General features: G+C 46.2%; 1 protein-coding gene across 1 annotated transcript; it reads left to right on the top strand.

Annotated features, from left to right (window-relative positions):
* Positions 1-35,369: 35,369 nt before the first annotated feature.
* On the top strand, positions 35,370-94,783 carry LOC138472632 (cysteine-rich motor neuron 1 protein-like). Its single transcript, XM_069610903.1, has 5 exons — positions 35,370-35,799; positions 60,625-60,783; positions 69,473-69,610; positions 77,875-78,114; positions 91,299-94,783. The coding sequence occupies exons 1-5, from the start codon at positions 35,514-35,516 to the stop codon at positions 91,403-91,405; spliced, it is 930 nt and encodes a 309-aa protein (XP_069467004.1). The 5' UTR covers positions 35,370-35,513; the 3' UTR covers positions 91,406-94,783.
* The last annotated feature ends 49,396 nt before the right edge of the window (positions 94,784-144,179 follow it).

Below are 144,179 nucleotides of genomic sequence, written 5' to 3'. Positions count from 1 at the left end.
CAGGAGAGACTGATAGAGTCTAGTAAGGCCTTAACTGAGGAACTGAAGGCGCAGGCTCTTGCATTGCAACAGGGAGCAGGGGCGGATAGAGATGAGGTTCGCTGGGAAAGAGAAACTCCTGAGCATAACCCCAGGAGCCCTAGTACCAGAGGCCTTTATTTCTCTCAGTCCCTGGACTCTGCCACCCCCATGTCCCCTGGCGCACATGAGCACAGGGCCACGGGGATGGCAGATTACTATCCAGCCAGAAGCATTGGGCTCATAGGCCAGTACCACCCAGGAATGGAGGGGCGGGCATTCGGGTATGGGCACCCAAGCACAGTGCAATTTGATGGGGAACCCCAGGAGAGTAGGCCCATTAAGGGCATCCTGAAAACCTCTGCCCAGTTAGGTCAGTGGGGGGGTACCCATCAAATCCTGGCAGCAAGGAGGGATCTGAAGACTCCTCTGAGCGGTACAGGACACAGGAGACCAGGTCCCCACATTCTGCCAGCCATTCCCAGGCTCGCAGAATCCGGGAAAACCTGGAAGAACAGACGGGAACCTCTGGGAGCAGTGCCTCTGAGTCAGAAGATGAATGGACAAGGGTTACCCGAACCAAAAAGGCCAATAAGGCAAAAAGGGCCTTGATTAAGGACCCATTGAAACAGATTAAGGCAATCAGGAGCGTCATCACGCCTTATCATAAGAATGCCAAGTATTCTGTTTGGGAGCACTTAGAGTTGTTTGAGCAAATGATGGAGACTTTCCATTTGAAGGACAGCCAAAGCTGTATTCAATATGTAAAGTGGACCTTCTCCCCGGAATACTCCAGTTTCTTTGCGGGGCTGGAGGACCAAAATCATTTAAGATGGTCCACCTATAAGGCGGCCATCTTGAAACATTTTTCTACTCATAGAAATCCTCAAGAGGCTCGCAAGGCAGCCTACAATTTGCAGTGTGGGGAGGATCAGGCCCCACAAGAGTTTGTGCAAGAACTGAAACGTGCCTTTGCGCAGACCACCAGAAGGGTGCGCACAGACAGCAGAGAATTTATTAATACGTTTTTCCATGCCTTGCCCAAATATATAATGACCCAGCTCGTGAGAGATTTTCATGAGAAAAGATCTTTAGAATGGGTCATTGAACAAGCCACCCGCATCTACGAGGTGCAGAAACCGGTGGAAAACAAAAACCAGCCCAAAAACCCCAAAACTAACAGCACCCCTGCTGCTGCCAAGGTGGCAGAGGTAAAGGTTGCCCCCGTTTTGGATTTGGAGATGGGGGGGCCTAAAAACCTACCTGCACCTAATAATGCTAGGCCCAGAAGGTCTTCGGGCCAGTCACAGACAGGGAGCCAGGGAGGCAGCCCCACAAATGGGGTCCCTCGCTCTCCTGATTATGTAAGCCCCCGGTACAAGGGAAACAGACCCATCCTGGGTTATGTGTGGACTCCTCCAGCCCAAGGGGGGGGATCCAGCCAAGCACCTAACCCAGGGAACTTCCCTCCTAACTTCCCACAGGAGGGCAGAAATTCTCCAAATCCTGGGCAGAACTTTTTCCCCAGGTATCCACCCAACTTCCAACCCCAAAATCCTCCACCCTTCTTTCCCCAATTCCCTGAGCCCAGACAACCGAATCCGGGAGAGGGGAGGCCAAGGGTGGAGGGGTATCCAAATCTTCCCAACCAGGGGTACTACCAAAGAAGGGATAGCTACCCTTCCCGGGATCAGCCCAGGGGAGAAAACAGGGCCCCGTATCAGCCTGAGCGGGTTTCCCAATTAGAGCGCCAGGTCCAAAATATGGCACGGGATCTGGGTCAAATACTGAGGGCGCAGCAGAACCCTCAGATGGGCATGCCGGCACAGAATGCCACAAACTCTGGACCTGGTACTCCAGAACAATGACGGGGGCAGCACCCCAATAACTCACCGGTTCCCAGGGAGGAGGCACAAGGGGAAGGGGGGTGTAAAGCCTTGGAGGCAGCTTCCTTCCTCACTTGTAAACAGCCCGTGGAAACCCAGGAACCGGAAACAAAATCTCCGACCCCTGAAAGTCTGCCTCCTAAGGAGCAGAGGGGGGGTAGGAGAAACAAAAGACCCGAACAGACTCAGTTTGAGGAGGAGGTACAGATCTTCCAATTTGAGGGAAAGGGATCCTCAGAGGATCCTGGGAAAAGGATCTTCTCCTTCAGAGAGGGAGGAACTCCTCCCAAAGAAAAATGGGTCCCTAGGGATGCACATCCAGACTGGGGAGATGGGGAGACTGAGCTACCACCGCCCACCATCTCATCCCAGAACCAACAGCAAGAAAATCCCCTGGTTCAAACCCATCCTGGTGACTGCCTCCAAAAAGGGGGGGGCGGCCCGGAACCGGAGCCAGGGGAACCCACAATGGCTCTGATCTCCAGTTGCCAACTTTTTCTTTCAGATTCCCAAGGCTCTCCACAGAATTCTGCCCAAATCTCTTCGCTAGCGATGTCCAAAACCAGAAAGTTAGCCCACCAGTTGTCCAAAAATGTGCATTATCTGTGCCCCCTTGAGGAGAAGGAGGGAAGATACTATGCCCCGGTACAAGTACAGGGGCAGGGTACAATTTTAGCGCTGGTGGACACGGGATCTCAAGCTACCCTTCTGTCCAGAAGGGCCTTTGATGAACTGAATGCAGGAAGGGGAGAGAATTACCAAATTCCTCTCACCTCTCTTCCTGGACAACTGCAGAACTTTGACGGGAAGGAAATTCCCGTCGAGGGGACGGCAGACTTGGACATTAAAATTGGGCGACACAAGTTGAAACACCCAGTCATAGTTGTGACTCCAGAGGGCACCCCTTGTTTACTGGGGAATGACGTCCTGAGAAGGTTGTCACCCCTAATAGATTGTGTAAACAAGGTCCTCTGGACCCAGACTACCCGACCAATAAAATTAAAACAGAGTGTCAACCATGTTAGTTTAAACGGCACCTGCCACATGGTTGAACAAAAACCTGACCAAGTAGAATTTCACTTCCAGAATAGCCAAATTCCAGACGTGACAGTAATAGCAGTAGGACAACAGACTGGTGATGGAGGGTCCTCTCTATTTCTGAAAATCAACCTTCCTTCCAGTCTAAAGTGGTACTCCACGCTGGAAGGAAACACTCTGAGATTCTATACTAATCCACAATCAGAAACTCCCACTCCTATAGTCCAGAAAGATGTGAAATCAGCTCAGAGCCTGGCTGATATTCAGCAAATTGGAGAGCAGTTGTTCATCCCTGTTCAGTTAAATGATGGGAAGGACTCTGTTCTCGCTCGAGTGTATGTGAATAACGGTAAGAGCTTCATCAGCGAAGCCATGTTCCGCCAACTCCCAAAAGATCCAGCCACTCCCACATTCAAACTGATAGACAAATGGGAAATGGACCTGGAAGCACCTAATTCCAAACATCTCCTGCCAAGCAGGTGTATGCTCAAAATCTCCATTGGCAACAAGAGCATAGTCCACAATTGTTGGGTCGTGCGAGACGTCCCTGCCGCCTTTTACTTAGGCAGTGACATTCTCAATCGCTTTGCCATTAGTTTGGACCTAATAAACTTCAAAGCTTGGTCCCGATTAGCGGATAATCCCATGGGCTTTGATGATTCAGAAAAAGCATTTAGGTCAGCTCAATTGCTACCTTATGCAGTTGAAATTCAGATCAAAGAGGAAGTCACCATCCCAGAAAGGACCCGACAATTCTCCCTGGAAGTGAAAGCTAAAAGAGGACAATATTTGCAAAACCCTGATGGGTACATACATCTAAATGCTTCTCTCCAACAGCAAGGGTTGGGGGTAAACCCAACACCATTAGTCAACATAGAACATGACACCATTCTAATAGAGGTGGATAACAGCGACTTAAAGAGTATTACTCTAGCCGCAGGCACCATTATTGGAATGGCGGTTGATGACCGTCATTTTTCCATAGATTTAGGTAATGAACTGTTAGGGCCAATCCCCAAGGACTGCTTTGACAGTGACAGTGATGACAATACAACACCAGACAGGAATTTTACCCGGCATGGGGGGAACTTCCTGGTGTACACTTCTTGCCCTTATGGCAAGGAAGATGTGACTTGTGACTTCAGGAGGGATGAGGTGATTTTCCAAGTCCATGAGGGCTGCCTTTCCCACCTGAAGCCTCCAGTCCAAATCAGCACTCTGACCAGAGACTTCTCCACCCAGCTGGAGGAGGCCGCTGAAATAGCCAAACCAGAAGTCTTTCCAGGCTTCAGGCAGATGGTGGAAGAGAGAGTCAACCTAGCTGACGCCTGTGTGACTCTGGAACAGAAGCAAAAGTTGAAACAAATTTTCTTGGATTTCCAAGATCTCTTTGCGGTAGACTCATATGACTGTGGTCGCACTGACATCCACACAACAACAATCCCCAGGGACCCTGGCATGACTCCTGTGTTTGTGAAGCAATATCGCTTGCCTCTCGCATCAATGGAGTCCCTTACTGAAATAATTAAGAACCTTGAGTCCCGGGGAATAATCCGTCCAGTCCACAGCACCTTCAATAATCCGGTGCTGGGAATATTGAAGCCAAACGGCCAGTGGAGACTCTGCGCCGACCTCAGGGAGCTCAACAAACGGGTCCATACTTCCCGATGGCCTCTGCCCTACATTGACCAAGGGCTGGCCCAGATCCAGGGGTCACAGGTATTCACTGCAATAGACCTGACCAATGGATACTGGACCGTGCCGGTCAGTAGGGAGGACCAATACAAGCTGGCTTTTACCTTTGGGGGCCAGCAGTACACATGGACCCGGACTCCCTTCGGATACCTTAACTCCGGCAATGAGTTCAACATTTTCCTACATAAGGCCATGCCCGACCTGGGTGCAAGGGGTAACCTGGCTTATGTAGATGATGTCCTCATCAAAAGTTCATCTGTGGAGGAACACATAGCGGAGATCCGTTATGTTCTGACCCAGTTGAGGGCCGCCGGAGCAAAACTTTCATTTCAGAAAGCACAGTGGTGTCGAACCCGTGTTAATTTCTTGGGGCATGAGATTACTCCTCAGGGTCTCTGTCCCCAGGAAAAGAAAGTGGAAGCACTTCAGAAACTGAAAGACCCCACAACTCTGCGGGAACTAAGGAGCCTCCTTGGACTGACTAATTACAGCAGAAAGTTCATTGAGGGCTACGCAGAGATCACCAGACCCCTGATTCATCTCCTGAGGGGGGGGGTCAAGTGGGAATGGGGTCCAGAACAAGCCGAGGCAGTAAGACAACTCAAGAGAAGCCTCTCACAAGCGCCTTGCCTAGCTTACCCTGTCAGAAACAAGGAGTTCTTCCTGGAGACGGGGTTCTCTAATACGTGCTTGACGGCAGTATTATACCAAAAGCATGACAAGGTCAATAAAGTAATCTCCTATGCGAGCAAAACTTTATCCTCTGTGGAGGAAAAATTCAACGATTGTGAGAAGGCACTCCTGGCAACGGTGTGGGCATTGAAGAATTACCGCCCGTTTATCCAGGGGGAACACATCATAGTGGAGACTCCACACCAGCCTCTGCAATATCTCCAAAGTGACAGAATCCGGGCCGGAAATGTGAGTAATTCCCGAATTACTTCCTGGATTCTGTCAATGCAAGGCTTTCCTGTGGAGGTCAGATATGGCCAAAACAAGAAGAGTCCCCTCGCGCAAGGTCTGGCTGACTTGCATGATTGTGCCAGAGAAAACTGTCTCGAGGACGAAAGTCTGAAAATCAAGGACAACATGGAGGCATACCTTAATTCCCCCCACAAAGTCTTTGAAGAGGACAAGTGTGAGGGAATGCCCACTGTCTATGTGGATGGATGCTCTTACCATGTTGACAACGACGGGGAGAAAGAACTGGTGGCCGGCGTAGGGAATGCATGGGTGAATGAGTCCCCAGAACCCTCCGCTGGATACAAAATTGGTCCCCGAAGTAGTCAGGTGGCAGAATTGATGGCTGTGCATCAGGCCATCCTCACTGCTGTCCAGCATCAACTCCGCGAACTGGTCATAATCACAGATTCGGATTATGTACGGAACGGGTTCGTGGAGCACCTGGTTAATTGGAAAACCAGAGGCATGTTATGTGCTAACAACAAACCCTTGAAACATGGGAAGTTGATTCAAAACATTGATGATTTGGTCACCTCGAATGAGATGACCATCTATTGGAAAAAGATCAAGGGTCATTCCAAAGTAGAGGGACCAGACAAAACTGGAAACGACTTAGCTGATCAGCTGGCCAAAACCGGGGCCATCCAAGGGGATCTAATTGAGATTGAGTCCCTGTTGGGGGAAATCCAGGTCACTGCTATCACTAGGTCCCAGACAAATGCTCACAACGACCTTTCAATTGCACAATGGAGCAAGGAGACCCCTGATGCTGATTTGATTACCGCTCAGAAGGGGGATCCCATAATTGGTCAATTTTACCAGCACATTGAGGACCCTGAGAACTTTCACCTGACGGATGCCGATTACATTGGGAAAGAGGACCTAAGAGTGTTGATGAAATGTCCAAAAATGTTCCGATTCCAAGACGGTTTGTTGGTAAGGAAATCCAAAGCTGGCCACGATCAGTGGGTGGTTCCTACCTCATTCCGAAGCCTGATGTTAAGTCACGCCCGTGATGCGGCCACCGCCGGTCATAGGGGGTTTCACACAACATTGGAAATCTTAAGAGAGGTTGCATACTGGCCACACATGGGGCAGGACCTCGACCAATACTTGAAGGGGTGTCTTGTGTGTGCACAATTTCAGCCATCATCCCTCACGCACCGTGCGCCTCTCCAAAAGAGGGGGATGACACTGCCATGGTCAGATTTACAAATCGACTTTGTAGGCCCCGTGATTCGCTCGGCTAGGGGGAATAAGTACATGTTGACTGTGACATGCTTGTTTACCAAGTGGGTGGAATGTCTCCCAGCCCCGAATTGCAAGGCAGAAACAGCAGCTGCCCTGATGATTAACCACATCTTTTCCCGTTTTGGTCTACCTCAAAGGATTGAGTCAGACAGGGGTAGCCACTTCACCAGTGAAGTAATGACAAAGATGTGGGAGATACTGGGGGTCAAAAGGAAGTTGCATATTGCTTACCGGCCAGCTTCTTCTGGGGCAATAGAGAGATATAACCGAACCATTGTGAGCATATTAAAGAAGTTTGTGGCAGATTCTGGGCCAAGTTGGGATATCCGATTACCTCTGGTCCTAATGGCCATCAGATCTACCCCTTCATCTGCAACCAAAATGTCACCATTCGAGTTGATGACTGGACGCAAGATGGTGCTTCCTCAGCATTTGCTCTACAGGACACAAGAGCAGACACTGATAAATGCCTCCACAACTCATGAGTATGTGGAGAATTTAAGGAAACACCTTCAACATGCTTTTGCTTATGCTCAGCGGAATCTGGAAAGATCAGCTGATAGCATGAAGACCCACTATGACCTGAAGACTTCCAGGAAGGAATATCAGGTGGGGGACCGGGTCTATCTATACAACTTCCAAAGGAACCAGGCCAAGCAGCGCAAATTTTTGCCTACATGGAAGGGACCCTTTGAGATCAGCGACAAGATCTCCCCTGTGGCCTACAAAATCCACATCCCCAAAGGTCCTTTGGCAGCGGGTGAAGACAAGTGGGTCCACATAAACCAGTTGAAATGTTGCCATCCCAGGCACACTCTGCAACAACTGGAGGAATCCTCTGGAATCCTAGCGGGTACTGTCTCAGACTAATTCAGTTCCAACCATAAAACATACCACATCTAGTCTCTAAAATATTGTGATTTGCATGAAACTGTCTCTTAGTTATACTGTTTGTTTTTTCAAAATAAGAATGTAATGTTTCGTTATGATGAAATACATATGCTGCCCCACTATCTCAACAGTGGTGGAAAAACGTCTATGAGTAGGTATTGCCGCTCTTCCTTTGTCGTCCTAGGAGAAAGAAAACCTGGAGACGGGACAAGGAGGACGATCCGGAGACCGGGAGCAGAGACGCAAGGGGCCCGGTGTACCGCCCAATATTCCCATCAGGACCGGCGAGGAGAACCGATCGATCCGACCGGATGGAGAAAAAGATGCTGAACTGTGCCATCTATAGGAAGAAGATGAGGAAACATCCCAGGTCTTGCGAGTCCCATCAGGAAACAGAATGGCCATCGCAAGAGGGGGCTTGTGGGATGTTTTTATCCACGCATCCAAGCCCTACCTCAAAACTGTGCAGTACTGACATGGAAAACATCATGATGGCCAGAGCTTCCCAGAAAATGCACAGGGAAATGCATGAAGAATAGGCTGCCACTCATTTTTGCCGATGTTATGGGCACAGAAGGGCACTGCCTAAAACCACCAGTGGACTACCCACACAGTAGTCTGAAACCATTGGGAATGGCAATGCTGATTGCCAAAAGCAAACCCATAACTGTTGGGAATTCATTTTCTTAAATCCCAAAAAGGGGTGCAGTACCAGTACTCACCACTATCAGAAAGCCGGCGTTTTAAAACCACCAGATTTTGTTTAAAACTGAATAAATGAACCCAAAGCAAGCCAAAGAAAGACTTACTGAGAGGTGGATACAATGTAAAGTTATATTCTGAAGTGACTTGAAGGTTTATAACAAGACTGGCTGAGCTGTGGATTTCAGCAGTTTAAGTAAATTTGGACTGAAAGACACTAAAAATCTAAATGTTTAAAAGAAATGAGTGACCTACTTTGAGTGTCACATAGGTTGCAATTGTTTAAATGTCATAGTTTTAAACTTAGAATCAGCATTCTAGCTGCATATGTAAACATTGTCTTGACTTAAACTGGGGAACAGAAATGACATGTAGCTAAAAACTGGCTTAAAGAGATTCCAATTTTGCCTGGCAACTACCCCCCATCAGGAGTGAAACTTGAGTCACAGCTGTGTTCCCAGGCCTATCTGCCTCTTGCTGGCCACACTAAGGATATGCCATCTCTCTGATAATTGAATTAAGGGGAGCCCCCACAGAATACAGGAGCTCTGAACAAAGCCCTGTCCTGACTCAGGCAAATGTTTTATTGGCGGGAGTCGTAAATGGATCTTCCTCCTGGAAGGACAGGGGAGGAGCACTGCCTGTGAGAGCAAGCTGGCTTGGCAGAACTGGAAAAACCAGAAATTCAACCTTGTGCTGGGGGGAAACCACACCCCTTTGGGGCCAGAACATAACTCTAAAAAGATTAATAACTCATAGTACGGACTTGTGAAAATTATTTAAATGACACCATAATTCTTGTGATTTTCTGCCCACATTTTAAGACGTGTTAGGACCCGGTGGTATGTTCAGGGGGGTTTTAGCGGAAAAGAGGATATTACTCAAAATGTGTGCATGTGAAAAATCTGACACTTCATCAACTAATGTCCATACTCCTTGCGCACAGGTGTGTAAATTTGGGTTAATGTCCGAAATTGCAAAATCAGTTAAAAAGTGCAAATATTGCCATTTCTGAATGCAAGCTCCCAGGAAGAGCAGATTTGGACAAGGGTATACCTCCTGTTATATGTGAAGGGTGCATGTAATTTTAAACAAATGTGTACCTGTGCAAATATGCCTTTTGGATCAAAATATAGATTGTGTGTAAGTTGACAGGGGTGGGTTCTCTCTACCATAAACAGACCTCATCATGATGACACTTCATTTCATTCCCCCAATCAAGTGGAAGCGGATGAAGTGGCCAATGGCAAGTGGAGAGGGGTAGGGTCTAGTGATGCTGCACACACACCCATTTTAAAAACAGATAAAAGCAGACAGACAGGACAGATAGGGACCTTTAAATCCATTTGCAGCTGGAAGTTCTGCCGGAAAATCCATACTTTACATCCATCAATCTCTAGAGAAAGCTGTGCAGAAAGATCCAGACTTTAAATCCATCAATCTCCAGAATCCAGAGAGGCTAGAGAGAGAGCTGACCCAGATCACTGTGAAGTGCAGAGACCAGACCAGACCAGAGTCCAGTCTAAAACCTGACCAGATCCGTGGTGAGGCCCATTCTAATTCAAGAATATAGTGTGAGTACCTAGCAAAACTGTGCAGAACCAATCTCTTAGTTAAAATAATATAATTCAATCTATTTAATCTAAGTAGAACTGCCTCCTAACTGTCACCTGTCATTTGCAAAGCTGTCACCTGTCATTTTCTAGTTGCTAGCTGTCACTTGTCTTTTTGAACTTTAAAATTTCAAATCTGAAAAACGACCTTTATTTAATCGCTCATATCTCCGTAACCGTGTGTGCTAGAGACTTGCAGTAACTTTCCTCTGAAAGCTGGGAATCGTGGCTTTTCTACGTACCTAGAACCGCATTCCTACCCCCTATAGTTTTGCCGTAATCGCGTAATACGCACTCGCGAATTTGCCGCGATTTGCAAATTTCTCAACGTGTGTAAACAGCAGTTTTCTTGCTTTCAGTTGCCAAAAATTCGTTTAACCTGCTAGTTACATCCTAGATCCTTGCTAACGTGAGCCTGAACTCATCCCAAGTATATTTCACTCACCCTGAACCTCCTAGAGGGAATTAAAAGCATTTTAGTATATTTTTCACTTCATTGCCAGCACATATAAAAGCATTTTGGGCCTGTGTTTAAAACTCCGATCTGTAATCTAAGCTTGCTGGGGTGAACTGAATTACATTTGATTGCATTTCTGAGAACTGTGTGCCTTCCTTCCAGTTCCTTGCATTGCATAAAAGGGGGGGGGTGAATTGTCCAAGAAAGTGATTACATTGTCTTTTGCTGAAATCCTATCAAGTTATTTTCTGTACTGCATTTCATTCCACATTGCATCCATTTGAAACCATAAAAGTATTGTTGCTATCTTATCCATCCTATAACCACTCATCATTGATTATAAAGAAGTGTGCTAGTGCCAGACTATCCATTATTGATTACTGATCAGATTAAGTGTGATATTCAATTATTAATTTATTCTAAAGTGTGATATATATATCTATTGTTTAATTTATCAAATAAACCTTTTAAACTTGCAAAACAGAACTACTTCTTGGCTCAGTGGGGTCAGGAGGATTCCAAGAGAGGGGTGTTATATAGGGGTAGTCATCCAGAACGCATGAACTGGACATAAAGATATATCAATAAGGGTTTTCATTCAGTATTCTAGACTAGGCGTTGACTTAGCTATAGTGCTGAATTGAATCCTCTTACAAGGTGAGGCACAGCCATCAGAGGAAGCCACAATTTCAGAGGCCAGGGAGATAGGTCCCCGGTGGAGGCTTCTATGAAGGCAGGAAAGTCCTTTGGTGGGTTCCCCTACAGAGGCATGGCCTTTGGTAGAGCAGGGGGGAATGCAGGTGACAGTAGAACATGGGCATGTTACTCATGTGCAAGACGGAGTAGCAGCAAGTAGAAGGTGGAAAGTATAGCGAGATGGCTCCTATGGAGTTCTATGGCACAACACGGGAATGGGAACTTTCGAATCCACCACCTGATATACTGGTCCGCCGGGACTTGTGATATCCTGGTGGCACCGGGAGATTAGGCGGTGGATTCAGTGTTACGAGGGCAGCAGCAACCCGCTGGTAGCACCAGTGGGTTACCGCCGACCTCGTAATGAGGACCACTGAAATGTTGCAAACTGATTATTTCCAGGAGACTGTAGTCACTGGGAAAGAGGTTCAGCTGATACTTTTGAGGTCAGCGAGACAGGCACTCGCTGGGAAACAAAGGGATCTAAATAATAAATACACACCAATAAGAGTAAATTCACAGTGGGGTGCACAGTTTCAAATTGCTCCTTGGCAAAAGGACAAGGGAAGAGGGCTGTGGGACGAGTGGATGAGACCAATCATTGTATGAGTTTCGGTGTCCCTAGGGTGCAACACTGTTTTGTATCTTTGCCTCATTGGTTAGATGCCTTGTGAATGTCTCTCTATTGTCAAGTTCAGGGTGTCTTGTGTGTCTTATGATAACTAGCAGATGAATAAAGTTCCAGTGGTCAGCACTATTATGTAACGTGTTGAGCGCCATTCTCCGGGGCGGTGTGGGAATGTCTGTGATATCACATATGGTAGTAATGGGCAGTGTGGGTAGTGATGGCCTGCTCCAATCATGAGTGGGTATTGTATGGGTAGCTACAGGGGACTGACCTAGTCTCATCAATAAGCTTTGTAGGATGATTTAATGTTTTTTGCAACTTTTGTCTATGCTAATATTGTGAGAACCTATAAAACGTATAGCCACAGTAGGTGTTGCTGACAGCTACCTTCATTCAGTTCTATTCCACTGTGCTGTTTGAATTGTGCTCTTCCCAGCTGCATCTGGACCTTTAATAAACTGCGTTACTTTCTGCTTGGTGTATGCTCTTTTTTTGATTACTTTGGTATTCCTGTGATTACATGCCTTTGGAGGACCCCTGATAATATTTATAGGCCCCAGTGAGATTCTCAGTTCGCTCGGGCCAGCGGAGGGTATTCCGGCCACCCTCACGGGGCCGCTGGTCAGACGAGCGCAGACCAGACCATGTGCACAACCGAGGAGGTCCCGCAGAGGTCAAGTTCATGTAGGTTTGCCTGGTCTGGAGTGCCGCTGCGCTCAGCTGGAGGGGTGAGCCACAGGGAAGGCTCGGTGCCAGGAGGACTCGAGGATCTCTAGGACACGTGAGCGTACCCCCGCATGAATGCGAGGTGCCATAGTGTAGAGGAGGAGCCAAGTACCTCTACCGGAAGTCCTGCCCCCATTTTGCATATATGTTGGCAACCAGAAATTGCAACATGCGTAAAGCCAATAATGGTACCTATACCTCAAAGAGTCCTTGAAACAACATATCCATTGAGAAAACCCTATATGAGGTACCAGCGGAGAAATTAGAGTCTTCTGAAGGAACTTCCAGAAGGAGTGTGAAGACGAATGAAAGAGGAGACTGGTGATGTCACATGGAGCAAAATGACGCACCCGGAAGAGATGCCAATGAAGAGAGTACATAGAGCTTATAGAATCTGATGGCAAAGTAAAGAATTGAGCAATATTTTATGAGCAAAATGAAGATTGCACGTGCAGAGAGCACTGAAGAAAATGCAAAGCCGCTTTATAATTGTACAGATGCTGTAACGCAAGTAGACTAAGCAATCATAAGGCTGGCTATACGTAGTGAATAGACTGCAGACGGTGCCGCCAATATATATATATATATATATAAGTGTGTATAGAATCTGGATGGTCCACAATGCATTTTAGCAAACTTGGACCCTGTGAATAGAAGTGCTGAAGTGTGGCGCAGTTGAAGAAAATAGCTGACGGCAAAGGAAGATTCAAGAAGGCTTGTCTGGCCCAGTGTCAAGAGTTGGGGCCACCAAGAAACTGGTTACTTATTTGAGGTGATACAACGAACGCGAGAAACAAGACAGGCTCCTGTTGAGGTGTAATGGAGAAACATTAGCAGCATCAGGTGTTATTCATTTAATAGTGTTAAATGCAAAGGAGCTCAAAACGTGCCCCCCTGTCACATGGTCAGATGAAAATAGACTTTGGGCAAGCTACATTGAGATCAGAAGATAAGGCCATGCTCACACTCCCTTTTATTTTCAGGCACAGTGATCCTTTTCAAGGGAGAGTTCAAAGGACTAATTGAATGGCAGACAGCAGGAGTGATGATGGATGTTGGGCTAATTGGGTGGCAAGGATTGGTCACGCCCAACCGTCCAGCACCTGGGGTATCAGCTTGCATGCTGCTAGCGAGTGGAATATTCCAGAAGGGTACCAGCGTGCCAACCAATTGTAGAGGGCCATGTAGCAAAGAGCCCTGTAGTTTGAAAGCCAATGAAACATTGTGTATTTTCATGACACAGAAGATGACTTGTACTAAAAGTGGGCATAGCTGTCCACCTGACTGTAGAGACCCAATCACAACCCGTCCCTATATAGAAAGTATACCTAGATGTTCCCCTTAAGCCTATCACAAACCCAAATAGGTTTTCTTACTTTTGCCACGTAGTATGACGTCAGTGATGATGAATTTCTGCTATATAAGAACTGTTTTTTATTAAATGTTTTGAGAATGCTTGTGCGGCGTCCGTTGATGCCGTTGTACTTCCTGTTTTAGATAATTGTTAATAAAACAGCTACAGTTCTGCCAACTTCCTGAGTCGGTCTGATTATTGGTGCGAGAGTAAGATCTGCATCCCCATCCATCCATAGAGTGCTACATCGTTTTAAAGGGCCTACGGGTTCAGTAGTTGTATATCCACTGAGGGGGAGGGAATTTCTTTTATGGTGTTTAGGACGCTTCCTTCAGGGGGGAACACGATCAGCCATTGTAGTCTAAGAGCTTAGTTCCACCCCTCTGATAGGGAGTTGGTGATTGGCAGGCACATCTGCGTTAGAGCAAAAGAGTGCATAGAAGGTGGTGGACCCCTTTAGTTGTACGTAGTGCAAGTGATTATATAGTTGCATCATTTTTGGGCACAGGATGTCTATGATTCATTGAAGTGTCAAAGGAGGGCGCACAATACGGTAGTAGATGTTGGGTATGTCTGTCGGTTTGACCTTTGGTGATTTGTTTCTGTCACTGTGGTTGGAGGATTTGTTGTTTTATGTGGAGTCGACCGAGATGGAAGGGTCGACACCAGGGAACTTGGTTTTTAGTGGCACATGGCTCCGTAGTGGCAAGACGCAAGGCCAGAGGAGGGGGCATGGCCAGGCGCTTGCATATTAACATAGAGAGTTTCAAGACACAGGTGGGCCTGTGTAGAGGGCCAGTATTGTACTAACCCATTGTGAGTATGCGGGCCTGAGAAGAAGGCCAGTACGCGTGACAGGTGTGAGCAGGTGGGTCTGTGGAGAGGGCCAGTGAATGTGGATGGGGTGTGAGTTGAAGGAGTGGTAAGTATTGACGTATGAGGAGAAGGTGGGTGTGTGCGAAAAGGGGATGGTGTGATGCAGGGATTTGTGGGAGGGGTAAAGAGTATTAGCGATTTGAAGTTTGGGAAAAGTTCAAATTGGATAAGGGGGAAGGGTTTTAACCCTGTAACTGCCATGGGTTTTCCCCCCCAGTGCCAAGGCCTTTTTTGGTGATTTTGGTATTATGCCATTCAATGCCTTCTAACGTTTTGCGTTTCATTAACCTCTTAAGTGTCAAGGCAGAGGTGTTTCGTCCTTGGCAACAGGGAGGTAATACCAAGGACGAGATACCTCGCCCTTGGCACCTAAAGGGTTAAACAGAAGTATAGTAAGGGTGTATACAGGATGGGAATGGCTTTTAGGATTGATGCACCCCTAGACAATTTATGTAATAAGTTTCCCCAATATTGTGATAAAATATTGAAAGAATACTTTCAGTGGGTTAGGGACACTGCAGGACATTGTTTTCACGAATGGCCCGGAGAAGGAACGTTTGATAGTGGGATAATAGAACATATGTACTTGCACCTGTTAGCAATGTACAAGGGATCAAAGCATAAGAGCAGGCAAAATATTTTAGGGCTTTGGAAGCTCTACGAATAGAAAAAGGAGGATTCTGTGCAAAACAGCGCAAAGTATAGCAACATGACTGGGCTGCTCAGTGCTCCGCACCAACCTTACGGTGGGTACCCAACATTCACGCCTGCCGGAGGGTAGACCAACCCACGATGCGTGTCCCCAAGTAGGAGGGACTCAGAGAAGGGGAGAAAGAATAGCAAGTCGGGTGGGGCACGGGAACTGAAGGAACAGGGGGACCAAAAGCACCTGGCAGGCATAGAAAAGAACATGCAGCGACAGTTGAAAACTATGTTCAAAGAGGCAGAGAGGGTGATAGAAAAGGAGGTGTTGAGGAAGAAGAAGGAACAGGGGACCGCTGGGGGTGGAGATGGGTGGACATCAGGAAAGATAAAGATCAAACTGGATAATGAGGAGTCTGAACAGGGGGAGGAAGGAATGGATCTGTCTGACGAAGTGTGTGAAGTCTCAAACGAGGAGGAGGAGGTAGAAATAAGCACAGGGACGAGGATCCCTGGGTGGCAGATAAGGAGAAAGAGATGGGGCGGAAGCAAAGGAAGAAACGGGGCAGAGGGAACCAAGTATAAACTGGTCGACTAGTCTCTGCCATAGAAAGGCGAAGATAGGGATGGCAAAGGTCACAAGGGGAGAGGCGGGTCCTGGGCCCCAATCAACTCAAATGCCCCTGCTATGGAAAGAATGGGGTAACGCCTACAAAGTGCCATGTCGAAGATTCACAGAGACAATTTGATATATAGCACATCCACCCTTATGATAGGGGCGAGCTAATGGAAATTCGCCTTTGAAAAGGAGACAGCAGGGGTCAGCCTTGAGATCAGGGCTATGAAGAGCTTGTTTGCTGCGATAATAGGGGAGCAAGGGGACAGAATGTGGAACAAGCGGGATACAAAAGGGTTAAACTGAGTACCAATATACATGATGGAGCACCTGCCACGCTCATCAAGCCCCCTGAAATTTGAGCTGAGGGGTGGGGCTTTTTGTTAGTCAGAGATGGGAGAGAAGCCTTTCCTAAAACCAGCAGCTTTAAATTGTTATTGTATTCATGCAGAAACATTTATTTGCACAAACGCAGCAAAACTTTAAAGCTGCTAATTTCAGGAAAGGCTTCATCACCGCATAGCCTTACAAAAATGAAATGCACACATCAGCCCCCTCCCCACGGATAGAAGCGAACATACAACAACATTATGTGTTCTTTCACATCTGAGGGAGGGGGCTGATGAGTGCACTTGAGGGGGGAGGCTTTTCTGAAACTAGCAGTGTTAAAGGGCGGTGCATGTAAGCTCATTATGTATGTATGCATGTGTGCAAGGCGTGTGTATGCAATGTATATGTGAATGAGTGTGTGTGAATGAGTGGATGATGTATGGGGGCTGGGTGAGCATGTAAATGTGTGAGTGTATGATCAATGGGATCTTTACATGAGTGAATGTGTAATTGTATGTGTGTATGTATATATGTATATAGATATATATTACACGGCCGGCGTTAACGCCGTGTAGGGTTAAGTTGCTAAACTCATAGGAAGAACACTTTTTCTGCAGCTTATAACTTTGCTCGTTCTGGAGGAATGCTCACCAAACTTTGCAAAAAAAAGTATATGTTCCGCATTGAATTTCTGCTGCAAGTTTGGTGAGGTTTTGTGCAGGGGGGAAGTTATAGGGGGTCCCAAAAAATGTTTTTTTTTACCCATAGACTGAATGGGTGAAAACTTTGCGCATAGCTACAGGCCGATTGGCTGGGCGGATTTGCACTGAATTTGCGGCAGTTGTGGTGGCTTGGGTCAGAAAGCGTACTTTTGTGTGTTTGGTGGAAATCCGACCAGTACTTTTGTTGCAAAGAACTGAAATGTACGTCTCCGCTGACCCATTTCCCTGTTTGCTCCGCTGACAGAAGGCCCGTTGGCTTGCAGTACGCCATGCTGTCGACGAACTTTGGACACGGCCCGTGTTTAGCTGGAGAGAAGCGTGCAGTGAGTCAATGTTTTTGGGAACCGCCGCCATGGTGTATCGGAGGACAGTGCGCCGCCGAAAGGGACTGAGAAACAATGTACGGTGTGGTGGTAGGAAGAGGGGGTGGAAAGGCTGGGGGAGAGAGAAGTGGTTCATCAGAGATATGTGATTATTAGGTGGACAAAGACGGTGGTGTGCCTGCAGTATCCGTGCGTACTGCGCTAATTTTCCAGTCCCTGCACAGGCCACAACCATGTGTGGTGAATGCAAGCAGCCTTCGTTACGGCACGATAGCTCATGCCGCAACCTCGTACCATGCTGACTGGTGGTACCTGAATAGCAGACGGGGAGCGCATTGCAAAACATATATCACTCCATGTGGCGGTGGGGAGAAGGGATGGAAAGGGTGGGGGGGAAAGAAGTGGTTCATCAGAGATATGTGATTATTAGGTGGATGAGGACGTTGATGTGCCTGCAGTGTCCTTGCATACAGCACCAATTTGCAGATCTCTGCACAGCCGCCTCGCATGTGTGCTGCATGCAGGCAGGCTTTGTTACGGCACCATAGCTGGTGCAGAAACCGATTTCCGTGGTGACTGGTGGGAGCTCAATTGCAGAAGGGGAGTGCATTGCACATGGCATGCACATTATAAAATAGTGTGCACTCCGGCGTGTTTCATGGATGTAGGCCTTGCAGTGACAACTATGTGCCATGGTTGGAATTAGGTTTCACATTGTTCCCTTCTGTGTGTGGTACGTCAGCATTGCATAGTTGGGTGATTGCATCGGTGCGGTGGTTCTCAGCACATCCTACAGTGTTCAATTCAAGGCTGCAGCTACTGGAGTAAACAGTTGTGCAGTGAGTCCACAGAGTGCAATGTTGTAAACTGACAGTATTGAAGAGGGTAGGGATGAAGGGCACCTTCTATGTGCATGGATACTGCAGTGTGTGAAGTGGGCATAATTCTGCAATAGTGTGTGAGTAGAAGTGGAGACGGGCTACACTGCATATCGCCTCGGATTGCATAGTGTCCATTGCGCGGAGTGGTCACTTCTGTACTGCAGTATGACGTATTGCTTTTCTGTACTGAGCAGAGAGCTGGGAGACGCACAATGTGAGGGAAAGTGGGTATGCGTGACTGAGGCTGTGTTATGTTTCAATGAATATCTGTATTACGGTATGGAGGTTGGGTAGTAGTGGCGGTGGCTGTGGTACGTGTGTGCAGTGTGGTAAGTGAGCACATGATGGTATGCATGGCTGCATTATGTTGCGGTGAGTGTGGGGAAGGCCTAGAGTATTGGGTGCATGGCCAAAGGCCATAGGCTGTAGGCCATGCACCCAATGGTCTAGGCCTTAACCACACCCATTGCAGCAATTCAGTTTCCACTGCATCTGTCACAGACTCCTCACCTTTACAGAATGGTTGCGGAGCACATTGTAGACTTGATAGAGCACCAGAGGTCAGCTGACATGCAAATACATTTGGTTGGTTCTGTTGGCAGTAACACCATCACATGTGAATGAAAGTGGGTAGCGCTGCCGCAGGCTGCCACAGGCTGTGTTACATTTGTAGATTCTGGTAGAAGGTGAATATTCCTAGGCATACCCATATAACGGTGCAGAGCTTGGGTAGGAGTGCCGGTGGCTGTGGTATGTGTGTGGATTGTGGTACTTGGTGACATGTTGCCATCATGGCTTGATTACTTTGTGGTGGGTGTGGCCAAGGCCTAGACTATTGGGTGCATGGCCAAAGGCTGTAGGCCATACACCCGAAAGCCAAGACCTTTACCACACCCACTGCAGTAATACAGTTTTCACTGCATCTCTCAGAGGGTGGTCACCTTCACAGAATGGTTGTGGATCACATTTTACTCTTCATAGAGCACCAGAAGTGCACTGCCATGCATACATTGCTTGTTCCATGGGTGCGGTCATTGTTGGAACATCCTATGGTTTTCAGTGTATGGATGGAGATTGTGCAGTGAAAAGTCTTGCAGTGTGCCCACTGGATGCAGTGTTGGAACACTGTCAGTAGAGAAGAGGGTGGGGTTGAAGTGATCTTCGATGTGCTTGGACATTCTGGTTTGTGTAGCTTCCTGGGGGTAGGCCCAATGTTGTGAAGATTGTGCGATTTGGTTGCCAGTGACATAATACTTTGTGTCCCTTCCACCTCGGTCGACTCCACATAAAACAACTCATTTTATGTGGGCAGTGGGTAGGGGTGGCAGAGGCAGTGGTATGTTTGTGGAATCTGCTAACTGTTACATGTTTCCATGCATCACTGTGCTATGGTGCTGGGGTTGGGGAGAAGTGCTGCTGGCTTTGTTACATTTGTGGATTGTGGTTTATGGCCACATGTTCTCATGCGTGGCTCCATTATGTTGTGATGGGTGTCGGCAAGCAGTAGACTCTTCTGTGCATGGTCAAAGGCATGATGGGTGCCACTCTGGATGATTTTGGATGCTGACATTGTGGTTTTTTCTCCACACCTTTGTACGGAAGGTGCTTTGGAAGCACAAGCAACGTCTACTCAGAGTGCTGAGCGGTAAATATGGAGTGCTGTACAGAAATTATAGTGTTGAATGCAGACTTCTTGGCTGTGATTGGTGCATGCACGCGTGATTATTTCACAATCCTCAATGAGGGAGTGCTGGAAGAAGAACAGTGGAGAGGAGAGAAGGACTGTACCTGCTTTACTGGGGTGTAGCCCTCGCTGAAGCTGGGAAAGCGCACACGCCACCTCCTGCCATTCTCAGCATTATGGGCATGCGAGTGGAACTGTGGGAATTAAGAAATCATGTGTCAAAGGTGTGGTTCACAGGAAGGGGCGGTACTACTTTCTCCAAATACTCTCTGTGTAATGAGGTTGGTGGACATGGAGAGATGCACAGTGCTGATCGTGGCTGATACATTTGTATACAATCTGTACAGGTATGCCGTGCAAAGAGGTGTTGCTGCTAATTTCGGGTTGGAAGGAGTGGACGCTTTGTGGGCCAGTCTCGATGCATGCAGTTTTGGTGGCCTCTATCGTGACTGGTGAAGTTGTTATGGTGTATTATGGAGATCTACATTTGGGTTACATGTCGTATGGACGTTTGCCCCGTCACCTGAAGAAGTTGATGACTGCAGTGATTCTGATTTTTCCCACTGCCTAGTCTCACCCATTCCCCCAAGAGGAGTTGGGACCATGCCGGTGTCATTTGTCCACAGCCACAGCTTGGAATGTGTGTTATGAACAGAAGCATGTCTGCGTTTATGTGCACTGATGGCATGTTTTCCACCCACTATGAAAGCATGACTTTCCAAAACATACACTGCTTTCATGCAAATGGCATTTCTTTGAACGCCATTGGCAACACCATTTTCCTGTACATTGTACACAAAGTGTTACCCTTAATTCGGTAAAAAATGAATGAGAAGCAAACAGGAAGTAATACAAAGAGAAAACACAAAAAGGTGGTTTGCAAGCATGTAAAAACAATTATAATACGTAAAAAACACAAAAACAAAGAAAAAATAAAACCTTTCCAGAGGGACCACTAAAGACCCAATCGACGTCCCTGTTCCCACTTCCGACATTACAGAGTCGCCAAGTAACCAGTGCAGAATCAGTTTACGCTATGCTGTCAGCCGGGGAGAGGAGGAGAAAAAGCGACACAAAGAGAAAGGCTTTGAGGTGCTTCCAGAACCGGCGATGGCTCTCCTCAAGTTTCAGGGAGGCTGGGAGGCTGTTGCAGAGGGAGGCCCCAGCCAAAAAAAACTTCTACCACCAACTGGTTGCTTGCAGAAGAGATTGACCCTGCTGAGGGAGTTGGAGGTGGATGAGAGAAGACCTCGAGCACAGAGATATATAGTGAGAAATGAAGGTATTGAGGTCCCAGGGCCGAGAAGGACTTCTGCATAATGCAGAGGGTTTTCACCTTATTCCTCACAACCACTGGGAGCTATTGCAGACATTTCAGTGCAGAGGAGATACAATCCCAAGTCAGGCAGTCCTCTTCTGGATGCGTTGCAGAAGGCGGAGAGTAGAAGCAGGCAGATTTTAAACGAGCTTGTTGCAATAGTGCAGCCTAGACAGAAGCACAGCTGTGCAGACAGTGACCTTTTGGAAACGTGCTTTAGGTTGGTAAAATACATGCAGTGCTGCTTTTGGTGGCATATCTTCACGATTTATGTAGGAGATGGGTAAGTGGGGAAAACATTTCATAGCACTGGTGGAAGAAAAGCAGGGAGCTCCTGTTTCGATATTACAATGTATGATACGGGTAAATGAAAACGTTGCAAGCACATACCACTGAAGTGCCACTTGGTGGTAGGGGATGGGGCAAAAAAAGACAGTATGCTTTTAAAGAACATAATGGACGCTCACCGGCAGATACCATGCGCAGAGGCACTTAGTGGTAAACATACTGCAGAAAAGTTTTTCATACCTCCATTTTATGGTGATGGGTGCGGATGTGGAGGCATGTGGATGCACACATCTTGCATTCTTTCACTGAACTTTCTACTCCATGTGCTTTCGAGTGACAGGACACTTGCAGGTTGATTTTGTAATGGTACCTATGAAGTGTTGTGCAGAACTGACAGTGTTAGATGCTAACGTCTTGGATGGCATTAATGGAATCATGTGTGTCTATTTACCCGTACCCAATGAGGTAGTGGTGGAGAAAAGACAGTGGAAAGGGAAGAAGGACTGCTCGTTTACTGTGGTGTGGCCCTTGCAGTAGTTTGGGAAGCACACGTGCCACAATTTGCGCTTCTCATCATGCTGGCCAATGGACATGGGACTTTGGGCATTGTCCAATCAGGTACTGTGGGTGTGGTTCACCGGAAGGGACGATCAGACTCTTCTACATTATGCTGCGTAGTGAGACTGGCTGACATGGCGAAACGCATTATCTTGACTTTGGGTGATGCCTTTGTGATAGAGTATGCACTGGAAAGACACTTTGATGGCAATTTCGGTTTGGAAGGAGTGGACGCATTGTGTAACGCTGTCTACGAGTGCAGTATCACCGACATGCATGTACTTTGCAAAGACCTGGACACTTTTGCTACTGCAGATGTCATCCACTACGGCGGCATGCATATGGGTTACATATCTTGTTTAGGTTTGTTCCGTCGACTGAAGAGGTTGCTAAATGTAGTGAAGAGGCTTTTTCCCACTGCCACAGTGCTTTTCTCGTCCATAACACCACAAAGACTTTTGGAACAATGCTCCTGGGTGTTGTTCTGAGCCAGAGGCAGGAAGGGTCTCATCAACAGAAGCATGTACACTTTTTTGTCCGCTGGTGGGATGTTCTTCTGCAACAATGACCTCATTAGTTGTGGAAATGCTGAGTTTTTCCAAGCAAATGGCATTTCATTGTCACTCATTGGTAATGCTGTTTTGTTTGCCCGTCTAAAAGATGCGGTGAAGAGTTTACTGTAACAATGTCAGCACAAGAAAACACAAACCGGAAAAAAGGTGTAAAGCGGTTTCTCTAGAAGCATCTAAAAAAAAAGCTCTTTCCAGAGCTGCCCCTTACAACGAACTCCCCCTACCCTGGTTGCAAGTTATTCCCCCATGACCGCACGCAGCACGAAAGCCACATCTGGGGCTTTTGAGGATGGCGGCCATGGAAATGGGACTGTGGGGATTGTCCAATCAGGTGCTCAGGGTGTGCGTCACAGGAAAGGGCGGCAATAGGAAGCAGGACTCCTCCTACTTTACTGGGGCACATCCCTTGCGGTACTTGGGGAAGCGCACATGCCCCATTCTGCGCTTCTCACCATGCTGGCCAATGGAAATGGGACTGTGGGGATTGTCCAATCAGGTGCTCAGGGTCATTGTTACAGAACTAGGAAAAGAAAAAGGAAAAGGAGGGAACTACCTCACTTGTGTCAAAAAAAGAGAGAACTTGCAGGTTTGTGTGAAAAACTCGCTCTAAAATCCCTAGAAGGAGACTACGATTTCCTCATCAAAACTGCAGACAGAGGCGGCGGCATAGTCCTTTGGAGCCGCCTCCTATACAATAATGAAGTCACTAGACAATTGTCTAACACTAAGTTCTATAGACAGATACCTACTAATCCAACAGCAAGATTACTCTCAGAAATTGAAAGCCCAATGTGCCATGCCTGGCAGGATGGTTGGATAGACGAAGATGAGAAGGCTTTCCTAGTCAACCGACACCCCATTTTGCCAGCCTTTTACTTACTTCCCAAAGTCCACAAAAACACACAGGTCCCACCAGGTAGACCCATAGTGGCCGGTATCGGTTCTGTTCTAGAACCCCTGTCGATCTACATCGATCATTTTCTCAGACCATTCATCAGTCTAATGCCATCATACATACAAGACACCACGGCAATGATAAAGAAACTAAGAACCATAACTGTCAACCAAGATGATCTACTAGTGACTCTCGATGTAGAATCACTCTACACAAGTATCCCACAACTAGAGTACATACAAGTGCTGGCTACCTATCTAGACCAAAGAACCCACCTAGAACCACCAACATCTTTTCTCCTAGAATGCACCAGAATCGCATTAATAGAAAACTATTTCATCTATGAAGAAACTTTCTATCAGCAGTGACACGGTACAAACATGGGGGCGACCTTCACCCCAGACGTGGCAAACCTATTCATGGATTCCTTTGAAAACAAATCAATCTATCATAACTCAAACATCTTCAAAAACTCAATAGGGTGCTGGTTCAGATACATGGACAATGTTTTCATGGTCTGGAAAGGCACTGAAGACCAACTCCTTGCTTTCAAAGAATGGTTGAATATACGCAATGCATGCATAAAATTCACAATCGAATATAACCATAAACAGTTACCATTCTTAGACCTTGAAATTTACAAAGACCTGAATAATTGCCTAGGAACCACCCTTTACAGGAAACCCACTTCGAAGAATCCTCTTCTAGAATATACCAGCTTCCACCATGCAGGCCTAAAAATGAATCTACCGTTTGGCCAATTCTTAACACTAAGAGGAAACTGCAGCACTCTCAGTGACTACAACATCAAGAGCAACGATTTAGCAATACGCCTGAAAGAACGCGGATACCCCAGTCACATTATATGTCAACCTCGAAAAAGAGCGAAGCACACGAACAGAGAATTGTGCTTAACACCAACAGCAAGAGGAAAAACACACCACCAAGATGACATGTGTGACGACATTTACTTCTCTCAGTAACTCTCTCAAGAAGACAGTACCCCACCATTTGGATACACTCTACACAGACTGTTTCAAACCTAAGAAACCAAGATTTTCTTTCAAACGCAACAGAAACTTGAAAGACCATCTAGTACACACGTACAAAGACCATGCAAGCGAAAAAACCTCCAAACAACATTGTGGCACCTTCCACCTGTCAATGGCCAGTATAAATGTGCCAACTGTTCCGTCTGCTCCCTGACCAGCAACATCAAAAACATTGACTTAAACAGTAACCTGTGGACTTTCGAATCATTCACCAATTGCAAGACCAAGTGGTCAGTCGACGCCATCAAATGTCCATGCAACATTACCCATAATGACTGCACGAACATAATAGTCATCTATAGGCCACCGTCCCTAATCTCTGTATTCAATAATGAATTAATCACTATCCTGAACAACCTTAAAACACCCAACACTGAGACTATTCTCCTCTGTGATATTAACAGATGGAGGGGTAACCACAATGACCCTGAGGCTATTAATCTAGAGGAGGAACTAGAGAACTCTGCTTTCACAATAATCAATACATGCCCCACTGCTGTCACTGGGAACCAGCTCGACTGGCTAATCCAAAACAACTCAGATGTAACATTGTTAGGAACTTACCCATGTATCTGGACAGATCATTATAAAATTGAAGTCTTACTCAACTTAAAACAAAAAACGGCAAAAATCAATAACCCACCTAAAACAGTACTTGATAGAAACTTGAAAAAAATCACCAGCTCCATGCCTACAGAAGAAATAAATAAAATCATGTCTAATACTAAAGATCACGATTCATGTGAAAATATCATATTGGTATACAATCAATGCATAAAAGAACTACTAGATCTCCATGCTCCCCTGAAAAACAAACAGGTCAGGCCCAACATAAACCATCAAAAATGGTTCAATGCCGACACCATTGAACTAAAAAAAGAAAAACGAAATCTAGAAAGGAAATAGTTAAAAGATCCCTCAGAATAAAATAAAATGAACTGGAAGAATGCAGACCGTAGATACAAGACAAAACTCATAGAACTCAAGAAAAACTATTACAATGAGCTTATTACCACTTCCAACTCCACGGGCAAACTTTTTCAGATCCTCAAAGCCATCGATAAACCCAAGGCTCTTACCCCGCCTTTTCAGCCAACAAAACTAGACTGTGAGAAAGTCCAAATGGCCCTCCACAACAAAATCATTAAGGCCAGAGAGACCATCCTTAATTGCCAGAACAGTAGCCCACCTATTCTGAACAAATTAAATGAAACTAAGCCTGAATCACAAAATCCTAAATTCAAATTTACACCCATAACACTTGAACAGATGAAGATAACGCTCTCAAACATAAAATGCATCTCATGCACAGAAAATGTGTTATCGCCAAAATTAATACTTTTAAACACCAATATTTTTGCTACCTTTCTTAGAAGAATGGTAAATGCGTCCTTTAGGAATCGAACTGTACCCACCATAATCAAAACAGTTACGGTTACTCCATTACCTAAGAAACCAGAATTAGATCAACAGGATCCTACAGATTTAAGACCAATAACAAATTGCAATTTCCTGCTGAAAATACTGGACAAGGTAGCCACTGAACAGCTCCAAAACTATGTGGATAAGAACAACCTCCTGCACCCTCAACAGTCGGGTTTTAGGACAGGATCTGCTTGATCACATGAGGCTCCGAGAGGCCTTGGAACTCTCAGGAAACTGCTCACAAGAGGCAACTGAGTGGATATCCTCTTTTCTACAAGACAGACAATCCAGGATTGTATGGGGTAACCAGGCCTCCAACACCAAACTAGTAGACTGTGGAGTCCCGCAGGGAGCCAGCTTCTCTCCCGTTATTCAATCTATACATGCGCTGCCTATGTACTATGCTGACACAACTAGGCATATTCTTCACTAACTTCGCCGACGACACTCAATTGGTCTTCGAGCTTAGTGGAGACTACAAACAAAACAGCGATAAATTAACATCTATATACAACATCATTGAAGGCTGGTTGAAGGATAACTGGATGTGCCTTAATGGTACTAAAATGGAACTAATGATTTTTGGGTCCTCACATGCCAGAAAAAAACTGAACCCATTATACTCCTCAATCAGTATCAAAAATGCTCAAATTCCAATATCAGGGAAAGTTAGGACGCTTGGAGTTTACTTGCAAGCCTCACTAGGAGCCGAGGCTCACACAGCCTACTTGAAAAGAAACTGCCAATACCACCAAAAACTTCTTTAAAAAATCAGACCTCTGTTCGATCTGAAAAACAGCACTACCATAGCCAGAGCCATAATACTCTCTAGACTCGACTATGGCAACTCTTTGCTCCTTAGAGCAAATAGAAAATGCCTGAAGAAATGCCAGGTGATTCAGAATAATGCTATTAGGACTATCACAGGCAAGTCAAGAAGGGAAGACATTACAAGTGACAGAAGAGACCTGCACTGGCTGGCCATTGAGGAGAGAATTATATTCAAGTCCCTCACTATGGTCCATTGATGCCTACATGGCAAAGCCCCAGCATACCTAAAAAAACAGTTCAAATGGCATGAACCAATCAGAAACCTAAGATCTTCTAACAAAGGTATTCTCCAAACTATTCCAGCTAAAAAGCTGAATGGTCTTGGCAAGGCTTTCCCGGGCAGAAGTATCCTTAAATGGAACAAACTACCCGTGACCCTGAAGTTGGAAACAAACTATACACACTTCAGAAAGAAACTAAAGACGTTGCTATTCAAATAAACTCCTGACCAGACAACAAACCCTAGTATACCGCGGAACTGACTTACATATGTGGGTACCCCACTGTCCCGTCTCTGTCTTTACATGTCCTGTCTTTTTGGAATGCGCTCTGATGCCCGTGGGCTTTAGCGCTATACAAGTAAATAAATAAATAAACGTGATATATGTAGGCAAATGCAAAAGAGGGATAAAACAACGAATATGGTAGCACCGCTCTTGCGTAAAGAACCTAGTAGAGGACAAAACCCTAGTCGCACATTTTAAGGCAAAGAAACACGGCCACAATTACATTTTCTGGGTTGTCTTACAAATGGCCAAAAATCAATTTCGCAGAGGCAACCGAGATCTGGCCCTAAGCAAATTAGAACAAAAATTGATTTATCGTCTAGACTCTGTAAAACAAGGCCTCAACATTGCAATTGAGTGGAACCTTTTCTTTACCCAGTAATTCCCCACACTAGACTTGCAAATGCACAATACAGCATGCCGTAAGCCAACAAACCTGCAAGTTCTCTCTTTTTTGACACAAATGAGGTAGTTCCCTCCTTTTCCTTTTTATTTTCCTAGTTTATCTTCATTTCTGTAACAATGACAAATGTATCCGTACAAATTCTACCACCTTGCACCATTCCCTCTGCGCTATCCATTTGTGCCTACAGAAACTCACCATGCTGTTGCAGCCAAAACCCATCCGAGATGGACGGGCACAATTATATACCCAATGCACTCAAAAAAGCTGGCCAATATTGCATACCAGTCTGTTTTTCTGCCAAACACTTGAAAAATAAATGCACGTTTCTTTTCACAGCATTCTCCGTGGCGTATTAAGTAGTAACTATATGTATGTGATTCATACTAAATATTTCTCTTATCATCATCATGTGGTACACTCTTTTTTGTGCCGATAAAGACACATTTATTATATACTGTTAAATTGACCATTTTTATGAAATCACTGAATTGTGCCCAAACAACAATGTGCCAGTACCGATCAGACAGGTAACTATCACTTGTCGACCTACTAACAATGTCTCTGTTATACATGTGCTCCCACTCACCTTCATTTAAATGTTCGATTTAAATCAGACTGCCTCCCCAACCTTCTAAATGCAATTGCTTTTGAACGCTGCTGCCTGAACACTACAGCGTTGGGTTCGACGCCTGCGCATAGCAAACCAGTGACCCGGCACGCAGCCTACACTCAATAAAGTTTCTCAACTTCACAATAAATCACAGCTCTCGCAGCACGCATGCGCTGATACGAGACGCGGCACCCGGACAGTGACACAGCTTCTTCCTTTAAGTTAAGACATCCATCGGTGCTCTTCCTTCACCATCGCCTGGCGTCCATGCCAATCACGGGCCCTGCATCCATTTTGGATTCCGCACTTTGCAGTTCTCCAAATACCGCTATTTTTCACCTTCCTAGCCCAGTTCTCACGAGTCCTTAAAACCAACGGCTGTGATTTTACATGCCTCTAAAGTGCCTCATTAAGTGCACCTCCATTTACCTGGATCACCAGTCCCTGGCAGCAATTTTCTACATAGGACTTGCGTCCAACTTTAGTTTTTTGACCCACATACTCAATATAGCTCGCCTTGCCCAGTCACCGCTCACTTAAGCAGCTTTTCCTTGGCTATTCTCACAGCAGCTCCCTGCTCCATCCTGTACTTAGAGGTAGTGATTAACCCACCCGGTTTCCATGACCCACAATTCCGACTACAATTCTCCAAACCAACACCAGACCAGGTAATAATTTGACCTGCTTCTCCAGAGATTAATAAACTCTCACCTTCACTTATTCCCTGTATAGAATTATAATTAATTCTCCTCATTCCATAGAGACCACTGTCCGTCTTCTCGGACGCAAATGACGCCAGTTACACGAAATACAGCTGGCCTCCAAATAACATCCAAGCCATGACGCTCTCTTACTAAATTAGGTAGCTCACTTTTTGCAGTGCTCCCCTTGTGCAGACCACCTGTCCTCGATCACCTTTTAAAACTCACCTTTCTCACTCCCTGTAGGTGCTCGCCATATCCTTAAGCGACATCGTCCTTTCAAGATTTAAAAGGCCTGATGACATTTCGGTGCCAAAAGCTGCAGTGCTCCATCCTTGCAGCCCCTGCATCTTTCTCCAATATTTCACCGAACCAGTAACACCTGAACCCTATCTGTTGACAATGATTGCGTATTGCTACTTTTTCAGCAATACATGAAATAACAGTCACCTACTATCTACTAACCCACATATATGCATATTCAGTTTGGATTTTATGTTATGCATACCCTGCGTGCCTAATAAGACACATGTTTTTAAAAAATCCTTTAAAAAAACTATTGTAATTCAAATTTCCGTTTTTGTTCTGAAATATTCCTATTTCTTGGTGATCTTTTTATGAGCCAGTATATATGTTGATCTAGCCTCACTGCCAATACGAGGTGACCACCTGTGCGTTAATTGCAAGGGTATCTTTTGACTCCTCTTTCCTTTTGATTACACTTTAGCTACAGTACATGGTGTGGTCATGCACTATGGAGCGTTGCATTTGGGTTCCATGGTTTGTTCCTGTGTGTACTGTCAACTGAAGAAGTTGATGAAAGTAGTGCAGTGCATTTTTCCTACTGCTAAGGTGCTTTTCTCATGTATACCACCAAGAATTGTATGGGACTATTCCAATCATTGCTGTCGCCAGCCGGAGGTCGGAAGGGGGGACAACATTGGTTCTCAATATATACACCTTTTCAAGGCAAATGGCATGTCTTTGTCGACCAGTGGCAATGATATTTTGTTTCACAATCTACGGGCTGCACTGAAGACCCTATTGTAAGAATGTCAGCTGACCTACAAAACACAAAAATACTTATAAAAACCACAATGGAAGCTCCTTTAAAAAAAAATCCAAAAAGTTACCACTACTAACAACGTCCCCTACCCTGGTTGAAATGTATTCCCCCACTGCCGCACGCGCACAGCACGAAAAAGTCAGCGGACATCGCGATAGTTGCAGGGTTGCACGTGTTACATATGCCCCTTTTGCAGATGCCAGCCATAGAAATGGGCCTGTAGAGGCTACAGGCTTGATCAATAAGTTTTCTGGGTGTGGTTTGTATGCACAGACTGTGGTACACAGTGATTTTGTCGACAGAATAGCACAGGGTGTGGTTATGGCTGTGTGTGTCACGAGCCACAACGTACGGTTTTTGGGGGAGTACTAAATACATTGATTGAAAGTGATTGAAAATGAATGGAAAACACTGTGCAGTGGCTGCTCATTTTGGATTCTATCATGTGGATGTGTACTGCTATGGAGTACCTACAATGAAGTGACTGATTTTGGTTTGTCTGTGTGACACTTTGGTGACGCGCGATCATGCCGACATTATTGTTCTTCATTGTGGAGGGAAAATTGCACAGCATGTTACACGAGTTTCAGTGCCATTTGCGATGAAGGAGGCACTTGCCCAGGTCATGCGTCTGTTTCCGATCTCCTGCATAACTTTCTATCGCATTACGCAGACACCAATGTGGCTGCGTTATTTTTCATTTGGTCCGCAAATGGAGAAAGCGCTGTACATTGTCTATTTGTGCCTTTTTATTACATGTGCCAATGGCGTACTTCACAAATGGGAATATGACGTTTTACAGCACAAATAGTTTTCCCCACCAATAACGTTCATCTTACTATTCCTGCCAACCCAATTTCTGCACACCCTATCCAAATTGCCTTGCTGCCCTTCTTGAAAGTAGTGGAAGAATTTTTGTAGTAAGTGTTGCACACTTAAACTCTTTGAAACGCACTGCAACATGTAAAGAAACTTCTTTCTACAGCGAGCCCCTTTCTACCCCATTCCACTGCAGTGTTTTCCACAGTGCCATACCTCCCTTTATTTTGTGCACATTCTGTTGAGCGTATACGGTTTGCAGCGCCCGGCCACCGTTCATTGCAATTCCATTGTTCAACTCTGAAAGGAGCTTTCTTTATTTCCCTTTTTTCCTTTCCCAGTTCATTTCTATTTATTTTGGTCTTCTAACACACGCCACAGAAGGAACGGCAGGCAAGGCCCGGTATGGAAGAGCAGCACCTGCATGGATAACATAAGGGACGTGCAGAGAGAGGGAAATATTGGGTGGCCCTTACCTACATAGGCGCCATTCATTGTCATGCTCCCGGACAGACCGTTCCCACGCACTTCCAAGTAGCTTCCTTCTGTAGAGTAGCGTGTTTCAGTACATGCACAATACAATGCCGTTTGCCGGTTAAGGGTCTGTAGCGCGGCATATGGTCTGCAAGGATGTTTTGAAGCTCTGCTGCCCTACAGGAGTGTCCCTGTCGTTGGCCGCAGCAGAAGTGGAAAATGCTGTACATGAAATTACCCAACTGCATTGTTGGAAGGGCTTTCCCTGCCCACTGGTCACTTGTGCTTCGATTTCAGTTGTCGTCACATGCAGTACGGACACTTCATGGTACATCATTACCCGTAGGACTAGCATTCACAGAGATGCATAAATTCTGAAACACAAGAATGCTTACAACAACGCGAAACACAACTTCATTACGTGCAGCAGGAAGATAATTATTCAGCACGACGAATGCGGCTACAGTACATTTTTTTTTTATTATTTGTTTAGCTATTTTTTTATTATTTGTTACAAACAACTTTTCAAATATTTAACAATTGTTTCAGAATCAATAAAATAATACATTTACATACAATTATTTTTCTAAAATGCATCTCACTTCTCAACTTTTCTTAGATGTTTTATACATTTATACACAAGAAACATCTGGCACGATTGTCTCTAAAAAATGTACAATAGCTACCTTCACAGCCAATCTAGGACTTGTAAAGAGAGATTTCCAAACAAAGTGTTCCCTCATCCGGCTCAGAAAAGAAGACAAGTACATTTTGAAACAGTTTCATGCGCAGAGAATACAGACCAGGGCACGCCACAACTAAGTGTTGAAGAGTTTCATTCTGTTGTACATTTAGCCAGTAACAACAAAAATTCTCATGCGGAGCAATTTGGTTTTGCCTCTGTAAAACATCACGGGTGTGCCACAATTTAAATCTGACTCTCATATATTGTCGTCGTATATGCGGAGATGGACATTTAAGTATTCCGCCAGGACCTTGTATTTTTTCAAACCAAAGACTGCGCTAGCAAAGTCCTTGTAGGTCTTACAAGCTGCACAGTTTTTAATCCAGTCATATTCAAAGATCTTTTTCTTTGCTAAATCTGGTTTAGTGAGTAGGATTCCAATAGTTACAGCAGCCAAGGCCATTTCGGTAAACAAAAGCGTGCACAGTACTTTTCTAACCACCACTTACATTGTTTGCGCTCCGAAGATTCTGCTGTTTGCTTACTTGTCTTTACATGCACTAGTATGTGTGTGACCAAGCAGCACCTGCTTTGCCCTTTGGCAGACTCACTACAAACTGTCACACCTGCAGTTACATGTTTTCTTCAACTGTACGGCCCTCTGGTGACCCCTTGACACTTTCCGTCTCATTGCTCATTGAAGAGACGGTGTGTCTGTTTCACGGGTCATGGAAAGGTCAGCCGCACATCAATCAAATTAATGCAACATTTAACACGCCCACGGTACACTGGAGGTTGCTGTTCCTTGTTTTCCAGTGGGCCTCATACAGCCAGGCGTGCTGCAGCTATACATTGGTAGGTTTGCACAGCTACCCACGTAGTCGCCAGGACTACTTGAAATGTGGTAGCCTACCGTATGAATCCATAGGGCTAGCAACAAGGGCGGTGTATAACCAGCACACAGAGGATTACCGTAAGCATGGGAATAGCTGTACAACGGAAACACGTGCACTCCCACAACTACTTAAAAGTGCATTCGAAGATGCGGCCATGCAGCGAGTAATGGAGTCCTACAGATACCTGCAGTATGATTGCACATACTCCGGCCAGGGGCAGTCTCCGTAGGAAACGTCCATATTGCTCACCTGCAGTCATCTCGGACAGTACTGTGTGGCACAGATTCACCATGCAATGTTAACACAAAAAGAAAAACCACTCAAACACTCACCAACACTTACCATGTACATCCTTAATTTCTAAGATCCGCCAACACTATTAAAAAAAGGAAGGGGTAGCACAAATGGATACATACACCAGAGAATTTGGCCATTCCACCAGTTCATCATGAGAGCAGCCAAGGAATCAGTCACAAACCGCTATTAACGGGATGTTATGGTTCAGTTGCAGTACCAAAAACCTATCATCTTTACAGAAAACACTATGCTAAAGCAACATTCTGGTTACAGTGCCCTACTAAAAACCTATGAAATTCACTAACAAAAAACATGGTTAAAAGGACGTTATGGTTAAGTTGCACTGCTACAAACCTATCCCCTTTACTGAAAAAACTATGCTAAAGGAAAGGTCTGCTTACAATGCCCTACTAAAAACCTATCAAAATGAGTGAAAAAATGTTGAAGCAACGTCATGCTTCAGTTGCCCTAAGAACAACCTTGCAACTTAGATGCAAAAACTTTTGTTACAGGAGCGTTACAGTTACTTTGCACTAACAACAACCTATCCATACTATGATTACAAGTAAAACCGAAAAAAAAAACAGAAATTCACCAGTTATGGCAACCATAACTCGTGCCACCACTGTGCACTGCTAAAACTAACACCAATGCATCAAATATGACATCAGAAAGGTTGTTCTTAGGGCAACTGAAGCTTTAAGTCCCCTCACTAACGTTTTTTCACTGATTTTGATAGGTTTTTAGTCCCCTGCGAACAGGGTCGGATTGGTCCTATAGCATTTCGGCCTGTAACCAGGCGAAATCGTTCCTGGGGAGGTCCGGTTTCTGGCCATGCCTGGGACGGTTTGGAAAAAATAAAATAGAAAATAAAAATATATATATATATATTTTTTTTTTCCAAAAAGCCTTCTTTGGTCGACAAATGAGTACCAACACAGGTTGGGTGATATTATATGCATATTTGTTCTATAAAAAAGAGCTTAGGCGTAAGTGCTATACAATAACATATCATTTGGCCTTGGACGTCTGCTTGGATTCACGGTAATTTAGTGTACTTAGGAACAATGCTATTTGATAACACTTCCTCTTTTGTCAAAGGGTGAAAGGTAGTGTTTCATCGCTTTGCGGGATGTCACTTTGGGGTGTGGTCAAATGACATCACTTCTGGTGATGTCATCAGAGGTCAAGGGTTGTGAGGCGGGCCACTTTTTTTGGGTGACTGGGCCTATTTCTTGTGCCAGTCCGACCCTGCCTGAGAACCCAGAGAAACACCTAAAAACCCAGTCCCCGGGCCACTCTTGGAGGATAGGCAGCTCTGCCGTCCCTGCCCAAAAACCTCACCCATGGACCTCTTTCAGCTATCAGTGTGCTTTTAAGTGGTTGCTATGGTATTTCTCAGCAGCCTTCTAAAAAGTAGTGTCTTAATTGCAGCTGTAAACCGGCTCCTGGTATAATGAACATGTTTCACCAGGTGTGCGTTCAGCCACCTGATGTTTAAGCAAAGGGTGTCCCTGGCCCTGCATCCGTTTCTTGCACTTACTTCCTGTGACAGACAATCATTGGCAAGATCAACACTTGTGGCTCTTCTATAAGCATTTCCCCGGGCACTGCCATAATATGCTCAGGTGGCAACACCATTTGCTAACTTTAGCCATCCTATGGCTTATGTAGTAAGTGCCATTGTGACAGTGTCTGCAAAATATATTGCAAGCCTCCACAAAAGCTAAATATTTTGGACTTGCCACTAGTTTGGAATACATTCTTGCCAAAACAAATCGACGTGAAATGGTATGCGCGTTAGAATAATACACTTCGCGAATTCAGTAGAGGGCTGTAGGTGCTACTAAACGGCATTTTGGAAAGTCAATGTGTGAACAAGATGAAACCTGAGAAGCCCACCCCCCAAATTCGTTTCCTCCCCTCTCATAGCCCCTCCTTCCTTTGGTGCCGGGGCTTGGGAACACTGAAAGCCTTCATCCTCTGAACAAAAGGTCCAATGTTTTGTCAGCAGCCGTCCATAAATAAAAGGACAGACTGATCTGTGGACCAGTACGGTTTAATCATTGAAAAGCAGCGAGAGAGAGCAGAGCTTGACGCGCAACCTTCACGCTCCTTCGCCATGGACAGTCGACTGCTTGCCTGCGCCCTTCTAGCCTGTTCATTCGTGGAGGCCCTGGCCTCCAACTGCACGGCTTGCGACCGGAGGAAATGCCCGCCCAACCCGCTCTCCTGCAGCGGCAAGTACGCCACAGACCCGTGCGGCTGCTGCCGCCACTGCGCCAGGGGGGAATGGCAGCCGTGCGGCGGCGCCAACTGGCAGCTGGGCTACTGCGACCACCGGCTCAGGTGCGCGGCCGTGAACGGGACGCACGTCGCGCGGATACCAGAGGTCGGCGTCTGCAAACGTGCGTATTACGTAGGGCTTCCTTTCCTGCATGAGCCTTTCAGTACTTATGTGTATCTTGCTGTCGCTGTGTTAACATTCTTAAACATCCAATGACGCTTTATTGCCATGAAAATTGTGTGTAGGCGCGTTACAAATGCCATATCATAACTAAAGATAAAAGTATTGCTATGCTTGGGTTATACATTCTGTCCCATGACAGCCATATAGCTTTGGGTTTGAGCGCACTGTTTTTTCAGGGTCTAATAATTTGTCATGTGAAGTATTCTGATGCCTCTGCTTTTTCACGCTTAAAGTTGATTAAGACCAAATTGCACCACGAATACGAAATAATATTTTGCATAGAAATATAAATGTAAAATCTTTTCAGCTTCCCGCATTCTTAACTTATGATTTTATGGGAGTTTCCGTGTGTCTATGCGTGCAGAGCCTGCATAGTTTACAATGAATAACTACTGTGAATCAGGCCATGCGTGCCACACCACGCTTGATACCTGCTTATGCAGAGTTCTGTTATGATAGATTTCTGTGACATGTTACATAATCGAAACACTTGTACTATGTAACAATTATCAGGCGTATCCCCTTCTCAGCAATGCAAGGATCGGTTGACCCGCATGGGCTTCTCAACTTTCACGTACAGACCGCGGTAAAATAAGCGTTGTGGTATTTCCAACCCTGTTTTTGCCCCTCAATCCTTTGATCGATGGGAAGGTCAAACATAGGAAACAAAACAAACCCCATTTAGTTTGCATCTCCTTCGGCCAGCCCAGCCTATTAGGATGCCCAAAGGAGCCACGCTCCATGCAGATCTTGAAACGTCACGTGCAGAGTCCTGGGGGTGGGGAGGTTGGGGGTTATGGGGCGTGTTCTACTGGCAGCCATAGGGTAGCGCTTCATTCACGCAGGCGCAGCAAAGGTTTTTCATTTAGGTCCCGGCGCTAAGCGTTTGTCTACAGAGAATGAGGACGTTCGGGTCCTCCTCAAGCTCTATGTATTGTGGGGGAAGTTGGCGTCCACTTACTAGCAGCGCCCTCATTTAATCGTGGTCCCTAAACGCCGCCTGATCTGGAACATGTTGTTTGTAGAAACTAGAAAGATCGCCAGCCGCTGGCATTGCATCGTAGCGCTTCTAGCACCCCGAGTGCAGCAACTTTCATGGTTCTGCCTTTTCTCGAGAACCGTATTCCCACATTGCATAATACATGGCATCGAGTAAACCATTGCAGTGTGGCACACCCTTGGCATATTTATACTTTGCCGTTGGTTTATGACATAGCGTTGTATGTAGAATAGCATAACCAACAGACAGAACGAATTGTGTGTTCCTTACCTATACATGTCAGCATGGTAGTACCGCAGTCAGGGCAGGCCCTAGGAATTGTGGAGCCAATCGTCGCCAAGTAATTAGGGGCCCCTTAATTTGCATGTGAATACTCTTCTTGTGATGTCATCACTCCAACCTGACCTCAGAAGGGTGACACTTGAGAGGACTGGAATGAGTGGCTAGCCGTTTAAACATAGATCTCAACAGTAGGCACATTAACCCAGTGGCTATCATTGCTGATTGTATATTGATTTATGGCACACTGAGTATAAAGTTATTTTCTTGTCGGCCACCTGCCCTTTTACCACAGCACACCCACATATACACTTGCTGTTGTAATGTTGGACTATGTGCTTTATAAGATTCAATAACATAGCATAACATAGCAACTTTTCGCTTATTCACCTGTGGCACAGTACTCTGGATGGCCCATACCACTTTGGTGGCTGCCAGCAAAATGGGAACAAAGCTAATGATGGCTCTGCTGAGGCCAGTCCTCTATACTACAAGGGAGTACATTATTGGCCCAGAATCACACACTGTGGTTAAACAGTGAAGCTGGGATTTTAGCACACTTTGCAGTTCTGGCACGTGAACACATGCCTTCTAAACTCCACGTGTTCCAAAGATTTTCATTTTGGATTTCAAGACCTACAACAATACTGTTTTATAAGAGCAGTGCTCTTAAGTTTCCTATGGCCATGCATGAGAAAGCCAACCAGCTCTGTTTGTGCTCAGAATTCTTTGACTTGAAGTTTTTTTTTTTACCTAAGTGACAAATTGGTAAGAAAAATACTGCACAACGCAGAATACAAAGGGAAAAAGCACGACTGGATGACCTCACGGGTGTGCACAGGAAACCTGAGAAAAATGATAGTTTACTTGCAAAATAATACATATCTCAAATGAAGGCAAGCTTACAATATGTACACTCTTAGAGAACATGTTCAGCCAAAGGATCTTGTTTTAGCTTCAAAATCCACATGCTGACTGGAAAACTAGAAATCCCATAATGCCAAATAATACAAGCCTGATTTTTTATTTTTATTTTACAACACTACTTTAATCACTTTGAGAATTATAGAAAACAGTTTAGTGGCATCACTTGGATAAATATTACTCTCACAAACTTCCAGAGTGCTGTTGTTTATGGTGTTAAGAACATTTATCAACTAATGCAAAGCATAGCATCTTGACTAATAATTCCAGGTCGTTAAAGGGCTGCCAGCACTCCTTTCCAGGACGCTCTGTGGACGGAGAATATTGGGCTGTGTATTACAGCCAAAACCAACGGGGATCAGTACATGGACAAAGAAAATCCAGGGACAAGGTAGGGATCTCTGGCTCGCAGGCCAGTTTTGATAGACTTGGGCATCACAAGAATGTCACAACCTGGGCCCCTCTCCAGAAAACCTATCGAGTGAGTGGATTTGAGTAGTAGTCCACTTATAGTGACCCTAAATGTGTTAGTTAACTGGCTCTCCCATGTCAGATGTCAGGCCTGGCCCTTCCCCGAAAAATGCTACTTCTACTTGTACAGTGTTGCAGTGTGAGGGTCTGATCATTGGTTCTTGCCCGTTGCTACCCACCCATAGGGTCCTAAGATGTCATTGGCTAGAGCTGTCGCAACCAGGCCTGGGACCTGAATCGGTTCTGAGCTCAAAGTGTACCTTTTCAAGATAATAAGCACAATTATGTGTCTGCATTGTAACGTGTGTGCACCACCAAATGCTATGAGAGTGACCGTTCTCATCATGCAACACTTGGCTTCCCTTGTAACTACTTTGTTGCAGCATCTTTGTGGAGCGAGCCGTGAGACTGCTTCTCTTTGCCAGCTGCTAGTTTTGGTTCATCATCGGCTCGGCCGTGTCACGTACTTAGAGTCCATGTTTTTGGGCTCCTGGAGCTCTGAATTACTCTGATTTATTTGCATTTACTGTGCCTATCTTACTGCAGTTCAGGGAATGCAATGTCACTCGTAACTTGGTGGCCTTGGCAGCAGGCCCTGTCTCACACTCTTGCTCCTTTGAGCTGCCTTAATTCGCTCAGCTCAGCTCCAGCCGAGGGTCTGTGGCCTGTTGTAATTTTCCTAAACCAGAACATGGCTTCTATGTTGTTCTATTCTATATTCTCCATATTTTAGTCATACATGGTTCTGCTGGGTCCCGTAGGTGCAGTTCCATAGGGTTAGTTGCATGTAAGCATTCTGCAAGCTTGTTCAGGATCTCTTGCATCTTGCGGTTTCTGCATTGCCGCAGTCAAGCTAGTGACAAAATAATAAACATGAAGCCAGTATGTATATGTCTCTGTCCTCTACCCTATAGGACTGTATGCATGTGCTCTTTGTTTATTCAAGTGCGTGATTGTCTCCTGATGTGTGGATGTCACGTGTGCTTCATGTCTAACGCTGCTATGTCATGGTGTCTCTAACCATCCTGCATGGCTTATTGATGCTTTAGTCGAGGCTGTCAACAGAGGTGTCTTTAGTCGTGTCCTGAGGCTCCTCGTCCACTTTGGGTAACGTTTGCACTGCTCCTGGATTATAAGGTTGACTGAGTTGGAACCTTTCAACGTACTTGTTTATCATAGGAGCACTAGGAATCGGTCCGAATTGGTATGGGCAATCATGGTATCTCCGATTCTTCTTCCGACTCGCGTGTCTTTGAGGAGGGGGAGCAGGGTTAGGATGCGACTCCCCCCTCTCCATTCTAGAATTCAATAATGTAGCCCCACAAGGCACCTATGGCATGGAACGCATAATAGTGTTGGAGGGCATTAACAATATGTGAAGCATGACGGGCGTAGAAGGCACAAGCAACAAGGGTGGTATAAATGGCATGAAAGGCATAAAAGCCATGAAGGCTTAAAGGGCATAGTAGGCTTAAAAGGAATGGACATCTTGAAAGACACACATGGCTAAACGACACAGAAGGCTAAAGGCGTAAAGGCAAGACATCTTGGGGAATTAACAATATGGAAAGAATATGATGCAAGCAATATTGTCCTTTATACAAATTGTGACCTATTTCACATAACAGAGAATCTTTTTATGGCACTTTGCGACTGCTAAGGATTTCTGCTAAAATACTTTCTGCTTTGCCTCCAGATTAATTTAATTTTCTCAGACAGAAGCAAGAACCATGCATTGTGTTGTGAGATCACTAGCAACAGCTAGATCATTGTATTGATTATGTGTATATGACACAGCAAATGCAGGTGATATTACGCACTAATTATTGCTTATACTGGTGTTATTACCCAACTGAATCATCTAATCTAATCTTCTATCTAACCATATAATAAAAGGCCAGATGTATGTTGATCCCTGTATGTTGGTCCGATGCAGTATCTTCACCTGTTCTCGCCGCTAGAGGGAGCTGTTGCTTTAGGATACATAGAGACAATGCCAATTTGCATAGCTTCGTCCGTTGTCACCCCTAGAGGTAGCTGTAGTGTTAGGATATGTAGTGGTCCTACTGTCTCAATGAAAACCTGCACTTTGGCCCTGTACCCAGGTGCTACCATAGTACTTGATATACACACCTAGGATGGAGGAATGGCAGAGTTGACCAAGCCAGTACTCCAGCCTGTGTTTGCAGGCTCCATGCAGATATCAAAGGTGAGTGCCTAACTCGCAGGTATATCTAACTGGCTGTATATTGAACGCACTGATGGATACACTTTCAACATACACCTTATTCTGCAGCTTTCCGTCTTCAGATTTGCCTTTTCTCATCCCGCAATGATGTTTAGGGTAATTGAGTGGACTGTGAAGGGTGTTGTTTGCTCACAAGTTGATAGAACATGGGGCATGAATGCTGGTTACGGTTCGAGGCTGAGAGTTAGAAGATTTTACAATCTGTAATCTAAGCACTTTAACATGATTGAGCAACCTCTCCTAGTGCTCCACCTTTTAAAGTTGTAATCCAGGGGTCTGCAACCTGTGGACTATGACTCCCATGAACCCTCACCATTCACTGTGCTGGCTAGGACTGGTGGGATTTGTAGCCTAAAACATATTGAGAACCAAAGGTTGCAGACCCCTGTTAATCCATGTCCTCGTGCATGAACATTCTTGTCTCATGGGTACTACGATGGGGACTTTCCACTGAAATGCATTAGACTGGATACAAATGTAGGAAGGACACAGTAGCGACCATGTGGATTTCTAACTAAAAGTGTAAGGAAAACGAGGCTGGGGCCTCCAAATGGAGCTCACTGTACTACTTTAGTGTGTGTGTGTGTGTGTGTGAGCGCGCGCGCGCGCGCTTTAAAAGGGTGTTGACCTCCTTTACACTTTTTAATGGCAGTAGAGCTTCGAGGTCACATGGTAATAAACCATAAACTGACATGACTGAGAGGTTTGGTGCAGAGGTCTGCAACCTGCGGCTGGCTCTTCCGGTGCTTTGAACTAGGAACCCCGTGGTCCTTCGTCATAGACTAGGCCTGGATAGCGCTAAACATCTGGTGAGCTAAAGGTGGCACAAGCCTGGAGAGCACATCTATCCACCTATCATGCAGGTGTGTGGTGATACGCGAGGCATTCACGAATTGGCACATAAAAGGTTTTGAGGAGGTCACACCCTGGCAGACTGAAGGGAGGGGAGGGGGTCCCTGGGAGAATGAGATTGCTGCACAGATGACCCCTCATCCCAAGTTGGCACCCATGTGCCCTGGAACATGGCTTATATCTGGCTTCTCTGCTCTTCACGGCACACACGCAGTGCGTCTGGATGCTCCGCCATGCGGGCATGCACCCAATCGAGCGCTTCCCCCATTTATTTCAAAGGGTTTATGTGATATTACTGAAGCAAATTTCCGAGTGGTACATTTCACCGCAACCAAAATACCGAAAAAATACAGCATTTTCTTTTATTTTTATTTTGGTGGCTCCTCCCCCCCCGTAACCCCCTTGTTTTTCTATCCTTATAACCCCACCCCAAACCCCATGCCAATCCATTTAAAACCACTTCCCCCTCCACCCTATATATATTTATTTAATGGTTTCTGGTTTTTTTTTTCGGTATTATGGGTTTAGTGAAATGTACCGCTCTGAGAATTGCTTCGGATCAGAAAGGTAGTCTTCGCCCACACGAGGAATTCCTGCTCGGGTGCTTGGTCCTTGGTGCAGGGTGTGCCCACGGTGCAGAAGGTCTACATGAAGTCAGCACTAGGGTGGAGGGACGCAGAAGAAAAGCGGAGAAAGCCGATTCCAGCCTTTTGTTCCCGGGATCCGCCGTCAATCATTCCAATTAGGCTGTTAGTGTAGGCACCTACGGGTGCAACTGTATCTTCTCCTGTTTGTATTAATTTAGTGGAGGAGGAGGGGAGTATCGTAGAGAACATCATACCCCACATGGAGCAATCCCATTGCGAGGAGCTTTCCATAGGACCAATGCACGCCGATTTTCCCATAAGGCAGGCTGTTCCGCAGGAGTGGAAATTCGACTTTTCTGAATTCCTAGGCGTGCGCGACATAGAACCAGATGTTGGTTTGGTCTTTCGAGAACCATGTAAATTCCTACACACACTAAATGAAAACCACACCTCCACTGTGACCGTAATAAAACAGGCTGGACAGCAACATCTGCCCGCATCTGTGGCAATTGGATGACAATGGTGGCTGTGCTGACCACTCTGTGGTGAGTGGTGTCTGGGCTGCCCTCTCTGTGGTGATTGGATGACAGCAGGGGTTGGGCTGCCATCTCAATGGTGATTCGATGACAGTAGTGGCTGGGCTGCCCTCACTGTGGTGATTGGATGACAGTAGTGTCTGGGCTGCCCTCTGCGTTGTGACTGGATGACAGAAGTGGCTGGGCTGCCCTTTCTGTGGTGATTGGATGACAGTAGGTGTTGGGCTGCCATCTATGTGGTGATTCGATGACAGTAGTGGCTGTGCTGCCCTCTCAGTGGTGATTGGGTGACAGTAGTGGCTGGGCTGCCCTCTCTGTGGTGATTGGATGACAGCAGTGGCTGGGCTGCCCTCGCAGTGGTGATTGGGTGACAGTAGTGGTTGTGCTGCCCACTCAGGGGTGATTTCATGACAGTAGGGGTTGGGCTGCCATCTCTGTGGTGATTCGATGACAGTAGTGACTGGGGTGCCCCCTCTGTGGTGATTTTGGTGATTGTGGTGATCGGATGGCAGTAGCGGCTGGGCTGCCCTCTCTGAGGCGATTGGATGACAGCAGTGGCTGGTCTGCTCTGTGACGATTGGATAACAGTAGTGGCTGCGCGGCACCCTCTGTGGTGATGTGATGACAGCAGTGGCTGGACTGCCCTCTCTGTGATGATTGGATGCCAGTAATGGCTGGGCTGACTGCTCTGTGGCGATTGGGGTGAATAGTTGACAGTAGTGGCTAGGCTGTACTCTCTGTGGTGATTGGATGACTGCAGTGGCTGGGCTGCCCTCTCAGTGGTGATTGGGTGACAGTAGTGGCTGTGCTGCCCACTCTGGGATGATTTCATGACAGTATGGGTTGGGATGCCATCTCTGTGGTGATTCGATGACAATAGTGACTGGGGTGCCCCTCTGTGGTGATTTTGGTGATTGTGGTGATCGGATGGCAGTAGCGGCTGGGCTGCCCTCTCTGAGGCGATTGGATGACAGCAGTGGCTGGTCTGCTCTGTGGCGATTGGATGGCAGTAGTGGATGTGCTGCCGACTCTGGGGCGATTGGATGGCAGTAGTGGATGTGCTGCCGACTCTGGGGTGATTTCATGACAGTAGGGGTTGGGCTGCCATCTCTGTGGTGTTTCGATGACAGTAGTGACTGGGGTGCCCCCTCTGTGGTGATGTTAGTGATTGTGGTGATCGGATGGCAGTAGCGGCTGTGCTGCCCTCTCTGTGGCGATTGGATGACAGCAGTGGCTGGTCTGCTCTGTGGCGATTGGATGACAGTAGTGGTTGTGCGGCACCCTCTGTGGTGATTTGTTGACAGCAGTGGCTTGGCTGCCCTCTCTGTGATGATTGTATGACAGTAGTGGCTGGGCTGCCCTCTCTGTGTGGCGATTGGATGACAGCAGTGGCTGGTCTGCTCTGTGGCGATTGGATAACAGTAGTGGCTGTGCGGCCATCTCTGTGGTGATTCGATGACAGTAGTGGTTGTGCGGCACCCTCTGTGGTGATTTGATGACAGCAGTGGGTGGCCTGCCCTCTGTGATGATTGTGGTGATCGGATGACAGTAGCGGCTGGGCTGTCCTCTCTGTGGCGATTGGATGACAGCAGTGGCTGGTCTGCTCTGTGGCGATTGGATAACAGTAGTGGCTGTGCGGCACCCTCTGTGGTGATGTGATGACAGCAGTGGCTGGGCTGCCCTCTCTGTGATGATTGGATGACAGCAGTGGCTGGGCTGCCCTCTCAGTGGTGATTGGGTGACAGTAGTGGTTGTGCTGCCCACTCTGGGGTGATTTCATGACAGTAGGGGTTTGGCTGCCATCTCTGTGGTGATTCGATGACAGTAGTGACTGGGGTGCCCCCTCTGTGGTGATTTTGGTGATTGTGGTGATCGGATGGCAGTAGCGGCTGGGCTGCCCTCTCTGAGGTGATTGGATGACAGCAGTGGCTGGTCTGCTCTGTGGCGATTGGATAACAGTAGTGGCTGTGCGGCACCCTCTGTGGTGATGTGATGACAGCAGTGGCTGGGCTGCCCTCTCTGTGATGATTGGATGCCAGTAATGGCTGGGCTGACTGCTCTGTGGCGATTGGGGTGAATAGTTGACAGTAGTGGCTAGGCTGTACTCTCTGTGGTGATTGGATGACTGCAGTGGCTGGGCTGCCCTCTCAGTGGTGATTGGGTGACAGTAGTGGCTGTGCTGCCCACTCTGGGATGATTTCATGACAGTATGGGTTGGGATGCCATCTCTGTGGTGATTCGATGACAATAGTGACTGGGGTGCCCCCTCTGTGGTGATTTTGGTGATTGTGGTGATCGGATGGCAGTAGCGGCTGGGCTGCCCTCTCTGTGGCGATTGGATGACAGTAGTGGATGTGCTGCCCACTCTGGGGTGATTTCATGACAGTAGGGGTTGGGCTGCCATCTCTGTGGTGTTTCGATGACAGTAGTGACTGGGGTGCCCCCTCTGTGGTGATGTTAGTGATTGTAGTGATCGGATGGCAGTAGCGGCTGGGCTGCCCTCTCTGTGGCGATTGGATGACAGCAGTGGCTGGTCTGCTCTGTGGCGATTGGATAACAGTAGTGGCTGTGCGGCACCCTCTGTGGTGATGTGATGACAGCAGTGGCTGGGCTGCCCTCTCTGTGATGATTGGATGACAGCAGTGGCTGGGCTGCCCTCTCAGTGGTGATTGGGTGACAGTAGTGGTTGTGCTGCCCACTCTGGGGTGATTTCATGACAGTAGGGGTTGGGCTGCCATCTCTGTGGTGATTCGATGACAGTAGTGACTGGGGTGCCCCCTCTGTGGTGATTTTGGTGATTGTGGTGATCGGATGGCAGTAGCGGCTGGGCTGCCCTCTCTGAGGTGATTGGATGACAGCAGTGGCTGGTCTGCTCTGTGGCGATTGGATAACAGTAGTGGCTGTGCGGCACCCTCTGTGGTGATGTGATGACAGCAGTGGCTGGGCTGCCCTCTCTGTGATGATTGGATGCCAGTAATGGCTGGGCTGACTGCTCTGTGGCGATTGGGGTGAATAGTTGACAGTAGTGGCTAGGCTGTACTCTCTGTGGTGATTGGATGACTGCAGTGGCTGGGCTGCCCTCTCAGTGGTGATTGGGTGACAGTAGTGGCTGTGCTGCCCACTCTGGGATGATTTCATGACAGTATGGGTTGGGATGCCATCTCTGTGGTGATTCGATGACAATAGTGACTGGGGTGCCCCCTCTGTGGTGATTTTGGTGATTGTGGTGATCGGATGGCAGTAGCGGCTGGGCTGCCCTCTCTGAGGCGATTGGATGACAGCAGTGGCTGGTCTGCTCTGTGGCGATTGGATGGCAGTAGCGGCTGGGCTGCCCTCTCTGTGGCGATTGGATGACAGTAGTGGATGTGCTGCCCACTCTGGGGTGATTTCATGACAGTAGGGGTTGGGCTGCCATCTCTGTGGTGTTTCGATGACAGTAGTGACTGGGGTGCCCCCTCTGTGGTGATGTTAGTGATTGTAGTGATCGGATGGCAGTAGCGGCTGGGCTGCCCTCTCTGTGGCGATTGGATGACAGCAGTGGCTGGTTTGCTCTGTGGCGATTGGATGACAGTAGTGGTTGTGCGGCACCCTCTGTGGTGATTTGTTGACAGCAGTGGCTTGGCTGCCCTCTCTGTGATGATTGTATGACAGTAGTGGCTGGGCTGCCCTCTCTGTGGCGATTGGATGACAGCAGTGGCTGGTCTGCTCTGTGGCGATTGGATAACAGTAGTGGCTGTGCGGCCATCTCTGTGGTGATTCGATGACAGTAGTGGTTGTGCGGCACCCTCTGTGGTGATTTCATGACAGCAGTGGCTGGGCTGCCCTCTGTGATGATTGTGGTGATCGGATGACAGTAGCGGCTGGGCTGTCCTCTCTGTGGCGATTGGATGACAGCAGTGGCTGGTCTGCTCTGTGGCGATTGGATAACAGTAGTGGCTGTGCGGCCATCTCTGTGGTGATTCGATGACAGTAGTGGTTGTGCGGCACCCTCTGTGGTGATTTGATGACAGCAGTGGCTGGGCTGCCCTCTGTGATGATTGTGGTGATCGGATGACAGTAGCGGCTGGGCTGTCCTCTCTGTGGCGATTGGATGACAGCAGTGGCTGGTCTGCTCTGTGGCGATTGGATAACAGTAGTGGCTGCGCGGCACCCTCTGTGGTGATGTGATGACAGCAGTGGCTGGGCTGCCCTCTCTGTGATGATTGGATGCCAGTAATGGCTGGGCTGACTGCTCTGTGGCGATTGGGGTGAATGGTTGACAGTTTTGGCTAGGCTGCACTCTCTGTGGTGATTGGATGACAAACGTGTAGATAAGAAAAGCTTAAAGCTGCTGCTGCTTAGAAGGTAGTAGAACCAGGCAGGGTTAACAACACATACTATTTAGAATGTATTAGGCGCACACCATAACCAGCTTTGGGCCCGGTTCTGTGAATCGGCCCCAAAACAATCTTTTGGTACACATGTTATCCAGCTAGGAAGGATGAAAAGGCTGTGTGTGTCAGCCCTGACGCTGTGTAACCTTTGACTTGCGTGTCATACACAGATCTCTGGGGCAGGCGACTGGACTTCATCACGGAAATATGACGGGCTTGCAGGTGTTTGTGACCGTCCCCAGTACTGCAGCCTGTTATGCTTTGCGGACAGGCTTCGCTGGACTGCTGCTCGGGAGCTCATCCCCACCTTGCCTTGAAAGCATCACCTGCTCCTGCTTACGGGCTCAATAATGAAAGGACTCGCGCTCCCCTGCATGACAATCCCCCCAGAAATAAGCCCTCCTTTGGAATGGAAATGCGAGCCGCTCCCCACGAGAGGCGAACCCCCAGCTCGCAGGCCATGCCTTGTCCTCTTAATCTGACGCTTCTTAAGACGCTGATTTGTGAGTACACGACATGAAAGGCTGCACTTTCAAACGCGATTGGCAAGGTACATTGCACAAGAAAACAGAGCGTTAATGGGAACAAGGGGGACGAAGCAAGGGGTCGCAGTTCTGAAACAGCGCCGCCCAACTCTTTGTCCAACTGATAAATATTTGGAGATTAAAATGTTGAGGCAGATTTGGTGGTGAGGGCATAACGTTTCTCCACAAAACTGAGGCCCATCTATGATTTTTAAAAACAATTACTTCGGGACCATTGTAATCCCCTTTACAAGAAACCGTGGTGGCAGAGAGAGAGAGAGACTAGAGAGCTTCTCGGGGCTACCCTAATAGGCCCGGGGAGCAAAATTATGCATTTTTAAACAATCATTTCTCGTCCTCTTTAAGAACAAACAAGGTGGAATTTGGAGAAACGGAAACACCCGCACACGTGTTTTGTGCGTCCTCTCTCTCCATAGAATGTCTGCAAATAAGTTGCAAAATGGTTTATTCTTAAAGCAGACCCAGCTCCTTTATTTCCCAAGACTAAAAAACATTTTAAAGGAACGTCTGTTAAGTGGCGATAGGGGCGCTGTTCTCACCAAATAATGTTGCCAAAGTGATTAGTGTAATTTTAAAACGCATGTATTCAGTGCAATCGTTGGCATTACAGCATATGTTCCAGGGATCGAAATAAGGATTTGTTTTTTTTTAGGAGCTAAAAGTAGCTCCTGGAAATCCAGCACACCTGGTAACCAGGAGCTGCCTCTAGGTAATGGGGTAATCTTCTTCACAGTATTGTACTGCTTTCTCATAGGAATGTAACGTTTCTGCACCACAGTAACATACATTGATTGGTTCTTCATGAGGTCTTTGGATGGAAGATGTTGGAGAGGGGTTTTGGGTGAATGACTTAGTGAGTTCCTCTTTGAAACAGGAGTCCTTGTCCCCAAGGGGCAGTCTCTCCTGGTGAAGTCCCACAAGCCTCTAACGCTATGGAGGGTATCGCGAAGCGGGCTCCGCTCCCTAGCCTCACAGGGAAAGGCTCCCCTTAGGAGAAGTGACTGAATCCTGCGATTTGTCACAGGTGCTGAGGGCTATTTTTGGGAAAAACGAACTACCCCAAAAAATAATAACTTCAATCAGCGTGGCGGCCATAGAAATGGCAGAGAGCTCACTGAGTCCCTTGTTCATCTCTATGGTGAACCTGTGATGAAGAGGGATGGCCGTAGGAGTGAGCGAGTGCGGGTAATTCTGCTGGGGGGAAGTGGGTGATGTAGGTGGTGGGGGGGTATTGAAGATTTGCGGGTCCATGGGTGTGACAGTGGGGCAAGAAGCCATGAACACGGGGTAGAATAGCAGAGCCATGGAATGCGGGCTAAGATCGGCTAATTTCACCTGCATTCCTAGCCATTTGATTGGCTGGCACCTTTCCCGTGGGTGCTAAGGAAATGCTCTAAAACTCACAACACACTCTTGCTCACCTTACAGGTTCATGGATGGCTTGTTGCTCGCTGTCTAGCAGCAGAGTTAAACAAGCCCACTTTCTTCAATAGTGCCTCTTAGGATGAACCCAGATTCGCTGTGGACAGTGTCTACACAGAAAGCTGAAAAACGACCGGGGTATGGGTTTCAGAGTAGCTGCGCTTCACCTGTAAAATAGTTGCACCCCACACCAGAGACACCGCTAACCTACGTCCCCTCAAGAATCTACTAATGAAGGGTCTTCCATCTTCCCGAGAAACACTAAGGGTGGTATCTATCAGTCAAACAACCAACACAGCCACTTACCTTAACTCCACTGACCAACGCCCCCCTCTTTCCACCTGAGATCACAAAAACACCAGAGAACCAGCAAACATGCCCAGCTGACCTTCCCTTTCCAACTTTTGAAGCCAAACCCCAACTTGGAAAGAAGGCTCCTTTGGTACCTGCCTGCACCTCCTGACCACATAGCAGAAACCTGTCTCTGTATAGTGGAAAGGTGTGCCTCTGTGTACCAGCACCCACTCCTGGCCTGCAGATAGCGCCTTGATACCCTGCTTGTGGTATGCAGCGCTACACAAAATAAGCCATTAAATACGCATAGAAATAGGGCTTTGCAGATGAGCTGACGCCGCCTCCCATCTGTAGAGCTTTGAGATGGCCTTAAACCCTGCACAATGATCCTACTTATGGAATATGAACGTTGTGTATGGCTTTCAAAGGAAGCCATTGGCAACTATTTCCCTTTCTGGATTATATGCCCTCCGGCTGTGATGTCAACTCATGGTGGTTAATTATGGAATTATTATCCCAGTGCCCTGGCCTCACAGGGGGATCTGGGGTGGGGGCAGGGGCATATTCTCTGCCATGTATTCTTTCTTAAATGTGGTGGTTGCCATGGGTGAGGTCAGGGGGAAACTGGTATTTTTGTAATGGTTCTTCGAGATAGAGCTGGGTGGGGAAAGGGGAGGCCCAGGCATCCAACAGAACATAACGTTACCCACGGGTAGCCTTCAGCTACAGTGAGCATTCCACCTCCGAGTTCCGTGTTTCAGCAAAGTTAACTCGAGTGTCACTCATGTTGTCTATCAAATGTCACTCCAAACCACCCCAGAAATCCCTCTAGTTGACAGCTACCCATCTATAATTCTATATGATAATTAGATCATTTTTTATAGCAGTTCGTGGACGATCCGTCTGCTTCTGGGCACTGCAATAACAGGGGTGACTATTGTCCAATGTATTTGAATTGATCGCCCTCTGAAACATAACAGGATTCCACCTTGGAAAGTGCTGGCTGGCCCAATGTACCAGGCGAGCATGTAACGCCTGAGCTATCTGCCCGCACTGCTCTTCACTGTGCAGAAACCACTCGGCATGGCTGCCTGCCCATTCCACCAGCTCCCGCAGCCATCAGCACTAGGCAATTCCTGTTATGATTTTTAGTCAAGCTGTTTTACTTTTTGTTTCAAATTAACCTATGATGGAGGAATTTGCCGAAAAAACTCCTGTGACATTTCGGCCACTTGTAATCGTGATTATGGGTTGGGCAAGCAGTCAAATTGTGTTCAGAAAAATGTAGGAATCCCGGCCAAAATGCATCCCAGCTGCTAATTGGCGCAGCGAAATTGGTTGTTTCGGGGCTTTTCCTGGCCGAAGTTTCATCTTTCCACAATCTGTTTTTTTTTTTTAAGAGCCACGGAATGCTTTATTCCAAAAATAATTTTGGATAAAAATGAAATCTCGGATGTTGTCCCACCTCAAATGTCATGTTTTCCTCAATTTCCTTTTCAGGGGATGCAAAATGTTTCAGGCCGTGAAAATAAAAAAAAAGTGACATTTAGGGAACAAATGAAATTTCCCAAAAATGTCAGAACAGGATAAAAAAGCGCCCTGTCGGCGGATTTCGCCAAATTTCGTTTCGCCAGCATTTTGCCATCCTTTATCGTGCTACTTGTGCCTGGTTACATTACAAGAGCAGCATTAAACCCCATTCCTGGAGTCCGTTTGAGATGTGCTGTATTTGGTGCTGTCGGGGATTGTGTCTATGATAAATCTTTCAATTTTGGAGGCGCTCTGGAGGGAAGAAACTCCAGCCAAGTGCAGGAGGTTTTTCTTAATTTTGTGTCCACATGGCGGTGGCTGAGAATGACTGCCTCTCTGCCATCACGCTGACACTGACGGACCTTTTTAAGAGTTTGGCAGCAATTGTACAATTTTTCTCTGGGATTCATTTACCATTACCGCAGCTCGGTTCGGTGGATTTACTGCCAGATTACAAATGGTGGCGGGGAAGTGTTGACCGCGTTTTTACAGGTCATAGGTCTCTAGGAGGGCTGTGAGTAATTATTACGCTGCAATAAACCTGTTGATTTTCGGGGGTAAAGTAGAGATATGATATGATATGATAGGTTAATTATAACGCGCTTAATACCCAGAGGTTTCTAAGAGCGACCCAGGGATCGAACCTGTGTTGCTCCCTGTCGTCTTGCTTCCAAGGCGAGCAGTTGTCCCTGAGCTATCCTCCCGAGACAGGAATTCCCTCCAGCAATATCCGGGAACGAAAACCTAAACCTCAGCTCCAGTCTCGGAATTCTGTGGTGCGACAAAATTGGCAGTAATTCTGGTACTGCCCAAAAAGGTGGGGGTAACGGAATGACCACAAAAAAACGTAACGCATTGCTGAACTTGTAATGCGGCCCACGAGGCGCACTGCTCCCCTTGAGCCCCATCATGGACTTAAAGCCAGAACCAAGGCAAGTTCTGTGGGTGTGCAATTCTCATGGGGGCGCTTTTGGCATCCGAGATTATGAGCAGACGCTCAGCGCGAGATTTACTGGCTTCCCGCCTGTCTCTATGAGCAGACGCTCAGCGCGAGACTTACTGGCTTCCCGCCTGTCTCTATGAGCAGACGCTCAGCGCGAGATTTACTGGCTTCCCGCCTGTCTCTATGAGCAGACGCTCAACGCGAGACTTACTGGCTTCCCGCCTGTCTCTATGAGCAGACGCTCAGCGCGAGATTTACTGGCTTCCCGCCTGTCTCTATGAGCAGACGCTCAGCGCGAGATTTACTGGCTCGCTTCCCGCCTGTCTCTATGAGCAGATGCTCAGCGCGAGATTTACTGGCTTCCCGCCTGTCTCTATGAGCAGACGCTCAGCGCAAGACTTACTGGCTTCCCGCCTGTCTCTATGAGCAGACGCTCAGCGCGAGATTTACTGGCTTCCCGCCTGTCTCTATGAGCAGACGCTCAGCGCGAGACTTACTGGCTTCCCGCCTGTCTCTATGAGCAGACGCTCAGCGCGAGATTTACTGGCTTCCTGCCTGTCTATGAGCAGACGCTCAGCGCGAGACTTACTGGCTTCCCGCCTGTCTATGAGCAGACGCTCAGCGCGAGATTTACTGGCTCGCTTCCCGCCTGTCTCTATGAGCAGACGCTCAGTGCGAGATTTACTGGCTTCCTGCCTGTCTATGAGCAGACGCTCAGCGCGAGACTTACTGGCTTCCCGCCTGTCTCTATGAGCAGACACTCAGCGCGAGACTTACTGGCTTCCTGCCTGTCTCTATGAGCAGACGCTCAGCGCGAGACTTACTGGCTTCCCGCCTGTCTCTGAGCAGACGCTCAACGCGAGACTTACTGGCTTCCCGCCTGTCTCTATGAGCAGACGCTCAGCGTGAGACTTACTGGCTTCCCGCCTGTCTCTATGAGCAGACGCTCAGCGCGAGATTTACTGGCTTCCTGCCTGTCTATGAGCAGACGCTCAGCGCGAGACTTACTGGCTTCCCGCCTGTCTATGAGCAGACGCTCAGCGCGAGATTTACTGGCTCGCTTCCCGCCTGTCTCTATGAGCAGACGCTCAGTGCGAGATTTACTGGCTTCCTGCCTGTCTATGAGCAGACGCTCAGCGCGAGACTTACTGGCTTCCCGCCTGTCTCTATGAGCAGACACTCAGCGCGAGACTTACTGGCTTCGCGCCTGTCTCTATGAGCAGACGCTCAGCGCGAGACTTACTGGCTTCCTGCTTGTCTCTTCAGACAGCCGTCGGTTCCACGCAGCCGCCTGCAGCTCTGCCTGGTGTAATGCAATCACGGTGGATGACTAGGAATGTGTGTGTGCTAGGAATGGCATGGTGTAGCACTTCAACCACCATCAAGCGGGCCGCTAAGTCTTCCAGTGTGGCCATAATTCGCGTTTTATTCGCATCCGTTTTAAATATTGTTTAAATAAAATAAATAACGCGTGTGTGCTGCTTGTGCTGCCATGTTTTTATTATTCATATATATTTTTTTGAAATAATAATCGTCTGATTTGGCAATAAAGAGGTCGAAGTAAGATTGGAAGACTGGTCTCCGGGTTCTAAGGCCCGCAATTTGGAAACTAGGTCGGATTTCTGCCCTTCTGGCACACGCTGGCCATTTCAGAAACACTGAACTAGCCCCCGTTTTAGGAGGACTTGCAAAACCTCCAGGCTCTGGCTCACATGCATTTCTGCCCCAAACCTCTCTGCCAATAGTTCAGCTGGCCTCCTGTCTACTCCACTGTTGCCTCCATGGAATGTGCCACAGGGCCTGTCCATCAGAAAGAGCCGCCTAGCTAGGCTGGGCCACGTGCCGCCATTTTACTGAGAAACAATGTTTCCAGTCCAGCACTTTTGTCCAACCAATTTAACAAATGAAGACATTTTTGGAATGTTCGTCTTCTTCCGCTTCGTTTAACCTTTTAAATGCCAAGGACAAGGTATCTCGTAACAAAAAAGTTACAAGGGATTGAATGGCGACATACCGAAATCACCAAAAAAGGCCTTGGCACTGGGGGGGGACCCCTGGCAGCTAAGGGGTTAAACTGTTTGGCCTATACCAGCAGCCTCAGTGTTTGGAATGGAAATAGAGATTCGCAGATTCTCATGATTGTCTGAATGATACATTTCAAATATCTGAATATAGTGTTCAAAGGGGGTAGTGGACAGAGTTTATTAATTGCCACTGATGGTTGACCCAAGTGCCCTTCCAGAGGATACTCGGTCTGTGGGGCATGCCACAATTATAATTGTTCTTTTATAACGTGCTTAATACCAGGGATTGGTTTTGAGCCTGTGTTGCCTGCATAGTCTTGCTTCCAAGACAAACGTGTTGCCCCCTGAGCTATCCCCCTCCCCAATGAGCCATCGACTTATTATCCTGTTCTCTGACGTCCCCATTTTCTATCTCAAGTTCGCCCACTTAGCAGGCCTGCTTATACAACAACCAATCGAGAGTCTTCCTTTCCAAAGCGCCCAGCAATGGCAATGCTCCACCCATAGTAGGCCTTTGGTACAGCACTTCTTTGACAATGACTCTTCTCCATACACCTATGAATGCAACCTCCACTCAAGAAACCGGTACTGGCAGCAACTCAACACCACTGGAAACGATCCTATCTGTGCGATATTTCTCAACCCTAGGGTTTTGCACTTGTCACACCCTCCGTGTTGTGGGTTTCTGTACTGTGTGTCTCTGAAAACAGACACCTACCCCACAATCTCACTAAGTGATCATTGCATCATCTAAACCTATTGGCTTCGTCCAGAGGCCTGCTCAGGCCGGTGTTGTGTCGGCACAGACCTCCCATGGAAAGCCAGCAAAGGGTTGGGAATCCCAGATTGTTTCCGGTCAGCCTTATACCCCGAGGTATTTCCGTGCTCGATGCCTACTCGTTGGCATGTACCATGAAGGCCACCATTTAGCAGGAACGTCTTCAGTGATACAGAAGGATACCAATTATTTACAAGCCATGCAAGGGTCTCGGGAGGATAGCTCAGGGGCAACGTGCTGTCCTTGGACTTGGAAGTAAGACCACACTAAGCAGCACAGGTGCGCGTCCCGGGTGCGCGCTTAGAAACCTCTGGAAATGAAGCGCATTATAAATAACATATTGTCACCATTATACACAGAGAACTGAGGTTGGCTGCATGGGTGGTTGGTTGGAAGGATGGATGGATGGATACAAGGATCTCTTTGAATCTTGGGCATGGCATTTGGTGATCTGAATTTTAGATGGATGATGGATGTATGGATCTGTTGGTATGCAGAGAGATTGATGGATTTGCATATAGAGCTGGGAGGGGTTAGGATGAGTGGATGGAAGCGATAGATTTGTGGGGGGGATAAACATAGGCTTAGTTAACGGCCGAATAAATAGTTAGCAGGATAGGACCATTGGGCTAGATAGTGTACACATGTGGGGCACGTGGCGTTTGCTTTGCATACAGTGCATGCTGGGGCTTGAAGTCCTGCTAGTTTGCAGCTGAGTAACAGAAGATAAAACGATCGGCCAAGATCACACAGTGCTGCATCTATGCACGCACTCTTAGCAGACTCCACAATCGCAGCATTAAAGAGAGCATCACAACTGAAAGCTGGAGAGGAATTGGGCCTGGGTTCCGTCCAGAGTGACTTTCAGTGGAGAGAGGTGCAACTCGACAACGACATGCGCCAAGGCGAGCACCCCTGAGCACACGAAAATGCCAGCGGATTGTCATTTCGCACAGTCCGAAATGGAAACGTTTCCCAACTTTTTCAAAATCGCTCCCCTCCTAAAGGGTCCGGCAATCCATAGCCAGTCACGTTGACACTATAATGCCCCGGCTCCCCACAGCGGGGCCTCTCCCCCCACCCCCTCTGAGTGTTGCCATGGGCGCTTCAGTTGAATTCTACGTGCGCACGATCAAAGGCTTGCGCGAACACAGCGGAGGACAACCGCACAAAGGTGCAGCTGCCGCATGAAAGGGAAGCCCACAGCCGACGCGCCCTTTGAACTGCCTGTGTGCAGCCCGCGTGCCAATCACCCCACACCATGCGGGCCGTCTTTCAGAGGGGCCGCGTCAATGCCCCTCGTCCGCATTGTAATTCCGCTTTCCCCTCTTCAAAGGCCGGGCCACTTAGACCCCCGCTATATCCCCAACCATGAGGCCGGCCCGGCTGCAACCCAGCCACCTCCCCCGTGAGGAGGTCTGTTCGTATTTTAGTCCATAAAAACGTCTTGGAAATATAAGCCAGACCCCGAGGGTATATGATATGATGATATGTTATTTATAACACGCTTAATACCCAAAAGTTTCTAAGCGCGGGCCCGGGGATCGAACTTGTGTTGCTCGTGTCGTTTTGCTTCCAAAGCGAGCACGTTGCCACTGAGCTATCCTCCTGAGACAATAAGTATCAGGCAGTGTACCACACATTGGGAGACTATGCTAACGCACTTGAACACCCCCTCTCCCCAGAATGCCTCTCATTAAGCCACTAGGGTAAAGCAAACATCGCGGCCAGTTATTAGCTGCTAATAGCCCCATTGCAAGTGGGGGACCTAAGGGCAATCGTGTGTTTTGGCAGGCAACCGCGCAGTGCATACAATTGATTTTACTGTTATAAATGTGTGCCTACACTTAACAGAATGCAACATTTGGTGGCTAATAAGCCAAGACTAGACACGTGACCCACATGGGGGCCCCAGGGCAGAGGTGCTTTAGAAGAGTTCGGATGATAGGTAGTATGGTAGAATCCCATTTTTATTAAACGAGAAGACATCTGCGAAGGTCTTCCTGACACGTTGCCGTAATTTAAAATGGAACATGCGGGTTTACTGAGACAAGTCGGAGCTCACCAGCTGCGGTGGCACGGCGGGCATACCCTGTGAGTCGAACGCACCTGCACGCTGGCAGTTATGGGCCCACATTCCTAAAGTGACAACAGAAACTACAAGTCCCAGAATGCAAAGCGCGGGTATTGGGAAAGCCATGCCTAGCTGAGGGGGAGCCCTCCTACTCGGGACACGGAGCCGGTCGGCAGCTGTAAGACGGCGCAGCCACGCAAAGTGGCTCCGCAGTAAAGGCGTTGTTGGCGAATGGCTAGGGTGCAGCTACAGTGGCAGGGGAAGGGGTGGCAGACAGGGTCTAGGCAGGGCTGGACTGAGAACCAAAAGTGGCCCTGGAATTATTTTCAAAGTGGCCCCATGTTTCACAGAAGGAGCGAGCACAGCAGGTGAGCCCAACCCTTCTATGAAAGGATTGGGAGCATCCCCCAAGAAAATGTTTAATACAGTTAGTCAAAATAAGTGCATTTAAAGCATGATTTAAATATATATGGATTACAAAGTTATGTTTTAAATGAAGCACACAATAGAGATCGTGAATGTTTCAAACTGTGGGTACAGCCTTTACTCCAGAGATAGATAGCTCTTCAATTTTGCCTGGTTTCACTTCACTTGCCCTCCAATTCTCTCAGCTCTTTGTTTCCCTCCTTGCCTTCCCTCTTCCCCTGTATGCCATCCTCCTTCTTACCAGGATGCATCTGGCCTGCAGTGCACCCGCATTAATACCTCCCCCACTAAAGCGCATTCATTCACTACATGGGCGCTGAGTAAATTGTCAATATTTGTACTTTAATTGCACAATCTGCGGACAGAAAAGTAATGCCATAGCTCCCTTGTTGCAGCCCCTTCCCACCCCCCCCTCCTAAAAAAGAGTCGCCCTGAAAAATGGTTTAGGCCGGCAGCTCTAACACAAGAAGAATGAGCCCACTGATTGAGTGGTTCGTTAGCTTGTTAATATATTTGTTTTCTTATTTTAATACTTAAAGCGAGCAGCAAGCCCCTGATTGAGAGGGCTAAGAACAAAATGGAAACACAGTAAGATTAACCTGAGAAGAGTGCGATCCGATCATGCGCATAGAAGCAAGGAGAACTGCATTAAGGAGCTGGCACAGTGTAGCCTGCGAGTGGACAAGCATAGTGATGGGTGCCCCAGATCCTCCTGGTATGAAACAGAAAATCATTTTAATTCCCATTAAAATCAAAGAAACTACGGGTTCCCATCCCTTCCTACAGGCACCCCATTGCCACCCTCATGCACCCCACACAGTAACTAACGGAAGAGCACAGGGCCATGCAGGGTCTTCTCCTTGGCTCAAAGAAGTCTGTCCTGCCTCCCTTGTCAAAGTATATGTAATGACAGCTATCCATCCCTGCGTGTACCCTGTTGTCTTCCCCATGCAGCATGTCCCACGTGCATAGTTCCACAAAAGGTAAGGTCATGCAGAGGTCTCCATGTGGCTCAGCATAACGAGAGGAATATGTTCAAGAAAGACACCCATTGCTCATAAAAGGGAAAGCACTGACACGTGACATACAGTACTAGGGTGACCAGATTTCCAAAACAAAAAACCGGGACGATCAACAACATAAAAGAGGGACTACCCCATCGCAGCCCACTAGTTACCACCCGTCCCCCAACACGCCCCCACAACCACCACCTAATCATATTTCTAGCACTTCTCCTTTCTATAAAGTGTATATGATCTCATTTCTGCAGTTTTGTCTGTGAATATTGGCATGTTAATTCAAAACAGGCGTTTAATCTCATTGATATTACATGGCTTGCTGTACAACCATTTTTATGGCAGTCTCTATGGCACAGTCAGTAAGTTAGGGGTTCGAGCCAACCCTCCAACTTAAAATTCAGAAAGTGTTGTTATAATTACCGTAGCCACCCAACCATGCAAACCCCGGGGGTTTCTAAAATGAATAAACTGCGTGATTTCCCTGGACTGTCCTGGGAAAACCGGGACGTCTGGTGACCCTATACAATGACCCATTGTCACATGAGCAGTGCTTCTCCCTTCATTGGACCAATTCGGGCGGCAACCGCTCCATAGCAGCATACGCGCCTGAAATCAGCGAAGAAGCGTCTGCGCCGATGGGCTGGGGTTTGTGCAAGCTGCCCTGCATGCTCACCTAGTCTTGGGAGCAACGCAGCAGAGTCAGCAATGAAGTCGCTCAGGCTGCCATGTACCTGCGCAACGCCTGCATCACCTGATGCGAGCTCTGCAGAGCAGACAGTCTAGGGCTGCAGGCCATGTGCGGTTCCCATGCCCTCAATGAAATGCACCAGTGCGAGCCCGACAGGTAGGAGCAGAAAAGAAAAGCAGCATCCATGATGATGGTGATTAGCGAACCTCCCAGGCTGGCCTGGATGTTCATTCATAATGTATGTATCCTTCCCCCTAAGACTCTGAGCAAGAAATGAGGCCCTATGCCCGAGGCCTACCGGGGAAGTCCCGGTGGGCTGGCCTGTCCAGCACTGGGTCTAGGAGACCCAGCAAATATCAAATCTGATTTAACTTTTACTCTGTATGGAAATCAATTATGTACGTTTTTATAATACATTTATATTGTAATACTTGTGTTTAAGGTTTTAACTAAACATTGCACGTTAAATAAAAAAAAATCTAAACATTCAAAAAAGGTACAATTTGAAGGGAAGTGGCCATCAAAGGGCACTTTGCCCGAGGCGGAGAAAATGTACAGCCCCCACCGCCGGGCCATGGCGCATTGGAAGCTTTCTTATGGTCCTATTTCAACAGAGAGGCCGGGACTGGGCTGTCCAGACAGCAGCTTCTTCTAAGCACACATTACATGGCATGCTGGTCCCTGCAGCTTTAAGCTGGACATTCTAAAAGCAGCCCTGCAAGTTCCACCCTGCAGAGCATAGCTGTTACACGGCCCCGAGGGTCACCTTCAGGCAGATCTCATTCTTAGCAATGCGACCCTGCATCAGAGGTGGACTGGGAACCAAAAGGGGCCCTGCAATCCATTTTTAATGTGGCCCCATATTACTCTATTTCACCAATCTCAACCCTTTTCCTATGGGAACATTTGGAAATACCACACACAAGAGGCCCAGGGTGCCAGTCCTCCCCTGCCCTGCATGCTTGCCATCGCAGGCTCCTGCTCCTAACAGGAAAAGAGGGGCAAGGCATTCGGAGCCACAGGGTTGTGCTAAGGAGCCTGCACTTAAATAATGATTTCACAATTCCAAAACCAGTGCACGCTATTGTCTTGTTCGTGCCATGTTCTCCAGCGTGAACTGCATAGCACTGATCCACACGTCATGTGCAACCCGTCCTTTGATGCACATTCTCAGTAGTGCACTTGTCACCAATGAAACGAGGTTTTCCAAAGCACTTAACATCCATGAAATAAAGCTACACAATGGGCGCAACTCTGAAATGAGTGGAACGAACACACACACAGACACCATACATGCGTGGTGAGGCCTTGATTCTATGTCACTTGGGTGCTACTTTTCTTTTAACAACCTTTATGATCTTGTATTTTTAGTGGAAACGATTACATGCAAAGTAAGACTATAGCTCCCAGAATGCATGTGTATATTATGCAAAAACTCTCAGGGGGTTTAGGGAAACCCCTGCGGGCCTGTAAACATCAACAGAATAGCTAATCTTCTGATAGCCATAGGCGTGTCCAGGGAGTGGTCTGGGGTGGCACGTGCTACCCCTGGAATCTGATTGGCCACCCCAGGTGTCACCCCATTATCCAGGCACCTGCGTGTGGATGTGTGTACCTGCTCATACTTCATGCCACCCCTGCGTAAGTGTCAGAGCCCCACTTGGGCCACCCTAGTCCAAAGAGTCTGGACACACCACTGATGACAGCAGACGACAAGTTGTCTAATTAAACATTTCTTGTTTTTCCTTAGGGTTGCCATCATACCACCAAACGGAAGAAGATGAAAATTGTCCCGAGGTGACCGGCTGTAACATCCGGATGGGTGTCTGTGTGTGTGGCCGGCTACGCAGCTGTTTTCACGTATTCAGTTACCCCAATGTAAGCATCTGCCGGAAGCACACTATATATGGTAAGCTCATGAGGCCTGCAGCATTTTAGATCAGCTCCTCAATACTCATCAATACTCAAAGTTCAGCTCAATCTAAGATGTTTTATTATGCTGCTTTGGTGCATAGGATGTGTGTTTGTGTGTGTTTGCGCGTGCGCGCACCCGCGTCCTGGGATTGCTAGTTCCCCCCCCATTATAAATAGCCATGTGAATAACTCCAGTACAGCATGCTCGCTGTGGGAACAGGATGAAGTGGGGTGCCATGGGTTTGATACCCTGCTTGGGATGACTGAGCCCTTCACTTTCCCAACCCCCAGTCTGATAAATTAAGTACCACTGTGGGTAGTCATAATTGGCTCCCAAGCCCTCTGAAACTGGATTTCCAGTGAAAGTGATGATGTAGACAACACCACAATTATCATTGATATAAGTACGGGCCAATCAATCCCACCAGGCAAAGTGTTCTTGTTTTTAAAGACTGCCTGAAGGTGCCAGAGGGCATGGAACCACTTGGCTTCAATGAGTCTTATTCCAGAACAGCCAAGGCCGTGGCCATTCCAAAGCATGCTCTTGTTCTTGTTTTTAAAGACTGCCTGAAGGTGCCAGAGGGCATGGAACCACTTGGCTTCAATGAGTCTTATTCCAGAACAGCCAAGGCCGTGGCCATTCCAAAGCATGCGCTTACACGATCAGGTGGATGCCCTGTTACGCTGTATTCTCCGCCCCACACTCTGTCCTGCCTTCATACCACCTTTTGGAAATTACTATCTGCCCACAACCGGAGCATGCGCAGTTTCCTTACGTTAAGCCCCTGAAGACCTATCTGCCTAAACTGCTAATTTATGTGCTATCTTCCCGCCTTTAGTTTAGTACATGCAACATGGAAAGAGCAGCATCATAGCATGGAACACTTGTAGTGGTGCAACACTGCCTGTGCCCTGCAGCACCAACTCCCCGTGTTTGATGGAGATGGAGTGAGAGCCGTTGTACCTTCATTTCCCAGGCCTGAGCCTAAGCCCGCTGGACCTTTACTTCCATATGGCTCGGAACTTCCCCGTGGCTTACTGTCCTGGGGGCTCCCCTAGCTGGAGGCTTGTGACCTTTCAACCCTGCTCAACAGCACCAGAGTGAGGGACAGGAGTCTTGCTGCCCTAGCTATAGGGGCACTTGCTGAGCCTGCTACATTTGCCTTCATGAGGGGCGGGGGCGAAGTAGGGTGTGACTGGGGACTGAGAACTAGTGGTCATCGCAGCTTGGTGGTTGCTGGCCGGGTCTACAAGCCCAAGACCTGTTTCAACGGGCATAGTCATTATTGCACATATTGTCAAGAGCTGAATTTGGGTCTTCTATCATGACAAATAGAAAAACATGATGATGCCCAAACTCCATACTGGAACTGCCAAGTGGGGAAAAAGGCTGCAGACCATACTATGAACTCACCTGTGCCGAACACACACAACCGATCCAGAATCAAATCAATTCCACCAAATAACTATTATTTTCCATTTATCACTTATTGTAGGGTTAAAAAGTTCAAGTTGCAAGCTACTAGCCAGACATCAAAAGTCACTTGCCAACTTAATTCTACACATGCAGACACCACACCATTTCTCACTCACCGACAGTCAATTACCACTCGCCATTGGCTAGATGGGAGTGCAGATTCTGCACCCCATTACTGTGCTACCGGATGGTGCCCCAGACTTCTTTTCCCCAGGATGTGCACCCCTAGTTTGTCTACCACTGTCATCTCTCCGGCTAACTGGCTTGCTGCTAAAATCTTCTACCACCTTATGCTACACCCACAAATCACCCACACGCATCCACTGCATGCCAAGCCGTTACCGTATGAAAGTCTATCGAGCTATGATTAAGCTCTCCCCCTATCCCTATCACACTATCCCATATCTGTGGCTAAATAAACCCAAAGCTCAGTAGTCTATCATAGCTTGGGCTCTCCCCTCCGAATATCATTTTCCAAATTGTTTTTGCCAGTCCCTTAGAAGCAGAAAGGCACTCAGGGCTTGGGTACTTCTGACCTGCACCTATCAACACCACAGATTTCACACCAGCCTCTTGTAACCTCCCACTAAGAACCCTCATCCTTTTCTTACAGAGCCACATGTAGTGATGCCAACAAACATGTTTTGTTTTTCATTTGGTTGGCCGAGTTGAATCAACCTTTCAAATTTTACAAAAGTATTTTAAAACTTTTCACATATATTACATACAATATTAAACATTTTCATAATTACATAGAAAATTAAATTTTTGACATTTCATTTATCAACCAATTTACAGCTCTCAGTCTATTTTTTGACTGTCTGTGTTCTTATCTGGGAGTAGATGGTCAAGAAAATGGACTATTGCTTTTCTCATTGCTAACTTTGTGCTGGAGAAGATGATCTGCAACATTTCATCATGAACCAATTGGTCTAAGTATGCAAAGTTGTTTTGCAAAGAATAATTTCCGTTGCGCGACTAAGTCAGGGCAGGAAACTATAATATGTTCAAGCGTCTCTATCTGCATGACATTTTTGCAGAAACTGCAAAAATTAAATTCTTTTGGAATTAATATCCTGCTGGCCAAGATATTGTTGGTATGCCATAAATTCAATCTGAATCTAAAATATTTGTTTCTTATATATGGCGATGGACATTTCGCCAAATAATCTGACATATGGCGGAGTTTCTTAAATCCAAACAAAGAGGTAGTAAAATCCTTATACAACAGAAATTTCTCCCGATTACATGTCCAGCTGTATTGATATAGTTTCAACTTTGCTCGCATAGGATTCTCTATTAACAGCTCTAGAGTAATGCTTGCATCTGACATTGTTTTTAACCACTCTTGGCGCCACTTCATCGGAAATGCGTGAGATGAGCTGATCAAATAGTGAGCTACTGCACTTAGGATGTTATTCAGTTCCAAGCCTAAAAGCACTTGCGAAAAAACCACATCTTTTCCAAGCCACATATACTGACAACGGCAACACTCCCAGTTCAAAACGCAAAATTGTCATAGGTGTACACATGGGTAATTTCAGAAAGTTTTTCCAAAAACGAGCTTCTAGTATATGCCATAAGGGCCGTTGCTTAGTTGACATAATTTCCATTCCATACACCAAAACTAGGATGACTTTTTGCTCATAGAAAACCATTATGTGTTTGTATGAGAATTCGCCATATTTGTAAATCAAAATTTTTGTTTCCGAGATTAAAGATGTCATTTTGCAGTCCAGACTCCTTAGATGTTTTGAATAGGGCATGGAGTTTTGAACACACATCCCCAGATATTTATATTCTGATACAATCTACAATTCTACTTGTTGTATATACCATTTATAGTTGGTGAAACGTTTTTTACATCTCGACTTGCATACCAGTATCTGTGTCTTTTCTTGATTCACAGTTAGGTTGTTCATTTCAATATATTTCGCTAAGGCATTCATTAAATTCTGGAGCCCTGTCGGAGTCCGGGACAGGAGCACCAGATCATCCGCAGATAATAGCCAGGCTATACAATACACTGCTTTCCGAATTTAGGGGCATCGGATAAGGTAGATAGAAAAAATTCACCTATGTCCAAAATGAAAAAAATGAAACAAGATAGAGGCCAATATACAACCTTGTTTAAAGCCCCGACTTGTGCTAAAAGACAGGGACCAAAAGCCTTCTGTATTTAAACGCACTTGCATGGAGTTGTTAGTATGTAAATGTTGGAGCAATGCTATTAAAGAGGGTGGACAGCCATGTCGGAAGAGTTTGTCATACAGCAATTTCCGATCTATGGAATCAAAAGCCATTTTGAAATCAACAAATGCCATATAGAGTGGTTGATTATCTATGACACTTTGGGATTTCAACATGTTTAAAGTAATCATGTTTGGCGTTGTACCTAAACCAGTTACAAATCCTGATTGAAAAGGATCGCGTCTAAAGGTCCTCGCTGACCAGTTGTTAAATTCACGCAATATAATGCAAGCAAAAATGTTGATTGGTGCAGCAAGTACGGATATCGGTTGATAGCTTGCTGGGTTATTGCGATCACCCTTTTTGTATATTGGTATAGTGATGGAACGCTTCCATGACTCAGGAATACCTTGCATTTGATTTACATTATTAAATATAGTGAATAAAATATCAGCCCACAACTCTAGATGTTGCTTCAGTGTTAAATTCGAAAGCCCGTCCGGGACAGGAGCTCTCGAGTTCCTGGCTTTGTGTATGAAATACAGAATATCATCTCGGTCAAAATCTAGATGGAATTCCCCAATTAGGGTGGCAATAGATTCTCCAAATATCTCAATCGGTTGAGTATATATTCTTGTGAAATAATCAACCCAGGTTTGCTCATTAACACAATTCGATTGTATAGCAACCTGGTGACCGGCCACAGACTGGTTTATTATTGACCAGATCTGCGACATGTTCTTATTGCATAGGCTGCGCAGCATGCTAGCTCCATCAATTTGATAGAGTAAAGATTTCCGGCCCCGCAACCAATTTTTATACTTGGTTTTAATATGTATCAGTGCAGGAGCCCGTAGTGCAAGTGGTAATTTTAAAGCTTGCCGTTTTTCGTTTTTCCTGACAAAATGAAACCTATGCGATATGTACAATTTATAGCTGAGTCTAACTTAATGGTTGACTTTTTGTCAGAAGCCACCCAATGGCAAGTTTCCTGAACGATTGGAGGGATTTGGAAGACTTAATATTCAGTGGTAGGGAGTTCCAGAGTTGGGAGCTGAGGACAGTGAAGCTCGAGCCTCCGGCTCTTTTAGAAGTAAATCTAGATACTGTAAGACATAAAGTATTGGACGATGTCATGGTTTTAATGGATGGTTTCATGGTGAATTTATCTGTAAGGTGGGGGGGGCTAGATGGTTGAGAGCTTTGGAAGTAAGGCAGAGGGTTTTGAGATCAATTTTATGTTGGATGGTAAGCCATTTGCATGTAGATCTAGTGGCAAAGATGTGCTCACGCCTAGGAATGTTTAGCGCTGCCCGTAACGCATTATTTTGGATGACTTGGAGTTTGCTTATTATCGCTTGGTTGGCACCTAGGTAAAGGCTGTTGCAGTAGTCTAACTTAGATTGTATAAGAGCTCTTGCTAGCGTGAGGCAACTGTTAGAGGAAAGAAATGGTCTACAAGCTCTAATTAGTTTAGCTGTATAGGCAGTGGCTGAAGCAGTTGAGTTGACTTGTTTAATGAGGTTAATATTGGCATCGAGATAGAAGCCAAGTGTTTTCACATTTTTGGCGACCGGGATGGTATTGCCATCAATTATGATGTTGGAGTAGTTGGGACTTAGTTTTTGTAGGCTGTTCTGTGAACCAACAATGAGCAGTTCGGTCTTCTCGTCATTCAGGCAGAAGCCATGTGTGGCCATCCATGCCTGAATGACAGAGAAAATTTCATTGATCCTGTCTACATCAGTATTGTAATTGCCCGAGATGGTGAGGAGTATCTGGGTGTCATCCGTGTAGTCTGTGTAGGTGATAGCCAGACGGTCCAGTTTATCAAAGAGGGGCTTTGTAAAGATATTGTATAGGGTCAGTGAAACACAAGAGCCTTGTGGGACACCGCAAGTGATAGGGATGGGGTCTGCTGCAGCCACCGGAGAGAAGACTCTCATGGTTCTATTGGCCAGGAAGGACTGTATCCACGAGAAAGCAGAGGGGGAAAAGTGGGCGGCAAGGGAGAGGTGGTTGCAGAGTATCTTATGGTCAACCAGGTCGAAGGCTGCTGAAAGGTCTAAGAGGAGAAGGATGGCAGCCTTGCCCTTATCTTTAATTTCGTCAATCTGACTTTTAAGATCAACAAGGGCAGTTTCTGTTCCATGTTGAGGTCGGAAGCCAGACTGACGCAATCCGAGTAATTGGTTGGCCTCTAGGTAATGCTGAATTTGCAAGTAAGCAACTCTGTGAAGGATCATTAACAGGAAGGGAACGGTCGTGATGGGCATGTAATTGGTAGGGATAGCTGGGTCTAGGGTCTGTTTTTTAGTAGCGGGAGGACCCAAGACCTTTTTAAGTTATTGGGTACCGAATTGGTAGAGAATGACACATTTATGAGCTTAGAAATTAAGGGGGCGAGGTCTCCTGCTGCATCCTTTATAATTTGTGCAGGGCAACTGTCCCCTTTGCAGTTTGACGGTTTGAGTGAAGTTATGATTTTTTGCACTTCTAGTGTGGTTACTTTTTTGAAGGTGAAGCCATAGTTAGTGTTAGAAGTGGTAGGTGGGCTAGGGATAGGGGGGCTAGAGGTGGGGCTGCTATTGGAAAGTTGTAGTCTTTTGTTTTCAATTTTTGTTTGTAGGACAATTCTTTTGTTCGCAAGGGCATCTTGGATACTGGTGCACCAAAGTTGGTCTTTCACGGACAGGTCCGTGGGTGGACTGGGGTTTTCTAACTCCTTCAAGATGGTGAATAATTCTTTGGTAGTGGAACTAGCATTGCTTATTCTTGTATTATAAGCATCCCTTTTTGTGAGAATTATTTCTTTTTTATACAGGGAGGATGCATCGGTGAGATTAATTTTATGTTCCTCTGATGGGTTCATTTTCCAAAGGGTTTCCATTTTGGATTTTTTATTTCGTTAGAATTTTAAGTTCTGGTGTGTACCATGAGTTAAGATGTGCTTTAGGTTTACTTTTACATAGTTTTAGAGGGGCAACAAGATCAATAGCTTTGGTCATGGCATTATTGTAAGTGTCTACTAGTAGGTTAAGGTCCGATGAGTTGGAGATCATACATATTTAGAGTGGGTGGAACCAGTGGGATGAGGGCTTCAGCGGTGATGTTCCGCTTATTTCTCGTCAGACATGCTGGTGCTGGTGGGCACTGTCTAGGGTGTGGGTTATTGGCGCTGATGTCAAATGAGAGTAGGAAGTGGTCAGTCCATATAAGAGGTTGTGGGTCCTTGCAAATAATGTTACAGTTGTGGGCAGCGAGCCAGTCTAAAGTGAGTATGTTCTGATATGGGATTTCTGGTGGATATTGGTGTCACCAGCATGACAATGTTGTTATACTGGCATATATATATATATATATATATATATATATATATATATATATATATATATATATATATATATATATATATATATATATAAAATATCATTGGAAAAGGCATCATGAAAATGCATTGGGAAATGCTCCTATGCAATGTTACTGACTTGCTTCCATTGGATTTCTTTAATGCGTTATCCAACAAAAGCAGTTGCAAACTATGTGGCCTTTTACCCAATTTTTCCAAAAGTGTGCTTTAAAATACACCATAACCCCTCCCACATTGGTTCACTCTTCCTCCTATTTGAGGAAATCATTAGCGCCCCTCCAATTAAAAACATCACCAGCCGCCACTGCCAAACAGGCCACCTCTAGGGCCAAGAAGAAAAAGAGATGGGGATGGACAGCATGAAGAGAAGGCAGTCAATGAGGCTTGGGACTTGAGCCACTTTTCTGAGTCTTGTTTGAGGGTCACAATGTTATAGACCGACTATCTCATCTTGTTGTATGCAAAAGACACCAGCTGCTGCCCATTTGAGTAGCTACCTTTCTCTTACTCATTATCACCTGAGGAGTGGTGCCAGTCAATCATGCGGCCAGGAACACTGGAGAGTATTGGTAAGCCTGCATTCCATTCCTCTCCCTGGCGGCACTCCACCCATCCATGATTTTTTTGGGGCTTTCACTCCAGCCCGGCTTTACCTCTGGATCTGCGCTCAGCTTTTTTCTTAGTCTTCGCCTCTGACCACTCCCTCTAACCCCCATCCTCTGCTGGCCTCAGACCCTCACTCAACTGCCCACGGTCCTCTTTTATCACTGTACCAACTGTGCCTCGGGACCCCTGAAATAGTAAACAGACTACTGTGATTTTACTATCTATACTGTCAATCAGGGCCGGCCTTAAGGGCAGTAGCACCCTGGGCGAATTGGCGCGCCCCTGGTTAGCAGGGGATGGGGCAGAAGGGGGCGGGCCAGAATGGGACACTTCTTTTTTTGTTGTTGTTTGTTTAACCTCCTCGCTCCGGCGAGGAGATAATCATATGAATAGGGCACGTCAGCACCCTATTGTCATTGAATGAGCCCGCCGCTGCGGGTGCATTCAATGACAATGAGGCGCCTGCCACACCTTCTGCCACCATGTCAGCTCGGGGGAGCCCTTGAAAGACTCCCCCGAGCTCGCGTGGTGGGGGGGCTAATGGCGCCTTCTGTCATTAAAGGCGCCTGCGGTGGCGGGCGCATTTAACAGCAAAAGGCTGCCTGCCGCTCCATCACCCACAACGCCACCCTGGGGGTAGCCCTTGAAAGACTCCCTCGTGCTGGCGTGGTGTGGGCTAATGGCGCCCTGAGGGGCATGGCGCCCCGGGCGGTCGCCCGGCTTGTCCCACCCCCCCCCCCCCAAGGTCGGCTCTGCTGTCAATCCTTTTGGTTTTGATGTTTTTTTTTAAAGAAAGTCAAACATGGGTGATACGTTAAAGAAAAACCTAATTAGCACTCTAGGACAAAAGCACTGGGGACCAAAGCATTTACTGCTGCTTTGCTCGGCATTCCAGGGTTCAGACTGGCACGGGCCGTTAATGGACAATTCGGCCCTGAAGCACTGCAATTAATGCTAATGTAATGTTATGGATTGGAGTTTCTTCTATTGTACGGATATTTCTGATCATCATGCAGATACATTTTCATGTGCCTTTTGCAGAGGAGGATCGATTTGACACCGCCAGCGAATGCTGGGACCGAGGCTGTAATATCATTGAAGGACAATGCGTGTGCAGAAGTCGGACTTGCGGCGTGAAATATCATTTTTGGGATCAAGTGGAATGCAACGCGGCCCTGGGTAAGTTCAGGATCTCTCAGGCTCTTCTCACAAAAGCAACACTCTCCCACAATCCGTATCTGTTGGTGTGAGCCCAGGGTCTACAGCCTTTGGCTCTCCAGATGTTTTGGACTTCAAATTCCATCAGGCTGAGCCATCATGGTCAATGATGAGAGCTCATGGGAGTCGTGGTCCAGAACTACTGGAGAGCCACAGGTGGCAGATCCATGGTGTAAGCCCCCCTCGTTTATAGTTTTAATAATTCATAGTTGATGTGTTTGCAAAAAAATATAGTTGGGAAAAGCAGAATCTTTTACAATGCGTTGCTTTACTTACAGTATCCGTATAACTGATCGAATACAAAAGAAAACAAGGAAGAAATGACCACATTTATTAACCTATTAATTTCGAAATTTTTGGTAATTTTTGTTGAAGTATAGGTGTGGGTGCGGCAAGGGTATTAATATAGGAAGGGGTTTAGGGGACGAGTGCTGGGCATTATTAGAAAAAGAAATTCGGTCATTTGTACTTTCGAATTTTAAAAATTTTTTTTTTATTCAGTCATTTCATGGTAAACGTTGCGTTACTCAATGTTTACGTGTGTTACTCTATTTCCGGTACTTAATTTATATTCAGTGTGTAAATACAGGGTTTCAAATTTACTTTTTACTGCATCAGTATTTTCCTCTAAAGGGACCATAGTTCCAATCACTAGGGGATAATAAGGGATTGCCCAGACTGCTGTGCGTACAGACTCTAGTCATTACTAAGTTCTTGAAGTTGAGTGTTATGGGTTCGTTTTTACGTACTGATTTCTTGGACTCGTGAAGGAAGTGTTCCAAACGGTGCAGAGGAAATCTCAGAGAAGTTAGAGGTGAAGCCTTTCTCAGACCGCGAGAACTCCAAGCATATCTTTCAGGATCGCGTCATGAAAAAGCATGCATCCAAAGATGGAAGTGAGGGGCGGCAACTTTGATGAATTTCCCTCGAGAACTTTGCATTTCACAACTCCAGTGCAAGAACAGAGTCTTATACTTGCCCGCACACTGCAAGGCAGTACGTTCTGCTACAGGACGTCATCAACTCAAACTTACTTTGCCCTTGGACCTTAAATAGAATAAAGATTGTTGGCCTCATCACGAGTTGGGTGGTCTCCCGGCGGTATTCCCGCCGGGATACCGCCTGCGCTAATAGCGCTACCGGCAACCAATTCAGCGCTATTAGCGTCAGATCACTGGTTTGGCAGAACGGTAGTTCCCCGTTGGGCCCATTCGGGAATTCCCCATTCCCCATTCAACCCAATGGGGAATGTTCAGAGCTATTACCCCGCGGTAATAACGCAGAAAATCGGCAAATTCCTGGCGGATTTGCCCCCACCTCAGAGCTGGGGGTAAATACTGCCGAACCCGTTATTTAGCAGATCCTTAAATGCGACGGTAATAGCGTTACCGCCGCAATTAAGGGTTACCGCCCAACTCGTGATGAACCCGTGTATCTAAAAGTTTGGAAATTCATATATTTTATTACAAGAAGCGGGGGCTTTAATGGGAAATCCGAAGTCTATCTAGAACAGTTACATTTTTTGGAGTATTTTTGTATAACAAAAAGGTTCTAAATGAAATTATTGTGACTAATCTGATAATGTAAGTGTACCCTTCAATCTACTGTCCTGCTAGAATTGCCTTCTGCTAATTTCCATATGACCCCTGGCCGTAAACCTATTATGGATGTGTCAGTTCAACCAATTCCGTATTTAATGTATCACACCTTAACAAAGGAGTGGAATGGACTGCTGCACAAGAGCTGACAAATTGAACTTAGGGTGAAGGACAATTTGGGGCTATGCACCCTTAAGTCATGATCTTGGTCGTTAATACAGAAGAACTAAATCATTTTTTGCAGAGAAAGTTATAGCAGAAGTTTGTTCCTCTTTCGTAAAATGTTTTTGCCATCTTATAATGCCTTTACATCCCACACTCGTCTGAAAAAAACATTAAGAGAATATTAATTGCAGGTGGTTCATGGGGTAAATATTTGTTTTTTGGACAAAGTAAAAATGTAAATGGCACCAAATCTACACCCATCAAAAGCACCTTCCACTACGGGAGGCTTTGTGGTCTTTTTTTTATAAGGAGCCTGTCCACCAGAAGGTGTGGTCCTATCTAAAAGACTTCTGCAGCAGGGGTATTGTGATTTGTTTACACACGATTTACTGTTAAGTTATTGAAAAGACAATGGGCCTCATTATGACCCCGCCGGTCCGGAAACAATGGTGGCTCTAAATCCGCTGTCACCATTGTTTCCGGACCGGCTGATTCAGAGTTCTGCAGGCGGGAGGTGTCACTCCCTCCAGGTCTGACTTGGCGGGAGTAACGCCACCCGCCTGCAGGCGGAAATGGAAACACTGGCTCCGTCATAGATGGAACTAGTGTTTCCATTGTCCCCATCTCCCATGGAGTCATGGGATTGGGGATTTACGGTATTCCGCCTCCGGAATTACCAGGTCACTGGGGTTGTAATGCCCCAGTGATTCTGGCAATCACGAGGCGGAATGGTATTTTGGGTCCTGCGACAGCCTGCCGGTTTTTACCGGCACGGCTACCACCGGACTCGTAATGAGGCCCAATGAAAGCAAACTTGAGAGGACACATGCAAAGGAAAGAACAAACCGATATCCACAGTGGCAACAAAAGAGAAAATGATCCTCAGGGACACAGATCGTAGTAACAACATTCGATAATGCTGGGTTTGGTTCTTAGTGGAAGATTTAAAGCAGTTCTGATCAAAATATTGTGTATTTGGACATAGACATGAGAGATCAGAAAGACTAGCTTGAGGTAGAGAGCAGGAAGGGTTAGGTAGGGTGGGGGGATGCATTGTGAACAAGGCGGTTGGGACGTGACCTCATTGAAATGTCATTGGAACTGTTGTGCTGGTTAAACACAATAATTGTTATAAGATTAAGACAAGGGAACATGTAGGACACCTTACCGGCTGATTCAGAACGTCTTTGGGTACTCTTTAGTCTCAACATTGTCACAGGATACAGTGTCTGCCGTTCAGGAATCTGTGAAAGCAAGCAACAGTCTGTCTGAAGATAAGACACAAGGATTTTTTGAGGTGTCCGAAAGCAACACCAGGAGTGGCAAAAGGATCCTCGGGTGACCTGGTACAGCACATGTTAGGGCATAAAGGTAAAGGCCACCACTCAAGTTGTGGTTTGTCCAATTCACTCTAATGAAAGATCGCCTATATAGAAGTTGACTGCAAACTTTGCCAAATGTCCTTAAGATGTTCATGACATAGGGGACCTATATTGTACAGAAGTAAGAACATGTTCTTCACCACTTCCAACTCTGTACAGTTCAGCTGCATCGTAAACAAAAAATCCATTAAATACTTAAAATGTGTATGAAAGATACTTAGTTAAACGACAGAAGTTTTCGGATGAACCAAGGCAGATACTACATACAATGAGATCACCTGTCAGGAGATGAGGCAGGAACTCTTAAATGTCAAAGTAGGCAAGTCTTCTGCTCTTGATGATATACTGGATACATTCCATAAAACAACCAACACAACCATGCAGACACTAGATCCTATGACCAGCCGTGCAAGGAGAGGATTGATTGAGGGGCCTACAGTAGGCCTTTTGGATGTAGTATACAAAGACCATCAGATAGCAGTCGACTACCCACCCAGAGCTTTACATAACCTTGGCAGTAAAACATAAGCAAAGAGTCTGGAAAGAAGACGTGTAAAGATCTTATAACACCATATCCCCACTTTCACAGGTGGGTTTCATAAAGGTACACTTGGCAAATGGCAACACACTGTTATTTGTTCATCTACAAACTGTGTTCCTGAATCCTCCTGCATGCTGTCCATAAATGTTTAGAAATCACATGAGGAAACAAAAAACAGTTAGATTTTTGGGGACTAATTTCCTAATATGGTCATGTCAGTGTATTAAAAAAAAGGTCTCTACTTTTGTTAGCAATATATATTCTCGTGTTTTCACTTCTGCCTGTGAACAAGACCGGTCTTCTCATTATACGTTTGCTATCTATTCTGACACTGAAATCGTTCGTTCGTTCGTTCGTTCGTTCGTTCGTTCATTCGTTCGTTGAGCTTTATTTCAATCAATTTCATCATCATAGAAGCCAGACAGATAAATAAAACACATTGTTAATGATTCATTAACAGTAAAATGTTCAATACAGGCGGATTACAATATGCCCAAAATACAAATTTATCAGCACATCTTCTACAAAGAGTAAGTAATAAACTGGGGGTAGCGAAAGATGAAAAAAATCGAATTAATACATGGAACCCTGAAATCAGTCACCGATTTAGAGGAGAGCAAGCTCACAGTCTCTACTACTATCCATGAGTATCTCTGTGGTCTTGTTGCTTCAGCCCGGCCGTAAAAAAACCCAGAGCTCCATGTCACAATCCCATCTTCTCAATTCTAACACGCCAGGCCCACTGAAGATACCTGCACGTTGGGAATACAGTGGGAGTGTCAGTAGAATTAAGGCAGGCGATCATGGCATCTGAAATGGTCCTACAGCCCCGCAATCGGAGAAAGGACTTCAAGTATCGCTTTCTTGGCAACAGTGTGGCCTGCCAAAGCATAACAAAATGCACTAAATCTGCATTTGCTGAAATCCCTCCTCATCAGTTCAGTTAAACCTTCCACATCCATGTAAGGTATCTGCGGCTGGGAATGTAAGAAATCATTTCAAACACTTGCTGAGCTATATATATATATATATATTTTTTTTTTTCGTTTTTCAAAAAGGCGATGAAGCCTCCTTCTTTGGAGCTGCGCTCCCATCAAAGTGGATTACACCAGTTTGCGGCACAAATTGCCAAAAAAGAAGAAAGTTGGGGAACACTACCTCAGAAACTGCCCAATGAAGTCATAGAAAGTAAAAAGCTTTATTTAGAAATGCAGTTTTAAGAAAGCTTCCCAAATTAATCCATTCCAGAGAGGCTGACTGATGCGTTTCGCCACACTCCTATATGAAAATGTGACGTTTTGTGGCTTTGCATATGTTCCCTATACAATCCCAGACTGTTTCATCAATCTGCACCACATTTAGTACAGTCACCTGTTGGGACCATTCAGACATTAATGGTCACGTGACATTTGGACACCCCACCTCTTGCCCTGGATTTCAGCAAAAGTCACTGGGTTTGTGGCTTTGCATATGTTCCCTATACAATTACACACCGTTTCACCAATCTGCACCAAATTTTGCAGTCACCTGTTAGCACCCTCTGGACATTACTGACTACATGACATTTGGAAACCCTCAACCCAGGTTTGTGCCTTGGGGATACGTCGTCCGTATACAATTCCACACCGTTTCACCAATCTGCACTACATTTTGCACAGTTACCTGCAGCTATGAGGGAATGAAAGCCCGGGCAACGCCAGGTTTCTAATAAATTGCAAGGCATCTCCAGTCCAGCTGCTTTGGCTGATATTGCAATACACTAAAGTCTCTGCATATAGTCTGCCTTTAGTTTATTTAGTTTCCTAGATTTTTTACATAGCTCCAGATTGCAGCGGACTGCATCAACGTTTTCTGAGAGATACAGAAAAGTGCAAAGGAGCAGAAACCAGAGCTTTCAATTACACAATCAGAAGGGCTATGACAGACCAGAGATGAAAGATTTTAAAAAACTGGTTGTAGTTATCAAGCAAAATACACAAATGGACATTCCTAGTTGAGTGGGGAGTTAAGGGGGCTCTCCAGACAAGAGATTGACAGGGGAAACTGATCAAAGAGTAGTAAACCAACAGTGATAACAGTTTCCAAGGTTCTGAGCCAAAGTCGGGAACATACCAGCAATCAGTAACCATTAATTTCTGAGATCAGTGACGATTTGGGTGTCTTCTTGAATTTGTGGAACGAGGGCTCCTGGTGGTTCCAAATGGAGGGGATTCTTTGTTTCGACTCCCAACACCCCCAGAGAGCTACCTTCAAAAAATGTCTTCTTGTGCTGTTGGCACAGCAGGAGGGTCTCAACAGATGATCTAAGGCTCTTCCTAGGGATGTGTTTGATACTTTAGCTGGGGCAGAATAGACCAGTTGCAGTCAAGGTATTGTAGATGACCCAATGGCTCTTAAGAAACGGGAGCCATTGCAACGTTTTTAGAGCTGGAGAAATGGAGCGTCGGGGTTTGAGGAAAGAATATTCATCCTTCTTTATATTGAATCAATTGCAGTTGGTGGATTAGGCCTTTATTCAGACCCATATAAAAAGTCTTCCGTAAGTCTATTTGGGACATGTTTAGGGCAGGTGTCATCTCAATGTGTTGTTGCCTTGATCAATGGAGCTGGGAAATGTGTGTGTGGGATTTCAGATTGCCTTATGGTATGCAGGAAATCATCGAACTGAATGCCCGCATTTTTCAGTTTGGATACTCTTGACAAAAGTAAATCTAAAATGATGCCAATGAGACATTTATGTTTCTGACTGAAGATGGGCAGCGTGAGTCCTAGATGGTAGAATGTCCTCCTTAAATACCTTGATATCCTCTTTTATGCCAACTTGGAAAATGCAATATTAGCCAGATGTTGTTCCACTTTGCAGAAACTAGCTTCAAAATTGACCCTCAAAAAAATCATTCTCTTTCTCCTTCTCTTTCTTTCTCCATTTTGCTTTCTCGCTCGGTCTCTTTATCTCTTTTTGTCTTCCACACAATGGGCCTCATTACGAGTTTGGCGGTAGCCTTGCCGTTTTTTACCGGCAAGGCTACCTCCAAACTTGCATCCGGTTCCGGCACCCGCGAATGGGCAATTACCGGGCTATTCCGGCAATTGCCTTTTCGTGGGTGCCGGTACATCCCCATTCCCATTTGAGCCCCATAGCGTTCAATGGGAAAGGGGAGGGTGGTAGCACCGGTACCGTTAACGGTACCGGTGCTACCATCATGTTCTGCTCGCGGGTGCCGTTACGGCCACCAGGCCAGACCTGAGATAGCGGCACCATTGTTGCCTTACCGCCATTCTTGTAATAAGGCCCATGTGTACATTATTCACCGTGCCAGCTGTTGTTCTTTTCATAAGAGGCAAGGATACAAGAAACTCAGGAAATCATTCTTTGGGAGAATCAGTCAAAACCCTACATTAAGATTCTGCTCCCTGAGCTATAAGGGTATCAGGTGAACCCATTGAGTTAGGCAGAGGCGTTGCTAGGGGTGAGGAGGGGGAATGAGGGGGATATAGCCCCGGGTCTCTTGGTGGTAGGCCCGGATAGAGGCTCAGGGGTTACAACCAAAAAGGCTAGCTAGCCCGAGTCCTGACAGTCCCAAAATTAGCGTTTTCCAGACCTAGCAACACCCCTGGAGTTAGGCAAAACATTCTACTTTTCTGAAATAAATGTATATTATTTTCCAGGACACCACGATTTCAGCATATTTGCACGGTCTCCTTTGTTTTTCTTTTCATGTAAAAGCAAATAAAGGATAACCTAAAACATATGACGCAATAGTCGTGTTTCCCAAAACAAAAAAAAACAAAATACATAGTAGTAGTTATCCGGAGAAGTGTTTGTTGCTTCACTAGTGTAAAAGGCTTAGATCTCAGGGAGCAGAATCTCATGTGCAATACTGTGTTTTAAAGGCCAGGTTGCAAGGCTAAGGTGTGTGTCCCTCAGATGCGCCACCAAGGGGTGTCCAAGGGGCGTGCCACAGCCACCCTTATAAAATCGCTGCCTCCCCACCTGCCTCTTATGAATGCAACTTCGTGTGCCACCCCACGATTTCCGGTGACCTCATCACGCCACCCCTATGAAAAATGACTGGGGGGCCATAATGAGTTAAGCACAGCACGACGTGGCATGCAACTGAACTATGTACTAGAACCCCATGCTAAAACAAAAGGGCTCCACGTCATTTCATCGCGGGATGCTTTTTCGCGGGGTTTTTTTACCACACATTTTTTAATGAAAACCATTGAATTTTTTTATAATTATTTCTGGGGGGAAGCACCCCAAACTCCCCATTCCCTTTATTTTTAATCAATTCCCAAACACCCACAACACATATATATAATTTTCTAAACCCCCCCAAAAAAATGCCATGGGTTTTTTCATTAAAAAATTCGCCGGAAAAACCCCCACGAAAAAACGTCCTGCGATGAAAGGACGTTGTACCAACAAAAGATAATATCAGGCTGTGTCCATGGTGCAAAGAAAACATATCAATATGCTGCATAACGCCTGCTCCAAGTCCTGACGTTTCATTGTAATGTATTTCTGTATTCCAGTGAAAGCGAAATGCGCCAACGTCACGTGCCCCCAGGTAGCGCACCTTTCCTGCCCTCGGGACTCCGTGGCCAGCAAGGCCCACACGCCAGCCGGGCACTGCTGCCCCACCGTCCCGAGCTTCTGCACCTGCAATTTCAGCGACTGTCCAAAAGTTTGCTCAGAAAACGCGACGAAAGAAATTACTGAGAAAGGCACAGGAGTTCCGGGGAGTTGCTGTGATCGGTTTAAGTGTGTTGCAGGTGCGTATTTTGTTTAAATGAGCTTGCACATTACTTTGGTTTTCGGTTGCCAGAGAGGGGACACACACTGCAACATTGCCTATGACTAGCTCTTGTGTAGGAGCACGGCATGAAAACTAGTGTTCAAACTGACTGACTGAATCCTCCTACGTATTTAAAAGGAGTCCTACGGACGCCATTGCACCACCACCCCTACACACACATGACCAAGGGTTCCCACGTGAGTGCCTCCTCCGAGGCTAAGAGACAAATTGTTGAGCACAGTCCTCATTAGCTACAGGTGGAAGACCAGTGTCATATTTTAATTGAAGGACTGAGTTAGAATTGGGCGCTTTTCTCACTTCCTATATTACTACCCCGTGGCAAGTACTCCCTTTCTGAATTAGGGTAGCCAATCTGCACCACTCCCCTCTAGCTGCTACTAACATGCAATTAAGAAGTCTTTGGGACTTGAAAAGCTTACAAATTATGCCACTGGTGGCTGGTGATTCTTTTTTAACTGGGGGAGGGTGTGGGGGCTAAATGTTTTCCCCGAATATGTAGGAACAACTGCTCATAGCTAGGGTTCCCATATCAATCAAAAGGGGATTGGAGGGGCAGGGGGTGAAGGGGGTATTTTGTATTGGGTTAACATGTTGCATTTTATAGTACACATTCTGTAAAAAATTGAGTACAAAGTCCCAATGTTTGTATTGGTTTTATATGGTATGAAAAAATATAATAGATGCATATCACAGACAGCACAGGATCTCATTTGCCAACATATGTTTATGATTCCTTTCCCCACAATAAATGCCAGTTTAAAAAACATGTACATTCTGGCTGTGCCCGTACATGTCCATTGAAGTCACACCAATATATGCTAGTATTACTATATCAGAACCTACTCCTGTTGGCTTTGCCAGCCAGTACAAAATGCTATGCAACAGTGTGACAGTATATCCATTGTAGGCCAGTCCAACCATGTAATAACACTTATCATGTTTGCTTTACCCTTGATGCACAGTCGACAAATGTCAAGCAACAAAAGGATATATGACAAAACTGCACCAACAAAGGGGTCGGCAGTTCAAGAAAAAATAGGTAGTGGGGGTTGCACCCCTACTCATAGTTAGGCAAGTCCGTGGTGGAAACGAAGCACCCCGATAAACAATGGTATCTGGAACTACAAGTGAAGGGGCAAGCCCCCTGCCCACACAGAGGAGCCGCTACTGAATTATACCATCTTAGCGTATTTTCATCTAGCCCCAAACATTTTTAAGTTAGAAGCCATACAGCTGTTTATTTGAAAAAAATGACGTATTTCAAAACATGGTCGTTTTTTTTTTAAGTGATTGTGTGTGCTGAGTTTTTTTTGTGTGTAAATTGCACATCTATAATACAACGTTTGCATTTTGACAAGTAGTCAGTGACTAACAGTAGATGTGCTATTAACATGACTTGTCTGCAATTGTGGCGCGTTACAAAACTTCAAACAACATACGAAAAAGAGTTTTCTCTTTAACGTGTAACAACTTTAAGAGTTTGGTGATTTTTCATGAATAACAGTATCGTTTCAATTCTCGCAGATGGTACACCATTCACACGTGTCTTTGATGTTTCTGAATATTTGTATAATGTACCAATCACTCCCACTAGATGTCAGCAGGCGCACGGTAATGCAGCGATACTGTGTCGAGTAGATGATATCTGGTGTTTAAATTGGATCTTCTGGTAAAAATTAGGAGCACGAGGTAAGGCAGTTTTAGGGACGGGCATAAAAGGGTGCCAACTCTGTTTTATATTAAAATCAAAACTTCAATGAAAGGGCAGAATGAGTGACACATAGATTCGGAAAAAATGACTAGAAAGGGTCAGCGTGGAAAATGAGCGAAGCTGAGTTATCAAATCCTTTATAGTGTAAATATATAAAAATAAATGCATCATTAGAGGGTGGGTAACATGAGTTAGACATTAGTAGAAAGGGTGGGGCAGATGTACTTTAGCCATAATATTAAGAAATGAAATACATCAAGACAAGGAGTATTTTAAACCTTCGAAAAAGTCTAAATTAAAGCCGTGGCAATTTAAATAATACAAAACGTGTCTTTTTGAAGGTACATTTTTTATATTAAATTTTCCAACTTTGGATTAACATTTTTAGGTTTTCCATCTAACCACCTCGACAGGCGTCTGCAACTTGCAGCTTTTCAAAAGACCCCCAACATTAGGGGTCCACATGAAGGGTAACTGGGTTACCGCCACAATTACCGCTACTCCCAATCTTGAGCCTGGCGTCTTTAACCCAGCTCAGAGCTGGGGGTAAACACACTGGGAAAATGCCAATTTTCAGTGCAATTGCCACCAGCGGTTTCACCGCATGGTAATTGCAACGGAAATTCCCCATTTGGTCCATTGGACCCAATGGGGTGTAACTTTTAGCACCCAACCCATGATCCAGCGGTTATACAGGTGGGCGCTAATGCAAATAAAGTTAGGCGGTATCCCAGTTGGGTTACCGGCCAACTCGTGATGAGGCCCTGTGTGCGGAGTTAGGTCGCTTCTTTCTGGGGTATAACTCGTTCTAACAGAGTGTAGAGGTGCTCGCGGAGTAGTTCCTGGTTACTTTCCGGAACCCGATGAGCCGGCCGTGTCTGTCCTGGTGGTTCGCAGTAGTGGATCTCCAAGAGAGATCCTGTGGCTGGTGCAGAGTATGTTGTGTTTGCCCGGCTGGACGGTCCTTTTTCCAGAGGCTCTGTTGTGCTAAAACATGTGGCATCAATAAAGGAAATGTTCCCTTCAAACATGACTTTTTACCGCAAACATTAATGCAGATCACTCTCTCATTATTTATTTATTTTTTAAAATTTCAGTTTTATTAGTTTTTCAAAGGTAGAAGTTGGACAATCATTTACAAGCATTTTCCACCAAGTCAAATAAGAGTTTTCACAAAGAGAGCAACCATGTATAAAACATATAAAGCCTTTGCAGATCACATACATTTCCAATAGCATCATCCAAACCAATTATCTACACCCCGCCCCCTCCCCCCTATTCCCATATCGCCGTCTAGCGGGCTAGAAGAAACCAAATGTTACATCTGAACCATTCTCATATTTATAACATAGGACACATGAGCATAATATAACCTGTGAATTCGATATAGCAGACAACGTCAACCGTCGCGTAGAGTGTCTCTAAATGTAGTAACGCTTTGCACACATTCTTTTCATGTGACATATTTGGCACGAAATTCAGACCATGCATTCTCAACTGTGGTGCGATCCCCATGTAGGGCCGCAGTCAGATTGTCCATTCTATATATGTTCAGGGCAACACCCAACCACTCAGTTTTGGTAGGGAGCATGGCTCTCTTCCATACCATGGTGAGACAGGCTCTTGTGGCCATAAGGCGGCCTTGTATCATTTTGGGTGCTTTCATGGTCATGTCGTCCGTTGCAACCAGGCCGAACAGAATCAGCAGTGGTTGTTTCTCCCATTCATCATCATCTACTTCCTTGATCCAGCTGAGAACCTCTGACCAGTAAGCTTGGACAACCTCACATCCCCACCACATATGCCAATAGTCTGCTCGCTTCCCACAGCCCCTCCAGCAGTGTGGGCTTACCCCTTGATACATTTTATCCAGCCGGATCGGGTCATACTGCCATCTATACATCAACTTGACGGCATGTCATTTGTATTGGCAAGATATAGATGATTTCGCCGTTCGTCTACATATTTGTAGCCATAAGTTTTGTGAGATCTGCCTGCCCATATCTGATTCCCATCTGTTCTTGAGTGTGAGGGATGGTGTAATATCGACCTCAATCAACGCAGAGTACATTGCACTTATTAAACCTCTAGAGCTCGTACATGTGTCAAGAATTCTCTCGAATGGGGTGAGGTCCCTTTGTAACTGATCTTTCCATATCGCCCTTGTCATCACCCCCTTGAGTCTCAGGTAAAGGAAGACCGATAGCGGGCCTATGCCGAGTGCCTCCTGAAGCTCCTGAATAGGGATGAAGGTGCAATTTCTCCAGAGTTGACCAGCCCTTTCCAATCCCGCATCGTACCAGGTCTCAAAGCTCCCTGGGTCCGGGATTGCATCCCGGATCCCTAGTGACCAAAGGTGTCCCAACGGGGAGGGCCATGTCGTAACTCCCACCATTTTCTTGCCTGGCTTCATATTGCCCATATTGTTCCAATAATGGGGTGATTTTTGACGCTATTACGTAGTTGGGGCCCCGGAACCCATAGCCATTCACCCAAAATGAAAGGGCGGAGATGGTGATTGTCCAAGGCGATTGTGGTTCTGACTGCTGCCTGACGTGCGGAAAGAGGACACGCAGCTGGGCTGCCCTATAATATGTTTCTATGTCCGGGAGGCCTACCCCTGCATTGTCCTTTCGAAGCTGGAGCACAGATCTGGGGACTCTAGGCTTTTGATTTTGCCACAGGAAGGTTAAAAGGGTCTTTCTGGTATCCGTAAAGTATTCTTGGGGCATTTTGATGGGAAGCATTTGGAACAGGTAGAGTATTTTAGGGAGAATCCCCGTTTTTATTGCATTTAAACGGCCCAGCCAGGAGATGGTGAGTCTGGACCACCTTTGGATATCGTTTTGAAGGGCAAGTGATAGTGGGGGGAAGTTAGCCTCGTATAGGGAGTCCAAGTCACGAGTAACATTGATGTTTAGGGATTGGAGTGTGGAGAGGCTGACCTTTACTCCTAGGGGAGCAAAGCGTTCCGCCTCGGAATCTCTACTTTTATCAATTGGGAGGAGGATAGACTTTCCAGTGTTGATTTTCAGGCCGGCCAGTTCGCCATATTCTTCGATTATGTCGATCGCAGCTGGGACAGAATTTAGGGGATCAGTTAGATGTAATAAGATATCGTCAGCGTAGAGGCCTAGTTTATATTCACGATCACCCACTGTGATTCCCTTAACTTTACCATCATTCCTTAACTTCAGCACCAGCGGCTCAAGGGACAGCACAAATAATATTGCCGACAGTGGGCAGCCTTGCCTTGTTCCCCTTTCCAAGGGAAACCAATGTGAATAGCCTCCGTTCACTGCCACTGACGTTGTGGGAGATGTGTACAGTGCTTTGATGGCCCATTCCAAACCAAAATCCTTTCTAGGAAGTCCCATGACACCCTATGAAAGGCCTTCTCGGCATCCAGTGACAGAAGAGACGGATCTCCTCCCATTCCCTGTGCCTCATGAATTAAATGAAGTGTTTTCCTCATGGTATCCGAGCCCTGTCTCCCAATAACGAAGCCAACTTGATCAGAGTGTATTAGTCGAGGTAAATGCGTTTCAAGCCGGGCCACAATGACTCTAGCATATACTTTGGCATCAATGTTGAGAAGAGAGATGGGGCGATAAGAGCTACAATATTTGGGGTCTCTACCTTCCTTTGGAATGACAGCGAGAAGGGCCTGAGAGAAGGACGGTGGAGCTTGGCCTGTGTCAAAGATGTGGTTGAACAAGGATGTAAGGAAGGGGGCGATGAATGCGGAGAATGTCTTATAAAAAACGGGCGTGAAACCATCATCCCCAGGGGCCTTTCCCGTCTTTAGGGGTTTTATGGCTTCCGTAACTTCCTCTTCTGTGACTGGTGTATCTAAGGATTTGGCCTCCATGGATGTGAGTGTGGGGATCCGCACCTCTTTAAGGTATGTGTCAATACTTTCTAATGGAGGGGGGGTTGTATGTATATAAATCTTCATAAAAGAATGCAAATGCTTCTTGTATGCCTTCGGGGGATGTTACTATTGTGTCTGTGAGGGTGCCATCAGTCCTCTCGATGAGATCGGACCATCCCTCTGCCTTCTCTGCACGGAGACGAGCCACCAGGAGGGCGTCTGCTTTGTCACCCTTTTCATAATATTTTTGTTTGAGGTATTGTAGGGTTTGAGCTGTTTTGCCCACGATAAGTATTTTCAGCTCCTCTCTGAGCTGTTTAGCTTCGGCAATATACTTGGGTCTCTCACATGGGGAGGACTGTGCCAATGTTTGGGCTGTAGAGAGCTTCTCCCTAATATTCTTTTCTATCAGGGCACGTTCTCTTTTTTTTGGGGCCCCTTCCCTAATGAGCACCCCCCTCCAAGTGGCCTTGGCTGCCTCCCATACGGACGTCTTCCCAATCTCTCCTGTGTCATTGGTAGCAAAGAATTGCTCGATCTCAGTTTCAAGAGTTTCTTTGAAAGCCGAGTCAGCCCATAAGGAGTCGTTACACCTCCATTTAGTGTTCCGGGGGGCCAGGTCGTTCCAACATATATCCACCATAACCATGTCATGATCCGACCATGCCGTGGGGGTGTATATTCGCTGCGCGAAGTATTCGCAGGAGGCCATCAGAGAGGAAGATGTAGTCAATACGCGTGAGCGTGTCGTGAGGGAGGGAGTGAAAAGTAAAGCCTCTATCCGCTGGGTGCAAATGGCGCCAACTGTCAGTGAGGCCATATAGGTCAAGGGTTATTTTGATTTCAGCTTCATCTCGGGAGGTGGGTGGGTCATGTGCATCGGCTCTTGTCTGTCTATCCACAGAGCTATCCTTCCATGTATTAAAATCTTCACCTAGAGCTATGTGTCCCGTGGCCATGTTAAAACCCTTCTCAGTGATTTTGTGGAGGAACATAGTCTGCCCTTGGTTAGGTGCATAGAGCGTGGCAAGGGTGACAATTGTGCCTCAAATGTTTCCCACAACCACGAGAGCCCTTCCTTCCTTGTCTGACCAAGTCTCAAGAGTTGTCATCCGGAGGCCTCTGCGAATTAGAATCCCTACTCCCGCCTTTTTTGAGATACCAGAGCTCCAGTAGGAAGGGCCTACCTCGTGGGATGGAATCACCCTCTCCTCCCCCCTTGGGTATCGTGTTTCTTGGAGAAAAAGAATATCTACGTTTGACCTCTTGAATTCTCTGGCCACCATGGATCGTTTCGTGGGAGAGTTCAATCCCTTCACATTAAGTGTGCATATGCGTAATGTGTCATTAGAGAGTATAGGTGACATCTTGAGCGTTGTGTGAGTATTTAAGCGACCAAGTCGTCTGCATCATGGTCCATGTCGTGTTTGATAATGCAATGTATGCTTAATCTCTTGTGAATCGGGTCTCCGAGTCCTGAAGAGGCCAAGGGATGACCCTTCCAGTTCGTGCTTTGTCCCTTCATGGTCCCGTTTTGTGTTCTTCCACCCCCCAGGTCTATTTTCTGATGCATTATATGTCTTCTTCACAGCCCACCCTTCCCTCCGTGTCCTCCCCCTTCTCCCCCCCAACATTCAGCGTCCGACCCGTCCAGGTTAACATCACCCAGTCGGTCTCGGACCACCAATGGAAACCGTGAAACAAGCGGTCCTATCCTAATGTAAACATATTTAACAGTGAGCCCCCAACTGTGTGCTCATAACCCAACAAAAGCAACTTACAAGTATGAATTTTGACCCCCTTCTTAGGCATCGTTCCAGTGTCCGTTTTACCCCACATTTCCACCAGGGCACCCTAAACATGCAGGCCCCAATTTGTCGTTTGTGCAACAGAAATTAAACAATTAGATCTGAAGTCTGACCCTGGGGTCGGGTGCATCGTTGGCGCATGCTGAGCGTAAGTTCCCCCATCAGACATACCGAAAACCCTCCACTTTCTCCCGGGCGGTGCCCGAGTGCTCAGCTTCAGCCATACCACTCACCCCATTGTTCCTTTGCCTTGTGCGGCTTGACGTGACAGTCTGGAATCCGGGTTAATGCTCCATATCCTGTGAATTGTTCATTCTCCAGAATTTTCTGGATCCCTGAATCCTCCTGCACCACGGGCCCTTATTGCGCCACTCACCCTCCCCTCCTTTTGACTCAGCAAGGGAGGATCCTTCTCCCTGGGGACCCAACAGGTCCGCTATACAGTCCGCAATGTCCTTTTCCGAAACAAGTTTCATTGTCGAGGCCTCCCACTCAAAGGTGAGTGAGAACGGATAACCCCACCGATACCTGACACCTTTGTCCTTCAGCATCTTTGTAATTGGAGAGCACTTCTTCCTCATTGCCAACATAATTTATGATAAGTCTTGATAGAGTGAAATATTCGCTTCGCCCAGTGAAAGTTGTGAAGCGTGTCTGGCCTTTTCTAGGATCCTAGCTCTGTCCACATAATTGTGAAAACGAGCTAGGACTGATCTCGGGCCTCCTGGTCTGCCTCCAGCTCTATGGATGCGGTCAATTTTGGGTTCGTCCACTGATTCATCCCTAAAGAGGAGCTTCAGAATGGTATGCAGGGTTTGTTTTAAGTCCAAGTCGGTTTCGCCTTCTTTTTCGGGAACGCCGAACACACGTATGTTGTTACGGCGCTCTCTGTTTTCGGGATCATCAACCTTTAGGCGTATTTCCTCTCCCCTGTGTTCTATTTCTGCAATGCGGTAGTCCATTTGGGCCTCCAACGTGTTCAGAGAGGTTTGGTTATGCTCGACTTGTTCCAGCCTGTCTTCCGTTTTGTCCATTCTTTGTGTAATTTTGTCAATTTTGCTGCCTATATCTGCTCTCATGCTTCTCATCTCGGTAAGCAGGTCAGCAACATCCGCCTTGGTGGCAGCAGCATCAGACCCTGCAGTCCACATCTTGGACTCGGTGGGTGACTTCAGGGATTCGTGGGTTGGTGTAAACTTATATTTCGCCAGTTTGCCCTTAAGGTCCATGGATGGCGGGACCTCAGTGGTGAGGTGTGTGGGTCTCAGCTATACATGGAAAGATTGCCCCGCCAGAATGGTCAATCGAGAAGTATACGCTTGTATCTACGAGCTTTGTCCTCCGGTGGCGAAGTGTGATGGGAGAATGTTATTAAAAGCTCCGATAACAGATAGCCTCTCTCATGTGACTAAGTGCTTTTTGGTTCTTCTTGTTTCTGCTTTATTCGAATGAGGAGTTTCCTGTATTGTAGGACATAAAAAGGCTCCGGGAGGGTTCCCAAGGGAGAGAGACATCAGTTTTAGGCCTGCGCAGCCCACACCAGGCGGAGTGCTGGAGTACTGTTCCTGGGTCTGGTAAGCTTAGGAGTATGCGTGGGATCCGAGGAGGGCACACGCCCTGCCAGACAGGGGCCCACCCCTCAGACCTTTGTAGCCTGGGTAAGATCTTCTAGCGCCCTTTATTGTACCCAAGGCTCAGTGGCTTGCTCAATCTCTCCGGGGTCCAGGTGCTCCGTGCAACCCTCCAGCCAGGTTGAGACCCAGGAGAGGACCCGCCGCCCTCTCTGTTCGTGATGCAGGAGGAGAGTCTACTTGTGAAGAGCTGCCGGGACAACTTCAGCGGATGGGCCGGAGGAGCCGGTGCTGCGCTGCCGCGGGGCAAGGGTGGTTCTATGCTACGTGGGAGCATGTAGACTCCATGCGCACGTCTCCGTCTAACGTGACCGGAGTACGCGCCCGTGTTGGAAATGACAGTGGAGACTGCGTAAACTGGGCCTGCTCCACAGCAGTCCTCCCACGGGTGCACCTGATGCTCGAGCGGCCCCCCTCCGGGTCCCCGGCTCTCGGAAGTGTGCATGTACTTGTCGATGGGCCCTGGCAGCGGTGTGCGTCGCTGAATTCTCCCTGGTTCCGCCCGTATCACGGCTCCGCGATCGCTGGAGGGCGCGGCGGGAGCTCGCAGGCCTGCTCTGCCTTCGCGCGCCCAAACATGCAGAGGGGTTTTTCTCCACGAAAAAAGCTCTATTTCAATCCAGGTTTTCTCCCAGTGTCTCCCATTATTTTTAAGGTTTACTATGCACTGCCTCGTACCCATGAAGCACTAATTCCATAATTCCTTTGGCGATCGTTTACCTACCTTTTGGAACTGAAACAATAAAAAAAATGGAAATGTAATTGGTAATGACATCTATAATTAAAAGAATAAACGGATTGATGTACCACCATGGGACGCGGTTACATGACCAGACCGATTTAAGTGCCTAACTTTGGCCACAAGAGCTTGCCCTGTTTCAATTTTCGCGTAAAGCTGTGCACAATAATACTCTACTACAGTACTCAAGTCCTCATGCAACTATGAACCCATCCTCCTCAACGGTTGGCCAACAGTAAGCAGAACGGTCTACTCCTACCACAATGGGGAGATAGATTAATAATTGAATTGAGCCCCCTAATTTGTTGCACCTGGATGGCAGTCCTGCAGGTTGTGGACAGTTCCAGTGATGGCAACAGCAGAAGCCAGCAGCCCAATCATGACAAACAGCCCTAGCATTTCACTCTGTATACCCATAGGTTAGACCTGCCGCGCATGATTGCCTTGTTTGCCTTGCACCCACTAATGTACAGTCAAGTGGCCTGTGTCTGGAAGTCAACCTCTTTCAAATAGTCGCCTATACATACTCTACAGATTAAAGTAAATCTTGGTTCCACCTTCCTAGGCATGAAAGAAAAATCAATGGGCGGTCCCAACGACTTGGATTAATGGGTGGACAAACATGTTCAGCAACTACTATGTGACGAGAACCCCTCCATTGACACTCTCTGAAGCGTGAATCGCCCAGATTAATGATGGAAGATTATATGAGCACTATAAAAATAGACATAATGATAGAATACATTGCAGAGGGGCTTCTAGGTGTGTGAGGGGATGAACAACAGGGTAGATGTTCAGTGTCCGGTAGAAGACAAATATGAGCAGTTAATGCCCTTATTCCGAGCTTTCTGATTGGCAAAAAAGCCCAACTGATGTGCTAATTTACTATTTCATGTGCAAGTACTTAAAAATTTAGGGTCAGTGCATAATTTAGCTGCACTTGGTTTAAATACATTTCTGCAAATCTGTTCCAAGCGCAATGGCACTTTTTAAGCTTTGTTGTAGTATTGCAATTCTTCAAATATGTCCTTCAGGTGTTCAATAGTAACAGCCGCCAGCACTTGTTTAGTCTGTGATGAGATATATCGCAGTACTAGATGTTTTCTGTGAAGTCAGCATGTTAATGGAGCATCCAAAACAAGTCACCACCATTGTCAATCCATTCTATTAGGTGTGGAGTTGTATGATTTAAGAGTTGGCCGAACATCTGAGGTACCTTTATCTAAGACCGATACTCTGGGAAACAGGGGTAAGAGGTACTAGGACAGTAATGTTATTCCTGAGACAATGTACTTCACCACATGTAGTCTTTGCGGTTGCAATGTACACCCACAGATCATGGCTATTAAGAAAGAAGATGTTAAATCACACAGCAGTGGAAGCAGGTAGTCAATGTTAAGGCCAGAGGCTGTGAGCTGGGCTCTCCTCTGAGCTATGAAATTAAAGAAAGCCAGTCCATTAGATATGAATGTTACATCGAAAATGGGGCATTTCTGAGAGTTGAAAGGTGCTTAATGATTAAAACTGGAGGATTATTATGTTACCAATGTTTTATTACGAGTATTGGACATTTTATGTTATCAATTTTAGTCATTGTATACATATATTTTATTTTCTTGATTTTTTATTGTATACTGTACGTGTTGACTTGAAGATTTTATATTGAATAAAAGTTTATTCACTGACAAATATGATCTTACAACATTTAAAATAAAATAAACAAAAGACGTCTCTGAACATAACCCCAGAAGTCACAGTGATCAGCGTTCAGAATGCTAGTGAGGAAACCCCAATACCACCCACAAGCTTGGATCCTAGCGTTCTTCCTACTCTGTGCTGCCAGGACTGACTCTGATCCCTCAGACCTTGGTAAACATGTCTCCCAGAATGCATCATTCTGCTCGACACTTCCTGTAATGCTGTAAAAGGTTGTCAAGTTGTGGACTTCTTTCACACACTGCATTAGCATGTATTACATTGCTTAGGAGACCTAAAGAAACAGAACAAGGCTCTGACACAGTAACTAGGAAGAAGCGGGAAGAGTACATTGACAGAGCGAAGGATTGACGACATGTCAGCAGACCACAAATAAAAAGAGAGCGTGTGAAAGTGGGAGTGAAGAAAAGAAGGTGCCTCATGAAAGGAAACTAGCGAGTGGAGAAAGGAAGCTGGATGGCAGAGAATAGAGAGTGGAGGAAGGAGAGTGCATAAAGAGTAGAGAGAGAGAACGAAGAGTGCGGATGGGGGTTGGGAGGTTGTAGTGAGAGTGGTGAGAGAAAGGAGAATTTAGAGAGAACGGCGAGAGAGGAGTGGAGGAAAAAAAAGAGCACAAAACCCGTTGGATGGGGGAGTGGAAAGAGAAGAGCAGAGAAAGAAGGAATGAAATGAGGGGGGATACATGAGGTAAGACGAGAAAGGGAAATTTGAGAGAGAGATAACAGATTGAGAAATCTGACAAGAGGTAGGAGAGAGAGGAAGGAGAAATTAATGGGGACAGAAAAGTCGAATGAGACTAAACATCCTATATATGTTGGGCTATCAATGACTGCAGAGCACTAAGCCGTTAATACATTCACACACGCCTCTGCTACTTTACAAACTCATGCTTTTGTAATATTTTCCTAGTAGACTTAAAATGTAGGTATTGATGGAGAGATGAAGAAGTAGTTTACACAATGGGTCTCATGAGTTTGGCGGTATATCGCTGGTAAACCCACTAAAATACTGTAGAGTTTGCTGTTTTTTAGAGGTAAGGTGTATGATTTACATCCAGCATTTTATTGGAGGAAAATCTCCCGCCTTACCATCAAACCTGTAGTATGGCGTTGCGCTAATGTAGCATTAGCACTGTTTTTAAAACACTGCATTACTCATACTGAGGCACAATAACTAAAAGAACAAGTGAAAAAGAGGGGTGTAGTAACCAAGATTAAAACACTATCTGTCACAGACATGGTACATGGTCTGCGCCCTGATTTATTACGCAGGGAGGTAGATGAACGTATTAAGAAAGAAGTCTGGGACCGTCTAGATATTGTGGACTATGACTCCATTGCTCCCTCACCTTTGTCTGCTAGATGGAGCTGATGGGAGTCATAGTCCAAAACAACTGGAGAGCTAAAGCTTGCAGACGCTCCTCACTTATGCATGAATATCTACACTGAATCTGTGTCTTTGAGGACAATTTTCGATTTCATTTGGATTGATTCGTCCTTTTAACTTGTACTATCAACACACTACCGTATTTTGGGATTGCTATGCGGAGTGTCATATGTTTGTGGAGTACTTAATTGTAGCAACGCTTGGAGTTCTTTTGTTGCAATTCTTTGAGTATATGTCCACCAATGTTCAAGTCTTTCAATATGTTCCCTTTGCAGACGCCAAAAGTGAACGAGGCAGGGAAAACACCATTGGCCGAAGGAGAAGACTGCACCCCTGGTTTCCTCACATCGAGAAAACAAACCGAGCTGGAATAAAGGAGTGAGAAGTTGAGGAACATTTGAGAGACACAATAAGATAAAGGGATATTGAGATTGGACAACATATTCTTCATTGGCCTCAATATCACGCAGTGCTTGGTTCAGGGCATACACTTACATGATACTAGGTTTTGTTCCAAAAACCTATTGTTATAGCCAAGAATTTTGAATGATAGTTTACTTGAAGACATTTCCTTACAGGCTGATTACTCATGCAATGATTGGAATTTATTTTAAGTGCATAATGGCAAACAGCGATTGCATGATGTGAAAATTAACAAACAAACTAATGGATTAGTAGACGACTATAGGGCATCTATAAAAGTCAAGTCACCTCAAGCTGCCACTGCTTCTATTGGGTGGGCAAGGCCACCTTTCCGGTTCAAGATCCAAGTCCATGGTTCAGTCTCTGTTATGCGCTTGCCGATGTAGGCCAACTCCACATGATCTTCCAAACAATTCTAGCTCATTGACTGACCGAGTTTTATATAATCCAGACCGATGGTTGGTATAACTACAGTAATAATGTCTAAGAATAATTTGCATAGAATGCACTTTGTTGGCGTTTGCTTGCATATTTGATGACCATTTTGAAAACCCAACTGGATCTCACTCTTTAGAGGGTTGACCATGCCAGTCCTTCTAAAGCTAATCACTCTAAAGTGCATCAGTTATTTAAATGATACACAACTTCTGCTTCCGTCTGTTGCTGCAACCTGGTCTTTTGCCCCAGCAGACCAAGCACCTGATGTGGCCCCACGATGGGCAACAACAAGAAGGTAGATTTTCCCTAAACATTTCACAACAAAATTGTACCCTACTACTCGACCCCCTCACAGAATGTTTCGATCGCAAAATGTGCTCTCCCTTTATACATATCGGGTGCTAAACACTCTGTGAACAAAGGATTGGGCTAAAATAAAAGTAGCATTCAAAGGTTGAGGGTGAAGAGTACTGCCCTCATCTTACGGTTGTACGTTTTGAAAATGATGGGTTCACGCTTTTGCGAACATCCAACTAATTAATAATGAAAAAGTAAACAAATTGTATGAATTCTAGAAGGAAAGGCAGTTGTTGGAGGTGTTATATAAATTTAGAAGAAAGCGTACAGGAAGATCACATCACGAGAAGATTACAGCGAGCGAGATTTCGCTGCACAGAATCCGTTGCTGGCAGGGATCACATCATACGAATCTACTGCATTCTATTCAAATCAATAAGGCAATGTTGGCAGCTATTACAGCTCCTGCCACACACATTTATACCTGGAAAAGATCACAACAGATTCCCTGCATGATGTGTTGAAAGGGCTGGGCAGATCCGTGGCTTCTACAGTACGGATTTGGTGACTCCCTTATACAACTCTACCAGACTTGGGCTGGATCAAAATTAATTGAAAGAGCTGTGGGTGTGCTAATTGTCATGCCGTGTGTGTATCGGAGTCTGTTATTTTGAAGTTGATAATTATTTTTCCTCCACCACCAGACTTTCTATAAATCAGAACATTTTCTCTAACACGTCTTAATCTCTTCAGATTTGATCTAGAATCACCCCATGGGCACTTGTGTTTCTGTTAATTCTCTGTTGCGCGCCTGTTTCAAACTATACAAAGATGGTTCCCTCATCATAAGGATTCCTATGCAGATCTTCTGGCAGCCATTCTCTAGATGGGCCACACTTTTTTCGCTGTACAGGATGGCATATTCAAATTGGGACCTCATCGCTGTGGTACAATAACTTCCTTCCTATACTAAGACTGTGCACCCCAACATTCCCCTGCATTCTGGGTTGCCTGTCACATTCTTTGGAAACTTCAAGGTTCTTGGATAAAACCCCCTTTAAAATGCAACATTACTCTAGGTATCTTTAGTTCAAGCCAAACACCCTGAGTATCTCTAGAAGACTCTGCAAATAAGACAAGAACCCACTTTTAAAGCCCTCAAAGTGGTCAACAGAGCTATTTCCAGACAACGCTTCTCACAGCCGTGCCGTATGTTTTGCATATACCCATCCAGCCCACCAGCATCACCATAGCTCTACAAACTCCAATGTCTCATCAACCAGCCTCTCGGCCACAGACACCTGTCTCTGTGTGAGTCCACCTATAGAACTGAAAGCCTAAAGACCAACTCTCGCCTAAATCACCAAGGCCATACCGTTCTGCTAAGGCTCGTCTTCATGTTAGAGGTACAGATGGTTTGGTTCATTTGTGTGCTCAATAAACTGCAAATTCCTTTTGGTTGAGTGCGATTCCCCCTTTCCAACGGCCTCCAGCAAGAGGCAACAGAGCATTGTCATCTTTCTCCTTAAGCTTTCCAAAAAATGTGCTGAATTCTCCTGTAAAGTATGAGGGCTTTTCCAAATGTATTACCTCCATCATTTTTTTTTTTAAAGGAAAGCTATTTTACCAATTTTCTTTCAAAACAAATACCTGTTTTTTTTCTACTAACTCATGCAAATGCCCACTATTTCCATAGCAGCCCTTGTTGACATGGCTCTCATTTCTGTAAACTGGGGTTCCTGCAATCCACACAGTAACATAAAAGGCGTTCCAACTCTGAAGATGGATTAGACGGGGCTGCATGAATAATGGGTATTATTATTGGCCAACTTGATGGTTCTCATTTCATTTATTTTTTAATGTATTGTTTAAAGCGTGGACCTAGCTCGAGAGCAGCGGAGCGCCGTTCAGAGTGTGGGCAGCCGGCATTTGGACTGGCATCTTTTAACAGTAGCGCAGGACTGTGAGGTCATTTTATCAGCCTCAGAAAGATGAAAGGCTGGGATGGTCTTACTGTGCTCACCAGATCTCTGCAGATGGCCACTCAACCCACTGAGCACCCTTGTTTCTCGTTCATGTCTACTAGACCCTGTACTTGACAAAAGTTTCCAATTGTCCTTTGTCTGAAGCCTAGATGATAAAGAAGTGATTAACGTCTGTCGAATCACCTGATTAATTTATGTAACAGAAATTTGCTATAATTTACTTGAATAAAATGCAGGATAAATGACTTATTCCAAAGGACATGTACTAAACGTGATGTAGCTGTCATTGTTCTGTAAATAACTGGGCTGGTTGCAAATGTACAGTTTCTTGCCGCCAGAAGGGCCGGTTAGCCCGACTACATTATACCACATGTGGTAACAAATATGACCAAATGTCAGCTTCTTTATTTCAGGCGTCTACTGCAGCCTTTGATACTGTAGTTCTGCAGTATTTATTTTAAAGGTTGACTACTATGTTGTGCCAGGCCTTTTCCAATATTTATTTTTAAGAAAACAAATGCATTTTCTTATTAACCTGTACATATTTTCCCACAATACCTGTGTAAAGGTGGAGTTATTCTTTGTATTGAAGTGAATAAAAATACAATAGAAGAACACCTTTGAGTTTGCATGGTACTTTCTCTCTGTGTAGTTGAGCGAACAATGTTTATTGCATTCTATAAAGTTGAAGGTTCATGTAAATCGCAGAGAGGGGCGGGGGAGAGAACAACATACATTGGCAATTATGTGCAAGCAGTCCGCTACGTGCTTTTTGGTCGCTGTTGAATGATGGCGAAACTGTATCCCGGAAAATCGGCCAGACCAAGGATTCCATGTTAGAATAACACCATCATTCAACATGGAATGTACGAGCACCTGGAGACGGCCCCTGGGTGGTAGCGGTGCACAGTATAAATCAACATATCCTAACCTAACATGTCCCCCCCGTCCAGTGTCATGTAAGTGCTAAAAGCAGATGGATTCCATGGAAATCCATAGGGATTCCATGGGAATCCATAGTACTGTCCACCTGCATCAAGATCCTGTCGCAGATGCTGGTGGATTTCCATGGTGAGGCGAATAGGGGGGTGGGGTCAGAAGGGCAAATTGCAGTTTGTGCCCTCACTCCACTATGCAACTTCTCTAAAATGAGGCGGATCGTAGAAGGCCTGCATGCAATATTTGCACATGCTTTTGCACATGATTTTATAATAAAATGTGTTAAAAATTAGTCCCAATATGTATTGCCTTTAAGGACAACAGGAGGTGTGAAAAATCCAAACAGCAGCTCCAAGAGACGCTTGAACAAACATTTGATAATTGAACATACGTTTCAGGCAGGGAATCTCTAAGAAAAGATAGTTATAGACCACCAAATATGGGGCACAAGTGACAATTGTGCCCTTCAATTTATGTATACAACGACCCTCGTATTGCAAGGCTGATATGCTGTCTCCTCCCCCATGGATTTAGTTTAGAAATCTGCTTGGGCTTGTTCGAGGGAATTCGCTCTATGCACTCCAGCGCTGTCAGTAGTTCTTTGGAATGGAGTGTTCTGGACTGTATGTAGGCTATAGTGGTTCCTAAATCCTTTAGATTGTCCAATGAGGAAAACAAAACTATTCCAATGTTAATAATTAACCTTTGTAGATCCAGCTCCAGGGCTCCAAGAGGTGTTATGGGCTCTGAAGACTGAGTTAAAGGCCCAAGCACAGCGATGGCATTTTACAACGTATACTGGTCCATAATTCACGATATGGCCTGATGGCATGGTCTACACAGCTATTAGTGCACCCCTCATGGGTTATAATGAGGAAAAACATCAAAGAAAAATCATATTGAAATTAAAAAAAATAATTAAGGAGTAATTGAACATTATGTCAGCAGGTGGAGCTATTGCTATGTTTTGTGTGCTCCCCTGCCAGTCTTCTCATGCAAACGGTCTTTTATGGTGTATTTTTCCTGAAGAGCCAACCTTATGGTCGTCATTACGGCCTGCGTGGAGAGCAGTGTCAGCACAGTGACGTGCAGCCTTTCGGGATATCACTATATCACAGAAGCACGCGCAACAGTGTGATAAGGAATGGACTGGGGCACACATTGCTCCGGTGCAAATAGGCATTGAAATAAGTTTTCTTGCACTAAGACCATTTTTGCCCCAGTGCCTGTTACACTGGTGCTAAGTTTCTGCAATACTACCTCTTCTGTAATAATCAAAAACACATGAAACGTCTGCCAAACTCAAAAGTGCATACTGAACTGCATGAGGTAAATCACACACACCTGTAATCCAAGAACTAGGAGGCCAACAGCATGCAGCAACAACCATGTCTGGCAGAAAAAGCTCCCAGGCATGAACATTACCCTAATTCATCATGATATGATATGGCATTTATAATGCGCGTATACACAAGTGTTTCAAGGCGCGACACGGCAAGGGGCGGGGTAACAGAGGGAAGACAGAGACATCGATCCTACTAGGCCAGGTGACATTGAGATCGCGCAAGTGCATGAATTACAACATGGCAATAGCACGTTGGAGCGTGAAAGGTAATACAACCAAATCATGGACAGACATGTTTACATTGAATGTACCTTCAGTCACCCCTCATGTCATCTGCAGTACTAAAACTGCCCCCCACCTTCCTGATGCCAGGAAGCAGCGGTATCAATGCCCATCTGATGTGCTTCACAATCAGCAAGGCATGCCCGCACCAAGCACATTGCACGGCAGGATTACACCACAGGGGTCCCTGCAGGCAAAGGCACACCACCATATGATATGATATTTATAACGCGCTTAATACCCAGAGGTTTACCAAGTGCGGACCCTGGGATCGAACCTGTGCTGTGCCGTGTCGTCTTGCTTCTAAGGCTAGCACGTTGCCCCTGAGCTATCCTCCCGAGCAACCATAGCTGCTCATCCCTTGTGAACATAGCAAACCAAAGCAGCCTAGGATTCAGCCACACAATGACAACATATGCACACTCTTCCTGCAATGTTGGCCCAGAAGACATGCACACGCCTCCTAAACAAATATGCATCAAAATAAAGACAGACCACTTTTTAAGAGGGGGAAACGTATAAATGAAGAATACAAGAGGGCCATGGAAGGTGAATGGCACGTGGGCAAATGGGAAAGGGGCAGTTGCTAAAATATGGGTTTGGTGAAGCTCAGTGGGGAAAGGAGGCATGCCGTGGAGGGGGGCACAATATGTACATGAGCGACGAATGCCCAACACAAACGTCCTTAAGGCCAGGAATGCCAAAACAATCGAATGTGGTTTACACAAGGCTGGACCTGCCTGAACATAGGAGCTTACTGGGACAGTCCACCCTCTTCCTTTTCTTCCATCTCCTCCTGCGCCTCTCACTCCCTCCTCTCTCTCCCCCTCCTGCCTCATGCTCTCCTGCTTCACCGCCTCCAACCACGCATTCCCCTCCATCTCCCACTCCTTCTCCTTCTTCTTATTCCTCTCTGGCAAAGGTCTGGCAAGAGGCGCTGCTAAACACCGCCCTCGCGTGGCCGGAGAGTCACATGAATCACGGACAGCAATTATTGGTGCCTATTTCTTTGTCTTCCTAATGGAATTAAGCACATGGATGGTACTTTTGGTAAAGAGTGATGAGCTTTAAAATAATTCAGTGATTCAAGTGGAAACGGATTTTGTTGGCTATCACTTTTAGTGCACAGTTCCCTCATGGACATTATGATCCATGGTGTTGTGTGCATGCAGCTATGTGTGTTATTTGTTGATCTTGTGCCATTCTACCCAGCACCTGGTGGGTGGTTTTCTCATTGGTAAGTGTTGTGGGGTGGGTTTGTTATGGTGTATGCACGATCAGGTCTAAGTCAGCTCTAGCTCATTAAAAGGGACGCTCTTAATGTGCAGAGCTGGGCGTGTCAGGATGCTGTGTCGGGTGTTCTGGCTAATTCTGTTCACATCACTGACATTCAACTGAGAGCTGAAGGGGTCACCAGACGGAGATGAGGGGTTTAGGAAAAGAAGGACGATCCTCGCACCTTTGTGATATCGGGAGGATAGCTCAGCGGCAACGCGCTCGCATTGGAAACGGGACGACGCCGAGCAACACAGGTTCGATCCCCGGGTCTGCGCTTAGAAACCTCTGGGTATTGAACACATTCTCAGCCTCAGGTAATTCCTGAGGCTGAGAATGTAGGTAATACTTAACGCTTTATTTAGGAAATGTTGCAATAGCAATATTGTACACGACATAGCAGGCCATTATGATCTTGCGCACCACAGCTGCACTGTATTGCAACAAGGCTCCAATAATTGACTGATAGACCCTTAGGCTTTACTAGGGTCTTCACTGAGACCTATGATGAGCCTCCATAAGCGTCTCTGATCTCTGAGTATACGAGGCTACACACTACTGAGTGTGCATTTGCACTGCCATTTTCATAATATAACTACACAACACACACACACAGCAGTGAGAAGCTGCGGTGCGGTGAGGAGCCACACCACTGGTGCTGCCACTAAGGTGGAGCCATTGCTGAGAGAACGTAGTACGCCAAAAATGTAGGATGTAGAGAAGCCCAGACGCTAGGATTCATGGCTTGGATGGAGACAGATGCAGAGACCCAGTGGAGACGGTTCCATGTGACAATATCGGCATACAAAAATTTTGCCATATTTTTGCGGCGTTATTACCCCATGGAACCTGCGGGGGACACCCCCGCAACCCCCATATATTTTTAAAGGGAGCGGGGGACACCCCCACAACCCCCCCACCCATTTACCCCATAAATTATCCCCACCAAAAATATCGCCTATGGCTGTTCCCGATGACCATATGTACAGCGATATTTTTGGTGGGGATAATATTACCTGATACCGTGGAGACACTGTGCGGTGAGGAGTGGGTGAGGCAGACTGGCCCTAGGAGGGGAATGTGTGGCACTAAGAGAGAGACAAGCTCTGAGTTGAAATGCTTTCCATGTTGAGGCAATGGGGCAGAGACCCGAGTAGCCCACTCAGTTGTGCTCACCTAAGGGGCGGGGTGTGTGCTGCCATTGCCATTTATCGCAATCGCTTAATATGCGGTGCTCTGTGTGAGTGTAGGGGTTTCGGGCCGGCAAAAGGAGCAAGGTGCAAATGAGCTAAGGACCCGCCATTCAGGTCACTGCACCCAAGGAGGAAAGGAAAAGTGCTTTATGTTTATAAATCGTGAGAGCTGCTAAGGAGCTGCAGGATGCCTGCTCATTGGGGTCTGACATGAGCACCGCCATCCTTCCCATGTCTTCCATCTTCACCTGTCGGCACTTCCGCTTTTGAAATTCTGCAATAGCGGCACACCAATGACGTGCACATTTGTTTGTTTTTTATTTGTCTGAGCTCAACATTCATTTCCGTTCAGATATGACAAATTGCCCCTTTTCGAAGCACCAACAGTATTCATTAGTCTCAAGAATCATGAAGACAGCAAGTGTGTAAGCACTTCTTTTACCCTTTGCCTGTGAAAGTAAAAAAATATACAAATGTACTCATTCTTGCAGTACTATGTCTTTTCTGCTGTGCAGTCTCTTGGCTGCTCTTGAAGTGGTTGAGTCCTCTGTCTCAGTGAAAATAGACATTGGGTGAATCTCAAGTGAGAGGCTTGCTTCTTTCATGTGTGATGTATTTTTCTTCAAATACTACAAAATGTTTGAACCTATGGGATCCATAGGTTTGAAGCTATGGGATGTCCCTTGAGAGACAGCACCCGACACATGACATGGATCTTGCCACACACCTTGAACATTCCTTTTATCTGCATAGGGGAATATATTTTCAAGACCAAAAGATTAGGCAGGACAAACTTTATATTAATAGCAGAGAGTGCTAATAGCCACTGTTGCAAAAATTCTGAAAGCCAAAGGACTGACACAAATGTATACATTATTTGGAAAATATTTACACGCTTGTGAAGAGAGCCATATAATAGCATTAGATATGCACTTTGAAAACCACACCAGACAATGCATTGGCTTGTATTTTCATGCACAAAATTGTATGTTTCCAATAGCATTCAAAATCAAGTAGACTCTCCCTTCAAGAACATATCTCAGAAAAGTATTGCCATTCACATAAATGTAATTAGAAGCCATATCTAAAATACATCAGGTGTTAAAGTTATATGTGAGACTTTAAAGTACAGAATAACTTACTGTTTACATTTTCATGGATGAACATGGTAATGTGCTGTGGCTTTGCCAATGTTAGATGTCGACTGATGTTTCAGTTGGCCTGGTCACAGGCTCAACACATGTTGAACCCAGTATATGCAGAATGAATGGGGGCTATCCCATGAGATTAAGCTGCCATTTGGAGATAAAGATACTCATTCATCTTGCACCAAAGAAACACATTAAAATCACCATAACAAACACCATTTGTTCAAAGCCTCAGAATAAGACATTTAAGGAGATGTGTCCCACTCACATGGACATATCTCAAGGGAAGTATTCTGAAGTAATAATATATTTACCATTCCAAGAGAGCTAAATCCATCAGCCTCTCAACAGATAAACTCGAAATACTGTGATTGCTAGGAGCTCTGCTTTCCAAACTCCCAGGTTTCAAAGGGCCAGAATGAACTTAAGATTTCTCCTTGTGAACTAGGCCCCCCAACACAATTCTCCATCTGGGGTTTATGAAAGGCGTTTCATAGAAAGGAAGCCCATGTTAGCTGATCCAGGTTAATCATTAACTACAGTCAAGTCAGACACGCTTTCACATCTTCAAAGTGAAAACTACACACACACACACACATGCACAAACACACTGATGCACAGTTCATATTTCAAAATGATATTTCAGATCCAAAACACAATTTCCAACATAAATCTGCAACCATAGGATTTAGAATCAGTAGGAACGTTGTTTTGCAACTGCAACTGCAAGGGCCCCCTCTACATAATGACATACAACTATGTATTAATAATTTATAAAATCACATTGTATCACACAAGTTCATACCATATATCCCTGAATTTGCACGGACCATGGGAAACCCAGAATCCATATTTCATAGATGTATTATGTTGCTATGATGAGATATGGAAGAAATTATTTTAAGCTAAACAATTGCACTCCTACATGTTCTGAAATATGATCAAGCTATAAAAACTAAGAATACATTGCTATCAACGTGTCTGCCCATTAATCAAGCCAATCGAAAAACTTTACTAATCAAAAAGTGTGAGGTCACACTGACATACTGTGGGAACCATTCTCATTATATAAGTAGAAACAAATAGGGACTAGGGAATGAGCTGGGATTGTGAAGGATGCATAAACATGTACACATGTTCCAAATTGGTGAGTGCTGAGCTTGCATATTACCTAGAGATGATGGGCCTTATCCATGAGGAAACAACAAATAGTACGTGAGTCAGACCTACCTTTCCACCACAGAAGGGAGAAAGAGACAAGAAGGAGCATATGTGACTGAGAAATGCCTGGAAAATCTTGAGGGTCCTTGCTGGCTTTGTGCCTTGATAGATTATTCAAAAGTGAGTATGAAAATTCCCCAATGTAATTAGACATAGGCCGTCTAGAGCCATTTCTATTCTAAGTCCTAGGAGTAGGTGTTCTTGGAGACACTTCCACTAGGGGGAACTCATTCTAAACGGAATGCTTAAGCATGTACAGTGGGAACTGCACTTTGCTTTCACACAGTGTTAAAAACCAAACCAGATTTGTTTTACATGGGAAATGATAGAATTTATGTGCAGATAAAGCAAATCTCTTTGTAAATCCAAAGCCACTCAAATAAAACCCTGAGTGTTTTAAAGGTGTAGCCTGACACTGGATTTATGAAGGGTGCACATATTCACATCTCCCTGGCTGAAAATATCTGACCCGCGAAAGCCGTAGATATTTAAAAAGACAGATTGGGGTTGAAATGGAGCTCAGCTGTGTCTCTTTCAATATTCATAGAAAACTATGCCAAAGTAAATTTCATTAACTCTTTGCTCATACCACCACACAGTAGAGGGAGGACCCTGCATCAGTGGGCCTCAATCTGCGAAGTAAAATGGGAGGTATATTTATTCCTTTATTAGAAAAGTATACAACTACATTCAAATGTTGAGTAGAGGAACCCCTACACTGGGCATTCTAAATTGATAGCACACTGTCCCTAAACACATACCTAAAGAGTCCGATGCAACTCACTACAATTTGCATTCAGCTTCCATGCAAATGATAGAAACCCACAGCCCCACATCTACACACAGGGATAATTCATTTCAAATGCGTTTTGCATTATTGCTGTTTTTCTATGCAACCATTCATGGATACATATACTTACAATCGATACTGAGGAAATATAGTGTCTTATTTTGCTAAGTAAAGTAGGTAAATAGAATGGCCCATAAGCAGCAATTTAAATATAGACTTAGGTTGGTTTGTTTAAAAATTACATTGTCCTATTAGAATTAGAAGCAGAAATATATTTACTTTGTCCATTGTGTGACTGCATGTGTGCACGGTTTCTTTATAAGATTAACACATGCAGGCCGATTCTTACTTCTGTAAACTGGTTACAAATGTACCAATATTTACTTGTGGTGAAATCCCCTGAATAAAGCTATGGGACCACCTTTCAAGTGATATTATTTGAATAAAATGAAATTTATATATATAAAACAGCCTGCTTCTTGTCCCGGAATTGTGCAGTGGGATTGAATATTAGGGGGCATTACATTTGGGGATGCACCATACCGATATCTATAGTTGAATCCACAAAAGATCCAACATCTGGGATGCATAAAGGCTCTCACCAGTTGTTTTCACTGGTTGGCCATCTTGAAGATTGCTTTATGCTAGTTGGTCAGACTGTCTGTATCAATGTTCTTCCACACGTTGCTGAGCATAGCGTACCAATCTGCTCACAGTAGGAATTCTCCCAGATGCATGTGCAGATCCCTTGCATTGTCTACTGGTCTAGGGTGATGGCCTTCAGCTGGAATTCCTTCACAAATACTACAGCTTCTGTGTAGTTCAATCATGCTGTCCAGTTTTAGGGTATCCTGCTGTGCCATACGGCAAATCCCGGACTTCTTCACACTGATAGGAGAAAGACGAAGGCCATAAGGATTTTTGCATGACTCCAGTTTCTGCTCTTCAGGGTGGTCCTTCTGCAATTGCAGGTGAGTTAACCTCTCAGGATGATGGCGATGCCCAACACTCCTTTCCCTCCCTTGTCATGCAAGATGACACTCTTCGCTCTGTCCATATTCAATGGTCTTTACCATCTTATTCTGCAAGGACCAGACCTGAGCCACATTCTCCCAGATGGTCTGCTTCCAGATGCTAGAGAGTCGCAGTTGCTGCTTAGTCTTTGCCACTTGTTCATACCACAAGTTCTCAGAAGCTTTGCTGGAGACACAGGATATTCATGTAGTCTCTCTTGATGGGGAAGAGCAGTGGCTTACCTGCAGTATTCCAGTTGCTGAAAAGCATGGTTTGTGTAGGGCGCCAATAGCTCAGCCAAGATGGGCCCTCATGAGTGAGCTCCGTTTTGACACATACAAATTGGAGCAATTATCCTGTTGCTAGTCACAAAACTTGTACTGATGGGAGGCGATCGGATGACAAACAACCTGTGCAGCCGGTGGGGTGCATTTATGGTTGCATGACTGTCCAAGCCCCATAGAGGGCTTGGGACCACTTCATTGATGGGGGGAGGGGCAGAGTAAGGCCCCTGCAGCATTATACGGTTGCCGCTGTCTGAAGTGACAACGCCTGACACAGCCAGGTGTAGCGCCGAGTGCAGCGATCTGGGGAAGACACCCTGGTGCAGAGCGAGGGCAGTGGAAGAAATAGCCACCCGTTGTGGGGCTGTCTGGTGTGGAGCCTCGTAGGGGACATGGCCTCTGGTGAACCCCTGAAGATATAGTAGGCTCTCAGAAGGGACTCAGGTGCCGAAAACTGGAGAAAATAGATAGGGCCTCCCAGCTGCATCACAGTGGTAATGATGCTCAGAATACCCATTTTTTGAGAGGCCGGTTGCAAATGTAAGGAGGGAAGGGCTCTGCTATTCAGCTGTGGTGGGAGGCAGGTGAACTGGCTCAGTAGGAGGAGCACTCAGTGAGGGAGCGGACGAGCACCCACAGCACCTCTGAGTGACGACCCTGGTTGCATTCTCCGGCGGCAGACTCAGACGAGTGCGGGAGCGAGGGGTGCTTTAAGACAAGCAAATGGAAGGCCAGGGAGAACAGGCATGGATGCACCTATTTTTGTAACATAGGCTCTGGACACAAGCTAGGAGACGACGAGGAGACAGTCAACACAATTGAACCAATGGATACAGGAACTGTGATGAGACCGTCACACACAGGTGGAAATATCATTTGGTGGTGACCACTTGACAAATTGGTGAAGCTAAAATACGAAAACAAACAAACACCTGCATTACCAGTATTCACATGTGTGATATCAGTGTCACCTGCAGTGGCCTAAAAAAAACAGAAGAAGAAAGATATGGATATTCGCTGTGGATGACAGCACACTGGGCCCTCCCCTAGGTAAGAAGTAACACTATTTCTTGTGCGTCATGGACTGCACTATATGAAACCAAAGGGACTATAACATTCCTTGATTGTGATGTTTTAGGGGAAGGTTGAGAGTGCTTCAGCTGGACTACACCTTGAATGGCTGGGAAGCTTAAGTACATTGGCTGGGAGCGATGGCCAGCAGAGGGCCTGGTGCCAGGTCATCATGTGAGGGCACTATGTAGCCAGGGTCAAATTGATGCAGTCGGTTTCTAGGGTGTAGTACCTTGGACTGGAAGGATACATTACTCAGATGCTGTTGTGAGGAGTTTGTACTGCCCGACGTGTATGTAGTGCCACCCCTTTCAATAAGAGGTGTTGCTTGGGAAAGGCAGCGTCCATTTTCGTGACTGAGGCACGTGGTACTGCAATGGTCACTAACCTACTGCAGAGACTGATATCATGGTACCATCACCATACAAAATGGGAAAATCAGATAAGCACCAAACTAAACTTCAGTTTGAGACCCAAAACCAGGATAAGAAGGGAGAGGTCTTGAGTTGATCCCCATGGAGATCCAAGATACTCAACCGGATGGCACACCATTCACATTGCATGATATAAGAGAGGTGTTAAAGGAGTTGTCAGACAAGCAGGAAGATTTAGAGTAAAGATCAATGGGGAATAATTTAAGAATAGTGGGGATTCCTGAGACTGCAGGATTTGCAGGAGCTATGGAACTGTTGGTGGAGTCCATATTGCAGGAGGGTGATGTGGTTGGACTGATTTTCTTCAGCATTTATTATGGAGCATGCACACTGTATCCCTGGTGGAAAAAAGCCTGTCACTGAGGCTCCAGCGAGTGCTGATTATTGCAAAAAATGCTCAATTACACAGATAGAGATTTCACCCTTTGTCGCTCTCTGGAAGAGGGAGTACTGAAATACCAGGGGGTGCAGATCAGATTGTTCTTGGATTTTTCCAATAAAGTTCAAGCTACCAGTGTTAGGAAAGATTTCGTAATTGTGGGTAATTTTCCTTCCATGTGGCAACCCCTAAACTTTTTGCTGTTGTTTTCACCAGGATCTAGACTTTGCCAGAGAAGTGCAGCCTTCTGCCGCACTCCTCTGGGCTTTCGCTCCATTCTTACGGGGAAACTGACATGCCCTTAAGACAGTCAGTACCGGGAAACGTTGTTTTCCGTAGTTTCTTTATCATGTTGCAGCTTTCGCGCAACATGGCACAAGAGGGCACTGTAAGCTAAGTTACTGCTCTCTTGGGTCTCTAGTCTTCTACAGGCCCTAGATACTCTCTTTGGATTGTAAATGAACGGTGCAAGTGAATCACGGACGGGATTGGTGGCAGCAATCGTTTCTTGTGTTTTTGAGCTTCTTTTGGCATTTTAAGCACGTTTCTCATGCTTAGCCAAAAATGGTGGCCTGGCTCCCAAAATGGCCAGCCCACGAGGCTCTTTGTCCTGTCCGCTGACCGTCTTGCCCTCTTCACCTCCCCCAGGTCGAGCCGACCCGGGGCCTTCCTTATTTGGGCATGTACTTTCCCGCGAAACACAGATGCTTTTGCGGGCTTCTACAGGCCTTGTGTGTGCCTCCAGGATGGGGGCTGGGATGTCTGGTCCCAATACACATCCTGGGCGCCAGAGAGTCTATGGTGGTGTGAATGCCTGGGACCCCCGTGGTCTGTGATAAGGTCCACATACGGTGTGAGTGTTTTATGAGCGGATCTCCCATTGGGTCCCCTCCATTTTGGCGTGAAGGGAACCGTGGATAAGAGGGGGCTGGAAACGCCACTACCAGGTCGATCTCCTGAGTTCTCACGAACAAAGGAATACAGGAGCCAAGTATCCTGCAACCACGAGGCTGAACCGAGGAATCGCTGGTGACCCGCTGAAGGACTGCTCCTCTGCACTGCTGTTGCCTTGTGAAACCTTTTCTACCCCGGATCAAACGAGAAGGCCTGTACTGGTACTTCGACCCTTGGAATAGTGGGGACAACTATTCTCGGCATCTTCACCATCTCCTGCACGTAAGCCTTCGGAAGTGTCTCTGGGCCATCCAGCAGACTGACCAGCCTACCCAGGTGTCTTGCTCTGTAACCGCCGTCAGGTTGTGTTGTATTACGAGTCCTTGTCACTCTCACACGATTCGTACACTTGCCATTCCCAGGTCTGAAGTGAGTAGTGTACATTTGGCTGAAATACACCCGGCCGCTCCGTTGCCCTGCTGTGGTAACCAACTGTGCGGGTTCACTGCGTTTGGGATGTCCTCAACTCAACTTCTCCTGCTGCGGAATCTACACGACGATGAGACGTCCCCTGCTCCTATCTGAACCTGCCAGCACTGAAACTGACGCGGAGAAGCCTGGGTCTGCTTGCATCGGGGACCGGTGAGTAGCATCGCTAGGAACTGGTCGCCCTCCTGCAGGAGCCTATAGCTTTTCCCTGCTGTGTCTAACAGCCCACCTTTCCGTACTCGCGCTCTGCTTCTGCCCACAGTGGAGGCTGCGCTTGAGTCGCGGAGCTCTGTTCATCTTCATTTGTTCACCGAACTAAACTGCCTGATTCCCTCGAAGAGACTCCCCTTTTTGCCCGTTGGCACCAGCGTGTGCAGGTACTTTTGAGCACAAGGCTCCACTCTTCGTAGGGCCTGGACTTCCTTTTAGTTAGGTGCCTCTGAAGGCGGATTGGGTCTAATTATTATTCGCACTGCCTGTTTTCCTCCCCATCTAGGTGGTCTACACATTTCGTGCGTCTAACTCATTAGACTCGTTTGTATTTGTATATATATTGTATTGGTTTGGTAAGTGTTGGTTTACATGAGTTTTATTGTGATTTCTCGCTACGGTCAATGTTACAAAGGCCTTGTAATAAATGTGTATATATTTTTAATATAACACCTGCTTGGAGTAATTTTTAAGCGTCCTTGCTTTGTGTGCTCATTGCGGGCTTTCAGTCACCCTCACCCCTCTTGAGACCTAGTCTTGACCGCCGCGATCGCTACCCTGATTGGTCTGGCTTGTCCAGAGGTTACCCTGTTCCAAGAAACTAGGCTGGCCTTCTGAACCTCTGCCCCTCCAGGACAGAGTTCAGAAATCCGTCTTAACAACCAGTAGAACATATTCAGATGTTAAGAAGAGGCTAACAGAGAAAGGTTTGAAATATGCAATGATGTTTCCTGCAAAGCTCTGGTTGGAGTATAAGGGGAAAGCAATGTTCTTAACAACACCTGAAGAGGCTTATTACCCCAGAGACCTGAGACATCCTGGGGCAGGAGTGGCCCAGACATGACACCAGGAAAAGACAATGATTGACATTGGGCATGTCCTCTTTCATCTGGAGCCTTAAATAATTTGGGTTCAAGTGGCTGGCTGATACTGTTGTAATGGGTTGGAGGGATTGGTTGGGCCTCGGGAGGCCCTCAGGTGATTACGCATGGTTTTTACCGCTCGCTGGGGGAGGGGAATTTGCAAGCAGGTGGAGGTTGCTGGTGAGGTTGGGGGAAAAGGAGGGTTGGTTGTGGTGTTTGTTTGTTTAGATTTTTCTGTTTTTTGACAGCAATTGTAAATGGCATGCAGCAGGTGTCCTATGTCAGGTCAAGGTGGTACACAGTCTACCATGCCACATGGGAGGGGTGGTCTACTGCACGGAAGCCGATGGAAGACCCATTTTTTCTCCGGTGTGCAGACTCTACTGGATGGGAGGAAAAGTATCTAATTCGCGGTGATGACAATGGCTAAAGGGATACCGTTTTTGTGCAGGCATCATGAAGCAAGACACAGACAACAGATTCAAAGCTCAAATAAAAATTATTTATTAACTTAATTCTCAGGATGCTAGAAGGCCTAACTTGCCCTATTCCGATGTGGGATTTCCCTATGTGAAGAAACTAAGGACATTCTGAGTAAGTTCAACTTAAAAGGCTGTCTGTGTCCAAAACCTATACTTGTCCTCACAACTAAAATGTGTAGGTATGTCAGCATCAAAAGAAATAGTGTTCCAAATAATGTGCTGAGCTTCTTTCAGAATTGGGCTTCCTTCCCCTTCCCCTTCCCCAAGTTCAAGACAGTTCCACAAAATCTCAAAAAGGAATCTCTGGGTTCCCTTCCCCAAAAAGACAATATAGTTCCAAAATGAGATCTCAGTGATAGTCATAGGATTCTCCTTCCCCAGGACACAGGCTTGCTCAGCTTGCCAACTTGTACGTAAGGTGAATCTCGCAATATTCAAAACCAGTTTGAGGTCACCCTTTTACTTCTTCTAGTTATTCTTTCGCTTCACTTCAGCAATCTCTTTCAGGCACTTGTAATGGCTTTCTGTATATTTCTTTGGCTTTCACAGATAGAGCATTTCCGGTCTAAGCACTGTTGTCAGCCCACATGGTCCACCCATCACAGGACACGCAACTGGTCAGCCTAGGCTTGCTTGCCCACACAGGTTCTTCTCTAGCTGCACCTGTGTTCTGATTCCCACTCATGTGTCTCTCTCTTTGCCAGCCTTTTGGCTTTGACACAACATGTTTCACTTGTTGCCAGTCTCTGGGCTTTGGCACCATGGGTTTAGTTACACAGTTCACTTCTTGGTGCTCTTTTCCCTTCACTGCATTGCTCTCACACTCCTTAGCTAAGTTTCATACTTGTTTTATATTGCATTTCATCAGATTCTCTCTTAACTTGCAATATATGGTATTCACTCTTCACACCAACTTGGTGTTTGCACGTTGGTTTAGTGAAAGCTTTGTTATGCTCATCAAAAGCTTTCATTCAGTTCAGTATCCAATAGCTTCCAGTTCTTATTTGCTCACACTTTGCAGGAATCATTGAAAACCGTTCACTTTGGTTCCCTGTATCTTGCACTTTACTTCTCTTTCATTCAGAATGCCCTTTTTTGCCATGTAACAGCCCCAGGAGGGCCCCTTTCAAGTGATCCCTTTTCCTCACTCAGCAGTCTTCAGTGTCTTTTCTAGGCGGCTGTCACCTCCTACTCCGCTCCATGTACACATCCTCGGTGGATGGCGAGCTCCGCTCGCAGTTCGCTCCTCTCTCTCTCTGTGGGTTGCAGCAGCTCCGCTCACATCCCACGGACGCTGCAAGTGACTTGCAACAATTGTATTTCTTCTCCAGCTTGCATCTCCTGATGCAGTCACCAACCAATGAGGCTCCCAATACTGTGGCCTTTGCACTTGCCTTCCTGGCCCAGGCGCCTCAGTTTCTTCCAGTTCTCACCGGCGTCCAGACTTCCCGACGGGGCCAGCCTCGGCTACTTTTTACTCCTCAGGATTTCTCCCTCTGCAGGCCTCACTGCTGGTCTCTCCCTGTTCTCTCTGACTCCACCTTCTATACACCTGCAACCGTTTAACAGCTTGAAGGTGTGAGTCTTAAGGCCCAATTGTGTGAACACAATTAGTGAAGCATTCTGGACATGCCTGACCCTTACACCAGTCTGTAGGCCTCTTCCTTGTCTCAGTACTAGAATGGTGAAAGGATTGGTTAGTGTGCATTACTCCTAGTCGCCTCGTCTTCATCCCAGTACTACAGTGGAATGAATGAGAGGAATTGAGGGGAGAGGGTTTATAACAGCCTATAAGGGCAGGGGGAGGTGATATTGGTTCTTATTTTGAAAATGGGGATACCATGTCTCGTCTGTGGATATCCTCTTCCCCAATCCCCAAGACCCTCCACCCATGTGATCCTCCCTCGCATCTCCACCCCCACGGACAGGATCCAAAAGCAATGGCCTTTCCCAGGCCACCAGAGAAGGGGATCCATAGGAAGAAGGTGTGAGGATATCCTCAGGTTTCTCACATTTATCGCATGGAATGTACAGGGTTTGAACTGTCCCTCGAAAAGCACATACTGTCTTACTGTATTTGAAGGGACATAATGTAGAGATTGCGTTTCTGAAAGAAACTCACTTGCCACCCACAGATGAGGCCAGGTTTGCTAACATGTGGGACTGTTATTTCTCCTCTTATTCCAACTACTCCAGGTGAGTGAGCACATTGATTCACAATCCCTTGGCTTTTGACTTATTGAGGTTTCGAGAGATGCAGCGGGTAGAGCCTTGATAGTAACTAGCATTATACATGACAGTACCTATACATTGGTTAATTACTATGGACCAAATACTGACGCGCTGGACACCTTTAAGTGATTAGAGCCACACCTAATGAAGTATGCAGACAATGTGATGGTATGGGCTGGGGATTTCAATGTTGTATTAGACCCTAATCGGGATAGAACCAGAGGGACACACAGGCCATCCTAGAAAACCTCACACAAACTACGGCAGCTATGCTTGACATACAAGCTGTGTGATGTGTGGAGAGAGAGACACCGGGATGAACAGGGGTTTACGTTCCATTCAGGGGTTCATAAATTGGCCTCTTATATTGACTACATCCTCATCTCCAACAGGGTTGGTCATGGAGTGTGACATTCTGGCATGTACACTGTCAGATTATGCCCCAGTGTGTGTGCGTGTTGCTGTACCATGGAAGATGCCAAATAGATCAAGCTGGATATTTAAAAACGACAGACAGTCTGACAGACTCAAGACTCAGTATATAGAGCTTCTGCACTTAAAAGTGCTAATACCCTCTTTACAGAGAATGATGGTACAGTGGCCTCTATGTTATGGGAGGCTTTTAAGTGTGTAATAAGAGGGGGATGTATAGCCAAGGAGTGTGGAATACTGAGGACTATTCGCATGGTTTTGGAGAAGTGTGAAATAACTCTTTGGAATCTCGAGGCTGACAAAGATGGTCTCACCGATCCCATGACACAGGTTCACGTACACGAGGATTTGGGGAAGTGTAATAACGTGGCACAAAGAGAGGTTAAATTTCTAAATAGGCAAGTGGCTGTCAACCGGTATGGTGAGGGACGAAACCCCGGACGATTATTAGCCAGGGTGGAAATGGTCAAAAAGCTGAGAACACATTTAATGCCTTGAGAGGCAAGGCAGGCGAGATGAGCTACACTGATAGTGAGATTGTCTGTGTGCTGAGAACTTTTTATACACATTTGCATTCATCACAGATGGCTGCTTGGAGTTACAAGAGTTTCAGAATACATCACTACAATTAATGTCCCTCTTTTATTTAAGTACATCATTTAGGAACATATGAACAATGTCAAACAACTTGTGTAGCCCCAACATATTGCTCAGTATCAAACTCCCGCTTCCTCCACACCTTCCTCCACCCTCCATCCCTCTTTGGATCAATGGATGTCGAATTGCCGGGCTCAAACGGGCGTGACATACTCTATGTGGTGAGTTCGATGGTGGTGGAAATTACTGTTCGAATCTTGTGTGCTTTTGAGTGGATCGGACAGTCATCAGGCGAATATGGTCTGGATCTATGCTCTTGTCTATCTCTTGGTGCTGTCCTATCTCGGCCCATATGAGTTCTGTAATGTTCCATGTCCAGGTGAGCGTTATTCCTTCAGTATCGCTGTTTGGCTTTCCATTTTATGTATGTCATGTGATTTCAATAACCATTCCCGATGTGTTGGGTGGTGGCTTTTCTTCCAAAAGAGAGTGACACAAACTCTGGCTGCTAGATAAAGGTTTCTTGGCATGTGTGATTGTAGTGTGTTGGTGTCATCTTGTAGCCCAATGCTGAAAACACTAGAAGTGGGGAGAGCTCTCTAATTATTCTATCTATTCCCTTGATCCAGGCTAGTATCTCTTTCCAGTAGTGCTGTACTAGAGGACACTCCCACCACATATGCCAGTTATTGTTATTATTATTATTTTTAATTTTTGTAATTCGCAGCACGCCCAGAGGCCTCAGTGCGCAGGAAGAGGAAAACATGTATAATAGGAGAAGGGAGTCAAGCCAAGAATCAGAAGGATGAAAGCAAGACTAATCATTAGAATTAAATGTATGTTTTTAGTGCTTTCCTAAAGCAGACGGTACTTGGGAGGTTACCAGGATGAGCGGGAATGGAGTTCCACAAAACTGGGGCACAAACCTTACAACAAGTGCCACCAAAGCTTTTCAAGTTATATCTAGGTACAAAAAGTGTATTAGCTCTATTGGAGCGAAGCATACGCCTGCTAGGGGCTTTGAACAGCCGGTTGATAAGGTACCGTGGGGCTCTGTCAGCCATGCATTTGTAGGTTTTGTAGGTCAGGGTAAGTATTTCATGAGAAATGCAATGGCATACATGAAGCCAGTGTCGTTCTCTGCGTGATTCTGAGCAATGATCACGTGGGCCCAGATTACAGACAGCTCTGACCGCACCATTCTTGGCTGTTTGAAGGCTTTTAAGATGTTGTTTGAATGTACCTTTAAGGAGACTGTTACAATAATCCAATCGTGAGTTGACAAGTGTAGTAGCCAAGGAGGAAAGATGTTGTGACGATAGATGTGGTTAGATTTGTCACAGCAATTTATTACCATAGGCACAAGATGATTTAACATGCCTAACATGTTGTTTCATGGTCAATCTGGTATCAAGAACGACTCCTAAGGTTTTGACAGTAGGGGTGACTGGTAAGATACAGTTAGAGATGGAAAAGTGACTGTATTTGGGGTCAAGATTTTTTATTCGCTGACTGGAGCCAACAATCACCAGCTCTATTTTTTCCTTTTTCAAAGCCGAGAAATTGACGGACATCCACTCTTGAATCATGGTATAGATGTTCTTAATAAGGGCTGAGTCTGTGTCAGTCTCCCGAAAGCTCAATGACCAGCTGAGTATCAGCAGCGTAATTGGTATAAGTAATGCCAAGGCTGTACAGCTGGTCGAAGATGGTGCGCATGTATATATTAACTAGTGTTGGCGACAGACAAGCGCCCTGTGGAATACCACAGGAAATTAACTTGGGTTTGGCCCTGATGCCCCCCCATGGGAACTCTGGCCCTTCTTGAAGCTAGGAATGAGGCAAACCAAGCGATGGTAGATTCTGAGCAGTCGGTGAGGTTGCCCAGTCTTTCTAGCAATAAGAAGTGGTCGACCATTTTTGGCCATTTTGACCAATTTTGGCACCCAAGTCGGGCATAGATGTTTCAGTGCTATGCCTGGTACAAAATCCAGATTGCCGGATACTGAGCAGGTTATTTTTTCAAATATGCTCTTGAAGTTGTAGATAGACTGCTTTATCAAAGATTTTTAATAAAAAAGGGACGTTGGTAATGGATCTATGATTACCAACGGCCTCTAGGTCCGGGGTTGCTTTTTTCAGGACAGGGGTGATCAAAACCTCTTTTAGACTTTCAGGGACACATGACTTATTAAAAGAAGAATTGACAGTACTGGTTATCAGTGGGGAAAGGCAAAAGATAGAGTCCCTTATGATAACTGCAGGGCATTTGCCACCAACACATATAGTGGGTTAAGTTCAATAAGAGACTCTGGTGTAATGGGACATGGGCTAAATTCTGGAATGGGAATGCCTGGGTTGGTCGTAAGGGCCTCCTCATTGAGTATATGAATAGTGTTGTCAACTGTAGGTGACCTATGATTAGCAATAATTGATTGGTGGTTCTTGATCTTAGCTGAGAAACCATCTTGAATGTTTCGACACCATGTGTCACTGAGATGCACCATATTCACTGGGCTTTTGCTGCCATCTAATTCTCGTAAAATGGAAAATAGTTCTTTCTTGTCAACTTTTGCGTTAATTATCCTGTGTTCATAATTACATTTTGTGGCTGCTAGAATAATATTTTCGTAATATGCGGCAAGAAAACGATAGGTGGCAAGGGAGGAGGGGCAGGAGTTATTCCTCCTTTTGTCTTTTGGTGGATCTTTTCAATTTTCTATGCTCTAAGATGTCAGTGGAAAACCAAGAAGTCCCTGCAACATCTGTTTTGAGCGTCTTGGTGGTGATCAGTGCTAGTTTGTCTATAGCTAAGGTTGTCAGTTTGGTAAATTCCTGTACCAATAGATTGGTATCAGTAAGATCTATAGGTGATGAGAGTAAAGGAGGCTAGGCTGGACAATCCTTTGAGATTTCTTGTTTTAATCCCTTTTCGTGGCTGCGTACAGACCTTGGAATATGGAACCAGGAGTATAAGGCCAAACAAGTTGAGGCGGTTATCGCGCCATGGGCATGGGCTAATATTCACGGAGGAAGTCTGGAGGTTATTGGTAAGAAGCCAGTCCATGGTATGCCCTTCCTTATGAGTAGGATGTTTTATAAGTTGCTGATAACCTATTGCCTTGAGCAAGGTGGTGAGGGATGTTGCAATGGAGTCAGTTTTATCGTCATCCCATAAGTTAAAATCTCCTAAGAGAATAGTGTGAGCAGTAGTCTTAGTAACATCCCAGAGCAAGTTAAGTAATTGCTCTTCAAATAGTGACATATTAGATGGAGGCCGATAAATGGTTATTATATTAATGGTAGTATTATCATCAATCCGCACTTTAATAGAAAGATGTTCACACACATCAAGATAGGATATGATATATGATATGATATTTTATTTATATCGCGCTTGTACACATGTGTTTGAGAGCGCGACCAGGAGAAGGGAAGGGAACAAGGGAGAAACAGAAACAACGATCTTGCTAGGCCCAGTGACATTGAGAATGTGCAAGTGCATGGGGAAGGGAAAAGGGGGAAAGGGCATGGAAGTGGGGAGACATTGGAAAGTGTGGAGCTTAGGAGAGAGCAGAATAAATAATAAGTCAAATAAATAAATAAAGGTGAGAAACAGTGGTAGTGCAGCTGGTAAATGGCAAAGTGCTAGGTTAGTCAGATAGGATGTATCTGATAAGTGCAGAAGAGGAGTGGGTGGGGGACTGTATGGGTACAGATACAGGCCCCAGTGCAAAGGGTGGCCCGGAGGCAGTGCAGGAATGGTGGCAGGGTGAGCAGGTACCTGGTCCCGAAGGACAGAGGGTGGCCAGGTGCACAGTGCTGAGAGAGAAAGCAGATCAGCAGGGGAGAAGAGGGACAAAGGCAGAGGCGAAGAGGAAGGTCTTGAGGAGCTTCCAGAACCGAAGATGATTCTCCTCAAGTGTCAAGGTGGCAGGGAAGCAGTTCCAAAGGGAGGCCCCAGCCGAAGACAGAGATATACCCCCAGCTTGTTTCTTTGAAAAATGAGTGACCCTGAGGGAGTTAGAGGTAGAGGAGCAAAGGGCTCGAGAATGGAGGTATTTACGGAGGGATAGTTGAAGGTATTTTGGACCCAGGCCCCAGAAAGCCTTGTGGACAATGCAGAGGGTCTTAAATGTAATCTTTGCATCCACTGGGAGCCAATGAAGGGATTTCAGAGTTGGAGAGATACGATCACAGGGCTTGAGGCCAAGGACAAGTCTTGCAGTCTTGTTCTGGATTAGTTGTAAAGGGCGGAGAGTGGAGGCAGGTTGGTTGATAGGTATGGGTGATAGTATGGCCCAAGGCTGGAGTAACGCCCACCTGGAGGACTATGGGGCCATAGTCTATTAGATCTAAGGGGTTTTCACAGTTAACATGTGTAACATAACTTGATATGGTTGAAGAGGAGCCCTGAATTTCATGTCATTTATTGGAGCAATGGAGGATACAGTTGTCCTGTTAGCAGACACAATCTCGATGGCAAGATGACTGTTTGAAGGGGGCTGGGGGAGAGCTGCACTTAATTTATGAGGAGCTAGTGTCTCAGCAAAGTGCCCGGCAGCCCAACGAGGCTCTAGAGTGGCTGGGCAGAGATTCAGCTTACATCTAGCCTGTTTGATGGCCCCCAGGGAAAGTATGGTGAGGGGAAGAGGGGGTATACAAATAAAGGTAAGGCAGAGATACTTACACACTCAGCAGCACCGCACAGCACGGACCATCACAGACCGGCTGGTCCCCAACGCGCCGGCGCTGATGCACCTGTAACATAACAAATATGCACAGGGACTACAACACTGCTGGGTGTTGTTGTTCTTTAGCCCTCAATACACATGCTGGTGTTTAGATGTGTTTTGGGCAACAAAGACTGCCAGGAGCAGAAGGTATGGCAAAGCGGCAGGTCACTACAACGTGAGGCACACAAAAAATGGAATTAAGAAGCACTTTTTAGAACAGTCAACACAGCAAAATAAAAGCAGCCTAAAATAACAATAAAACTGACTAATAAGACGGTAAGCGACCTAAAAGCAATTTAAAAACATAAGCGGGGTAGAATAAGTGTTGTGCAATAAAAGAGCAGTATGTGCCTGTTAATCCACAATTTCTCCAGCATAATGGGCTGACATTGGGGTTAATGTTGGATAGTCTGTGAGGGGTTAGCTCCCATCTGAATAATAGCCTGCTCTTATGCATCTTATGTTGCATTGCTATGGAAGAGGACCATACAGAGCCATATCAGAAGACCGGCCCACTGGCTCCCTGTCAAAGATGGAATTGTCTTCAAAACACTCGCCCTCACCCACAAATGCCTCCATGAACTTGCTCCTCCATACCTGACCCACAAAATCACCAAGCACACTGCCACAAGACCCTTAAGAAAGGGCTACTCCAACACGACTGTCACGCCTAAAACGTGCAAGGTGCCTGCCGGTGGCTCCAGCTTTCCCACCCAGGCAGCCACGCACTGGAATGCACTGCCACCTCACGTAAGAATGATTGAGTCCCGCCACGCCTTCCGCAAAGCCATTAAAATCAAGCTCTTTGTATGAAATGCCCCTTACATCATTATGTATATGTATAATTCATATGATGCATTTTGTGTATCTTTCCCTGTACCTGTGTAACCAAGAGACCTCTGGTCACCTGTATATTCTCTGAATCATAAGTCCAACAACTTCTTGTAACAGTGCCTCGATGCCCCTGGGCTGCAAGTGCGCTATAAAGATGCAAATAAATAAATAAATACATACCGCTTTATAGACTACTGGCTAGATGGCTGTGCCGTCTTTGAGTTGCAAGTCTTTAGCCCACTGGTTTTGGGTGTTAGGAGGTCCAATGTAACCCCTGGTTAAGAGGGTGTGGCGCATTGCTGATATTGGGCTTTGTTGTGTTGTATGCGTTCAAAATGTTTTCGAATTGCCTCAGAAGTTGTTGCAGGTCGTCTGCCTAAGAATGGTCCGTCAGTACCCCTTTTTGTTGGAAATAGAGCAGGATCGGCATGGCTGGTATCCCAATGTTTGTTTCTAGTTTAGTTTTATTTAGGAAATGTCCTTCTTTCCACTCTTGACCCGCTCTATGGTTGGATTCCCGCAGGGTCTATTATCTTGTCTTATGTGGGGGAGCCCATCTACAACTGAAGGGTGATGGCATGATGTGATACCCTTCATCTCTCTAGATCTCCTCCACAAATGCCAAAGTACTTATAGCACCAGGTTTGACTGTATTTTGTTTGACAAACTTCTATTAGGAACCCAGAGCCATTCCCCTATTGTAACGGGTGTGAGAGTGTGCATTTCCATATCTTTAGATAAGATCAGTGTCTTGTAAGATATTTGGGGTCTCTTTGCTGCCCATATGAAGGTCAGGAGTTTACTTTTTAGCTTGTTTTGAAAGGAGGTCGTAAACAATCAAGGGGAGTGCCTGAAAGAGAAATAGTAATCAAGGTAAAACCTTCATTTTTATGGTGGTGAGGTGTGCTATCCATTACTGTGTTATATTTGCCTAGTTCTGGAGTTCTGATTTTATTCTGGCCCATAAGGGCCGGTAATTGCTACCATACATGTTGTCAAAGCTCGCTGTGATGGTAAACCCAAAGTATTTAATACTACTTGTTTGGATCTGTATCCCGTGATTTGACATTCTCCTGACTACTGGGGCGAGGTTGTCTGTCAATGGTAACGCTACTGTCTTTGTCATGTTAGTCTTGAATTCGGATAACTTCCCATATTCAGAAATGGTCATACCAATGGCCGGAATTGATGTTTCCACGTGTGTTATATACGCCAGAATATCATCTGTATATAAGGCCAATTTGTATTCGCTGTTCCCTATTTTCAGCCCCTTTATCTGTTCTCTGGATCGTATAGATGCAGCAAATGTTTCCAATGCGAGTGCAAACATTCATGGGGACAGGAGGCATCCATAGTGCCCCTCAAGTTAGTCAGAAGGCCTGAGAGGACACTCCATTAACTATGACCGTTGCTCTAGTGTTTTGGTATAGCGCCATGGCTCCTGCGAGCCATCTGGGGCCCAATCCCATTTTCCGGAACACAATTTCCAGGAATTGTCATGCAACCCTGTCGAAAGCTTTTTCAGCATCTATTGATATTAAGACAGCGTCGATTGTTCTGTCATTCACCCCTGCGATGAGGTTCAGTGTCTTTTGAATTTTGTCTGCCCCTTGTCTGTCTCTAATGAAGCCCACTTGGTCTTGTGTATATGTTTCGGGAATACCAGGTTCAATCGTTTGGCTAGGCACTGGCGTATATTTTCGCATCAACATTTAGCAATGATATGGGTCTGTAGGATCCACAGTTCTGCTGGTCCCTCCCTTCCTTTGGAAGAACTATAATCCATGCTTGTGTGAATGAGTTTGAGACCTGTCTGCTGTCTAGTATGCTATTATGATGTTTGGTTAAGAAATGAACCAGTAGGGGTGGGGGCGTGTCTTTTATGAAAAAACAGGAAAAGCCGTGCCCTGGAGCTGAACCTGCTTTTAATTTAGTTGTAGCTTTGAGAATTTCTTTGTCATTAACGGGCGCCTCTAGTGTTATTCTGCCTGCATTGCAGGGAGAGAGAGCCTGTTGAGGTAATCTTGTACTCCTCTCTCAGTGTTGGTGCTTTCTGCTGTATAGAGCCTGGCGTAGTATTCACTGAAAATGTATGCGATTGCTTTGGGTTTTGTGAAGACAGTGCCATTCTCGTTTCTGACTTTGCAAACTAACTTTTCGGCTCTTTGTCCCCTAAGTTTGGCTTCTATGATAGTCTAGGCTTTGTTTCCTTTCGCGTAGTATTTTTGTTTGATATAGTGGAGCTGTGTGATTGCTTTCCCCTTCCAAATATCCCCAAGTTTCTTGCATAGGTTTCTAATTTCTGCTAGTCACTCTTTGTTTTTAATCGTGTGCTTTAATGTAGTTTTGTGTATTACCCACTTCCTTTTTTTTGCTGAACCCTCAGATATTAAGAGGCCACGGATGGTGGCTTTGGCTATATGTAGGGGGGTATCACCTGTTATTGTGTTGGAAAAATTATTTGATTTCATTTTGGAGGTTGTCCTCAAAAAACGCATCTCTATATATTGTGCCATACATGTCCACCACCTATCGATTGTGCACAGGGTCATATAGCTAGCATCAGTCTACAAATATCGTGGTCTGTCCATCCTGCAACTTTTATATCTGTCTCTATCAATGTATATTCCTGGGCAGCATCTAGGAGTAAGTTATCTATCCTTGTGGATGTTTTATGTGGTGGAGAATAACAAGGACATTCTTGCATGTGTGGTTGTTTGGTTCTCCATGAGTCTATTATAAAATGTTCTCACATGAGGGCCTGTAGCACCTCACCATCCAAGGTTGTCAGGGGGACTGCACTAGTTCTCACTGAGGGCCAGTCCATGGTGGGGTCTATTATTTGATTCAGGTCACCGCCGCAGATGAGGCATCCCGTTTTCCATGCACTGCGAGTTGCCAACGTTTTGGTATGAAACAATATTTGCTGTTAGTTGGGGGCATAGAGTGCACAGAGTGTTTTTGCTGTATGGCCTATGTTACCGTTAACTGCAAGCAGCCTCCCCTACATCCCCCTCTTAATGTTTGTGATTTTGAAGGGCGAGTGACTTCCTAAGATTACCACTCCTGCTTCTTTTGATGGGCCTGAGGACCAGTGTGCCATCACCAGCTCCCTCACAGTGTGCATTCATCCTGTTTTTGAGGTGCGTTCAGGTCCTTCATGTTTAAAGACCCAACTTTAATACCATTGCTATGTGTCAGCCAGGTTTCCGCCTTTTTTCTCTATGATTACCACCCAATAGCGACCGGAGTCCCGTCCCTCCGTCCGATTTATGTTTCTTGAGGGGAAGTTGAGCTAGCGGGAACATCAACGAATCATGTCGGTCACCACAACCGTTTCATGTATTTCTAAGTCCCCATCAACGCCCCCATGCTCCCCAGACCCTTGCTGCGTCCCTCCATTTTTCTGGATGGGATTGCAAATGCCCTACTTTGGAGATGGTAACGAATATGAGCGCCAGCCAACTGAGGCCCCTTACCCATTGCAAGGCAACCCTTAACTTTTTTTCAAACATGAGCTAACATTCTAAAATATTTTACAGCAATTTAGGCACTTGGCCAATTATCGCTCATTGGACCGGAGTGCGAGTCCTTCAAACACCGCCCCCACTGTGTGGGCACAGCGTAGGCAGTCCAATGAGTAATTTATGTGACAGAGGGAAAATCGCAGTCCATTGTTCATGGGGTGTTAAACCTGGAATATATTCTGGTGCCTGCAGGACGACCCCTCCTTAGGCAAGGAATTAGTTTACTGTCCTTGGTGCGAGGGGTAGCATCAGCACCCTTCACTGCAGAGATTCGGTCCTCTGAAGTTTGTTGTTTCAAGGCCCCTTCAAATTCGTCCTGTGTGGTGACTCTGTAGTCCTCTCCGCAGTGTTCAAAGTGAGTTCCAACGAGAAGCCCCATCAATATCCTATGTCCCTTTCTTGCAAACATTGGGTCAGTGGGTGGCACTCCCTTCTTTTATTCAGAGTCAGAGCGAGAGACCTTAATATATTCGAATTTGTGAGTCTTCAAAGAGTATTGTCCCTTTTCTCTTGCTCTTTGGAGTATGTCTGTCTTTGGTTTAAAATAGTGACATGTGGTGAGGACAGACCATGGACCAATAGCCGGGTCCCCTCCCCGGTGTATCCTATTGAATGTGATCTCAGGTGAGGGTGGATTCGCCCTGCAGTTCTCTTGGGCCCATGATTCATATATCTGATAGTCTTTCACGATTCTCTAGATCCAGGGGTCAAGTACTAAAAAAAAATGGGGGGGGCATTAACTTATCAATTGAATGTGGTGTCATCAGAAATTCAGAAATTAGCATGTCAAGGTGCCCTCTGAAAAAAATGGGGGGACTCCTGAAAAAAGTGGGGGGACTCCATCCACCCAAGTGTACCCTCGACTTGAGCCCTGTCTAGATCCTCAACCTTGGGGACCAGGTCCCTCTCCTTTTGTTCCAATTCCTGCATGCAACCTTCCATTTTCATTTCCATGAGGTCTACTGACATTTGATTGTTTTCTATCGACTAGAGTTGTTTCTCAATCTTCTCCACCCTTCCTTTCAGGTCTGAGATTGCCAGTGGTAGATCGCTCTTGATGGATTTGATTTCCTCTAGTTGCAGACATATGTCCTCCTTTGTGGATCCTTCTTTGTCGTTGCCGATGGTGGGCATTGTGTCCACTATTTTAGCCAACGTGGTCTTCTCAGGTTCCCTACGAAAACTGCTCAGTAGCGTGGCTGTGGCAGGGTCCAGCATGCAGGATCGGTGAGTGCACACCCCATACCCTACCACGTCCCATACCTTAAAGATTTGTGCTCTGTTGGGTGAGCATGCACCTCAAGAGGGGCCTCAGGAATAGCCAGTGGGACTAGTTGGATCCTATGCATTTGGTTGGCCTTGTGGTAGGCGTGTCTCTAATTGAGTTACTTCTCTGGTGTTGTGAAAGTGTGTAGCACTTGGCTGTACCCTGCTCAATGCCCCGTGCTCTTCGGATCCCTGTAACTGGGGTGGGCATCCATCTGTTCCTTCACGCTTACATTGCGATTCCTAAACTGCTCAGAGCATTGAAGGCTCAGAGGCTCTGTCATATGCCTGGAGCTCGTCAAGTGTGCCAGTGGTTTGATTATTTCTCCCTCGGGCTCAATTTGGGTGACTGCCAGACTGGGGTGGAGGGGGGGGCATTTTGTTTTTTTAATGTGATGTCCTTGAATCGCTTTCCATAAGGGTGTGTATTATCCCTCTGAGGTGGTGCAGGTTTGCACTAGGTTTAGAGGGCCACGGGACTCTTAGAGCGATCCACCAGCTCGCAGAATGGGGTGAGCAAACTCTGTAACACCAACATTTTATGTCTTATAATCAGGCCGCTGCGCTGCTAAAGTCTCAACCCTGTGGCCCAAAGAGGTAATGCTTCTATCGTGTCTTGCCCGTTCTGTGATTGTTTCCTGCAAGATCCCTATTACATGGTGTTTGTGGTGCTGGGGGAGGGTGAGTACTGACGTTGTCTGGGGGTGCACCTCCAATTCAGGGCGTCGGGCCCTCCACTGCCTGCTGGCATGGTACGCTGTTGGGCCGGCCATGGGTAGATTTCCCAGTGGAACTGCGGGTTCGCATCTTCTGCTTTCCCTCACTGTCGGGAATGTTGCAGGCTCCGTACCCTGCTAATCGATGATCTGTCTGTGCATGCTTCTGCTGGCGGTAATCACTGAATGGAAAAGTGCGTGTCCTGCGACTCTGCACCTTCATAGTACGCCACTTCGCCGGCTCCTGCCTCACTTCATAGGCTGCATTTTTCCAGAGGTGATTTTCGCTCGATCCTCCCACGAAGGGCAGTGATTAGTGGTGTGACTCTTCTGGGTGCCTTTATGCTGCCGCTGTTTCAATTCTGCTCAATTTTGTTAGTGATTTCTGCCCATTTTAAGGGTTGTTTCTTGCTGGGCATGGGAGACGGTGAATTAAGACCCCAGTCTGTCTGCACCCCCTGGTGGTCTCTCTGCAAGCTATTCTTGATGGTAGAGTTATACTAGTTCAGTCAGGTGGAAAGGGAGTGGCTATGTGGACCTATCACTGTCCAAGAAGTTCAATGGGCAATCCAGGCACTACTGTCTGAGAAGGCTCTGTTACCGCATGGTCTCAGTGCTGATTTTTATAAGGCTTATTCAGTGAATTTGGTATCTATTTAAGGTTTATCAACAAGCCCTAGTTGATGGTATGCTACTGAGTCAATGAGAAAGGCAGTGGCTACATTCCTATTGAAACTGGGGAAGGAAGCCACGGAGTGTTCGTCTTATTGGCTGATATCATTTATTAAAATAGACAATACAATCTTGACCAGGATTCTCGTGCCTAGAATGGTGCTGTGGATGACAATGTGTGTTAAGACTTTATTCCAGGTAGATCAACATTATATGGACTGCATCGTATTTGTGGGCTGATGGCAGCAGTTGATCAGAATATGTCCATGGTGGTGGCCTTGTTGGATGCAGAAAAAGCCTTTGATTCCATAGAGTGGCCATTTCTGTTCACGGTATTGAGGCACATGGTTGCTGGCGAAGGACATATCGTGGAGTCGGTGCTGTATTCTGCTCCAATTGTACAGATCCTTGCTAATGGGCAGATGCCAAGTAGGATATTAATGGGCAGGAGTACCAGACAGGGGTGGCCTCTTAGCGCTCAAGCTGCTAGCCAAATTAATTTGAAAAAGACATAGGGCCTCATTACACGGTAGGCGGTGGACCAAGGTGCTAATAGCTAATAGCACCTTGGTCCATGCCGGTAAAATACCGGCACCGCCTTGGTGGAAAGGGGAATTACCGCCCTATTCCAAGGTTGGCGGGGCGGTAATTCCCCCTTCCAGCATTGCCCTTCCCCATTCCCATTTTTGCCCCATAGGGCATAATGGGAATTGGGAAGGTGCTAATTACGGTACCGCAAATTTGCGGTGCCATAATTAGCACCAAGGTCCCTTAGCGGGTTGGTTTTTAACGCCTGCTAAAAGCAGGCGTTAAAGTACCAACCCGCTAAGGGACCTCGTAGTAAGGCGGTAAGGGTTAATGGTTACCAGTACCATTACCGGTGACCGTTAACCCTTACTGGCTACCGTGGAATGAGGCCCATAAACAGTTTTTGGAGTTTGGATGGTTCTCTGGTCTTAAATATTAACCCTTAAAAAGTCGGTCCTATACCCACTGACTTATAAACAATGATAATACCTAGATGGTTTGTGGTTTCAGTGGCACACAATCAGTACACGATATCTAGGGATAGAATTGGCAAGGGCGTGGTCTGTTCTCCGGAAAGAAAATTACAATAAGGTGCTTGAACAAGCAAGATGTGTAATGCAGGAGCAGGCAGGCATACTTGGCCTCCAGTTCAGGGCAATCCTTTATCTGGGGCATAAGATGGCCGCTGTATTTTTGACAACTTTTGCTGAGTTTCATTTGCTACCCTGACTGGCTGCCTGGCTCTTCATTTGTCAGTAGGAGGAGCCGGCAGGCGTTAGCCAGCCCCCACCTAAAGGCCCACATGACGATATGTGTCAATGAAAGGGCCATTTCCATTGGCATGTCCCAATGTCGCTCTCAAGTACAAAAAGGCTCCCCTCTCTAAAGGGAGGTGCAGACATATGTTGCAACTACATATTGCAAAATACACGGCCTAGAACAGCACACACTGACAAACCCACACCCTCCACACCACCTCCCTAATGACTAACTCTATTTGTCCAAGTTAACAAATGCTACAAACTTCAGAATGCATTTGTTTATGAAACAAAATCCAAGCACTTGGAAAATGGTCCCCCATGACATGGGGTCATCCGTCATCTGATGAGGAAGAGGGAAAAGTGAGCCGTGATATGATATTAAATGGCATTTGTAACACGCCTATACACAAGTGTTTCAAGGCGCGATGAGGCAAGGAAGGGGGAACAGAGGGAGGACAAAGACAACGATCTCACTAGGCCAAGTGACATTGAGATCGGGCTAGTGGAGGGGAGCGGGAGGGGAAAAGTGCCAGGGGTAAGGGGAGGGGGAAGTGCTGTACATGGGATCAAAACAATAAGAAGCGCGGCCAGTAGGTGGCAGGTGCAAGGGTAAGTGCAGACAGCAGGTGTCCAAAAGTGCAGGTAGGGGACTATAGGGTTACAGATACAGACGTAAATGCAAGAGTTACCGGAGAGGCGGTGCGGGTGTGCAACTGGGCGGGTAGGGAGCTGGGCCCGAAATCAGAGAGTAGCCAGGTGACCAGTGCAGTATCAGACAGGAAATCAGCAGGGGAGAGGAAGAGAGAAGGCAGCAGCAAAGAGGAAGGTCTTGATGTGCTTCCGGAACAGGAGATGGTTCTCCTCGAGTTTGAGAGGCAGGGAGGCTGTTACAGAGGGAGACTCCAGCCGAAGAAAGAGATCTACCACCAACTCATTGCTTAGAGAAGCGACTGACCCTGAGGGAGCTGGAGGTGGAGGAGCGAAGAGCTCAACTAGGAAGGTATTTGCGAAGAGAGAGTTGGAGCTATTGAGGACCTAGGCCCCAGAAGGCCTTGTGGACAATGCAGAGGGTCTTGAAGGTAATACTTGCAGCCACTAGTCAAACTTGATGCACTGATATGCATCTTTTCCTATGTCACTGCTGGAAATCCGGGCTCCCCACTCTCCTCATCACATAACAAAACACTCTCCTAGCCCTTGTTACAGCATGGGATGCAGTTAGGCCACACTACTTTATAAACCTTATTTCCTCTCTCCGCTCACACCCTTCTAAACTCTCCTCTGCCGTTCAATCCATACTGCATCCATCTTGTTCAATCTCTTTCTCGTTTCAGAAACTGTGGCAGGACTCTGTACCTCAGCAGATATTCCTTTTCAATTCTTACTGCATGGGTGACTTTCACAAAAGAAAGAATACAATTAAAAAGAATTACTAGGAGTTCATTTTAAAATATGTAGTACTGTACATATAAATTATATTTACCATGACTATGGGCCTCATTATGAGTTTGGTGGTAATTCGGCTGTACATCTGCTGAATTACTGCGAAGCTTGCTTACCGTTACCTTCACTTGGTGCTGTGGGTTTATCATGGGATTACAAGTGGTGGTAGGGAGTTGTCAATCCCCATTTATGGAGTCCATAGGACTACACAGGGATTCTGTTGCAGTAATCCTGCCAATTTATTTACTTTGAAGTGGCGGATTTACCTCCATGATGCTGGAGAAAAATTCACCACTTCATGGTAAAAAAAGTATTTGTAACGGAAACCACTCTTTTCCTCCACACAGAGCCGAACTTGTAATGAGGCCTGTAACATCTGTTAAATAGAAGGTAAAGAGCATTGGTCATCTTGGGGGTTGAACTTGGCCATTTTGTCTGATGATATAGAGTTGCCAAAGGCCTGTACATAGAACATATGTATATACATTTATCATCCCTATCGAATTTGGTACAAATGTATCGACCTCGGAAGGATGAGTTGGCCTTTCCGGGATTTGAACTTGTGACCTGCAGATCACACCTAGATCGCAGCCGGTGAGCACTCAACAGCCGACTTATCAGCCCTGCCAGATCAAAGCCCTACCCCCAAACGGTTCACCAGTTTCCCTATGAGTGTTGGTTGCATAAGGGGCTTCAATCTAGGTACATGTATGAGTTTAGCCTGATGACAATCTATGTCCCAGCCAGTTACCACAGACCAATGGCACCCTTTTGGGATGTGAACATCTGTTTTTTTATTATTATCACTCTAGATGGGGTACTCAGCCAATCTGAATGACCCAAAACAAGGGCATTGTTCGCCTACACACAACACATGGTGCAAGCAGCGTGAGAGTTGCATGCCCGGCTTCTGTCATCATTGCGCTATGCTCCCCTGCATTCTTATCAGCACACACAGTTCGCAAAAACATGTTCTGTACTTTCATCAGGGAAAACATTGTACATGAAAAGTATATTCAGCATTTGCAAAACTGCTCCTCGTTCCTGTATTCTTTTCTCCATGTTGCAGCATAATCAACACTGAAAACATACTATAGCAACGAGGAGTGGTGCTACAGATGCTGAAAGCTTTAGCATCTGCATATCAGAAAACGGGTGCGAATGGCAAGTTTACCACAGAGGCCAAACCAACCATATCGTTAACAGGACCAAATACACCCATGTTAAGTACCTTCTCTATGACTGAGCACTTGGGTGGCTGCCATCGCCACAGAGTTGTCCCATCCAACCAGGGTATCTCGCCCCATTACATGATTAACCTCTGAAGAAACAAAAGTTCTATCATGCATAATCTTTTATTTTTGAAGCATCAGCATGCTTTGAGGGGTTCACCTTGAAGTCACGGATTAACACCTATTAGGGGAGCCATTCATGTTTAATTGTGATCAGGCGCAGCTGGCCCAATGGGGCGGTATGGGCGATGCCCCACCAACAATGACACTCCCCCACCATGTCCACGAGTAACAGCAAAACCCTGTTACTCATGTGCATGGTGGGGGCTGCACTGAATGTGCAGCAGGGAGCGCTCCAATTAGCCATCTCTGCAGCTCATGCTCTGTGTAGGCAGCTCTGGGCTGTCAGTAAAAGCCAAAAAATCCCAGCTGAAAAGGATTGGCTGGGGGCGTTGAGAAAGAAACGCCCCCAAGGCCTCCTTTTCTTCACCCAGCCCCCTGTCCTGTCTCTCAAACAGACTAGGGTGGTGTCAGACTTTGCAGACCCCACCGCAGTGTTTGCTGTGGTTCCTGCAGGGGGTGGGGAGATCAGGTGTCAGTTACAGCCTCCGAGCATTGACCCTCCTCCTTAGAGGAGGGTCAATGCTTGGTGCTCGGAGGCTGGGGACTCTGTCAAGCCCCACCAACATGCAGGAACCTGAGGAAAATGAAACCAAACTGTGGTATCCTGGTATGATTGTACTGACTGCTTGAGTGTATGCAGGGGCCTCATAGAATGGTGAGGTGGAGCTTGGAGTGTGGGAGGCCTGGGGATTCCACAGAGTGTCGGTTGGGACTTGGAGTTAGACTGGGAACCAGGGCAGAGGCTTGTTACTTACACTCCTACCTTTCATGAACTATGCCTATGTAACTAAGCAAGAATAAAGCCTGTTTCTTTTGATACTTACTTGAGTCAGCCTGGTTCCTGATCCATGTCATTACTGACTCAGATACTTCATTTGGCGACGAGCATGGGATGTAGCGGTATCCATAGGATGTAAAAATGCAGGAATTAATATTATAGCACAACAAAAAAAAATTATGTCATGCTAAATTCCAAAACTCACAGTAACATGTAATACAATTTTGATGTTAAAAACATTTCAACAATTCAAATTTGCCAGTGTGTGGTTCAACTGGTCCTCCAACGACCACAACTACAACCAAAAATTCATTAACCACAGTCAAAAATCTAACACTGGCCTACTATCTGTGTGCCAATCCAAAAACTTATTAGACATAAAAATCAACTGGCGTGCTAAACAACTGAACTTCGCCTTACCCTGTACCACCTGGCACTACAGACAACTACTAGGAGTCTAACTACTCCTAAAAGACACCACCATGTGCGGTCACCTTTAACGCACAATCTACCTACAAAATGGGCCCCATGCCCAAAACTCCCATTTACAATTGCATCTGCAAGATCTCCAAACACCCAAAAAATTGGGCCCCTTGCCCTGGTGTCTACATATCTACCCTACTAAGGGTTAACCTCAAATGGAGCACTACTATCACAAGTGTCCAACCTCCACAAAATAAAATTGAGGTTATTACAAAAGGTTTTCCAAAACTGTGGGCAAACACACCCGGCCGGCAGGTGAAAGCCACCCCACAAAATGCACATGTACCTCCACATATGTACAACTCCATTACACGTGTACACATCCACTGCACATGCTACTATTCACACTACCCAATAGTTACACAAAATGCTTCCCAAATGAACACCCAAAAGTCACCTGCTCACAATTTATACAACTTGCACACACAATTGCATACTCCAAAATTTCCAGTCCACACAACACATATACACTATACATAAATGCATCCCATCTTTGTAACGGTTGTAGACAGTTTATTTTTGCATGGTTTTTACCGTGTGTGGGTTTACGCACCATTTCTCTTCCTGTCCATGGTTGCGTTTTTGTGGTTTATGTGGTCTTTGTCTAGTTAGTCTTCTTGCTATAATTTTCATCCTTTTTTCTATGTTTTTCTTTAGGGGAGAAGGGACAAGGTGTTGAGGTGTGGTTGTTTTTGGATACTTTGGTTTTGTTTGTTGTTGGCATGTTAGGATTTAGTTTAGGCCATTGTGTACGCTTGTGGGGCTACACTATTTTGGAAGATATGTTGGTGTCGTTTGAGACGTGGTTAGTGCTCAGGTGTGGCAGACTTGAGGCCAGGAGTGGCAGTTCTGGCAAAAGGTTGTAGGTTAGGAGGGTTTTGATGGTAGTTTAGTTTGTATTGTCCTTGTGGCAAGGTATGCGCTTGGTGGTGGCAGCACTGAGACCTTGGTGTGGCAGGCCGGGGTAGAAGGTGTTATGTTTGTTTTGATTGTAATCCTAACAATGATGGTGAGGGTATTGTGTTTCTTGAGGTTGTTGTTAAGGAGGGGGATGTGTGGTATCCTGGTATGATTGTACTGACTGCTTGAGTGTATGCAGGGGCCTCATAGAATGGTGAGGTGGAGTTTGGAGTGTGGGAGGCCTGGGGATTCCACAGAGTGTCGGTTGGGACTTGAAGTTAGACTGGGAACCAGGGTAGAGGCTTGTTACTTACTCTCCTACCTTTCATCATCTATGCCTATATAACTAAGCAAGAATAAAGCCTGCTTCTTTTGATACTTACCTGAGTCAGCCTGGTTCCTGCTCCATGTCATTCCTGACTCAGATACTTCACAAACCCTCTGTTTGGCTTTGTTACGCAATGAAAGTCGAACAGAGGTTTGGTTTTGTTTACCCGGCCCACTTATTGCACGTGGGTTGGGGGTGTGTCAGGAGCAGCAGCTCTGCAGACAAGGCAGACAAGGTACGTTTAATTTTCTTTTTTTAACAATGGCCATTGGCGATTGTTAATATGGGCCATCATGGTGGCCAACGTCGGGTCCGGGGTTCAGCAGAACTCGGGACCCAACCTTGGCCACCCCCAGAGGCCCAGACTCCCTCTTTGGGATTGCAAAAGTCCAGCTTTTGCTTCGGGCTGTCTGAGAGACTCTCACACTCTCAAGCAGGACTTTTGCAATCTTGGGCCAGTGCTCACACTTTCGTGTTAAGTTTAAACACTGTGCCCATACAGTGCACTGCACATAAACAAACACCGTGCATTTAAGTGCAGTGCACTGCACGGGCACAGTGAGGGGCTTCTTAAAGGGAGCCATCCCTACCAGTGTGGATCTGCTGCAGGGAGGCGGTCAACGACCAACACAGGCAGTACAGCACACAGAGACTGCCTGGGAATACCAGGTGCTGTAGACAATTGTGTGCTCCATAGTTAGTAATGGTGCCACGTCTCAATTGCTTTTCAGATTTGCTCAGGATTCATAAATCTTCTGCCACATTATTTAAGACAGGTGTAATTCCTGCAGGAAAATTATGTAAGTAGGAAAATGTTTAAGGGATGGCATGGGCACATTTTACCTAGCACTTGCTTTAATGGTCGCCTAGTAGGAGATGGGCACATTTATTTATTTTTGCATTTTTAAAGCGCCGCACACAGCAAGGCGCTGTTCCAGGAATTCTTTGTTTTTTTGTTGCATAATTGTTTTTTTTTGTCTTAGTTGCGTATTTATAATGCGCTTAAATACCCAGAGGTTTCTAAGCGCGGACACGGTGATCGAACCTGTGTTGTTTCGTGTCATCTTTCTTCTAAGGCAAGCACGTTGCAGCTGAGCTATCCTTCTGGGACACATACATGATTTACTGCTGCAAAATGGCCTGGCCCTGTGTGGTGTCAGCAACCTGGCATCTCTGGTAGTAGAATATTGTGTGGGTTCTCCTCTGAGAACTGCTTGTATCTCAGGTCTTTTTATACAACTTTTATTGAAAATTGTGCTGGGAAATGTCGCATTTCCACTCCTCATTTTAAAAAAGTGTTGCCGAGAGGAGAACCTCCCCGGCCTTTTTCTGAGTCAGGCTTGCTCGCGGCGCTCACTTGCTCCCACTGCGCAGGAAAATACATTTACGCCCCACCACTTTAAAAGTTCACCAGCCGCCACTGTTTGTGATGTAAAGTAACCACAAAGTACCCTTGATGGTTGATTTGGGGGTGGGTTAGAAGAGCCGCATCTGAGGATTCTCTTACAAGGTGTCACTGCAAAATAAGTGGCAGGGGTAAAGACAGAAATGAAAACAAGCATTTGGCAGAGTTACTTACTGTAAATGAGCTGCTGGGAATGACCTGCCGTCACCTGACAACTGATAGTCATATACATGGCAACATCCCCATTCCTTTACTGGAGTACTCCTGATTTCTCCCTTATAAATACAGGAATACAAGTCCCAGAATGCAACATAAAATCCTGGCAAATAATCTCTTGAACAATATGTTGTGAGTACCGAAAAAGCAAATAGATGCCTTAGTTGCACAAACATGTATTATAATTAGTAATTAACAATGGGGGAGGACAATTAATAATGTAATCACAGCTGGGGTGGAGTGTAACGAACGTTCCTGCATCTGCTCGCATCCCAGAAGAGTGTTCTAACCTGTCGTCCACCAACACCCTGTGGTTAAAGTACCTACTTTCAGGATGCCTAACCGCATTTTGCATAAAGCATGCATGTGCAGGCATAAAGACCCTCTCTTTAGAGATCCATGGCCCGATCCATGGAAATGCGAGCAGAAATCCAGCAAGGGCAGCATGCCGAGAAGGACACTGCGCAAGCCTGCGTGTGGAATAAAAAATGTGCGCCCCATGTATTCATGGAATATACTGTGCAAAGTAACTAATCGCAAGTCACGGCTGGAATGCCCCCGACACACCCATACGCAAAGCACAAACAGCCAGAACAGCTGCGTTTGCAGGCTCCTCTGGTCGCAAATACACGCAACCCTTCAAACAATGCGTGGGCTCCCCCACAAGCAGGCCTGCATCTCAAGGACGCTGCACAGGGTCCCCCGTACTCTTTCCGGCACCCCGAGAACATGCGTATGAAAAATCGTAACTCGGTCTTAACTCGGAAAGTCTACGTGCTTACCCCTGTAAACCATTTCTGTATCCCGCTACACTGCTTACGCGCACCCCTAAATTAGATTGGAACCGCGGTTGCGTACACACACCCCTAAATCGACAGGCAAACCCACCTCCGTGCCACAAATCCTATGCGCAAGTGTGCTTATGCCTGCCTCTGGGTGGCGTAGTGATCGAGGGCTATGTGTGGCCATTTCTCTGGCGAGAGGCTGCGCGGGTGGTTCTGTGAATACGTGTTGTTTATCGCAAATGTGGGCATGAAAGAGACTGCCTGCGGGCCGTCCCTCGTAACACCCATTTGTTTGCCTGTGCTTCCCTATTTTCTGTGTTCCACCCCTTTCCCAGCCATTTGCCCAAGCCACGCTCACGCACTGCATGATTTCTTGCGCAAGGCGCTCAATGGCTTGCACAGCTGTCCCGGGACTGCGCAAACTCCACGCAAGTCCTGTGCAGTCAGTTCCATGAATCGACATACGTGGATTTGTGGGCAGTTTGCCTTACAAGTCTCCTATTTCCCACGCAAATAATTCCATGAATCCGGGCCTTACTTGTGTGTGGTTTAATGCCAGTATGATAGACATGTCCTCACAAAGATTCATTAGCCGCATCTGGGGAATATTTTAGGGTCAAAATAGTGCCAATATTTATGTATGCATTTATTGGTGATTGTTAAACGCCGGTGACACCTAAACAAGCACCTTAATATGTCTTGATGAAACAGTCATTTCAGGTGAAGACTCTGTTTGCTGCAGAATGCCCTGGTACCCAATGAATGCTGTGACATGTAGTCCATCCTCCACTGGAGGAGAGGTAGCTTGTGAGTCACAAAGAGATGGTGAGGGCTCGCATCAGGGGTGGATTGGACTATAAGAAACTGATGATTTCCCAGTAGGCCTCTGCACTCTGGACATCTTTTATGCAGTATTTCCACATTTTTCCATAGGAAAAGTGTTGGGCTTGCTGAAAATGTGTAATATGGGGCCATTTTGCAAATTATTTTCAGGGCTTCCTTTGGTTCCCAAGCCCCCCCACCCCTCCGTCCCGCGTTGGTGGGCTAGCTTAGTAACCACCTTCCTTCCATTAGTGTTCGTTTGGAGTGGCCAACAGACGTAAATCATGGAATGCCCATCCCAATACTTACCTTTAGCCGTACTGGGAATCTGTTTGGCTCCCTTTCCCAGTCACCCGGGGGATTTTCCTTGGGAAAGCAGGGCATTTAGGTCTTGCCATGATGCCGCTTTAAAAGACCAACACAGAAGTGAATAACTGGTGTTTGTTGGCAGCGCAAAGTCACTTTGCACCGCGCTAAAAGATCCATGAATCAAGCCCTTATTCTCTTAACAACACAGAATGTGTCCCGTACATCATTTTTATGTATGTGATGCTTTTTCAAACGTTCCAAAAGTTCTCATAGTTTTTTAACTTTTTTATGTACTAGCCTCGTAGGGCATAGAAAAAATGAAAAGTCAAACCTGAGATCAGAAAATGCAATCTGTGGGATTTTATCCCTTTATTTTATCTTCATGGAGAATAAATTCTTCTTTCCATATTCTTCAAAGTTGTCTTATTTTTGTAAGTGCTAGTAAATGTTATTCATATTTAAAACATCTGTAATTAGCCTTAACAGCATTCCTAAAATATGTTAATGATAGTTTGTGAAGTAAATTATTTTGTGATTTATGGACCGTTACTTATAATTGTGTAGATGGCAATTTAAATGATAGATCGCATCTCATTGGCTAAGTGTCAGAGAGAAGCTGTTTTTGAGACAAACGCAGTGCTGCTCTGACAGCCAACGATTAGGGTTCATGAGTGATACCACCACATGGCCCTGAAGCTTGTCAATCTCATTACGCTGCAGAGCTCATTTTGAGCTCAGGGTTTTAACTCTATTAACGATGATCCATTGATGTGCCTCCAGTCATCTGCTCGTCTTGTGTCAGGTAAAAATCTAATGAAAGACAATTGAATTGTTTGCATTCTTTTAAGGCCGCAGCTTTTGGAAGGGAGCATTTTCAAATTGTGTGATTGGTCATTTTTAATACATTCTATAGCGAAAGCCACATAAAGTAACAGCTTCATTATCCGGCAATAATGTACGTCCAATGGTGCCAGATAAAACAAATATGCCAAATGTTGGTATCCTAGATAACAAAGAGACAGAACAAAGATAGAACAGGCAGATAACAGGGCTTCCTGACCTTCTACTCTGTTTACCAGCAATCTGCAATCTAGACTCTCGATTTCCAGCTCTACATTTTGTTATCTATTTCCTTAACCCGAATGGTACTATTAAAAGCAATGATACTCCTCAACCAACCAAAATGTAATCCTTAAATGTGACGAATTGAATTATGCCCTGAAGAAGTACAAGGATGAGTAAGGACTAGAATGCCCTCTCATTCCTTGCACTGCTACAAACCAAGTGCCAGCACAATCATAAAGGTAAAACAGGCACAGTTAACCGATATATAGCCTTTACCGTTTGTGCTAATGTGGTCCGATGGGAGGCTATGCTCTTAAGAGAGGTGTTAATGTGATTCAGTAGCGTCCCAAACAGCAAAGCATACCACTCCAAAATAAAGGTGATGCCCAATCAAAGTTCTATAAAAATAGATGTACTTTAATAAAACACACCATCTACATAATAAATAAATAGAAACATACTACACGCAACCCATCCCTGAGGAAAGAACAGAGGATAAGCAAAGATGCCACAAACAGCACTCTGGAAAGTGAATAAGAAGTGTACCGCAAGTAAAAAACACAATGTTCTTAAAAAGGGTATGTTTCTTGGATGCGAAAAGCGGTTTAGTGACCTAACCAGTCTCTAAAGCCTAAACCTGGACCGAGACGGCAGTTAATAGCCAATACTACTTTCTTGTGCTTCTTGGTGGTTCATTAGTGTCAAACTCAAGCTCAGTTCGAGTATGGTGGATTGTGTGTGCTCAAGCAGCATGCAGAAGTGGGTGTCAAGCAGGTTTGAATGTGGTAGATCTTTGCAGTGGCATTCAGCAAAACAGGTGGGGCCGCTCACCAGGATATCTTCGAGGTCGAGCCAGGTCGGGTTGGGTTATAACTACCAAGAGGACACAGTGAGTGACACTCCAGCGGTTCGAGTCGTCGAGCGGTGGTTGTCAAAATGGTGATCCTGTTGCTCATATATGTGGTTCAGCAAAGCAGCAGTTAGAAGGGTGAATCGGGTCGAGTCGTGGCTTAAAGGCATGGTCTAGTAAAAAATGTTATTTAAAAAATAGATAGGCAACATAAAAAAAATAATAATAGCATTCTCTTTTTTTAAACTTCCTATGTAAAATTTTGAGCTATTCAAGCTCAAAATTCGCAAAAGCAAGCACATGGGCGCATCCATTTTGTGAAATGGATGCCCTCCTGTGCTGGCATTTGCTTTTGCGGCACTAATGAAGGAAAAGCCAGCTAGCTTTAGTAAACAAAAGCTACCACTGGGTAGCTTTCCCTTCATTAGTGCTGTACGCGGAGGACGGGGAATGGAGACCAGAGCAGGAAAGCTGCAGCTGAATCTCGGTAAGTGCTATTTATTTTTTTTTTAAAATAAGCACTAGCTGGGTTTTTTTTCTAAGTTTTCCGGGCTGGGCCGCAGCTTTAAAAACGTTGTATTTATGTTTGCGGTCGCTTTTGAAGCTACCGCAAACATAAATACAACGTTATTGTGTTGGAAAACGCTGCGGTTTTTCTTTCCAAGTTTCTCAGGCTCCTCCGGCTCGGGGAGCCCGAGAGCCCCAAATGGGAAAGCAGATTCAGGCAGAAACAACGCGGCATTGCGGAAAACAACTGCGTTGTTTCTGCCTGAATCTGCTTTCCCATTTGGGGCTCTCGGGCTCCCCACGTGGAGCCCGAGAGCCCCAAATGGGAAAGCAGATTCAGGCAGAAACAACGCAGCATTGCGGAAAACAACCGCGTTGTTTCTGCCTGAATCTGCTTTCCCATTTGGGGCTCTCGGGCTCCCCAAGGGGAGCCCGAGAGCCCCAAATGGGAAAGCAGATTTAGGCAGAGACAACACACATTTAGCATTTCCCATTTGGGGCTCTCGGGCCCCCCCGTGGGGAGCCCGACAGCCCCAAATGGGAAATCAGCTGTAGGCAGAAACACCACGGCATGTAAACACAACCGTGTTGTGTTTCCATTGCCTTGGCTTTCACTTTGGGTCTCCGGTGCTCCCCTGGAGGAGCACCGGAGACCCAAAGTGATAGCCACAGCAGGCAGAAACACAACGCGGTTGTGTTGCAAAACGCTGTGGTTTTTCTTTCCGAGTTTCTCAGGCTCCTCCGAGCCGGAGAAACTTGGAAAGAAAAACCGCAGCGTTTTCCCACACAATAACGTTGTATTTATGTTTGCGGTCGCTTTAAAGCTCCAGCCCGGAAAACTTAGAAAAAAAAACGCAGCTAGTGCTTATTTTTAAAAAAAAATAAATAGCACTTACCAAGATTCAGCTGCAGCTTTCCTGCTCTGGTCTCCGGTCCCCGTCCTCCGCGTACAGCACTAATGAAGGGAAAGCCACCCAGCGGTAGCTTTTGTTTACTACAGCTGGCTGGCTTTTCCTTCATTAGTGCCGCAAAAGCAAAAGCCAGCACAGGAGGGCATCCATTTCACAAAATGGATGCGCCCATGTGCTTGCTTTTGCGAATTTTGACCTTGAATAGCTCAAAATTTTACATAGGAAGTTTTAAAAAAGAGAATGCTAGTATTTTTTTTTTTTATGTTGCCTATCTATTTTTTAAATAAAATTTTTTACTAGACCATGCCTTTAACCCCTTGTTCGAGTACGGTGGATTGTGTGTGCCCAAGCAGCATGCGGAAGCAGGTGTCGAGCAGGTTTGAATGCGGTAGCTCTTTGTTGTGGCATTCAGCAAAACATGTTGGGACGCTCACCAGGATATCTTCGAGGTCGAACCAGATTGAGTAGGGTTGTAACCGCCAGGAGGACACAGTGAGTGGCACTGCAGTGGTTCGAGTCATCGGGATGGTTGTCAAAATGCTGATCCTGTTGGTCCTATGTGTGGTTCGGCAAATCAGCAGTTAGAAGGGTGAATCCTGGGCGTGGCTAACCACCATGTGAAGAGGACGCGTCTCTGGTGAGCTCCGTGGGATGTACCCACAATTAACTGCCAAATAAGTGCTACAGATGCCTAAGACACCGACAAGTCACTACAACCATCGCTGAAACCATCAGGACGTCCAATCTGGGGTTTCGTGATCAGGGGTGCCCTGCTGCGACCAGGACACCATGAGGAGTAACACTGCGGAGCCGAGCTGAAAATGGCACCCGCCGCAAGCTAACCCGCGCTGTACTACGAGCACCGACACTGAGCTGCGGTTTGAGCCCAGGCAACCCTCTGGGATCGAGAAGCGGACGGAGACCCCTGAGCAGGGCCAGAGGCTGGGAGGGACGAGCGCACCACCCCAATCCGCTGATGAGAGCGGCGCTCCCAAAGACGCTGCCCGGCTTCTGAGCCGAACACGGGGAGCATTACCCAGAGAGCCCAGGGGACAGGACGAGAGAAGGCGGTGCCACGCCCGGACTGCAGCATGCGGGGCCTGCCGTGGCGAGGGCACACCCTGAGACGTCGGTGCTGCTGCGGAGAGCCTGCTCCAAGAGATGCGATAGACGAGGCGCCAGAGAGGCGAGGGTGGCACGATGGAGAGGGACGAGGCTGCCCAGAAATCACACGAGGTGAGCGGCAGGGGGGGCCCAGCAGACTATATGCATATCAGGGCCCCGCGGACGGAGTGTCTTCCCTCCCCCCAACAGAGTCTGCACGCATTGACATCGGCGATGTGGGACTGCCGCGGGACATAGCAGAGGGGTGCGGCGCCTAGATTAGATGCCAGCCAGGAGAGTGTTGAAGCGGCGAACCAGCGGGTGCGGTGCAAACGGGCACTGAGGATTGAACCGCCTGGCCAAGCCATCGGCACGCGGTGCCCCCAACTGAACTGGGCTTTGCCCCCTTTTTTTGGGGGGCTAAGAGCCGGGCCCAGTGGAGGAAGTGGGCCACCCTACACACAACTGCATGGTCATCAGCCTGTTCCCTATTCAACATAAGGTACGGGGATGGACAACAATGAACTTGCACAGAAGGCTAACAGTGCCTGCACAGCAGATCCTCGCCACCGCCCAACCCGTCCTGGAGAGAGCATACACAAAAGGTCCACAACACGGGGCCACTGTTGTGGAAACAGCGCGCACCAGAGTTTCCACCACCCTGCAACAGTGCTGCACCCATGGCCAACGCAAATTACCACTAGGGAGCAACTGAAACCGAGGCGGCTCTGCTGTGACGTCCTCGAAGGGGGCGAGAGCCAAGAAGCGTCAAACCACCATGGAAACCTACACTGCTGGGGGGCTCACGGGATCCGAAACTGCAAACAAGAATGCTGAGATAGCGCTGCCAGACCCCTCTGAAGCATCGGCAGAACCGGGCAACTCTCAGATCCTAGAATCTATTAAGATGAGAGAATAAAATTGACGCGGTGGTCATAGACCTGGGCCTTCTGCGGCAGGACGTCCGCTCTATAGCCGGCAGGACTGAAGCACTGGAAATCCGGGTCCGAGAAAACACAGAGACTAAAACGCAGCTCCTAAAGGATGTTGACGAGCTGCAACAAAGAGTGAAGAACCTGGAGGACAGACGTTTGGGCCTGCCAGAGGGTATCGAGGGATCAGATCCCACGAATTACGTGGAGAACCTATTGTTGCAGGAGATAGGAGCAGAGAAACTTTCGCAAGGCTTCACAATCGAAAGAGGCCATCGATCTTTCACCAAACGACCGCCTCCTGGGACCCCGCCTAGGCCAGTGATAGCAAAAGTGCCCAACTACAAGGACAGAGAGCCTATCTTGGCCTTCTCTAGATCGGGTGGCCAAATTCAAAGAGACTCTGCAAAGATAGCCATTTATCCTGATTACACCTTGCAGGTCCAAACGAAAAGAGCACAATTTATCTACTCCAAAGCCAGATTGAAAAAAGTCGGATTGCGCTACATGCTCTTGTACCCTGCAAGACTAAAAGTAATACATAACAGCAGGCTCTCCTGATCGACACCCCAGCTGAGGTTCGAGAATGGATGGAGGGGGAGCAGATGCCAGACATCGAAGAGCAAGGACGTAAACCGCGGTGAGCTGCACCATGAGCGGCCACACACAAGATCAACAACCTACAAATGCACAAGAACAAAGCAACCACATCCAAGCACGCAGGAATGATCCTTCACAGGAGCTGCACCGAGGATGGTCACCCTTCCATCCCCAGAAGTTCTTTGGGTATATTAAACCCACCCGTAGGGCACCAGGAGACCAACGTGCGGTCAAATGGAGCAGAAACAGGGTATCATAATGGGGGAAACCTCGCTGGATGTTTTTTTAGTTTGGGGTGTTTGAAGTTACTGGGGGGAGGGAACGCAGGAGTTGGCATCAAAGTTGGGGAATTGAACGGGGAAACAACAAGACCACACATTGCTTTCATAATCACCATACCAAAAGAGCAGCCGCCGGAGACACCACCCTCAGATATCCAACCACCCAGCACCCATGGCTGACAAAATTAAAATCATGACATGGAACGTCAGAGGCATGAATAGCTTCGTCAAGCAACGCCAAATCCACACTTATTTAAAAAGGTGCAAGGTCGGAATCGCCCTCCTGCAAGAGACCCATTTAAATGCACAAAAACTAGAAGCAATAGCCAAAACCTGGTGGGGAACACTAATAGGATCCTCTTACTCCTCTTATGCTAGAGTGGGCCTGATCTGGATCGACCCGACCATCCCCCTCAAATTAATAGGCACGAAAACTGACGACGAGGGCAGAATGGCGTTAGTACACAGCACCATAGAAGGAAAAGAGGTATGTCTAATCAGCACCTACGCCCCCAACCACGACGCAACAGTCTTCTTTCGCTCACTATACACACGGCTTAGCCCCTACAGAGACAGCACCATGATATGGGGAGGTGACCACAATTGCACTCTTGACCCTCAAAAAGACAGAACAGACAACAAACGCACCAGCCCATCCCCACCTGCCAAAATACTAGCTACACTAACCCAACAGCTCCTACTCCGAGACTTGTGGAGGGAACAGCACCCCGAACAACGAGAGTATTCCTTTTACTCCCCGCCGCACGCAGTCTACACCAGACTAGATTATATATTTGCGAGTGAAGAGCAACAAGCTATGTTTGGGGACGCACAGTACCTGCCCAGAGTGTTATCAGACCACTCTCCGCTGGTGGTCACCTGGTTGGTGTTTCCACCTAGGCCTCCGATACCCACATGGAGGCTCAGAAGTGAGGCCTTTCTTGACACAGCCTTCCGCGAGCAAATAAGAGAAAGCACTCTGGACTTGTGGCAGACGAACATAAACAGTGTGCGACACGGTATGGGAAGCATACAAAGTTGTCATGAGGGGGGAAATGATCGCGACCGTGGGGGGAGCCCAGAGATCAATTGTAGCCTCATTGGACCGCACTGAAAGAGAGCTAGGGGAGCTAGAAGGGAGAGCTGACTCAACTCCTGAACATCTGCAGAAGGAGGTTGAGCTTAGACAAGCCTGCCTAACATATTGGGAAAAACTGGGGAAATTAAGACATGCGAAATACATTGAGAGAATCCATGCCCTAGCTGATAAACCAGGGAAACTACTAGCTTGGCTCTACAAGAGAGAAACCCCCAGGACACCTATCTTCCACATCCGTAAACCAGATGCACAACAGCACATATGCAGATAGAAATAAATTCGGTATTCTCTGAGTTTTATCAGGACCTCTACTCTAGAGCTGTGTCGCCCACAGACACTGAAATAGATGATGTCCTAGACATCATTAAATTACCCAAACTAGAAGTGCATATGGCAGAGGCCCTGGACGAGCCCATCACCCCTGATGAGGTGTTGGTTATTATTAGATCCCTACCGTCTGGGAAAACCCTGGGCACAGATGGCCTCCCAGGAGAGTTTTACAAGACTTATGAGGAGGACCTAGCACCACTATTAGCCCAAGTGTTTAATGAAGCTTATGAGACAGGTACCCTCCCAGAAACCATGAGGGAAGCTGTTATCATACCACTATTAAAACCGGGAAAGGACGGTGTGGAGTGCAGCTCATATAGGCCCCTCTCCATGTTAAATGCAGACAACAAAATCCTAACGGCCCTGCTAGCGAAGAGACTGCACAGAGTAATCCCCCTACTGATCCATCAGGATCAGACAGGTTATGTGCCTGGGTGCACCATTACAGAAAACCTGTGCAGGATACACCACGTCATATATAGCACTGAAAACAGGCCCGAGAAATATGCAGTGGCATTCCTTGATGCCACAAAAGCTCTCGATTCAGTCCCGTGGAAATGGTTGTACGCCACCATGGAAAAAATGGGAATAGGGCCAGCCTTCTTAAAATGGACTCAACTCATATACACCAACCCCACAGCCAGAGTGCGCACGAACAAAACATATTCTGGTAAATGGACTCTCCACAGGGGCACGCGACAGGGTTGCCCGCTCTCCCCCAAGTTATACATTATGGCAATTGAGCCTGGAGCTGCTTACCTACGACAGGAATATGGGGATGGGGCATAGTGATAGATGGCTTGACCCACCTCATCTCAATGTATGCAGACGACACACTTCTATACCTACATAACCCGGAACACCTGCTGCCATACATCCTAGAGAACCTTGACGGATTCTATAGATACACAGGGATCCAGATTAACAAGGATAAACCTTGCCTCTACCCCCTGGCTGCACTAAGTGGAGATGAAACCAGATCCCTCCCAGCCATGGCCCTCCAATGGAGGAGAACATCCTTCAAATACTTGGGAATCACCATTGAACGCAACCCCAAAACCGAGTACACCCTAAACACGACAAAAGCCAAGGATACCCTAGAGAAATCAATGGACTTTTGGGGCAAATTACCACTCTCAGTGGCAGGGAGGGGTGGACTTCTCAAAATGGTGGCGCTACCCCGGCTACTGCACAACTTTACAAATGTCCCATTCAACATCCCCCCTCAATTCTTCAGGGAAGTAAACAAACTTTGCAGACGGTTCCTTTGGCAGGGTGGGAGACACAGAGTGGCACTGGAGACACTACAGAGACCCTACGAAAGGGGAGGCATGAAAATCCCCAACTTTGAACTATACTACCTGGCGAGCCAACTGAAACATGTAGTCAAGTGGATGGCAGACGAAACCATGACAGACACTCGACTCTTGCAGCCGGCTATTCCTCAGGGATTTACTCTGGGTCCCAACAGGTGTAATACAAAACAGCCCATGTCTGGTTAAGCTGGGAACCCAGCTCTGGAGACGGGCCTGCAAGACAGCAAAGATAGATGACTCGTACTCCCCACAAATCCCCATAACGGCAATCATGGCAAATAGAACCTGGGGGCAAAGGGAAACGCGCAGCCTCATGGAGTGGCTACATTGGGGGACCTGGTAAACTAACATGGAATTCTAACGTTCGCTGAGCTCAACGAGGCCACAGGATTGCCAACAGGGCAGTTTCTGCTCCACAGAGCAGTGGTGCGGAAGCTCGTGGACACATGGCCAGAGGTTATGAATCCGGAAGCAGAACATGAGGTCATCGAAACCATACTTAACACGGCTGAGGGAGGACATGAAATCTCACAGCTTTAAGAAGCGCTAATGGACAGCACGACCAAGGAAGAACTCAAATGCAAAGTGAAATGGGAAAATGAACTAGGCCTGGAATTCGAAGACAAGGAATGGGGAAATGTAACTCACTACCATAAAAAGGTCTCCAGGAACGCCCTCTTGCAACTCATACAGTTTTACATCACCAACAGAGCATACCTCACACCGGAAGTCATCTCAAAGTTCAGGGGAGCGGGAGCCCAAGAATGTCCCAAATGTAATGAATCTAGGGTAAAATGACCCACATGTTCTGGGAATGTCGAATGATACAAGCCTTCGGGATGCAGATAGCTGCAAAAGTGGCAGAGGCAGGCATCGATATAGATGTGCAGACACCAGCAGCTTGCATTTTGGGCAGATACAAAAAAAGCCGGAAAAACAAACCCCTAAATAAACTGAAGGATTTGATATACATAACAGCAAAAAGACGCATAGCTATGGGATGGAAAAGCACAAAGAGCCCAAGTATGGCACTGTGGTGGGGGGACCTTCTGAGGTGGGTGACAGCCGAAACAGGAGCATGCGAGAATGCATTGCAAGAACAGAGGCTGGACACCAGTGGAGACTTGCACCAATGGGTGGCACTCACAGTGCCACTACTCCACCCCAGGGAGGAAGACACCACCTCAGACGAAGTATTCAGCCTGAGCTCGCAATCTGGTACAATTAGAACTGATAGACAAACAGTGGTCTTGGGGGAGGGGCGAGAGGGGAGGGGGGGAATCACATGCGCGAATCATGAACAATACACAGATAATGTTGTAAGTTTGGTTCACACTGTAAAACCAATAAAAAAAATGTAAATAAAAAAAAAGAAGGGTGAATCGGGTCGAGTCGTGGCTTAACCCCTTGTTCGAGTCGGCAAGTGTCTCTGCAGCGGGTTTGAGTCGGGTCCCAGTATCAAGCGGTTGATTCGAGCATAGCAGGTGACGGGCTCAGCGAGGGCACGATGCAGAGTTGAGTGGGCCCAAGATGCAAGAACGTGTTCAAAGGTGTAGAAGAGCGCCGAAAAGCAGCACCAA

This window comes from Ambystoma mexicanum, chromosome 8, assembly GCF_040938575.1.
Source record: "Ambystoma mexicanum isolate Mex_15411 chromosome 8, UKY_AmexF1_1, whole genome shotgun sequence".
In the NCBI taxonomy this organism is placed as follows: domain Eukaryota; kingdom Metazoa; phylum Chordata; class Amphibia; order Caudata; family Ambystomatidae; genus Ambystoma; species Ambystoma mexicanum.
This window is presented reverse-complemented; position numbering and strand designations above follow the sequence as displayed.

Bases quoted from the DNA above. Each gene is read 5' to 3' on its own strand.
- LOC138472632 (XM_069610903.1), top strand. From the start codon at position 35,514: ATGGACAGTCGACTGCTTGCCTGCGCCCTTCTAGCCTGTTCATTCGTG. The intron at 60,784-69,472 runs GTAAGCTCATGA...TGCCTTTTGCAG, and splicing joins CCGGAAGCACACTATATATG to AGGAGGATCGATTTGACACC. The intron at 69,611-77,874 runs GTAAGTTCAGGA...TCTGTATTCCAG, and splicing joins GGAATGCAACGCGGCCCTGG to TGAAAGCGAAATGCGCCAAC.